General features: G+C 36.8%; 5 protein-coding genes across 7 annotated transcripts; 1 reads left to right on the top strand and 4 right to left on the bottom strand.

The window, feature by feature from the left end:
• The first annotated feature begins 575 nt into the window (after nucleotides 1-575).
• LOC129361219 (sodium-driven chloride bicarbonate exchanger-like) lies at nucleotides 576-32,339 on the top strand. The gene is made up of 32 exons (XM_055031963.1): nucleotides 576-1,242; nucleotides 1,474-1,628; nucleotides 1,831-1,952; nucleotides 2,127-2,285; nucleotides 2,568-2,629; nucleotides 3,158-3,996; nucleotides 7,036-7,049; nucleotides 8,099-8,227; nucleotides 9,900-9,941; nucleotides 14,856-14,937; nucleotides 16,592-16,744; nucleotides 16,828-16,966; nucleotides 17,378-17,538; nucleotides 18,020-18,205; nucleotides 19,052-19,140; nucleotides 22,968-23,125; nucleotides 23,252-23,339; nucleotides 24,432-24,578; nucleotides 24,659-24,762; nucleotides 25,603-25,777; nucleotides 25,949-26,082; nucleotides 26,624-26,869; nucleotides 26,968-27,073; nucleotides 27,451-27,612; nucleotides 28,230-28,343; nucleotides 29,176-29,337; nucleotides 29,430-29,681; nucleotides 29,787-29,855; nucleotides 29,960-30,133; nucleotides 30,608-30,727; nucleotides 30,848-30,912; nucleotides 31,021-32,339. Exons 1-32 carry the CDS (start codon nucleotides 599-601, stop codon nucleotides 31,094-31,096), a joined length of 5,328 nt encoding a protein of 1,775 aa, XP_054887938.1. The 5' UTR covers nucleotides 576-598; the 3' UTR covers nucleotides 31,097-32,339.
• A 796-nt stretch (nucleotides 32,340-33,135) lies between these two features.
• On the bottom strand, nucleotides 33,136-35,273 carry gcgb (glucagon b). Its single transcript, XM_055031674.1, has 4 exons — nucleotides 35,034-35,273; nucleotides 34,829-34,931; nucleotides 33,708-33,863; nucleotides 33,136-33,610 (listed from the first exon to the last, which is right to left on the bottom strand). The coding sequence occupies exons 2-4, from the start codon at nucleotides 34,921-34,923 to the stop codon at nucleotides 33,490-33,492; spliced, it is 372 nt and encodes a 123-aa protein (XP_054887649.1). The 5' UTR covers nucleotides 34,924-34,931; nucleotides 35,034-35,273; the 3' UTR covers nucleotides 33,136-33,489.
• Nucleotides 35,274-35,506: 233 nt separating this feature from the next.
• fap (fibroblast activation protein, alpha) lies at nucleotides 35,507-44,988 on the bottom strand. 3 transcript variants are annotated; one of them, XM_055031666.1, is made up of 27 exons: nucleotides 44,859-44,988; nucleotides 44,640-44,764; nucleotides 44,350-44,434; nucleotides 42,670-42,759; nucleotides 42,489-42,583; nucleotides 42,320-42,394; nucleotides 42,153-42,205; nucleotides 41,012-41,084; nucleotides 40,714-40,834; nucleotides 40,171-40,325; nucleotides 39,936-40,033; nucleotides 39,695-39,824; nucleotides 39,545-39,583; nucleotides 39,365-39,463; nucleotides 39,206-39,276; nucleotides 39,060-39,113; nucleotides 38,458-38,582; nucleotides 38,255-38,311; nucleotides 37,983-38,081; nucleotides 37,679-37,748; nucleotides 37,414-37,608; nucleotides 37,287-37,341; nucleotides 37,093-37,192; nucleotides 36,709-36,767; nucleotides 36,474-36,546; nucleotides 36,237-36,310; nucleotides 35,507-36,061 (listed from the first exon to the last, which is right to left on the bottom strand). In XM_055031666.1, the coding sequence occupies exons 2-27, from the start codon at nucleotides 44,640-44,642 to the stop codon at nucleotides 35,960-35,962; spliced, it is 2,250 nt and encodes a 749-aa protein (XP_054887641.1). In that variant the 5' UTR covers nucleotides 44,643-44,764; nucleotides 44,859-44,988; the 3' UTR covers nucleotides 35,507-35,959. The 3 variants fall into 3 exon arrangements, 2 of the variants coding, with proteins under 2 accessions (XP_054887641.1, XP_054887642.1); XM_055031667.1 differs by having other exon boundaries at nucleotides 44,877-44,985; XR_008606124.1 differs by lacking the exons at nucleotides 35,507-36,061; nucleotides 36,237-36,310; nucleotides 37,287-37,341 and having other exon boundaries at nucleotides 36,492-36,546; nucleotides 44,640-44,988.
• Nucleotides 44,989-47,174: 2,186 nt separating this feature from the next.
• ifih1 (interferon induced with helicase C domain 1) lies at nucleotides 47,175-61,986 on the bottom strand. Its single transcript, XM_055032214.1, has 16 exons — nucleotides 61,424-61,986; nucleotides 60,935-61,106; nucleotides 60,518-60,616; nucleotides 59,463-59,513; nucleotides 56,665-56,903; nucleotides 55,954-56,161; nucleotides 52,873-53,090; nucleotides 52,555-52,650; nucleotides 52,321-52,444; nucleotides 51,722-51,937; nucleotides 50,973-51,229; nucleotides 50,737-50,886; nucleotides 49,749-49,910; nucleotides 49,473-49,666; nucleotides 49,303-49,396; nucleotides 47,175-48,850 (listed from the first exon to the last, which is right to left on the bottom strand). Exons 1-16 carry the CDS (start codon nucleotides 61,853-61,855, stop codon nucleotides 48,653-48,655), a joined length of 2,910 nt encoding a protein of 969 aa, XP_054888189.1. The 5' UTR covers nucleotides 61,856-61,986; the 3' UTR covers nucleotides 47,175-48,652.
• A 553-nt stretch (nucleotides 61,987-62,539) lies between these two features.
• On the bottom strand, nucleotides 62,540-102,598 carry LOC129361321 (potassium voltage-gated channel subfamily H member 7-like). Its single transcript, XM_055032097.1, has 15 exons — nucleotides 102,120-102,598; nucleotides 101,652-101,882; nucleotides 87,647-87,802; nucleotides 83,157-83,597; nucleotides 81,103-81,314; nucleotides 79,255-79,680; nucleotides 77,486-77,885; nucleotides 77,081-77,280; nucleotides 75,901-76,153; nucleotides 72,794-72,999; nucleotides 72,157-72,244; nucleotides 71,874-72,035; nucleotides 69,842-69,998; nucleotides 66,613-66,793; nucleotides 62,540-65,733 (listed from the first exon to the last, which is right to left on the bottom strand). The coding sequence occupies exons 1-15, from the start codon at nucleotides 102,193-102,195 to the stop codon at nucleotides 65,458-65,460; spliced, it is 3,465 nt and encodes a 1,154-aa protein (XP_054888072.1). The 5' UTR covers nucleotides 102,196-102,598; the 3' UTR covers nucleotides 62,540-65,457.
• Between the last annotated feature and the right edge of the window lie 19,298 nt (nucleotides 102,599-121,896).

The raw sequence follows: 121,896 nt of genomic DNA, 5'->3' as shown, positions 1-121,896 counted from the left end.
TACCAGCGCTGGGACTCATAAACACATCTTCAGCGGGACGCAGTGATTTCACGCCACATCACAAGCATTTTAAGGCTGCCTGTCACGGACTGTCATTTTTGGCATGTTAATAATAAATCCCGGTTTGCTGCGACAGACATACTTTGGCACTCATGGTGCATGAATAGGTAAATAACGCGAAGTAAAGGCAAAGAGAGAGAGAGGGAGAGAGAGAAAATAGCTTTAATAATTATATGTGTTTCTTATGAATAGAAGCCGTCGGAGTCCTTATATGTTTTAATCACATATAGGCCCGTGTCACACTACAAACAAATCACTTTGTTCACAGCGCTCCTAATTAAGAGCTGTCTAATTAAATTACAGTCCTGAGTTAACCAATAGCAGCGGTTGTTTCATTAGGAAAGAGCGCAGAGTGATGGAGAGAAAATCCACCCTGATTGCAGGATGGTGTCAATTGGCTAATTTGCCGCCTTCCTTACTCCAAGTCATGTTAGATTAGGAGAGGCGTGTGCAAAAAGCCTGTGATATAGGATGAGCTAATAGAGCTATGCAAGTGGAGCATTGCATCTCGCTGACGAGTGAAATCTCAAAGAAATTTATGAATGTGGGCAGTGGCTTTGCGAGCTCCAATGGATCAGAGGAGCTCTCGTTGCAGGACCATCCTATTATATCTGCAAGTGACAACCTGGAGAGAAGTTCACCTCTGAAAAAAAACTCCAGGGAGATGACGAATCAGTCAGAGGCAGACAATTTCCCCGACTCCAAGGACGCGTCGGGGGACGTCCAGAGGGGCAAACTCTCTCCTGATCTCCACGGAGTCTCTGACATCCGTCACAATTTCGATGGATCTGCAGGAGAAAGGTGCATCTTTTCTCCGTCCGCCCAGCCGCCGACAGTCTCCGCTGCTCCCGCTGCCATGTTTCCGTACCCGAGCCAGCATGGACCGGCGCACCCCGCTTTCTCCATCGGGAGTCCCAGCCGCTATATGGCCCATCATCCGGTCATAACCAACGGAGCGTACAACAGCCTTTTAACCAACACGTCTCCGCAAGGCTACCCGACTGCGGGTTACCCTTACGCGCAACAGTATGGACACACGTACCAAGGGGGAGCTTTTTACCAGTTCTCTTCGGCGCAGGCGGGACTAGTACCGGGGAAGGCGCAGGTGTATCTGTGCAACAGGGCCCTGTGGCTGAAGTTTCACAGGCACCAGACAGAGATGATCATAACAAAACAAGGACGGTAAGTTGGTGAGCCTGGGGATGCCTTAGAAAAAAACAAACCAAAAAATGGATTTTGTCGATTCTCTAAAAGAAGTTACATAGTAAGAATGATAATAAAACAGAAAATAAATTAAATTGTCAGCAAAATTGACAAGAAAAAGAAGAAATAAATCAAAACAGTTGCTTTTTGAAACATAAAAAAAGTCTTAAAGTATTATATTTTAATTTTAGATTTTTTTTCCCACTGCAGACGAATGTTTCCCTTTTTAAGCTTCAACATTTCTGGCCTCGACCCAACCGCTCACTACAATATATTTGTGGATGTAATACTCGCTGATCCGAATCACTGGCGATTCCAAGGAGGAAAGTGGGTGCCGTGTGGGAAAGCTGACACAAACGTTATAGGTAGCCTCCTCCTTATTCTTATATTTTATTAATATAATCATAACCGATAACATTATCCACCAAATTTAATATTACATTTTGTCTTTAATTTTGTATATTTTTTCAATTTAATTTAATTTTTTTTTTACAATTGTTATAGTTTTTTTATAATATTGCTTTATTTTATATATCTTTCTGTTTATTTATTTGCACATTTTTTAAGGAAACAGAGTTTACATGCACCCGGATTCGCCAAACACCGGCGCGCACTGGATGCGTCAGGAAATCTCGTTTGGAAAGCTAAAGCTCACCAACAACAAAGGTGCCTCCAACAACACAGGCCAGGTAACGACCGCGGCTCCCTCTGTTTCCAATCCGCCTTTTCTGCAGGCTTGCGTCATTATTCGCACAGGTGCCCTCAGCGCGGTTCATGACCACGAGTTCGGAGACAGCCGCCTGATGACGCTCGACTCGTCTTTCTAAACTCTGAAAGTGCATTTCTTCCATCGAAACCTCCAGATGGTGGTCCTCCAGTCACTCCACAAGTACCAGCCCAGGCTCCATGTGGTGGAAGTGAACGAAGATGGGACGGAGGACACCAGCCAGCCGGGAAGAGTGCAGACTTTCACCTTCACGGAGACGCAGTTCATCGCCGTCACCGCTTACCAGAACACCGACGTACGGAGACGAGATTCAAATTCTGCCGTTGCACGTTTTAATTTACTTACTTTATTCTTTCGGAGAAAACAAACAAAAATGATAATACAACATTAAAAAAAATAAGGTTAATGTTTTATTCACTTGAAATTTTGTAAATAATTAGTTTCAACTGGGTAATGAAAAATAAAACGTGTTTTTCGTTTTATTGTGCTGTTGTCTTCAGCCTTAATTTTCTGTTTTTATTTTATTTTTATTTTTTTATTGGAATAAATAATATCTGCATTTTGTTTCTTCCTGCAGATTACGCAACTGAAAATCGACCACAATCCGTTTGCCAAAGGATTTCGGGACAATTATGACACGTAAGAAGATTCATTTTGATTTTTATTTCGTTTTAAATTAAAATTGGTACTCTGCTATGTTTTCAAAAAGTTTTAATAAATCTACAAATATATTTTGTAGGACATTTACAAGAATAACAGAAGCATAAGTCCAATAAGACTGTAAAAAATATATTCCAAAAAAGAAATTGCCATGTTCAAAATTGTAATAATTTATGAGGAACTTTGCTTCTTCTTTTGAGTTCCCCTGGTTTTCCGTTAATTCAGGAATTAAAACTGAAATCATTTATTGATAGAATAACACCTGTTTCTTCTCGAGAAGTCAGTGTGTATAAGTAATTTATGTATTTTTGCATTATAAAAGAGAATTTCAATGACAATTAGAAATGACAATTGGATCTCCTGAGATTTAAATATAACTGGTCTAACTCACGGGATATACATTTTAACAATATTCTTTTTCATTCCTTTTTTTTTTTTTTTGAGGATCCACCATTACGCACAGCTTAGCTCTGGATTGTTTCTGTTTTTTCTCTCCATCTTTTTCAGTGTATACACAGGCTGCGACATTGACCGCCTAACTCCATCACCGGGTGACTCTCCGCGCTCACAGATCGTGCCGGGTGCGAGATACGCCATGCCCAGCTCCTTCCTGCAGGACCAATTTGTCAGCACTTATGCCAAATCTCGCTTTCACCCTGGCGTGGGGACTGGTCCTGGCACGGAGCGCAGCGTCCCACTCGGCAACAGCTTGCTGTCCCCGCAGCAAAGCGAGGAGCCCACTGTTGCCACCCCCCCGCAGCGTTGGTTTGTCACCCCTGCCAACAACCGACTGGACTTTGCCGCCTCGGCATACGACGCCGCCGATTTCGCCGGTAACGCGGCCACCTTGCTGTCCTACGCAGCGGCCGGAGTAAAGGCTCTCCCCCTGCCGACAGCGGGCTGCTCCAATCGGCCTCTTGGCTATTACGCAGACCCGTCTGGCTGGGGAGGACGCACGCCACCACAGTACTGCGGCGTAAACAGTAAATCCAGCTCGGTCTTTTCCTGCTGGCCGACCAACTCCCTTGGAGGCAGGGCGGGCACCAACTACCTGTCGGAGGAGGGAGACTCCATCGCGACCGAGAGGTCACCGATCGGTGGCTCGGAAGAGACCAAACCCAAAGACATCACATCAGAGTCCAGCTGGATAGAGACACCGTCGTCGATAAAGTCGATCGATTCCAGCGATTCTGGGATCTTTGAACAGGCCAAGAGAAGACGGATCTCCCCTTCTGCCACCCCGGTCTCAGAGACAGTGTCCCCGTTAAAATCCGAGCTGCTGGCACCAAGAGAGTGCGAAAAGAACTGTACAAAGGACATTGGTTACTACGGTTTTTATCCTCACAGTTAGAAGAAATCTATCTATCTATCTATCTATCTATCTATCTATCTATCTATCTATCTATCTATCTATCTATCTATCTATCTATCTATCTATCTATCTATCTATCTATCTATCTATCTATCTATCTATCTATCTATCTATCTATCTATCTATCTAGTCAGAATCACTGTATTTATGTTCATAATGTAAATACTGCTGGACATTTGTGATAGTGACTGTACAAAAACAAACAAACAAAAAGAAATCAAGCATAAGATTAAAACAGTCAGTAGTATTTTAAAGAGCAACATGTCTTCTGTTGAGTAGCCTCAACTGTTAGTAACTAAAGATATTTAGGAATCTGTACATGACATGGTTTTGTGTAGCATATTGGCATAATAATAATCTGTCAGCGAGGAAGAAAAAAAAAAAAAAAAAACAACAAAAACAAAAACCAAAAAAAACCAAAACAACAAACTGTATTTTATTAAAGCTGTAGGCTTCTAAAGGTTTTAAAAGCCGATCACTGATGAATTGATGATACATGTGGTTCAAGACGTTTTAAATGTTGTAGATTTAGGGCCTTCTGTTTATCAATCCTGACTGATTTCAGTCAGATTTTTTTCATAGCCCCTATATATACTATACTCTTGTGAAAATGACAGTATTTGTTGTATCGTGACTGAATCATAATAAAAAAATAAATAAAAGAAACAAATAAAATGTCGGTGTGAGGCTCGCTTAATCCGTTGCGGTTAAAAGATTTTGCCTTTTTTTTTGGTTAAAGTCCAACAGTTATTGTTCTTTTTTTTAATTATTATTTTAATGAATTATTTTGCGTTTTTACTCAATTCCTAAGAGCGCTCGTTCACGAAAAACAACCAAACACTTGATATTTGAATAATGAATTAAGGTATTTCTCACCCCTGCTATTTTCTGTTGTCGCACACTGAGCCCTTTATTTATTTATTTATTTATTTATTTATTTATTTATTTATTTTATTTTATTTTTACAAGATTCTTTTAAAACAAGAATTTGTTGCTTGATCTTCCACCAACTATTATCGCAACATTAGAATGAATATGTTTTCCGGTTGTCTCGGAAAAAAATGTAAACAAAGAAATGAAAGAAAATAATAATAACAATAATAATAATTTAAAAAAGCTAAACTAAAAACGAGGAAAATTTGTTCGTGAAATCGCTAAATGAGTGAATTTCTAGACATAACTAATTTTTTTTTATTCTACAAAAGATAGAAGTTAAATATGTTTTAGCGCCACCCATTTTCTGCCTGTGTAACTATTACTTTGAAAGAGAGAAAATCCCCACAGAACGATGCTGCCGCCTCAACGTTTCACCTTGTGATGTTATGACAGCGCCGTGGAGTTCTTTTGGTTCCTGGGCAAGAGTAAGAAAACAATAAAAACTAAACAAAAGCAAAAGAAGTACAAAAAAGACAGACCAAGAAATATCAAGCCACAAAGTATGTGATTTCATAAACACGTTGAGCTGAATCTTACTTTTAAATGTCTTCCGTATGGTCCAACTTATGTTCAGGCATGTTACGCTGCCTAATTTGATTGATTTGGAAATAATGTCCAGTCGGTGTAATAAAATGCACAAATACACTCATTCCTCGATGAAAAGTGAAGCGCAGGATACGCTCAACGTTCAGTTAATTAGCATTCAGTCAGAGTAAACGCTCCCAGCTGTCAACAAGAGGTGTGGCATTTAGCTTCTCGCAGAGCTCACTCTGTCATCCAAAGGCCTTCCCAGCCACAGGCAGCAGATGGCGTTAACTGAATGCTGATCCTTTTAAACCAAACCGTGTCTTCAGTTTGTTGGTCAGGAGACCATTAAAGAGGTATGCCAATTTTTTTTCTTTTTTTTTTCTTCATTTTATCCCCATTAATTAAAGTTTTAATCAGCGATATGTTCAATTTTCTAGCTCTGCCTCTGAACATTTAGCTTTCTCCTCTGGATGCAGCCACACATGGATGGTGATCTACACCAGATGGCGATCCTTTACTATTTATGTCAGTCAAATGGATTCACGCTGGGCGGGACGCTCAAATGTTTTCAGACTCGGTCCAGAAGTTGATGAACTCTACAAACACGTGTGTAAACATGGAACACAGTTATGGGAAAATACAAAAGAAAACAACAGCAACAACAACCCCCCCACCGCCCCCCCCCAAAAAAAAAAAAACATAATATTTTATTGCTCTTTTTTTAGAATAATAGTGCAGAAGTCTTTTGTGTTTTTAGAGTGAATTTGCTTATTTTTATTCGAATTTACAATTGAGCATTGATTTGTGTCTCTTGTTATTTAATGCAAGTTTGGCAGTTTCTTTAAATGCATTTCAATCTCTTTCAGTGGTTTTAAGTATGTTTCCACAGCTACTGTGATCGTTTCTGGCATTTTCAGTGAGCTGCCGATGATACATTTCTGCTTCTTAGTATAATTTTTGATTCATTTCAGCCTAATTTGCTTGTCTTAGCATGCCATCAGATTTGATGTCTTTTTTTTTTTTGGAAGTTGCAATCTTTTTCTCAACCAAAGAGGGCGCCACACTCCTTTTCAGTATTATCATTTACTGTACTAACTCAGCAAGTGAACGTATCTACCAAATTGAAAAAATAGTGGTAAAAATATTTGTATATTTATTCATTAAGATGAGAAAAAAATGATAAAAAAATGGATAGGATGAAAAATGTTGCATGTGATGAATACACTTCAGATTTAGGAATGGCTTCAAACTTGACTTGAGTGTTTCTCTCCAATTTAAAACACATAAAATAGTTGTACAGCGCTCTGTGGGTCTGTGGCTTTATGAACTCAGTTATATGGACAATCTTGAATTTCTGAACTTACAAAGTCCAACTTTGACAATGCAGAGAAAACACACAATTTACGAGCCAAGTGAGTTAACCTGTGAAGCCCTAAGGGACACTTGGCTTTGTTTCAGCTCTAAGGGGGCCAAGAAAATCAGCTGCTACACACAACTGCTTGATTTCTCAGGTTGCACTTTTTGGTTAGTGCCCCCGTTTGTTTCGCAGCTATAAATGAACTGGTAAACAGAGGATGTGTTGATATGTTAATATGTTAGGGTTCATGTTTCCAACTGTGACTCAACTGTTTACTACATAAAAACAGTTTTGCTTAGGACTTTGATAATAGTGCAGCAGTTTGGTTGACTGGGATTTGTGCTACTGGCTAGAATAATGTACTACTTAACACAAAAGTGTTACCATGAGTGATCTGAACTAGTGCAACAAAAATATTAAAGGAGTGTAAGCAAAAATGTCCAGCTGCAGTGGACATTTGCTTACAAAAAATAAGCAAATGCCATACCTTTATTGCTGGACCACTAGAATGGATTATAAAACAGTTATAAGACTATTGGAAACAAAACAGGGACCCACTTTTTAGGTTGCTCAATTGAAAAGTTAATTTCATCTGTAAATTGATTGCCTTGTCTTAGGCTGCAGATAAAACCCACCTAAAGATGAGACGTAAAAGTGTTGATGCATGCGTTTGCATCAACACTTGTCTTGCAACCTTGGGCCGCAAGACAACAGAAAAACACTAAAAAAGATTTAGTGATACTTTTGTTATTTGTGGAATTTGGACAGAAACTGAACTTTTCACTCCACCGTTTGCAGCTTGTCTTTTAATAGGCTATTGCTTTAAACGAATTACAAATAACGCATAAGAGAAACGCAAACTGGACACCGAATGAAGCATCACTGCAGACTTTTCTGCTAAAATCGTCCCTGTGAGTCAGAGTCTATCAAAAAACAGAGCGATAAAAGCTGCTTATGTAACCCGGGACCCTATAGCGCTCTTTATCGAGCTAAAAGAGACGGAAAAACAGATTTCTATCAAGAAATTTGCTTTCAAAGCACCTCTGCGCTTCAAACAATAAAATCAGAGCACTCCACGAGCGACGCGTTCACGTCAGCTGGCTGAGAGGCGCTTTATTTATTTATTTATTTATTTTCTTTTTTTTTTTTTTTTTTTTCGTGAGCATCTATGAAGCGCTGATGATCAGCGAGCATCTGACCGACGGGTGAACATGTGACCGTTGTGTGGACCCGCAGTCACCGCGACACCTGACAGGATTTCGCGCGGCGGAAGGTTCTCTGCTCCTGCTGCTTCTTGTTGGAGCCAGATCTCTCCCGGGTGAGGAAGAGGAGGAGGATGGACACCACGGAACAGGGAGCTCAGGTAGAGCCACTGCTGCTTTCGGTAAAGCGAACTCATTTTCTACATAGGGCAACTTAAGCTGTTTACTGTTGACTCTGTAATATGTAAAATAAAAATAAAAATAAAAATGTTACAATCCATTACAAAATGCCAGAATAGTGACATTTTGCTATCACCGTTGGTAGAAGTTGAGATGAATTTCCGTAGTGTTTGCTTTATGGCTTTGGTCAGACATTTCTTCCCACAAGTTTTTCCACTGTGAATTTTGTTCCATTCCTCCTGACAGAACTATAGCTAAGTTATATCTGTATGTCCTTTTGCTTCAATGAAAGACTCATTTCTGTTCAAGCTTTGACTTTGTGGCTTTATATGTTGTTTCAGTATTTCTGCTTTTTTTCATGATGCCTTCTGTTTTGTAAAAAGCTGAAGTCCATTACATGCAACATAATGCAGCCACCCCCATACATAACAGCTGGGACGGTCTTCTAAGGCTTGCCAACTATTTCCTTTCTCCTCTAGTGATGGTCACTATGGTCAAGGACTTGGATTTGGATGTGTTTGCTAGCTTCTGTTAGTTTTGGAGTAATTGCTTCTGGATTGCCGAGTAGACTTTTAGCCCATGTTGGTAACTCATTTCAGTACAAATTAATGATTGTTGCAGCTCTACACAGTTGGAAATTATACCAGACGATGGATCAGAATTGTGGAGGTTCACACTTCTCTCTTTTTGCTTCATTTCTTTTAATTCCCACCTGAGGGTACATAAACTGACCAAGTTATTTATGTGTGCTGTAGAAAAATATTCACTGATGTTCCTCCATGTACCTCAAATTTTTCTCAAATGAACCTATCTGAAGTCTTCAAGCTAAAGCCTGTAAAATGGATAACATTATCATCTGGGCTTCCTTGAGTTGTTTAAAGGAATAGGACACTTGAAGTTGTGATTTTAAAGAAAGTACAGTTGCTTGCTCATAATTGTAGCATTCAGGAAATGGAAATTTATTTAGTAGTCCTACCTGATCAAAAAAAATAAAAAAATAATAGTTTGTTTTAGCAGCTTACTCTGAATTTATGTCAACATCTAGTTTAATTATCCATATTATTATTCCCCCCTTAAAGACAACTCAAAACTTGTACTAGTTCTCTTTTATAACTTTGCAGTTTCCTGGATCAGATGTCCTGGGTTAGACAGAAGTGAACTTGTACACCATGCAAATATGCTGGGTCATAAGTCATGCTTATGCAAAACTGATATATACCATCCTACGCAGACTTTAAATTGACCGTTGAGCTTTATTTTTGTTGAATTAAATTGATCTATTCCAGACAAAAGCCATAGGAAAATGTCCTCAGACAGATAAATTCATACATGGTCACAGGGCCCTGCTAATCATAAATGGGAGTAGATTTAACGTTATCATCCGCTGGCTGTTCATATCACACAAATTCTTCCATGAGTGGAAGAGTGAGAACGTATTTTCTCTTAAGCTACTTTTAGAGCTTTGCCTTAGAAATGTCAGGTCATAACCTGACCCTGAAAGTCCACAAACATTTCAGAATCGTGGTAATCTTTCCTCTGCTTGTGAGCAAGTAAAATCTGACTGGAGATTTTCATGTTTTAATTTTTTTAGACGCATTTCTGAAGAATATAATTATGAAAATAACAATAAATGTTAATGTTTAGCATTTCCTGACTGATTATATTTTCTTTTAGGTTACCTCTTCATTTGCTTCATCAATCAGGCGAAAAAGCTTGGTGAGTTGTTTCTTTATTTTTTTATTTTTTTTTAATGAAATATGTCTTTGTATGACGTGAGAACGGTTATTATGATCTTCTTCTTAAAACAACCCTACAAAGATAAAAACAGAGGATTCACTGTGGGATCAGCGGAAAACACTATTTGGCATTTGATGCAGTTGAAGCTTATCCCTATGACTCTTCTTTAGAGGATACACTGTTTTAAACTGAGCTTTGTTTTTATGGCAGAATACTGCTGGGCAGCAGCGATCTAATCTATAATCTCACAATCAGAGAGTGGTGGAGCAGTTTTTTGGATGCTCAGTCACAGATTCCAGTTGTTTGACACAACAGATGGGCATCGGCCTTTATCAGACATGGTGTGATTCAGGGCAGCAGGAGTTTGTTGAGAGCTCTGCGTTTGGACAGTGTCACATTTGGACAGTGTCACATTCTGTGCTAACTAGATTTACAGAGTAGGACGGAGAAGGAGAGCACATGCATCCCAATACTTTAGAGGTTCCTTGGTGCATCAATGGTCAGGTAGGACAAGGTTTAATCTGGGTCCTATTTCTTGCGTAAGAGATACTTAACAGCAGCATTTGTGCATTTTTCTTAGCATCTGAAGCCTGATAAAACTAAAGACTGACAGCATTTTGTTGTGAGACGGAATGAAAGCAGACAATTGAGCTAAAAAACCCCACCTTAAATAGGGTACATTGTAGGCGTGGTGATTGTAGGCTGGCACTCTAATGTGCACTCTTACGGCATGCTGAAGTTGAAAGTAGAATCGTTTAAGGATTACCATGCAATGCATTTTGTGCATTTTGTGCTGCTGCTGATGCTTTCAACATTGCCACGGCCATCTGCAGGGATCAGATCCAAGCATGTGTCACATCCTGTCATATGATGTCTGCTGTGTGCTTAGCCAGTCCTCTGACATGATTTCTCTGGGTAAAAGCTGATCGTCAGTCTTGAAAGTATCGGTGTTTGAAACAATAGGACACATAGAACTTTGTTGTAATCAGAGCTCAGACTAACAATAGTGTATGGTTCTCGCGTAGCTTGCCCATCAACACTGTTTAGAAATTATAAAGCAGCTCTGAAGTTAAAGTTTATATGTTCTCATCACTAATAAAATTTCCATTTGGATTTTCAGCTATTAATTAATTTATTTCTTTTACTAATGAATTTTTCCAAATCTTTTGGAGTAAAATATGTTTTGCAATAGTGACAGTGTGATGTATTCCTGACTGATACATTTTTATAGATTAGCCTTTTCTAAACATATCAGAGAAATTATTAAACAACATAAAAGAGGCAGAAAATATTCAGACTTCTTCAAAAGTGTATAAACAGACACCCACACTTATGTTTGGTTAAATGACCCTTACCAAGTCGTACTTTCATTTTTGTAGCCATCCAAAACCATTTGCCATAATTCTGACTGAAACTCTTCTTATCAAAATTGCTGGTTTCCTGGTTTTGGCTCAGTGGTTAGCCATAATTCTTCTGATCTTAAAAGGTTTAAAGCCTGAAACTTTGCAGAAGCAAGTTTGTCCTGGGACATAAATTACAAAACCAGTTTTTATGTGTGTTTTCCATTTTTCACCATCATCTTTTTCATTTGGGATGAAGCTGAAGAATTTGGTAGACCTTCATTTTATGAATCTACCCACTTCTGTGAAATGAACAATGTACATTGCACAATTGGTGTAGCCTTACTGTGATCAAAGCCTGGCCTTGCTTCCTTTGAAATGTGTGGAAATACTTTTACTTAAAAGCTGGATTCAAACCAATAAGTAGTCAGAGAGAATTATGTCAGAACTTTGTTGAAGTCTACAACAAAGCCTAGACCAAATAATAGAAGCTTTATTATTTTTTACTCAAAACCTTTGATTTTTTTTACAATTTTGAGTAAAATTGTAAATATTTACCGTGTTTTAATAATTTTAAAAAGAGTCGCAAATCTTCTTCACTCTCTGCTGATATGTTTATCTAAATCTTTTGATTTGGTTCTTTCCTGCCTAAATCTCAGTTGTCATTTTGACTTCATGATTTGTTTAGTACATTGCGTACTTATGTGTGATGAAATTTTTTTTGTGGAAAAACAGGTTAGGGGGGCAGAATATTCTTCCTCTATATGAGCCTGGATGTTAGCCTTTTGATCGTGTAGAAAAGGATCTAGTATTTAAGTATGAATTACAGGCAGTTTTAATCTGACCAGGAATGTTTATCCATTTCCGGTAGTCAGATTATGAGCATCAGGCCTGCCCAAATGGCGTAGCAGCTGTGAACACCAGCTTCCTTCATTAAAATAATGTCTCCATGGTCAACTGGTGGTCAAGATGGCTCCGGAAAAAGCTAGAGTCCCTTTTAGGATAAAAATACCTGCTGTGATAAGTGCTTTGACTTATTCCATATTACTTTTAAATCCTATTCAGTGGCACTCTAAAAACTAGACATATTTGCAAGCAAGCTTAAGATGGACACTTCATGTGCTGTTCAGAATGAAGGATATTTTGCTCTATGAAGGTCTTTCTTAATTTCTCACTTGTTAATTTAGATTTCATCTTATGCATCAAGTGTAAAGTGTAATCCTTAGTGTAGCTTTTGGGTGTTTTAGTTCATCCGTCTCCTATGATGTAATAGCCAGCAAAAGACCCCCTTGTAAAACTGCTGATTGTTGTATTAACACTATGGAGTTGGTGCTGATTAAACAAACAATATGTTAATTATTGAGCCTTGGAGGTGCTAGAAGGGTTCTGTCACCTTTTGATAAGAAAGGTTGGTAGTTTCCGGCATTCATGTTACAATTAGACGCTAATATTCACCAAATGGAAGTGATCTTACTTCATGTGGCAATGTTAAAGTTTCCCAAATTAAAGTACTTATTTGCAAGTAGCTATTTGCTTCTACCTCTTTATGCATTTTACAATTGATAGCAAATCCTCATATTTCTGGGTGACTCTGGAGACGAGGCTGCACATTCACACTGAGGTGGACTTGAAGAAATAGTTGCCTCACCCTCCTCCTCCTTATGTACCACACTGATTATGTCACCTTGGTACTGACTAGTTCCTCATTATGATGCATCTGTGAGGCTGCACAGTTCAGCTCAGAGTGTACATGCTATGTTGTGAATTTCCCTGATTAGTGTTTGTAAGCCTCCGAACCATTAAGAAATTTCTATCTGGAAAAAAACCCAACCCGGCAACAAACACATTAGAGCAAGACCCGTTTCGTTTATGAAAAGGTAAAAGCAGATACTCATGTGCTTTTTACACACTGTTGAATAGACAAAGATTTCTGCTGATTTTATGAAAAGCTTTTCACTGCCTCCTCACACTCATATCCTTTCATAGATGTTGCATAAGGTAAACGACCTTATGCAACATCATGGTAAACGACAGCTTTCTTCTAACATCTGAATCTTTTCAGGCAAATACCATGGACCCAATTTGCCTTGCTGTTTATTGGGAGATTTCTATCCCTTCACCTTTTACACATTTTACTATGACACAACCAGAAATTTCAATATACTTTATTGGAGTTTTATTTTTGATAGACCAACACCAAATTATGCATAAATGTGAAGTGGGAAGAAAAAATAGTGAAAGAAATTGTAAAAAAGTGTGGTTTGCATTTCTATTCACCCTTTTGAACTGTGATGACGTTGAATAAAGCCCACGGCAACATCTGCCTTTAGAGCTCACCAAATTATAGTTCCCTTATGTATAGTTCAATCACTTTATGGAGCGCTGCTGAACACATCATCCTTAAATTTAACTAGTATGACACTACAACTGCAACTATATCAAGACATGGCCATTTATTTAGACAGGGGGAAAAGAAGAACATTGATCAGAGAAGTAACCACATGATATGTTTTTTAAATCTGACTTTTAGTAGAGAGATGCAAGAAAATTGTCAAAAAAATTTTTTTTGCCAAAATGTCTGTGAGGCAGCGACGGAGATCCGCTGCTGCTGTGCAGAGCAAAGTTATTTGACAAAAATCAGATGATTGTGTTCTTAGCATTACGTCAACCACCCCTACAATCACTCTGGTGAACGCTTTGCACTTCATGCAATGCTGTTGTGTGACTGATCAGAATTTTGTGGGTGTTTGTTTATGCGGAACACAGTTCCAACTATTCAATTTCTAGAAGCAGGTTTTTCAGCTGGAGAGCAGGATGGATAGCTTTGAGGCTCAATTGTCCGAGGGTGTGATGAAGTATGGAATATAGGACAAAAAAACTGAACTGTCCCTGGTCAGTTCTGGTCCAAAACACCAGCCAAATGTCCCACCAGTGTCTTCTGTTCTTTTCTTTTTTTTATTTTATTTTTAATTACGTGGAAAATAAAACGAGATGTTGCAGCCCATCAATCATTATTTTGCTCCTCGTCTGATGATTTTTCAAATGCAAACCAAAGTTTAGCTCAACGTTGGATTACAAAGAGAAAGACTTTTATTAACTATGTCATGTAAAAAAGAACATAAGAACACAGACTTGTTCAAAGTGTTTTTTTTTTTTAATAAACTGAGATTAGATTATTTTAGCAGTACATATCCCACCACGTCAAATTGCAGGAGCAGAATTAAACAGAAGTAAATTCTCGGTGGGTATTATATGTTTCTAATCTAAACAAGTGTTCTGTTTGGACCATTTCTTCTCAACATAAAGACATGCAATTAGTTTCCAAGGCAACTGCGCTGTCTAAAGGAGGGATAATGTGTTTGTTCATAATGCCCTCAACTGTAAGGGAACACCATGTCAACAAAGATTTTATTTGATGCTGTTTCCCTGGCTGCATTGCAGGAGTTGCATTTTTTTTCATACGTCTCTTCATGTTTAATTTATACAAACGTGAGTTGAAAATGAGCTTTTTTGTCGCCTTTTTGGGCATTATTTTTGTGCTTTTTCGTCACAGAGGAATGATGATGAGGCAGTGGTGGATCGGGGAGGAACGCGGTCCCAGCAGAGAGCCAACTTTGAGCAGGAAGATTTTGAAGGTAACAAAAAAAGCAGAAAGCAGCAAGCTGCTGTAGCTGAGTCCACCCACTCTGTCCTAACAACTGCTGCTTTCCCTCTTGACAGCTTTTTCTTCTGTTAAGAGAGGAGCAGAGTAGGAGGCAGAAGCTGTGGGTGAGCTCAGTTTGCATCAGTAATTTCATGATCACTCAAAGAAAAACAAAGAGACTTTAAACAAAGTTACAAATGGTGGGACTGAGCGAATTAGGATGACTAAAAGCCGTGGCAAATGTTCTCTATCTGCAAAATAAGATAACAATGGAGGCCTCTGAAGCGTCAGCTCAGCTTGTTTCTGAATTATTGCTAATAGTTAATCTTTCTTTCCTTTTAGCAATAACAGATTATTAGATCTTTTATTCTTAGATCATTTGAGTAGAGAGATAACAACACCGACCTACTGCTGGGGTGCACCACCCTTCCAGGAACAGCTTAGAGAACATGCATGTTAGTTTTGAAAGTATAAAACTTATTAAAGATTATGTCAGAGTTTTATTGCTTCAGTAGATCACGAAGTAGCACTACAACAGTTATCAGGTAGAGCTAAATGACACATAGAGAGAATAAAGCACAAGACCTCTTTGTCATGGTACTGGTTAGTGGATGAATTAGAAGCAGGAAAAATGGGGAAGCATAAAGATTAATTTGACACTGCCCAGATTGATATGCCAAAATGACTTAGTTGGAGCATCTCAAAATCTTTTCGTCCTTAATGGGCATTTCTGGTCTACTTTGCTCAGTATCATTCAAAACTGGTCCAATAAATGAACAGTGGTAATTTGACCACAGTGTCACAGCGAAAGCTTTTCTCTGTGATACGTTACAGCAGAAGGGCTATTGCAGCTCAGTTTGCTGAAGATCTTGCAACTTACTGAATATTTTGGTACTAGATTCCACAGCATACATTCAGAGATCTGTCATAGTTAGTCACTCCTCTATGCTCCACCAGGGTCGTTTTGACAGAAAAGAGCATCTCACACAAGAAATGGATGTGGTGTAAAGCGCTTTGGGGCCTTCTGGACTTGATAAAGTGCTATACGAGTACAACACATTTACCACTTTGCGATTTACATTATTAGGTTTAGTCATGATTATATGCATGACCTTTGTAGATCAAAAACTTAACAATCTGTAATAGATTCCAACAGTTGTTCAAAATGTATTACCATCACAATGCATTGTTGAATATAATGACATAACAATGTCACTGGAGCTCCATGTGACATTGTGGTACATTAATGGTGGAAAAAAAAAAAAAGACAAGAAGTAAAATGAGATATGTGCATGATTTGCAGCCATTATTTCATTGCTCCTGAACAGCCAGACACGTCATGAGACAAGCAATGTTTTTCATCAAAAACTTATGTCAGCAATTCAGAAACTCACAATTCCTCTGTGGATACTACTGGTGTAAAAAACAAATCTGCCGGCAGATCAGACCTGATTAGGTAAAATACATCAAGGGAAGCCCCAAGTTTTTATGCTTTTGCAAGCATAACAAGCATGGTTTTCTAATAAGTCCAGCTGTGACAGTAATTATTGAAATGACTCACATGCATCAATCTGAAATGCATCACTTATTCCAAAATGAAATTGTTTTTTTCTTTCTGAATTAACCACTTTGGTATTTGTCTCCAGGTCACAGGACTCTCTATATTGGGGTCCATGTCCCTTTAGGCAGCACCAGGAATCGTAGCCATCACAGGCATCGTCACCATGGAAAAAAACATTGGAGGAGGAGCAGAGAGCGAACACTTCCCTTGGTGGAGGGAAGAGAGTCTCCAAATTATGGTACAGGCCACAAGAGCAGCCTTTAAAAATATGTGTCTGCCGTCATTTGGATTTGTCTCATGGTTCATTGCAATCCCCGCCAGACACTCCCTCCCAGCGGGTTCAGTTCCTGCTGGGGGCAGAAGACGATGATGAGGAACACATCCCTCATGACCTCTTCACAGAGATGGATGAGATCTGTCTGAGGGATGGAGAGGACTCGGAGTGGAGGGAAAGTGCCAGGTGATGTTAATGATCTGAACGTAGCACAATTTAGAAATACTCAGAGGTTGAGAGCAGAGCAGTCATGGTAGCGATCTGTGAAAAATATAGATTGCAGATTATGTGTAATGTTTGTGTTTCGGCAACTTTAGTATTTTCACATGATTTCCCTATATTTTATCAGACACCTCTATAAAATGATGGTGTACTCTTGACATGGTAAATAAGACATATTTTATTTACATTGATACCGTGGTAAAAAGCAATAAGGAAGGAGAGTAAATGAGTGAAGCTGACAGGGAAAAGGAGAAATGAGAGCTACATGTGAAGGCCCCCAGAATGAACGAGTGTTGCTTTTGCAGCTAGAACAGATGGCCAACCAGTTTGCCGTCTGCTGGCAGCACTTGATGGCAACTCAAACTCTTCTTACAGGTGGCTGAAGTTTGAGGAGGATGTAGAGGACGGGGGGGAGCGATGGAGCAAACCCTACGTAGCCACGCTGTCTCTCCACAGTCTGTTTGAACTGCGTAGCTGCATCATTAATGGCACTGTGCTGCTTGACATGAGGGCAAATAGCATTGAAGAGATTTCAGGTAATTAAGGCAATATGATTTGGTTAGTTCTGGCTTTTGTTATTTTTAAATCTCTCTAGAAAGAAATCAATAATAAAAAAATAAATAAAGTTATATTTTTTAGGAAACTGACTTTTAGTGTGTAATCCTTGAACTTTGGGAACATCTTATTATTTAATGTACTGTTTATAATTTTGGGAAAATTACCAACTAGGTGAACTCTTCTCTTCACTACAACTGCACTGATCAAATATATATAACAACAACAACAAAAAAAACTAAAAAAATTTGGTAATGAGTAACAACATACCCATATTTAACCTATTGTTTTTGGCAAAAGTTTTAAATGACATTTATTTTTACATTGATGCACCTTAATGCTGGCAATCCTGATTCCTAACAAAGACGGTCATAACAAACTGGTGGAACGACTGAAAAAGCTGCTTTGCTTTTAGACCAGGTGTCTCAGATAAAGGTATTTTGCTTTTGTTTGGCTCCTCAGAAATGGTCTTGGATCACCAAGAGTTATACTCACCACTGGGAGATGACCTCAGAAAGAAGGTGCGTGAAACTCTCCTGAAGCAACACCATCACCAGAACCAGAAGAAGCTGGCTAACCGCCTGCCGATTGTGCGCTCAATCGCTGACATGGGCCGACGGGCGTCAGAGCTCCATCTGGACAAGAATGGTGAGAAGTCAGATAAGCACAAACCTCTGCATACTTCAGTGTTGAAATACCTTAAATATACTATCCTTTTATTATTAACTGAAAGAAAGGATTTCCAAATGAGGATTTTACAAATACCAATTATTTAAAAGAGCTCTGATTAAAAAAAAAATAATGAAAAAAAAAAATTTCTTTTGTTTTTGTTTTACTTGGTTTTGTTTTGTGTGTTTTTGGTTGTAGGCCATCACAAAAGGCTTGAGGCAGTTGGTATTTAAATGCAAATTTAAATATTATAGTTTAGGTACAAATTTAATTCAAATAATTCCAATCGATCCCAAAACAATTCAATTATTGAGAGCCAATTATATACAATCCAGCTAAATCTAGTTATAAAGGGATTTAGTCAAATTTAGCTTTAATGCTATCCCAATTGTCAAATTGAGATGTTGACCTGGTGGAAATCTTTCATCGCAAAGAAGCATGTGCAGACAGTGGAGAGAAGCCACTTGATTTGAACAAGAAACAACATATTGTAGAAGGCAGGTTCAGTAGGAGGGTCATCTTCTGCTGCCAGTTATGAGTTGAGAAGATCGAAAAGAGAAAAAGAAAAAAGGAATATTAACGTCAGCAGTATTTTTGTGCATCAAACTGACTGTGATAACTCCATCAGTTATTACTTCTGAGAAGAGACGCATAAACACAGAAACCTCCAGTCAGCAGGTAGATTTCTAATTGCAAATGACATTACAACTGATTGTTCCTAAATCCAAGAATCTAATGTAAAAGTTTATATGTAAATCGCTCAGTTGTAAATATTTCAAGGACATCATTTATATAATACTTTGAATATTTCAATGGTTTGGGCAGGTCAGCTGTCGGCATCTCAGTCCCATTTGGCGGGTCCTGAAATCAAAGGGGACATCAGCAGAGAGAACAGTGCTGTGGACTTTAGCAAGGTATGTACAGTGGAAGTGGATACGGTTTTGTTGTGGCCGTTTGTGAGAAACTGGAGACAGGGTGGCATGGTTGGTACAACTGTTCCCAACATACAGCCTCCCAAAAAGAAAGTTTAGTAATTGTGACAAATGATTTTGAGTTGAGTTTTTTTGCCCTTCACTTCTCACTATAGCTTCTAAAATCAAGGTTGAGGGTTTAGTCTATTAGCCACAATGATGTTTCTTACATAATGCTATTTCCAATTAAATGTAATTCTTGATCAGTAGCAAAGAAGTACAGCATTTATTTACTTTAATATTTTTTTTCTCAAGTATTTCTTCTAAGAAACAGACATCACTTATTACAACTGAAGACAAAAAGAGAGAATTATTACACCCAAGATTTCTATGCACTTCATCACAAAGTCCATAAATCATGTTTGGGTGATGGTGGGAGTTTAGATGCATAATTGACATTCTCATCTTTGATTTAAATAAACCAGAAAGATATAAATCTGGCACAAAAGTGTCATGCTAAAAAGACTCAATAAATATTCATTTGTTCTTTGGAAATGTTTACATTATCAATGCTAAATTACAGACCAATTAAGAAAAGTTAACACAAAAATATACCACTTTTCAGTTATCAAACAAAAGATATTGACCAAAAGCTGTATTCTAAGTGAAGAAAAAGTTGGGACACCCAATTCGTCAGTTTATTTGCAAGTAACTTCAAAGGGTTTATTTATGATTTATTTATAAGTCATCAGGTCCTGCTGCAGCAAAAGATCCCAAAATCACATCCAAATAACTCGACACTTTAGCATTTTGTGGTTTTCTGTTGTTGACCAGACCAAGACATCACGATGGTTATTTTGAATTCATTTTACTTTTAGATTATTTTTTGTAATGTGGAACGACTAAGTAAAAAATAATTTTGAGAGTTCATAAGCTGCAACAATATTTCTGTTCCTGTTGTCCTCAGAAACTCTTTCAAACATACCATGGTGTTCACTCTCACTTCAACAGTTAGAGGCACATCATCACACTAAATGTCTGATGTTTAAAACAAACAAATAGAAAGTTTCTGCAAAATATTGAGTGATGGTATTTTAATAATATGCAACTTATATAATACACCTGTGTGAGATTCAGGGATTTAAAAAAAAGGTGTGTCCTAATTTATCTCCCAAAAAATATTGCACTTTTTAAATCACAGCTTACAAAATATCCGAATGTGTTTTTTTTCAGCTTCTATTGTTTTATAAGCAAGCCATTAAAGTTTTTGATTAACCCATAATTAAAATCTTTGCCTAAGAAAGACCCTCCATGTTTGCATTCCATTAAATATTTTTAACAGAAATGGACAAGTTCAGACCATGGAGTTATTTGATTCTACATTTTTGCAGTGAAACAAAATGAGGAGTTAATGGAAAAATTACCCATTTTTTTAACCTGCATTTTGCAAACCATCTGTCGCTGGAGAGAGAGAAAAAAAGGACCCAAATGCTGTCAGCAGACAGACAGATTAAAAGCCAGACTGACCTACGACAAAAAGCACTCAAAATCAGGAAATCCAAAAGCCAATGAAAGTCCACACCAAAGAAATTTTGATAAAATTAAAACACTCTGTGACTTCACAAAGAACAGTGGAAGTCAAATAACACTTGGATAAGCAATAAGTACTGAGCAATCCTAAATAGCCCATTATGTTTTCCCAAGCATACAAAATAATGCAACACTGTCAAAATGATGAGGAACTGTCATGTTTTACTGATAATCCACCACCCATTTGTTTAATTTTCTTGTTTTGAAAGTTTCATTTGGTAAATCAGGTATAAACTGCTGAATTTTATTGTTGTTCCTTCACCCCTTTTACTTTTGAAGCTAATTTACAGTTTCATAATTTTATTTGGTAATCTGCTAAAAGAAGAGCAACACTTTTCCCTCTCCTGTTGTTAAATACCGTTTGACATTTTTTGCAGTTTGTTTAAAGACTCAGTTTGGTGAAAATTATGCTTTTATTATTTTTTTAATTCTCTTTAGAGGATGTTTTTTGGAATACATTATGATTAAAGCAAACACTTGTCACTTTAGGTCTTATGTGTCGAGCCACTTTTGTGCTCAGTTATGCTCTTTCATTTTGGTATCCCTATATTTCTTTTTCACAGTTAGAAGTTATTTTTCTGTATTTTTACTCTGTCAACTTCATCCCTATCTGCAGCCTGTTTTACCTCCTGCAATCATTTCCGGGGGTAAAGGGCTACTGTTTTTCCTGAACTCCTTGTAGTTTTTCCTCAACTTGCGTTTCATAATTTCAGGGGTTTGTTTTATTTTCTGTTGGTCTCATCTTTGGCATTGCCATAATTTCCTTGTTCTTCTATTAAAAATCCACCAAATCATAAGCTCAGCAACCACAAAGCCTGATGTTGTTCAGGTCCAACAGAAGGGCTGGTCAGATTTAAAAGTCCAGTTTTCTGATTAACAGAGATAATAATCATAAAACTATATAGGGCCATTAAACTGTCAATATACATAACATGAAATTAAAATGTAGCATAAAAAAATGAGACAATGATATCAGCAATATTTAGACCATGTTGATACACATTCTCCCTGCAAAACTGGTAAGCATGTTAGGCTACACACGCAGATTACAGATCTGATGTTTCAAAAATGTATTTAATTTCTTCATATTTAGAGAGTTTTAAAATGCATAGTCAGTTAATATTAAAAAGTTGATAATTGATATCAACTTTTTTGATAATTTCTGAGAATTATTTTTAATGATATAAAATTAATAAATGAACATATGTTTTTATGGGATTAAATGTGTGTGCAGAAAATCGTTTGTGTTCTTTGATTAACCAATTTACTCATTGTAGGTACTTTTTCTACATTTTGGGTCTTTGTTAAAATTTTCAAAGCGAAATATGGGAAATGAACAGCGCACGCAATCAAACTGTTACGCAACTGTGCATTCTGGGAAATGAATAGGAGGTTATCTTTCATATAAAACCATTGAGTGAGGGATTAGGATTATTACCATGTATTAGGTATTAGAAAAGTCAAACACATGCATTGAGGAATAAAAAAAAAAAAAAAAATTATTGTAATACTTTTTGCCAGTGTGTTTTAGGTTTCTGTTTTATATTCACAGAAACTATTGAAAAGAAGTGATTGAGTTTATGTGCTGTATGTTTATATCCCAGTTATGACTGGAAAAATAAGTTCACATTTGTCAATTTTGGAAGAAGTTTTACATTTCAGGACAAACTCTTTTATTATTTGTATAGTCAAGTTCTAATTTATATTAAAAGAAAAATCTCGTCAAGAAACAGAAAATGATACCAAATGATAAGAAAAATAAAGCTCCCACAGGCAATTGTTGTTATCTAGAGATGCATCATCTCAATGAGAGAACAAATAACACTCCAGTGGGCATTTGTCATCCTCATGAAATTATCACACAAAAATCAACACCTTTAATTAAAAACAAGGATTTCTGGCTAGCTTTTGTTCATATCTGTGAATCTTAATTTTTTAGCTTACTGGCTCTTATGAGTTATGATGCAATGGATTAAGTTATAACCTATATTTGGATGCTCTTTTGTAATATTTCATTCACACATCTGTGCCCTATTTGACTGCTGGAACAAATAAATCTAGCACAGCTGGATTAAATTCAGACTTGTAACTGGGTAAACTCATACATTTATGGATTTAAGGGAGGATAAACGGTAAATAAAAACCTCTGCCTGTGAATGCAGTCAGTGCTCTTAGGATTATAGTCAGAGCTGCATAGAGGAACCATGTGGAATGTTGCACCTTTTATCCTTTTTTTCCAGATAGATCTTCATTTCATGAAAAAGATCCCGCCGGGGGCGGAGGCCTGTAATGTGCTGGTGGGAGAGCTCGAGTTTCTGAACAAGCCAGTCGTGGCATTTGTTCGCCTTTCCCCTGCAGTCCTGCTAAATGGGTTGGCCGAAGTCCCAATTGCCACAAGGTTTCTGAAAACTGATTCAGCTTCTGAACCATATTTGACATTACTTGTTCAATAAGCAGCCACTGTTGCTCATCCATGATTTGTTTTCAATTTCAAGGTGTTCATTTTATTTATTTTTGCCTTTAGGTTTCTATTCATTCTGCTGGGGCCTTTGGGGAGAGGAGCTCAGTACCATGAGATTGGGAGGTCCATAGCAACTCTTATGACAGATGAGGTAAGGGTTCACTGAAGCCTCTATACATCACAATCCAATATTTTACAAAATAATACAATTTGATGAAACGTTAGTCAGATGTCACTCTCAGATTTTCTGCACTTTGAATAAATTCACAGCTCAGCCGAACTCAGTACAAACCCTAAAGTGGTGGAACATTTCGAAGTGTGAAGCACAGCTCAGAGCTTTCATAACTTGCTTTTGGCGATTAGTCAGCCCTCATGTGCTCCGTTTTGTCCAGAATTTGTGTTGTCATCCTCCAAGACTGTGAAAGAAAAACAAATCCAGACTGAAGTTGATTCTATAAAAGATACACTCACTGAATAAAAATATGCAGAAACCTGTTATAAATAGGGCAGTTTCACATTGTTAGGGTCACGCAAGATAATTTATTTGTTGTATCCATAATACATTCACCTAGATGGTGCACCAAATCACTTTCAAACAAGAATTATGGTGAGCTTTGCTCTTACTTACCTAGACAAAACCCAGTGTAACCAACACCAACAAGAGTTCACCTGTGTCAAATTCATTTTCAGTATATATTCTGCCTTTCTAATAACAAATCAGAAAGGCATATAAGGTAAAAAGTTGTCAAAATGTTTAAAGATGTTTATAAAAGAATTTCCCAAACATCTCATGGATCCACTGTTCAGTCTATCATCTGAAAATGGCACCAATACCAACCTACAAAGACAAAAACAGAAACAGAAAAGCACCAGCAGGCCCAGGGTCACTCTGGAGGAGTTGAAGAAGTCCACACCTCAAATGTGAAAATTTGGTTGACAAGACTCATCCCGTACTACAGGTCTGCACATCACCCCAGACACACCATGCTGAAACAGCAAAATGTGGTGGTATCAGCATAAAGCCGATGGGTTGCTTATCTTGAATAGGAATGTGGAAAGCACTTTGGGTTGATGAGAAAATGATTTAGAAGAATACCAAAAGAAAACCTGAAAGACCTGAGAGCATGCAGGGATTAACCTTCCTTCAAGACCACAACCCTACATTCTGAACTGCAGTGGAATAAATCAAAGCTCATTTATGATCACAAAAAGAAAAAAAATAGATTGTTTTCTTTCTGTCCAGGTTTTCCATGATGTTGCCTACAAAGCTAAAGACCGGAATGACCTTATTGCTGGGATTGATGAATTCCTTGACCAAGTGACCGTCCTGCCTCCAGGAGAATGGGATCCATCAATACGCATAGAGCCACCAAAAAATGTACCATCTCAGGTGAGCACAAATTTTGTTGTACACGTTGAAATTAAAAACAGTTTGATATGGTAATGAATCCAATGCTATTAATCAAACAGGAAAAGAGAAAGAAAAGCAACCTTTTACCGAATGGCTTAGTGGAGGGTGAGGAAGAGGATGAAGACAGTGGCCACGGTGGTCCAGAACTGCAGCGTACTGGAAGGTATTCAGAAATATCATTATTATGTACCACACTTGGCATCTGCCTGCCCATTTTTTTTAGATATTCTTTTCTAAAATCAGACCATTTAATTTGGTATTAATACAGTTCTCATCCATTCATTCGCTTGTTTGACCATTCATTAATTTTTGTAATAATCTGTGGAGAAGGCGATTGATGAAACTTGGTTTACTGCGAGAGAAGGTTTTGTAGTCTCTGCAATTTTAATCAAATTTGTAGCATAAGGAGTAGAGGACACCGTAGTAAAAGATTTTCCATCTATCCATCCATTGGCTGTATGAACTTATCCTTGCAAGTTTCTGGGGGTTCTGGTGTCCAGACAGAACCCACACAGGCACAGAGAACCCATGCAAACTCCATGCAGGAAGATCCCAGGTCTGAATTCAAATTCAGAATCTTCTTGCTGCAAGTCAACAGTGCTACCGACTACGCCACTGTGCAGCCATGCCTTCTGAGATCAGATAAAATATAAGTTTTTGAATATTTCTGATATTCCTGCAAATTCTTTTTGAAATCAAGCTGAAAAACATAAAAAAGTATATTTATATTTATCTTTCCTCAAAAGCCAAGTCTACCGCAGAACAACTATTTCTGGAGAAACTTGAGCTGCAGTTCTGTCTGGAAGTGGTTTCCATAGCAACATTTTTTTTTTTTCCGATCTCTATTTGCAGCTCCCCATTTTCATCATAGGACCCGTCACTAAGCCAAGAACTCATCGTCTGAAGGAGAGACTGGACAAAAAATAACTTTAGGATTAGAAAAATGTAATGTTTGTTCATAATCCTGATAAATCAATGTATGTATTTTGTCATTTTTCTTTAGGTGGTTTGGTGGCCTTATTCTGGACATCAAGCGCAAGTTCCCCCACTACCTGTCAGATTACTCTGATGCTATTAGCTTGCAGTGTGTTGCCTCTTTCTTGTTCCTTTACTGTGCCTGCATGTCCCCTGTCATCACCTTTGGAGGACTGCTGGGCGAGGCAACAGAGGGAAGAATAGTAAGTTTTGGTTTTTTTATTGCTTTTTAATAAAGCTCTGCAGAAAAAAATCATTTATCAACATTTAATTACAAAGTATTTGGATTTTAGCAGGATGAGAACTTTTTCAAAACGTTTACATGAGTGTTGCCTGTGTTTTTTTTTCTTTCTTTCTTTCTTTCTGATCTCCAGAGTGCAATTGAGTCACTGTTTGGTGCGTCACTAACAGGAATAGCCTATTCGCTGTTTGCTGGGCAGCCACTCACCATTTTGGGAAGCACGGGCCCTGTGCTGGTGTTTGAAAAGATACTTTTTAAATTCTGCAAGTATGCTCTTTTAAAATGTGATTGAATACGTACCTTACTTATTTATTTTTTTTTAAATAAAATATAATAAATGGAGAGTTTTTGGTACGTTAGGAGAAATCAATCTTCTTGCCCTGTTTACTTTCCCAATGCTTTTCCACATTTCCTGCACAAAGGTTCATTGGAGTAATAGGTGTGCTCATTTGGTTCTTTTTTGTATTTCACCAATAAGAGACCTGCAGTGTTTTGTTTTGTTTTTTTCTGATTTATATGTCCCTTTTTCTTAAAAAATAGTGTTTTCAAATCATTAACCTGTTTTCACAAAACAGTTCAAAAGACCAGTTGTGATTTATTTATATTTTGTATTTTACAATAATTTTAATGTCTCTAATAAGACGATATCTGGCCTCTGAAATTAGCCAATTTTTGTATTTCAGTTATCATGTTAGATCATTTTGCTTTGTATTGCCTTTGCTGAGCTTTGAAAGTATTCGCGATAATGAAATTCTCAATCTCACCACATTACAATCAATAAACAATGCAATTTATTCTCTCCTCCCAGGGAGTATGGTTTGTCCTATCTGTCACTGAGAACCTGCATCGGCCTGTGGACAGCTTTTCTCTGTATTCTGCTGGTGGCCACAGATGCCAGTTCCCTTGTTTGTTACATCACCCGTTTCACAGAGGAAGCGTTTGCCTCACTCATCTGCATCATCTTTATTTATGAAGCCTTGGAGAAGCTTTTGCACCTGGGGGATCTCTATCCCTTTAACAAGAATAACAACTTGGACAAGCTCACCACATATTCGTTAGTATGCATGTCTGTTGTAATTGCCTCTTGTGGCGTTAACAAAAGCAAATGTTCATGGTCTATTAGGTGATCAAAAAGTTGATTTGCTGTTTCAGATGTGCTTGTGTTGAGCCTTCGGATCCCACTAATGGCACCATAAAGTTCTGGGAAGTTAACAACATAACTGCTTCTGAAATTTACTGGGAAGCTCTGGAGGTGAAGGTATGAATAACTACCAATTTATAGATTATAAACCCCTCTATAAAGCTGAAGAGAAATTTTAGGTCACATCAGTGACTTTAGCGAGAAAAAAGAAAAAATCAGACAAACATTTTGCTCGACAAAGTAACAGGGAAAAAAAAAGGATTTTTGGCTTGTTTATCTTAAAGTGGCATGCTTATCCAGATGGATGAGACGAGACGAGATTAAGGACATGTGGGCTGGATTATATTGGATTATATTAGATTAAAGGGCACTAAAATCATTATGAAAGCACATTTTTAGTCTGAGAATTTTTTGTTTTCATTGGCATAAAAGCTCATGAAAGCTCATGTTTGTTGATGTCACAATAACTCTGCCCTCCTTTATCTCTCTTGCAGGATTGCATTGAAAAGAGAGGGGAGTTTGTGGGGACTGCTTGTGGTCCTCTTGGACCCTACGTTCCAGATGTTCTCTTCTGGTGTGTCATTCTCTTCTTTTCTACTGTTGTCATGTCTGCCTTTCTCAAGGAGTTCAAGTTCAGCAATTACTTCCCCACAAAGGTATTGTGACTCATTATAATCTTGATCAGTATGCAACTAATAAGACTCAAACATGATGATGATGTGTTACAAAGTGCAGCACTGCACTCTTGTGGTAATTCATAGGTATTGCAGTGACTGAAAAACTGGTGTTTTTTTGTTGACTGCTTGATATTTTCTAAGTTGCTAACAAGCATTTGGCCAATCTGTAGTTACATTTTCAAAATCTTAAATACAATTAACACAACTTTGATTTTACACGGCCATGCCATTAACACATCTCCTGTCGTTTTCACAGAATAGGAAGTCAGTGAACACATTTCTGAAATGCGCACATTGTTTTAACACATTAAGCCCAAAGACGAAATGAAAATTTTGTCTTATTTGCAGAGCACACCCGAGTAGAAAACACAATCTTTCGAAACTTGTTCAAAAACAAGACTAAATTAAATTAAATTCTCACCGCTGATTCACAACAAAGGCATTTCGCAAGGCATAAACAGTCAATTCGTGTCTACATATATGTATACTCAAATCCAGTCATAGAAAGAGAATTGTATTTATGTCAAATAATTTGTGTTGGTAAATCCTTGTTACCTGTTGTAAATAAATAAATAAATTTTCTCCCTCTTTTTTAGGTGCGGTCTAGTATCAGTGATTTTGCTGTGTTCATCACTATTCTCACCATGGTCTTGGTTGATTATGCTCTAGGGATCCCCTCCCCCAAACTGAAGGTGCCTAATGTGTTCAAGGTAGGAAGGAAAAATAAGACTCTGACTATAAAGACATGATATTTATTTGAAAATGTTCAGCAAGTTGTTAAATGTGTATTTTCTGAAGCTAATTAATTTTAAGGAACGCAATCAACCTTTGAGCGACTTGCTTTGTTATAGTCACTAACTTCAATGCACTTCATTGCTGTTTTTGTAAATGACCAATATAACGTGGCTGCATATGTGTCTGCTGGAAGAAAAAAAAGATACGTACCTATCTGCAATTTCTTACAAATAAAAATCTGAAAAGTGTGGCAGGCATTTGCATTTAGTCCCACTAACAAAATGCTTTCACTTTGATTAAAGTTGAAAAACTTTATGTAGTTCTGTACTCTGAGCCATTTCAATACATGAGTATGCTTTGAACAAAACCATCATTTAATACGTTTGGCTCTATATTGAGGGTGATGGTGGTGTTAGTTTTCCACTACATATAATATTTTTCATGTATGTTGTGAGTTGAATGTCTTCTTCCACATATTGGCATGCTTCCCCCTAACCTGGCCTGTCAGTTCAGTGCACTGTCATGTCTTGGTGGGCTTGCTGTGGTGTCAGATTGTTTTATTTACATTTGATAAATTGAAGAATTCCCTGTAAGATATTCAAAATATGCATATTGCTTAGTAGCCTACATCCTAATTTTATTTTGATGTGTTATGAGGAAAGACAAGTGTACATCACACTTTTCAGATTTTCATTGAAATGAAACAGATTAACAAATATAATGATTATCCACTTAACATTTAAATTGAGGTTGTAATAGGACCGAACATAAAAGAAAGTTCAAGGCACTATATTGATGATTTAACAGCCAACTAGAGATGATCGAGGTTGGCTCATCAACCCGTTGGGGCCCAACCCCTGGTGGACAGCTGTAATAACTGTTATACCAGCTCTACTTTGCACAATCCTAATCTTCATGGACCAGCAGATAACCGCTGTCATCATCAACAGGAAGGAAAACAAACTCAAGGTATTCTCATCTGCCTGTACACTTTACATCATTACTGCACCAATCGAATAAAAACACAGCTTAGCTTTTGTTATTTGGTTTTCCTCCTCCAGAAAGGTTGTGGATACCATCTAGACTTGTTTATGGTTGGGATAATGCTGGGTGTGTGCTCTGTGATGGGACTGCCATGGTTTGTAGCGGCCACCGTCCTCTCCATCACACACGTTAACAGTCTGAAACTGGAGTCAGAATGTTCAGCTCCTGGGGAGCAGCCCAAATTCCTGGGCATCCGGGAGCAACGCGTTACAGGCCTCATGATCTTCATGCTCATGGGCAGCTCTGTCTTTATGACGTCAGTGCTAAAGGTGGGACAAAATAGTTTTATCAAGAAGCGTTTTTTTTTTGTGGCACTTATTTTTTTAATTTAATTTTAAGCACACCTCTCTTAACTTCTCTTTTGCTTTTCTTAGTTTATTCCTATGCCTGTGTTGTATGGAGTTTTTCTTTACATGGGAGCATCTTCTCTAAGAGGAATTCAGGTACAAAAAAGGAAGGAAAATTAGACCAAAAAATGATTTAAAGATGTTGAATATGTTGAACATGATATAAATTTCAGATTTGATCTTTTGTCAATCTCCTGCAGTTCTTTGATCGCCTCACGTTGTTTGGTATGCCAGGCAAGCATCAGCCAGACTTCATCTACTTACGACATGTACCCCTGCGGAAGGTGCACCTCTTTACCATAATTCAACTCAGCTGTCTCATTCTTCTGTGGGTTATCAAGACCTCCAGGGCTGCCATTGTCTTTCCTATGATGGTGGGTAAACAGTTACTTGTAACATTTATGCTACCTGTCGACTCCAGTTTATGTCATATGGTTTTAAGCATTAAACTATAAAGGTTAAGGTGTACAAAAGTAAATGTATCTTTTGTCCATTTAAAATGTCTGTGTTGTGGTTTCCTTTGCTTTGTTATTTCACATTTTTCAAATGTTTTGGTCAGGAAACAAACATATATCTGATAATATTGAAGGTTTTGCATCTCTCTGGTTCCACTTGTGCTTGCTCTGACCTATCTGATTAATAAATACATTATCTAAATTCTTCCAAATAAAACATGACACATGATGATGTCATGTAGGCTACTGTAAATCATCTTTTTGTGACTAAACTGTAAAAATGCATCTTCATAATTCTTAGTGTCAGAGTTTCTGTTGTTTCAATACATTTCAACAACATGGTGTTTCTTTGTTTTTATTCTGCCTTTTTTTTGTACCTTGTCATCTCTGCAGGTCTTGGCTCTGGTTTTCATTAGGAAGTTGATGGACTGTATCTTCACCAAGCGAGAGCTGAGCTGGCTGGATGATCTCATGCCAGAAAGCAAGAAGAAAAAGCTTGAGGATGCTGAGGAGGTGATAAATCTGCCTTTGGCCATATTTTTTTATCGTATACTCTTTTTGTTATCAGATCTATATTACTTTTAAATCAGTCTGCATTTTTCTGCACTACAATGTCTGATGGTTTACCTTCAGGAAGAAGAGCAGAGTATTCTAGCAGAAGATGAAGGTGTTGTGCAAGTGCCATTGGGGGGATATAAGTGAGTTTTAGTGCCATTGTAAAGACCCCATGGAATCATTTTCTGTATAATAAATAAACTTTGTCTTATTTTTATGTTTAGACAATTTTCTGCCTCTTGTTTTTACAGAGGAATACCCATCATCAACATCACAGATGAGATGTCAAAAGGCTCGTTTGGAAATACCTGGAATGCCAACGACTGAAGAAAATAAAGCCTCTATGAAGGTTTTCAAAATTATTAGGCTGTACATTTATGCAGTAATTTTGGTTAGGCAGTAAATTAGTTTTCAATGAAAGAATGACAACGATGTTCAGATTGATTATTTAGCTGCGAGGAAATTGCATGACTGGAGTTACGGCACAGATGGCGCGCCATCAAAGTATCACACCTGAATTCATTGAGCTCCTAAGACTGACCCATTCTTTCACAAAATTATAGAAGCAGCCTGCATGCCAAGGTGATGGAGTGTACACACTTGTGGCCTTGGAAGGGATTGAAAACCTGAACTTAAGGACTTTTGACATAAATATGTATTTTGCAATTACACTTGCGCTTTGTTAACTTTGTTGGTGAACTTCAGTATCATAAACATGAAGATATAAAAACAATTTTTTCATGAGATTACAAAAAAAAAAAAAAAAAAATTAAAACAAAACATTTTAAAAATGCCTAAAGGTGGAATAAAAATGAAGCCCGGTTTGGACAGTGCAGACGGCCTGTCCCAGGATGTCTCTCTACTTTCAGCCCTTCTGATTTTATACATTCAAATCTGTTTGCAAGAAATTATTAGATTAAGTATTAAGATCATGCAAAAACAGTCTGGTTTCAAAACCAATAAGACTGTGAAATTTTTAAACAATACTAAGTTATTATTACATGTAATTTGCACAATTTTACGTTTCTGTGACTGGTATTATGTGTCTATATGTTTTTAACCAAATTATATACCATACAATCTAGAAAGCACAAGCAATACATCCTCACGCCTAAAAAAATGCTATCCTTTCCATGTATTAAACTGTTTATTTATATATATATATATATATTTTGTAGGTTTTAAGATTGTACACATAATTTCTTTTTCAGCAGATTTTGTAATGCGAGAAAGGTCTTACAGTCTTTTGCTTTCTAGTGACTGTGTACTTCAATCTCTAGTGTTAAATTTCTCTTAACTGAGTCATTAAGCCATTTAACTGTCTAATGTTTTACCGTTGTCAACTTTTCGAAGAATAAAACTATGACTTGTGTGGTACATTGTTTTGAAAGTATTTATGAGGAATTGTATTGTCTGTATTACAAGTGTGCAAACCTCAATAATTCAAGATGTTTCACTGTTTGAGTGTAACCACGTGAATAAAAGTTGTTTTACTGATATTGTAGTATACTGAAATGCACTTGTATATAGTTGCAGAAGTAAATCGTAATAAAGATGATAAAACATCATGGCTTTACAATGAAAGTAATGTCTTGTGTTTAAGTGTTAGCCTCTAATGACATATCGGATCACCTGTCAGCTGATCAGGCCGCTGTGCTAATGTGTGGCTTTGTTGTAGAAAACATGACAGGAACATCTAGCAACTGCTTTGCCTTCACACATCCAGCCTGAAGCAGAACAGGACTGGGCACAGGTTCTCTTTTGCAATCAACAGATGGTTTGATGTGCTGCAGATGACAGCTCGGAGAGGTGGAACATCCCCTGAGCGTGTCACGCTGCTGGCTCATGTGAATTACTGTTTCCTTCTCGGTGCTACGAGGAAAATCAAAAGTGTTGACCCAGCTACTGATCCCAGCCGGTCTGATGCCGAGCTGATTGACATGATTTCCCTTTATTTAGCAGGACTGTCCTTGGTGTGCAGGTTTGATCATCATGGGGAGATCCTTCCCCAGTGAGCAGCTGACAGGTGAAACACATTGTATACCTTGCAGAAATCCCTCTGCACAGTTCTCCCTGGGAACAAACATGTTTATTGATTTTTCTTCTGTCTTCATTTGCAAGGAGGATGGAAAGAACACAAGAGGAAATGTATTCTGCACGCTGGGACATGAGCAAAAAATTAACCCTGACATGTAAGATAATATTAGCTCAAGCGAAAATCGCTCTTAGAAGAGACTTGAATTGCCTGTTATTGCTCCCTCCGTCACAAAAACCTTAGCATATCCTCAACTACTCTTTTTTTTTTAAACACCTACAACATCATTCATCCTTCTTTGGATATGACATGATAAAAAGGAAACTTGAAGAATTGTACACATTTCTTTATTGAAAACTGCAAGAAAGGGTAGTTTAATGCTAGATGTGAAGTTTGGACCAACAATATAATTGAAATTCTAAAAATTCAAGTGAATAAGAAAATGATCAAATATATAATCAGCTGATTCTCCATAAAATTTTCAACGACATTTGTCATTTACATTTTTTCCCCCCAATATTTAGTATCTCCTTCAACTACTGAAGGCCACTAAGGCTTCTTGTGAAGATACATTTAATTGTGTTACCAGAAGAAAGTGTAGTACAGGTTGTGACACATGTAGTTGCACAGAATCAGTGGAAAAACAGCTGCATCGTTTTACAAGAACGACAACAGCTTGAGGAGTTTAGTCTCTTCTGCCCCGGCCGGTCTTCAACCAGGAGACAAACTCTTTGGCTGCCTGGTCCTGCAGGTAAGAGCTCACGTCACTGGTGTAGGTGCCGTCTGCATGGCGTCTGAATAAACTCCTGGAAAAGAAAGATTATCCATGCCCAGTTTGGATTTATGGTTTTTAACATTAGGAAATGTTTAAAATGTTTTGTTGTAACATTTTAATGCACTCACCCATTCCTTTTTGAATTCTTCAGCCACTGGACAAAGTCTTGGGCTCTTCTTGTTTCCAGGTATTTGCTGTAGTCATTGGAAAATGTTCCCTCCGAGTGCCTCTTCATGTTTGGGAACTCAATGGGATCACTTAAAATTGAGTTTTCAGTCAACAATCTAAAAGGAAACCGTGACAGAAAGAGCTGTGTATAAGAGCTATGTATAAGAAGATCATGGAAAAAGTCGGATGGCCGGATTATTTCTCTGCATCACAGCGACATTGTTGGTGCAACATTTTTATCAACAACAAAATAAAGTCAGGTCTAATTTATTCATACCCCTGGATTTATCATATTTATTCAACCACAAAATTTATTTCTGGTAAAACACATCAGTGCCATTTCACAAAACTTTTACAGGCTTCTGTAAAATGAGCCTCATTTCACAAGAAGACATCACTAAAATAATGTATTTAGTTTTTTCATGGAAAATGTTATGTCAAATTATGTATGTCTTTCTAAAAGCCTGCAGAAATATAGTTACTGAACTTCTTCCAACTTTCCACGGGTATTTTGACAAATTGTCTTTGGTGACGAGCCCCAAACTTTGAGTTTGGAAGGCATCCTTGCCATCATCCTAATCTTTAGCTCCTTCGTAGATTTAATATCAGATTCCAGATGGGACTCTGGGTGGACCTCCCCAAAATGTTAATATCACATCTGATCAGAAGAAAGATACTGGTAAAATTACTTCAAGCCTGTCTTTTGGAGCCTAACAACATTTTCTTCCAACATATAATACTAATACTACTACTACTAATAATAATAATAATAACAATAGTAATTATTATTATTATTCATACACACCTGTCAATATATAGCTTAAGTTTACACTTCTGCATTTCAACTGCAAAAGTACTTTAAGAAAATAGAAAAAAACAAACTTTTTACTTGGACATGGACATACATATCTTTTTTGTCTTTTTACACAACTAAATAGTAATATTATTTATAATATAAATAAATTATAATAAAGTAGAAAGTAGAAGAATATGAAGATTAGACTTGTATTCTTTAGATTTTTTTGTCTAAACACAAACATAAATCAAACTGATAAGTGTGAACACTGAAATTTGATCTTACAGCGGTGTTCGGTCTGTGTCCTGGTCAGGTACCTGCCAACTGCTTTGGATGATGATAAGGAGCATAAGTCCAGCAAGAGTCTGAGCACTTTTCATTGTTTAAGCTGCTGGAAAATGAGCAAAAATAGAGACAAATGTTTTTTTTTCTTTTGTATTTTTTCCATAAATGAGTGAGCTTTCAGAATGGATTGTGAAAAAATTCTTACCTGTGTTCTTTTGTGCAGATTGTTTAAGAGAGGGATCTTGCTTTGCGTTGCTATCGTCCTTCTCTCCTGCTTGTGGAGCTTCTTCATGGTCTCCTACCCATCTGCTTGGCCTTATATAGCAGAGATGAGGAGCATTCTCTCAGGTGACTCCCTTCGTCACAAAAACCTTAGCACATCCTCAACTGCTCTCAAGCCATTAGTCAGCTTCTGGCTCAGTGCCCTCGATGTAATATTGGTTAAAAAAAAAAAACGTGGCATGACAGTTGGATGGTCAAAAACATCTTTAAGTCTCTGAATCAAAAATAGTATCTACTCCAACATAAACATTTCTACAAATTATAATTGTTAAATTGGACAGAAAAATGTTCAGCTCATTTACCCAAATGGACAAGAAAATAAACTAAATTAAAATTTTGGAAAAATACTTATCTTATACAGTTATTACTTAAACAAATGCAATCTATAAGGAAATCTTAAGTTTAAATACCCCTGAGCTTTGCTTTATTTCTTAATTTGACGTCATCAACATCTGCAGCTGCACTCAGACCTACAGACAATTTCTCCAGAGAGGAGAATTACTGACTTGATACAATACTGTTAGGAACTGCAGATGACAAGCCGTTTATATCTTAAAACAATCTTTATTGTATCTTCCTCAACGTAATATTACAAGTGTAAAGACACCACTCCACAGTGCAGCGGGACACATTCACCGTAAGTTATCACATTCAAATAAAAAAGACAAAATCTCAAAATGCATGCAATGGCCTTTTCTAAAAGTCACATATCTTAATAATGACAAAAAGACTCAAGTTTGTGAGCAATAAAACATAACATTTACCCGCCTGGTCAACACATTATTAAAAGTGAACCAAGGAGATTGTTTAATATGTTCCTTTATAAATGCTGAAGACTCTTTTTCACATCTATTCAGGATTGAGGAGGCATTTCTGCAGAAAGTGACTCATGAGGGTGTATGTATGATGATAGGCTTGTCCCCTGAGAGAGTGATCCTTGTCAGTGTACCACTGAAATTAAAAACAAAACAAAATTACACCAAAGATAACAAACTTAAAAATGTGATCAAAGCTTTCTAACATTTTTATGTAATAACTAATGGTGGGCTTTTTCCATTTGAAACTCTCTTTAAACAAAAACATATTCAAGACCAATATTGGTCTAGTTCCCTCAGCCAATATTTACCATTGCCTCAAAATCCACAAGTTCTTCCACCAGAGCTTTGGAGATCTGTGCAGCCTGCTGGAAATGGACATTGTCTAAAGGAAGAACAGCAAATCACAACGTGACTGAATGTCAAAGCTGAAATCTTATTTGAAGCAAATAGAAACCATTTGTGCATGGCTTTATTCTGTTACTAAGCAATGGGGGTTAACACATGTTCAAAAACAGCGATTAGTAAAGAGAAATCACTGAGCGTACCGTCTGCTGTGCCGTGAATAAGGAGATAGGCAACCTTTTTAAAGTTCTTGGCTCTTGATGTGACTGTGGAGTTCTATGAAACAGAAAAGAGAAAATCAAGAGACAATAATGCATGTCATGTACAGATAGTATTGTGACCTATAAGCCTAACAGATCAGGCTTTTAGGTAATAATGATTATAAATAGTACTCCTACTAGTACTATTATAATTTGGACTAGGGTGTCTGTTGCTTACTTTGTAAGAGTCTGAATTCTCTGATGGTTTGCCCATGTAGCGCTCAGTGTAAACTGCATCTAAAAAAAAAATCAGAATATAATTTGGGCTCAGACCGTTATATAAATATTAATTACAGTGCTTAAACAACTTATTCTTGAAATCTTTAGCTTCATCAGCTGTTCATGTTTATTTTAAAATACAAAATAGTAAAGTTTACTCTGACATTATGGCAGATATTTATGCTGCAGGAAGGGAGGAAAGATATGTGAAGGAAGAAGAGTAGGAAGGAGGATACAATAAAGGAAAGAAGAAATGTAAGAAAAAAAAATGAGGATGAAACTGATGCTTCTCCAGTTTAATTAGACAAAACTGGAGCTAAACAAGAAAAATCTTATCACATACCATAATAGTCCCACTTGGCTACTGGGGCCACGGCAATCCCACACTTGAAGAGTCCAGTGCCAGCACCCAAAGCCATTGAGGTGACATAACCACCATATGACTGAAGATGAAGATTTACACTCATAAATAAATTAAAAAAAAGCAATTGATTTATAAGACAAAGAAAGTTAATCATCAAAATACAGGGCACGTACCCAGCCCCATATTGCAATTCTATCTTTGTCAATAAAACCCATGTCGATGAATTTCCTGTAAGGCATAAATCACGTTACGGCTGAGAAAAAAGTAAAAACAAATTCTTGTGAAGTTCATTTTCTTCACCTCACTGCTGAGATTTGATCTTCCACTTCAAAGGTCCCGAGGCGTCTGTAGATGGCATGCATTATTTCATCACCCTGATAACCACTTCCCCTTCCGTCAACACTGGCGACGATGATTCCGAGCGAACTGGAGAGGTACGTTCCCCAGTTCAGCTTGTTCTGATAGCTTACACTCTGACTACAGGGCCCAGCGTACCTGCAAGGAACAGAGTCACCATAAGGCCTTCCAAGATTTAAGTTGTGGCACACAGATATTGTTTACTTACACGTCAATAAGGAGAGGATATTTTTTGGACTTCTTGAAATCTGGTGGCAACATCATTTGATACCACATATCTGTTTATTCAAAAAAGGTTTGGAAAACAGGGAGGGACTGATGTTAGCAAGGAAAGAAACTTGGTAAATATCTGCATATTTATTTTGGTTATTTTTAAAGTGTCATGAGGTAATTATGCAAAAATAGTTAATTATATTTTCAGTTTGAAGTGATGTTGTAAACCAGAAAGAAAACCTACATGGAGAGTTTTAAATGAGAGTTTATGACTGTAGTTTTGAACATGTATGACTCACCAAATCCTGCAATCTTTACGGTGCCATATTTCATTGTTGGCATTTGAAATTCAGACAGAAGATTTTCCAGATTCTTATTGTCTTCCAAAATTGATAGCTCTAAAATAAAAATAATCACATAAACATAAAAAAATAAATAAATAAATAGGCTGAAAAATGTTTCTGTGCACTCAAAGTTAACAAACAGACCAAACATTCTCTATTTAAAAAAACAAAACAAACAAACAAAAAAACTAAAATAAAATAAATCAGCAAACTATAAAAAGAAATACCTGTCCCTGCACCTGAGGCCCTGTTGTCCATAAGTGTGTAAAGGGGCAATCCAGGTCCTAGTCCAAAGAAGATAGACATAAATTTGTAAAGACATTTCACACCAATATTAGCCGTTTTTGTGACGTCTGAACTTGACTATTGTTCGCAGATGTTTCCTGCATGGCTGAGTTATTGCTCGCGAACACATATAAAGCTAACTGACCATAGCAGTCCATTCGGTAGAATGAGGCGTCAACGCTTAAGTAAGCTGAGTTGTACTGACACCTGTCTTCATGTAAGCCACAGGTGAGGCACATGGGGGTAGAGGGACTGCTTCCAAGCATAATCCTGATTTGAAAAAAGAAGAAAATCTCATTTAAGTTATGTAAATAATATTTTGCAAGAGTCTAATTAGATCATTCAATAATTTGTCCTTTTCAGTTTAGCAAATAGAGTCTTCCATACTGGCAAAGATGTGTAAAAATGATTGAAATTATTTATTATCTATTTAAAGTGGTCTGGCAAACAGCAAAGAATAAATATTGTGAGAAAAAAAACAATCATCCCCACTCTGCAGTACTTTGAACACTTTTTGAACTTTTTCACATTTTGTCACATTATAACTACAAACTTCATTGTTTCTTGCTTTTGTAGGCTTCAGAATGACCTGAAGAGATAGTAAGATGACATATTGATAATACATTTTACCAGAAGGTTTATAAATAACTTTTGCGTTTATAATTTAATGTAAAAAATTATGCAACTTCTCTGTCACCCTATCTAAATATTGTTCTTCCGTGAGAAGATAATCAAAAAACTGCTTACTTGTAAAGATTTCTCTTGATAGGGTTTCTTTCATGCTGATTACTTACAAAATATCTGTAGAAAACAGTTTAACATCAGTCCTTTTTTTTGACATTTTCACTGATGGATGTATGATTTTGCATTAGAGGCGTAATAATTTCACTCACATGGCATCCTTAGTTAATTTTGATATGTAAATAACTTCCCATTTCCCAGATGTAATTGGTGTGGCTTTGCCCTTATTTAAAATAAAAATAAAACAACATGATTAAAGAAAGGGAGGAAGGAACTGATTTAGCTGTAAGTTGCTATGAAGAAACACTTACATTTTTTATGAAATGAATATGTTTGTAGCCTTGAGTGTCACTCATTACTTTGTAGAAACTGAGTTTATCCTCAGCAAAGAAAATAGGCAGTGGCATATACTGAGGGTAAAAAACATATTTTCATAATCAGACATTAAATGGTTTACATAAAAACTTGTAATTTGCTTTTTGGAAACTTACATGGCCAATCCAACCTGTCTTGCTCGTTTGCTCAAATTTCTGCAAAGAGTAAATGTTTTAATTTAGCATCAGTATAAATCTTAGAATCATCTAATTGAAAACTAGTGAGAATTTTCTGACAGAATAGGTAACTTGAGTCGTGACATCCACCTCTTTCTCTCTCCAGCTGCTCCCATCAAAGTCGTAGATGGCTACAACCAAATGATTCTGTTTCCTTGTGAGCCATTGCACAGCGACGCGTTCATCTGTTGCCCAGGTCACTGAGCACAAAATGTGATCGCTGAGTGAAAAGCACAAAAAAAAATGACAGGGTTTTCAAATGGGGCAAAATGTGAATACATCAAAATCAGTATTACGTGTTAAAGTAAGACTGTAAGTTGTATTAACAAACCTTCCAGCCATGGAAGCAGGAAGAGCGAGCTGTGAATGTTGGGAGGGATTTGCGGTGTCAACGACAAACAGCTTCACCTTGGTAAGGTTTGATCCAGCCTATGATAAAAGAAATTGACCAGAACAAATAGAATAATGCATTAAAGTCTTGTAATCTAAAAAAAAATAACAGTAACGTTTGTCAGACATTGTGCTTGGAAATGACTATACTTGTTTTAAAAGTTATATAATCAAACCTTTGGGTAAGAAATAGCCACTGTTTTAGGATATTGCTCTGATCCGTACCAAGAGAACTCCACTTTTTGAACTTCTGTATCATTAAACTGTGCATAAGCCAAGAATTTTCCTGTTGAGGACCACCATATTGCCCCATCCGAAGCAAAGACTTCCTCTGAAAGTCATAAAAAAAACCTTGTTAAAATATGTCAAAGTAAAAACCAAAAATATTTTTGTGTGTTAGAAGTTAGGCATGATGGTATTCATATTTGACCGTCAACTGTTGATTAGGTTTTAGTTAGTTATATTTTTATAAAATAAAAAGATTCCATTTGAACATAAATGTAACTTACTACAAAGCCATTACTTACTTATGCTGAATTCATGGTAGACTTAGCATTAGGAATTAGTCACTGTTACACAATTCTTTGGTTTAAAACCAAACCAGGACTAACTGAGCAAAACCATTGTATCATTTCAAATCAAAGACGGGCTTAGCAAAAAAAAAAGAGAGAAAAAAAACAACAATTTTTATAGTGCAGACCAACAACAAGCTTACTTACCCTCATATATCCAGTCAGGAATGCCATTGAGGATTTCATTCTTTTTCCCATTGTGTGTCAGCTGCACTGACTCAGCAGTTACATTGGAGTTCAAAAAAATATTGAAATTTAAGACATATGCCTGGAAGGTAGAATGTAACAATTATTTTGTTAAAAGTTTCAACAAAGATTTTGTTCAAAACTGTAAATGCAAATGATTTTACAAATAATAGAACAATGTTGCATATTTGCAAAGTATCAAATATTACTACTCCAGGGAATAATAGTAAATGCAAGGAAACAAAAACTTTAGGCTCACATATTGGTTTCCTTTTGGTGCAAAGCTAAAGTACTGCACTATGCGTGGAAGGCTCTCTGGTGTTACAAATGTTCTGTAAAGACATACCGGAAGCATTTAGAGAACAAATTGTTTTCGAACGAACTGAAAATAACCCAGAAAGAACAGAGCTGCAAATTACACAATGCAAAAGCAAAGCAAAATCTCAGAAAACGCAGCATCAAATCTAACAGGCGGTTGAAGGTATATCTAGGATTTATCTCTGTCAGCTTGTCAAATGCATACAAAAAAAAAGGAACAAAAGATGTGACATAAAAATTCTAATGGTGTAAACCTGATTATTACTGAACGTCATATTAAATTTCTTAGACTTGACTAAGAAATTTGTAAAGAACCCTTAGTTTAAGAAGGAGCTCCAAATAGGTTTGTGTTCTGGATGTAATATGTAAAATGGACTTTGTGGTGAACCTGACCAATGATAAAATGACATAAAAACAAAATATTTTTTTTATGAAAAACCACATACTATTGATTAGATCACTCATTGTAACAAATTGTTCCAACCAAACAAAATAATGAATGAAGAAACTCACTCTAGTCAGGTAAACCTAAGGAATTTATTTTCATTATAACTGTCACGACAGCTTTCCTGAAAATACCTGAAAAGTTTTGTTGATTTTTTTTTTCTTTTTTCTTTTTGCGGAAACTAAAGCCATATCTATTCTGTTATGCACTTATATTTTAATACTTTATATTTAATATAATTCTTAACAATTTTACCAAATTTTAAATCAAAGCTTTTTTATATTTTTTGATTCTGTGTGAGATTGTGGTTGACAGGACTAAAACCCACCTCCTGTCACTGATTGATTGTTTCTATAATACATACTGCAGCTTTGATAGTGTTATTAATGCGCTTTTTTCTGACTTAGCTTAATAATTGTTTGACAATTATTACAATGTCTGTCTACTCTTAACTTTGTAAATAAATTTTTGTGGTACTTGTCTGGTAAAAAAGTACTCCAAAAAACATGACGATTGATTCATTTTGCAAATCAGTATGTTTTCTTTTTTTTTTATTATTATTATTATGTTTCATTTGCACATCAAAATCAACATACATATTGTGTGCACAACTATTGACATAGCAAAGTTTACTTACGATGTCGTCATGTCGTAGATGGAATATGAGGCAGAATAGGAGTGTCTAAAGTTCTGCAGGATTTTAAACACAGATTATGTTTCACACTTATGCATCAGATGACTTGGCAGGTTCAAGAGAAAGTTTACAACAAAAAGCATCTGCAAGAGCTGTGTGTGGCTTCTCACCTTAGTGTAATTGCTTTCGAAGGCAATATATTTATGATCACCTGACAACCAGTAATCCGTGGCATCCACTTTGTTCTAAAGTTAAAAGAAGTATACAATCTTTTAGTAATAATTAGGTTCAGATTAAAAAGTTGTAAAATCAATATATTGAAATAACTAGCTGCTTTACAAATGTTGCATTGCTCAGATACAGTCTCTTGTCCTTTGTTTCAGCGTTGTGAAGGTAAACATTTCCATCACTTTCTTTATGCAAATACTCTTTATCTGTAGCAACAAGAAAAGGAAAAAAGAAGTGTTATGGATTTAGATAATCAGCACAACAGGACATATGATTCAATAATCAGAATTACCTGACATCCAGTACAAATTGTAGGATTTCTTTCTGATGGTGTCATTAAAGTAATCCTGAAGAGTGAATGGCCTTTTGCTGGCTCTGGATCCTAGTCAGATGCACACAGACATGTTCTTTTCAGCCAAATCCTGCTGCTTGTGTTATTGGAGGCATTTCAATTGTTCACTAAAATGGCTCCAAGAGCAAAAATCTCTTTGTTGGGCGTCCTCAATCATTTTTAAGTTAAAGTTCATAAGGCTAAATCCTAATTTAACTATTACCCGCTCTTTTTAGAGTAAAACATAGCTGCAATTTTCCCCTCAAAGTTAAGAGCTGGGTGTGGAGAGTTGTGTGAGTCTGTGGATTCGACTCAAGATATTACACACGCTCACAGTGGAGGCTCATTATTGATGACATACACCCCTCTCCTCCAGCTTTAAATGTAATTATATAAACTGATAAGTCATACCCTTATTATTAAAAACTGATTACGCTTGTTTTTTTCTGGACCATATTTCTTGCTACTCTGCAGAGCCAGCTGTTGGCAGGGAGTGAGTTTGACTGTGGATTTGTGGGTAAAACCGTGATAAACAGAGGACTGAAGCCCCGTATTAATACGTTTTGTCACTTTTGTCTTTCTACCCATCAACAAGACAAGTATAGCTAAAGAAAAAGCTCAGGCGTCGCTTTTACTTTTCCAGAATGACAAGTATGAGCACACTAAAGTTGCTTTTCCTCTGGCAAGTGGTGCACTAATCAGTTAATATGCTGTTTAGTTCTACTCCAGGTAGTGAGCTTTTCCATTATATGCTCTGTTCCTTACTCTTATGGGCGTGATGTGAGCATGCAACAGCTGTGGGAAACTCTGCTGTTTCCAGCAACACTCAGTAATGGAGAACCTCAAGGTTGCTCCTCTGTGCTAAACAGCTCTCTGACAGCAGAGGCCATGTCTGTGGTCCACAGCTAAATTTATTATTTTATTTTTTTTTTTTTGCAGTTTTCAGTGATGTAAATCATGAGTTAATCAATAAATGGAGTTGGCTGTCAGTCAAATTGCCTTGGTGCCGTACCAGCCTTGGTGCAGCTGGTACAACAAATGAAGTAGGTTCCAAAAAATGACAAGAGCGAGGCAGAGCAGTGCTGGACCTAGTCATGGAAAATGAATCTGGTGGACCGGGGCCGCCCTGGTTAGAGGCAGTCTAGTGGAAAAACGCCTTAAAGCCACTGCTATAGGCCCCAAAACTATGTAGAGTCCCATGTTAATGCTTGAATTTTAACACAGATCATAGATCTAGAATAAATGACATTTGTTTATTAAGAACAAGAATTCTATTAAATTTGATTTAATGGCTTCAGCAGCGATAAATTAAAATATTTTAATCAGTTTAAATTTTTAATTTAAGATTTATAGAAACTGGGTAAGCTTACTAAGTTAAAAGTATAATGTTGTTGCAAAGGGCCCCACAATAAATTCTGCAAAAGCCCCTATTCTAACTTGGGCCAGCCCTGGCAAATTTGTACCAGCTTCTGAGAGGAGTGCTCCATTTCTCTTTGTCAGGGGAATATCTGAACCTCTGGGCTTAAGTGCCTATAGACTAAAGGGGAAGGCTATGCAACCCGGTTGAGTGGGACTCAGTCTTAATGCAGCAGAGACAGACAAACCAAGAAAGGAAGACAATAGCTCATAATCAGAACTTACTGCTGTAATAAACTGCTGGGATTGTTATTAACGTGATGACGACAGCCGCCCCTATCACTCCCAAAATCAGCCTGTTGCTGAAGCCCTGTGAAAGAAAGGAGGGGGAATAGAGAGGGGGGGCAGCAGAATAATGCAAAGACGCTGACGTTGCAGTATTCACTGAGCTTTTGAATGTTATTTTTATCTAATGCTTAGAAACTACCTTTCTTTAATAAACAGTTGTTTCATCCAGAAAAAAAAAAAAAAGATTCCTTTGACAATTTGACGCGAGTTTTAAATCGCCTACTGACCATGATGGAGACGAAGTTGCCGCTCGAGCTTTGGCGTTACGTCCCTCAGAAGTCGCGTTTCGCAGTTCGTCCTCGGACGCCCAGCCTGGTCAGCATACTCTCACGCGCAGGGGCAGCCGCCAACTCTGAATTATAGTTCAATAACATAAAGCTGGGTACCGGAGCTTCCTATTCTTCCCTGCGTATTCCTGGGAGTAGCGCCACCAGGCATATACTCACACACTCACGCACACGCACCGAGGTAGACTCCTCTCTGGAGTCCGGAGCACAACTTTCCAGGAGCGTTTCCTTCTCAACCCGGAGTGCATGTAGCTCCGGGTTTAGGAAGCGCTTCGTTCCTCACCGAGGGCAAGGCGTCACGCACCAGGCGCGGCAAAACAAAACCAGAAAAGCTGGCTCTTTCAAGATGATCTATCTATCCATCTATCTCGATGAAGTTTAGGATCTTGGAAAAGTGTTCATCAAATCAGCCCTTTTTCCTCACACGTCGTCACCTTACAGCATCGAAGCTAACTGTATAAGGTCCAGTCATCCATTGGTCATAATTTGTGAAGACTTGTTTTGCTCTTTATTTGTGTCTAATAATGTTTGAAAGCCAAAGTTGAAACAAATTAAACATGCACAAATAAAAAAAGTAACATGCACTTTCTTTTTCTTATTGTCTTCAGTTAAATAGGAACAAATTTATCTTGTTTTAGGTCAGTGAAGATATATATATATATATATATATATATATATATATATATATATATATATATATATATATATATATATATATATATATATATTATTATTATTTTTTTTTTGTTGCTAAATGCCACAGTAATAATGACACAAAGAGTATATCAAAGATTTAAAAATCAGAAGTTTACGTGCATGCAGAATGATAAGAATCTTTTTGAACAATGAGGGAAAACCCCGATGATGATGTCACCGTTTAGAAACGTCTGATAGGTCACGTGATACATTGAGTTGACTTGAGGCACATATGTGGATGTATTTTGTGGCCACACCTACACACGCACGCCCCCCGCCCCCCTCCAACGTGCGCGCGCGCGAACACACACACACACACACACACACACACACACACACACACACACACACACACACACACACACACGCACTTCTTTCTTGTTTGACAAAGCAGCCAAGACCAGGAAGAAAAGTGTGGAGCTGCACAAGTCTGGATCATTCTTGGTAATTCCCAGATGCTTGAAGATATCAAAGTCACCCGTTCAAACAATTATACCCAAAGATTAATGTATTTTGGTAAAAAATGTGCAAATAGACCCCAGAACTAAAGCCAAAGACCTTGTGACTGATGCTGACTGAAACTGATAAGACAGTGTCCTTATCTATAGTGAAATATGTCCTGCACCAGCTAAAAAACACTTAGCAAGGACAAAACTATTACGCACAAAAAAAAAAGAGCCAGAAGGCAGTTTGCAAGTGCATGCAGGGACAATAACTTTCATTTTTGGTGGCATGTCCAGTGGTCTGATAGGACTAAAGTGGAATTGTTTGGCCACAATGACCATCGTTACATTTGGAGGAAAAAAGTGGACCCTTTTAAGCCTGGGAACATCATTCCAACTATGAAGTATGATGATGAGCAGCATCATGTTGTGGGGCTGTTTTGCTGCAGGGGGACTCGTGTACTTTATAAAATATTGTATTACTTAAAATTGTATTATTTAAGTTATTACTCGCCCACTTTTGCATGTACAAAATGCATCCAACACTATTTTCACACTCACATTCAATGAGACTTAGTGCTGATTTTTCCCTCTGGCTCTGGAAGTCTTAGGCTTCATCTCTTTGTTTTTTCCCACAAATAACATTACATAGCTGATGTCCAACTCAGCCGTACATAGCTGTGAAGCCTGTCGTCTTTGCTTTATTTTTGGCTCATAACTCGAAAATGACTCAAAAACTAAATTGGGTAAGCTTACCTGTTGCTGCCTCCATTGTTCTTAATAATAGGATGGAGTGTTCAGGGTGAACTAGCTGAGACTTTTTTCAACAAACTTCCTTTCTGCTGTTTTTGCGAAAAGGCCAAATTTATGAAGTGGATGACTAATTTTTGTCAACAGATGTCTTATCTGAGCACTGGATGTTGGTCTGACTAGTTAATTTAGGTGCAAGACTATGTTTCAGTATGTTTGCAGTTGTACCATACTCTATTATCAGATGGATTATGCAGAGATTTTCAAAAACTATTATTGTTTTTAAGTACTGTTTTTAAACTTAAATACAGTTTACTTATCAAAACTTTATCCCTTACCTCTATGATGTGTTTCTTGGACTTTGTGCCCTAGTGATCTCTAAAAAAATCCTTAGATGCCTACAAATCTTACACATTTATCACATTTGATAAATTTACACAGAAAAGTAGCACACAAACTGAATATAAATGTGGAGTTCATTTGTGAAGATTTGTGAAAGAAAAATTGAAAGAAATTTAAATTTTTCCTTCCATTTTTATCAAGTACTTTGTCATTGTAAAAACTCAACAAATCACATAAACAATGGTTGATTTTGTCAACTAACTTCAGCATGTTGTCCATTTTATTATCTAAAATGACAAAATATGCAGAAGTTATATATATCAATACTTTTACAAGGAACTGAACGGGATAGAACTTTAATAATGACAATGTGAAGAAAACATTTTATTTGAGATGCATTCAAAGCCGCAGAGGATTATGTTTTCCTCGTCAACAAACACACTGCTTCTAAAGCAGTCATTTAACTAAACATTTAGCAGACATACAGTCCAAACGCATGAAGAGATTTTAACATCAATGCTTATTTTTTTAAGGATTTAGGCACTTAAAACATTTACTGTAAACTTAAAAACTGCATTATTTTGGTTTAACATGGTACATACACTTTTGTTGACAGTTCACTAAATATGTGCATAAATTTATTTAGCTAAATTCATACATTAAACTGCTCTTTAAAACAGTAAAAAATAATGTGAAAATGAAACTAGATGATTTTCTGGCAATTGTGAGGGAACAAAGTAAAGGGAGTTGAATTTACAATTTTTAGGCATGATTAAGAAATGACAATCTGAGCTATTCCACATGTTGTGCACATGAAGCAATAAACTTAGAGCAGCAGTTATCAATGTTTAGACTGATAACAATCTAGAGGTACAAAATGTTTTGGGATCTTTCTCAGAAAGCTAAAATCCTAATTGATTAAACATTGGATTTGTAAATGCATATTTATGCAATAAATGTAAAAAGAAGAAGAAAACCCCAGCACTTATACATTAATAAAAGCAACATTGTTTTTGTCATTTACCCTTAATTAAAAATTACTTTGCAATGTATCCTCATGTATCAGATCCTGAAACGATTGAAAATCCAATCTTACAGGTTACCTGTAACACTTAAAAGTATCATTTATTAAAAGTTTTAAATATCAAAAGTGCACTTATAAACATTCATTGCAATTTTATGCAGAGCAAATTTTCTTTCCTGTTGGAAAAAATACTCATTTGATTAATCCTGAGGGATTTGTGCAACTTGCAGAATTGCCCAATCGATTAGGTCGTCTAAAAGGATGTGGACACAAGGATGTGGACACAGAGGTTAACAAAGGTTGCCTCTGTAAATAGCTCTGTCTCAACAGTGGTGAATCACTCACTGATGGGTGAATTAAACAGAGTCAACAGCACCTGTTTGTGTGCCTGCGAGTTGACAGGTGGGCTCTGAGGGACAATCAAGGGCTCACTGCCTTGCATCTCATGGGACAGCAATGATTTCTGAAGAAAATACTTTTGAGTCATTTTGCAAATAAATTCAGACTGTATTGAAATAATGCATTATTCTAGCTAAGTGCAAAGTATGACCACAAAGTGCACTTGGTAAAAACATTTAAATCTAAACAAAGGAGAGAGCCCTCATTCTATGCATATTGCAATGAATGGATACACAAAATGTGCCATCAGAAGAGAACCACGTGCCTCCGGACGAAATAAGTGCTTTGATTTGTTAGGGTCACTCCATGTCTTCATCATCCGAGCCCTGTGCCATCAGGCTTGCGTGTTCGATGTAGTCGAAGTCAGGAAACTTGACAGGAAGGTCGGTCCACCTGGTGCAGTTGCTGTATTTTTTTGTGTTTATGTCCACCACAAAGTTTTTCACATTAAGACAGGGCAGCTCAATCCCACGATACCACATCATTGAACCCCATGTCTGCAACAGAAGTGGAGTTTAAAAGAAGACAAATCTTAGTGTATATTTTCTTTGTTTAATGCATTGAACTTAAAATTAGTAATTTATAAAAATAAATTTATTGTTCTTCATCTGCCATGAACCTCTACAGTGTTTAGCAAAAATATTCACACTGTTTGAATATTTTTTTTTTTAAATATTTTGTCACATTACAGTCACAAATTTTGATGCATTTCTTTGGGAATTTTGTGTCTTAGTAAAAAGCAAAATGGCTCAGAATCACTAAGTGTAGCTAAAATGATACTGTTAAAGCTATTATGTGAAGATCCCTGGTGTTTCATAGGAAATATTAGTGGAAAATCAGAATCATGGAAACAAGTAACACAGCGCATAGGTCAGGAATAAAGTCCTGGACAAGTTTAAAACAGGGTTTGACTTTGAACAGCTTAATCTATACCAAACAATGTGCTTACCTGACCACAGTCACTGCAAGCTATGACACCATTGGTCTCATAGTCCAAACGTCGCTCCTGAAGAGATGCGTTTTCTCTCTGGATGAAAAGTTTCCTGCACAAAACAAAGGAGAGTATAATTAACCATGCAATGCAATGTGCAAGGGTTAAGTTTATATTATAATGTGTACCTAAACTGTTGTGTAACATTGACTCTGTGCATGTTTTCAATGATTTGGATGTCTTCACCGCTGCAGATGTATTTGGTACAGTGACGGCAGCTAAACTTTACAGCAGATGGATTCTCATCCTTAACAGCCTTCTTCTTCTGGTTTACCTGTCTCACTCTTTCCTCCATTATAGCCTGAATCTGAAACTCGGTGATCTAATCAAAGGGGGGAAAGCAAAAAGGTTAAAAGACTGTATTTAAGAGAAAATAGGTAACTAATAATACTTGTTTAACATACTTGTTTGTTGTAAACTGATTGGTCATATTTTTTGATTTTCTGAATGGCTTTGTTCATCATTTGCTCACGGTGCTCATTGACATACTCCTTTTCAGCCACCCCTGAGTTCTTTACGTCCACAACAGTGTATGTGCTGTCCTCAGCTCTTCCTCTACCTTGAGACTGCAAAGGGAAACAGAACAAATGGTCAGCAATCACCTACTGATATTCAGTCAGCCCACAATTTTTTTTTTATTTCCCCTTGCCAATATTTACACTTGGTTGACTAACAGGAGACTTAAAAATACTGACCCATGAAAACATTTGTGGAAAACAGGAACAAGCTGAGATTAATTTAACATTTGATTTGAGCAGAATGGGAAACCTCCAAACACAAACACATGAAATCAGAAATCCCTGTTTTTCTTGAAGGACCATTTTGGCTGCACCGCCTGAGAATTTAAACTTTTAGTTATCAGTACTGTCCAGAAACAGCCCTTGAAATGTCCCTGCAATAGGCAGCAAGTACTCTTCTAAGTCTCTACAGATCATTTTCATTGTGGTGGATTTTGGCTGAATCAATGCATTATTCTCTGCGACTTTTTGAATGAACATAAAATGAATTTTAAGTCAGTCTGATTGTCAAAAATCGATAAAGATTAATATTGCTGAATGTTTGTGTCAAAATCTAAATTTATGAAAATAAGTGTTTTTGAAATTAAGCTTTTTTTGTCATTTGGAATTACAAAAAGTATTGTTAAATTATTGTTTTCTTGCTCTTCTTGCTGCAAGGCAATGCAAGAAACTGTGAGACCATACTGCCCAAATATTCAGCATGTTAAGTGTTTGCTAAATATTTACTCCATGTTTATTTTATCACCTGATATTTGTATTATGACTTGTCCTTCAGCGACCTTATTTATGTATGAAGTCAAAGTCATACTGAATAAAACCAAAAGGCATACCATCACATTTTTAATCAGGGATTACTGTTGTTCATTTTACTGACCTGAATCATAGCAATTTCATTGGTCACATGGCCATATCGGATCACAAAATTGCATGCTTCTATGTCCAAACCTTCTTCTGCCACTGTGGTAGCAATAAGGAGGTTGAGTTCACCGGTTTTGAACCTTTTCAACACATCCTTCTGCTCTGCCTGAGAAATACAACTGCAGGTCACATACATGAAGACCTTGGGAAATGGCAGCCTAAGAGAGTTTAGTTTGCGAAGTGTGCACTTACAGCTGTCATTGGTTTAGTATTGCTCTGGTCTCCTCCTCCAATGAAATAGGAAGGTTTTACTCCAATGTCAGCAAACTTAGGGTTTTCTTGAATCCACTGGCTAAGAGTGATAGCGCTGTGACGTGTTTTGGTGAAAATGATCCCTCTGGCTTCTTTTCTGCTGCTGAACTCTTGCAAAATTTTAGTTCTGAGTTTTGACAGGCTGTCATTTTCGTATGTTGGATCCTTTGCAAGCTTTTCCAGTTCTTCTTTTTTGTCTGTAAGGAGAAGATGTTAAAGAACTAAGGCAGAAATTTTTCAACAAAGTTAAACTTGACACTTTTACGATTGCAGTCTCTTGTAAAACTACTAACATGCCTTTAAGTCTGTTAGAGTAAATTATTCTGAGGTTTTAGTCTGAAAGGTACTCCCATTTGGGACACGAATAAGTCTAAAATAAAGCCTTAAATTGATCTGCCAAGCAATATCTCTAAATATGATGACATAGTTATTTCACTACAAAAAGCATGGTTCGTTAACAGCAAAAATGTGAACATATGGGTAAGCAAGACCATATATATATATATATATATATATATATATATATATATATATATATATATATATATATATAATATATATATATATATATATATATATATATACACACACACACACACACACACACACACCAACATACATACGTATGTATGTATGTGAAATTTATAGTGGAAGTTAAGAATGTCAAAAAGAAAAAAAAAAGATCTTACCTTTAAACAAATTGAACAAAAATCTCTCTGTCTCCGTTATTTGCATGTTTTGCTCTTCATCTGGTGACGTTTTCTTCTTCATCTGCTCCTCGTGGAACTTGTCCAGGTAACTGAGTGCATCACACATGCGTATGGTGTTGCTTAAAATCAGACCTTCATTATACCATCGGAGGAAATCTGCGCAGACCCGCACTGTCTTGTTTCCATCTTTGGCAGCTAAAACACAATCAGACAATTTCATGATAGCTCTGTGTGTGCTAAGCCCAAACTGTCCAGTGTAATAGAGAGTTAGTGTTAAAGGGTAACTACAGGCACGCTGCAGGTAAAAGTGAACGAGAATTTTATGGCACTTTAATACTTGACTGAATAAAAAAATAAACTAAACTAAGATTAATATCACAGACATAAAGATTCAGGCTGTATATAATGCTAATAAATATCATTGACTTAGGAGAAATTGTGTATTTTTCATATCAAATTTTAAATGCTACTTCTATCAATTTGTACAACATATTGGCACCAACATCACTATCCACCAATATCAGTAAATTTTTTTAACATATCTGTATAATACATGTCTGTGTAACATTTCCACTCACCTTCTCGCTCTGTTTGAACAGCCCATTGTTCGTAATTCTGAGAGCCCAGGTCACATGTTGGAAAAAGCCGGGCATGTTCGTGAATAGCAGCCATGATTGTCTTGACCACACAACCAAAGGGATCCTGATGATGATGTTTAGGTAAAATACAGTTAATGCCCCTTGACTACAGAAGAACCTCACCACATTTGTATTTTATTGTACATATCTTATTGAATTTAATATGAAACCTACCTCTTTTCTCTGTTCAACGGGCAGAATGGTTTTTCGTTGTTCCTTTTTATTAATGCTTCCTGTCATAATTTTGGAAGCATCCAAGTTTGCACAAATCTACAAAAGAGGGAAAGAAATTAATATTAATCTGCATTAATATATAATGCAAAATACAATATACAATGTTGGTATGGTTTTTTTCAGCGTTCCTTAAAGTAGGAAACTAAGGATAAATTAGAAAGCAAAAATAAACGTGAAAGAAATTTAGATGAATAAAATAAGTTGTAAAAATGCATACAATATTACAGCTGGAGATACAATGCTAAACAGAGTATTTACTCGCAGAATGTGCTCTTCAGCTTTATTCAGGGTTTTGGCTCCTCCGACTCCCGGTGAGGCTGTCAGGCCCAGGATCTGAGGAAGCGGTACGGGCTTCTTCTGTAGCTTCGTGAGCTGTTTGTTCTTGTGCTTTTGTTTCAAATACCTCATCATGATGTGGTTGTAGACTTCTCCTTTCTGAGTGTGGTGACATTCATCTATTATGATCAGTGTCAGATCTGCAAAAGACAGTGACATGATGCCAAAGATTCACTTGGAACTGTAAATTAGAAATGCCATGCAGAAATCAGAACAAAGAATTAACAGAATAATTTTATTTTTTTTTTGCAACCCATATAGTTTCTCCCTAACTGAAAGTACACAAATCCTATATAAAGACAACCATCTTCTTCAACCAGGCACTCCTAATTAAAAGAGTCCCTTGAAAGATTGAGGTAGTTCTTTTAGGAAAACAAATTGTCCCACACAAATCAGAGCTTTTAGGGTCAATTTGAGACAGCAGTTTAAACCACACAATAACATCAGTTCAGAGAACTGCATGCTTCAAAAACAAAGCCAGACTTCAATGTAATCTGAATACGGTGCATTAGAATTACTCAAGTCTAAACTGTTATTCGATTTTGTCCCAGTAGAGAATGCAGAGTGGCAGTTTGATGGGCTGTGATAGAAGCTCTCTTGTGAATTCGATCCAGCCACACACCGATGGCTTGAACAGACATGTGGCCTGAGAGCCAGGAGGCAGGGAAAAAAAAAAAAATGCTTTCAAGTGTTTCAACAAACAGCATATGTTCCTCTGAGGTGGCTATTCCACCTTGGACTGGTGACTGCCAGGAGTGAACACTGGAGTCGGAAGAATTTGACAAGATCCTGTCGGGGGAAAATCCTGCTCTTTCTTCCCTTGGTGGTTGTCTATTCCAGAACATTTCAGTGTCAGTAAAATCCAGGGTAGATTTTGCATATACTTAGAGATGTCACAACCATATTAAGTGTAATGGTGAATTTTGAGTTCTAGTAAGAAAAAAAAGTTGAATTTTTAAAAGAAATAAGCATTTACTGTTTAGTCTGTTCATCAGAGTAAACAAAAAAATGTAGCCAAACCATCTGCGGATTAGGAAGAATTGAATGAGCAGCAGCGGAGAATACATTTTTGAAATTAAATAATATAAAATGAGTTTGCTGTTTTACTTTCAAGCTGGCTTTGTCACTCCAGGACAAATGTCTACTATGAAAAATTAGAAGGCAACAGTTTAAAACTCCCATTTGTCATTCCTTCCAAGTTGCTAAATTTTTCTTTTATACTTGAGTAAATAGAGCAGTTTCCCATTTTGTTACTGCAAAGGATGCTCTGTTTTTTTTTTTTTAATAAATCCTGTGATAAAAGTTTGACAGTAGTTAAAATGCATAATTCGCTACCAGCATTTGAGGGAAGAGAAGTTTCTAGAATTATAGTTTTGTTTTTAAGTTCAAAGCATTTTGGTGTGTGCCTGCACGGACTTGCAGTTTAAATTTTAAATGCATGTTTTGAATTGCGCAATATGTGAAGTTTCCCTTTTATTCTGTCAGTCTGGCTTTTCCATCTCCCCGCCCACAAGGGGCTAGATATCAATTTCTCCACCCTCATTTTTAACCCTTAGTTCTTCATTTGGACTTCATCAAGTCTTGTGTGACACCGAGTGGGATTGTTCTATTAAGAATTTTGACAGACATGTCCAATTCTTTCTGTCTGCCTAACAATTACAGTATGTGACACTGCATCCAACTTTGCTCTGCTCCTCACTTTGTAGGCGGGCTGCTGCCATTCTGGAGCACCCCAAATTCCACTGCTTCCATGCCTTCTCAGCTCCACTCCACTGCAAACCGCAGAGAAGTTTTTGCAAGGCGCATGCGCGGTAAATGAGAGATCACGTGAAAAAGCCGGTGATAAAAAGGATGAATGGTGTCACATAAAATGCAGCAGTTCTCAACTTACAACGTTTCCATTTTCCCTACATTGCTCTCCCTGCCTTCACTGGCGCTCCTGCTATAATTTGAGCAAGAAACTTTTGAGAATTAAATGCATATTTTGTGTCATAACTGATACATGCTGACATCTATCAGTTACAGCCATTTATTTATTTATAAATATACCCATATTTTTTATTAATAGACTATATTTGGTGGAATATTTCCACCAAATATAGTCTGTCTTGATGAACTATTTTGAAAATACGGATGTTTCGCATGTGCAGCTTTCTGTTGGGCTTTGAAGATTAACTACACACTTGCTTCGGTGTCTGATAAAAACAGAATCAGTTCTAATTTTGGGTAATGGCTTTGCTGTCGTTGCTGTTAATGGGTTCATATTTACTGCAGAGGCCGCAGATTGGCAGAGCAAGGTGCAGCCGGATGGAGTGTATTTTAGGATTTTAGGGGTAAAAGCAATAGTAATTATTTGAAAATGATATGATAATATGAATACTACGGTTGCTTAGTATTCTATTATCATAGAATATGACTTTAAGGTAAGATATAAACAGTTAACAGTCAATGTTAGCTGTTTTCTACCCAGGGCTCCATGGAAGTACATTTGGCAGCATGGTTGCTCTCCACAATGAAGGTCCCAGGTTTGAATCCAGGTCTGAGGTCTTTCTATATGAGGCTTGCGCGTTTTCTCTGTGCATACGTGGGTTGTTACTGAGCACTGCAGTTTCCTACCACTGTCCAAAAACGTGACTGTCAAGTTCATCAGTTACTCTAAAAGCTGCCCATGGGAATGAATTTTGTTGCTTGTCTCTGTGTTGCCCTGTGATGGACTAGCGACCTGTCCAGGTTCTTCCCTGCTACTTACTTAATGACCGGTGGACATCCAACCACTCCAGCTCTCAACCACTCTTTGGTAACCTTCATGTGGAATATTTTCTAATTTAATCTATTTTGGGGGCTAGTAAAACCCCTAGAATGTATTATTGTGTAGTTGGATTTGTGTAGTCGGATTGGGCTAGCAAAATAACACAAACTGAGTTCTTTGCAAGTGATTATCCTCCAGTAGTTTGTCCCACCACATTTCATAGAATTTAGAAATTAAGTGCTGCAAAGTCCTACCGCTTAGGTTCACCCCTTCATCCTCTCCGCTGGTAGCCCTCTCCAAGTAATTTTCGAGAATCTGGGCTGTGCAGATGATGATGTCGTTTCTTTGTACAATGTTAGCAAATGAGATTTTGAGCTGAGAGTCTCCACTGACCCTCTCCACTTTGTACTTGAGCCTCAGGAAAGAGAACTCTGTGGAGAAATGCTGCTCCACAAGAGGAATCTACAAGACAAAATAGAATATTTTACAAACACAACTTTCTTTTTATAAAGGGAGAAATGACTTTCTGTCACTACAGCATCTGAAGGGCATAATGTTAACATCCACCACAACTAAGCTACTCGAAGCCTTATTCCTTTTGTTTAAGGCAGAGCTTCTAATTAGTGGAAACAGGGGATTTTGTTGCACACTGTTTACAAAAGGAGTACACAGACTTTTCTGTGTTGGTACAACTAACCTACTTATTGCTCAGGAATGAAGATTAAAAACGAAAATGCTTTCAGTCACATAAGATTACTTCGTCTGCTACTAGATAGTTTTATGGGAGGAAAATATTTCTTGCCACATGGTTTTCATTTTCCTTGTTCAGTCCACATCTCACAAGTTATATATAAAACTTATGGCATGGAATTTGTGGTGTGTAACTTTTGTGTGTTCTTTGGATCTGAAGGAAACACTGCAGCCAAGGCCCATAAGTCAGACAAACCAAAGTCAGATCCTAGTACCTTGTTCACCAGCACAACCACCTTCCCTGGTTTCCCCTCAGCTCTCCTGCTGTCCAGATGTTTTTGGGTAATGTACACTGCAACTCTGGTTTTACCGCTTCCTGTTGGAAGGCAAATAATAATGTTTTCCCCCTCCAAGGCAGGCTTGGCAACTTCCATCTGATAATCGCGAAGAGAAATTTCTTCTGGGCCTCCTCTGGTGGCTCCTGCTGCTTCTGGTGCTGGACAGCCACTTAGATCTGCAATGCAGACGAAAGGTTCAGACTGAAAACATCTTCTGTCTATGTCAGCAAGCCACAATTACACATTGTTATGGAATGTCCTCTTTAAGCTGTCTTTATACATGGAACAATTTTTTTATGTGCATTCAGAACATAAATGTAGTTTTAAAACCTCAAATTTGCCAAATTAAGAGAATGAGACAATACATTCATATAATTTCAACAAACTACAACATAAATAGTTTGTATGCTATCGAAATAGGCATACAAACCAACAGCAAGCGCAGAAAACCTAATACTTGTTTGAAATGATTCAGACAAACTCCATCATGTCATGACATGTAATTTGAGTATCATTTCCATGACTGGTTTTATGTAGCACTTTTCAGTCTTAGCTCTGCATAAACACCAGACCTTTGCTGGGTTGCTGGAAGAGAGTGAGTCATTTGTTCTGTCTCAGCTGGGGGTGATGAATTGCTGAGGCATTTTGCATAATTTTTATGAATGAGCCCCCCTTATGTTATGAGTACCACATTTGCCACAACTGTAAATACAAAACCTCTGAAAACACAAAGCACTGCAAAAATATTTACTGTTTTATGTTGTTACACTAACCCCCCCCCAAAAAAAACTTAATGTGTTTTTATGAAGATTTTGCATGACAGCCTAACACAAAGCAATAAATAATTACTGAGTGGAAGAAAAATTATATGCTGAGATGCTGATCAATAAAAAAATAAGTGTGGCAAAGCAGGCAATTCAAACTAGTTTACTTTGATACCCTTGAATAAATTCCAGTTAAATTACCTTCAGAAGTTGCCTACTAAGCAAGGAAAGCTTGTTTAGACACTTTTAAATTCCTCCATAATATAACACCTTTCAACAATAAAATTGTACAAAACGCTTCATAAAGAGATTATAAACATTAAACCCAGTGATTAGAGTCTACCTGTGACTTAAAGCAATGGACTCATTTTTCAAAGAACAAAGTTGATTCTGAAAAGAAGCTACAAGGAGTCCCATGTGAGGTTTGCCACCAGCCTTATGTAGGTCACAGCAAATATATGAAAGATATGAAAGGATAAGATCAAAATATAGTTGTCTGAACAACATGCAAAGTATTACGTCCTGTGAAAAGCTAAAACTGCACATCAGCTTGAAACAAAGTGATGGTAACATCAAGCTGTGGGGAAACTGGTCAGAGTATTAGGTGGCAACAAGGCAACCCAGGAAGACTCCAAAGGAATAGATCTATAAATAAATGTTTTGAACAAAGCACATTAATATCTTAGGATGGTCTATTCAAAGTCCACAGCTCAATCTAACTGAATCTGTGGCAAGAAAATTGTGAAGTCTGTGATGAAAATTGATCCTCAGACACTCTCCACTCAGTCTGACTTAGCATGAGCTATTTTTCAGTTGTGATTAGCGTGGGAGGTAGCTGTTCAAAAAACAGATTAAGTGGGGCTGGACAGAAATGCACACTTTTTAGATTTTTAGTTCTAATAAAAAAGAAGACAACAATATGCATACTTATTTTTATTTCACTTTACAATAAGGTACTCCTTTATATTAATCTATGCATTAAAAGAAACTGATGTTTGACGTCGCACTCTTGTTTTGCAAGGCACAGAATAGTTGTGTTTTATTGTCGGTGGAGGCAGTTTTTAATTAGCTTCCTATGGGTCAACACAAATCTGTCCTGATGAAGAGATAGTCTGAACAACAACAATAGGAAATGTGTTCCAGACACTGCAATTATTTGAGATATATTCTGTCAACTATTTTAAATGTTACTCCAAAAAGGAGGTGAAGTCAAATTATTACAGAGGACAGAAAATCTCTGAAAACTAACAGTATTACAGTATAATTTCTTGGAAGATTAGGTGTAAATTTTAACTCACGCAAATCAACAAATAAAAAAAAGTATATTTTTTTTCTGTTGGCTGCTTATTATGAAACGTCATTTAGAGTTGATATGAAGATATGGTAACTGAAGTGTAGGAAAAGACTCAAATTCAGGCCTGGGATGAGGGCAACATATCTTTAACTTACTACATCCCAGAAACAGGCCTTTCAGAATGCAAATAGATCATCAGAGTGATGTTTTGTACAGCGTATTCACCACCTTTTGGGTGATGACAGATACAGGACACTACAACCAAACTTAACTCCACCCTCCTGTAAAACTGAAGAAGACAAAGTGTGAATAGAAAGTTAACTAAAGTCTGCAGTCCACAGATTCCTTTTCAATCTGCTAATACTGAGTCACCATGTGGTTTTCATTTAAAGCACCACTGCGCTCCGTCCTCTGCAACCTCTCTGTGGTTCTTCAGAGTTCACACATGGAACTTATTTATCGCACACCAAAAGGGATTGAAATATTCCACAACAATCTTCCAGTTAATCTCATTATGCCTAGTGAATATGAAATAGAGATCAAACACACATTTTTCTGACAAATACCTGTGCTAATTTAGGCCTGGTGGTCTAGGTTTCACTGGACACATTCTGGGATTAACAAGAGTTTATAGAATTATAACAATAAGAATGTGGGTGAGGGTAAATGAATCCCACCTGGATGTAAATTATCCATGGATTTGGACAGGTCAGTGCTTGAATACAGGTCTGAAAAAAAGAAGAAAAAAAAGCATTTACTCAAAATACACTTATGAAAAGCAGCAGATTTCAGCTAATTTCTGCACAAAATCAAACATAAAGTAGCTTAAACCTAAGGACTTGCACAACATCCAATGAAGAATAAGTTAGTACAGCATAACTAACAAAAGTGTCTTGATTGTAATTTCTTGAAGAAATGAAAATGAGCCATGTGGGGAAAAAATTTTCTTTCGGGGTTGTTTGCGGCCATGAAAGCAAACCGCCCTTTCATGGCAGCAGCATTACCTCCTCTCCTAAACGGTAATGGAAGAACTGACTGAAAGAACAGACTATATTCTTGAAAAGTTTACATGCATTTTTAAATTGAGAAAAGACCAAGATGTTGTGGCTTTCTATGGTTACCACCGCTCAACTATAGGAGGAACACATGTGGATGTATTTTAGAGCAACATCTAAGACATGTTGCTTCTTTTCATGAGATCAAGAAAATCAACCAGAGTAACAAGAAGTATAAAGAATGTCCAAAATCTGTGAAGGAAACCAAGAAAAATCAGCAAAAAACTTTGTGAAAATGCACGCATAATCTGGTAAGAGTGTGAAACAAGTTCTGATATGGAGTAAAAAGATAGCAACAAATCATTATTCCAGAAGAAAAAGAAAATCTAGTTTAAAAGGCCATTCTACAAATTACCAAAAACTATTTCTGAAGAAATAGTTTTTGTAATCCTAGTGAAAGCAGAAGTTTAGTCTAAATTAAAGGAACAGATAAAAAATTCTTATGTCTCTTTATACACTTTACATAAAAGTCTGGGTTTAACTGCAATTGTGAGGCAAGACAAGGATGGACAATCTTTGAAGCTTAACATCACGTTGATTGATTTTGTGACTTCTACAGCTCCTGCAAAAATGTATATAAATATATCTATATAAATATATCTATATAAATATATATACATATAAAATATAAATTAATTGCGTTATACATTGAGGAGACATATTCTCCTAAGTAAGACCTGTGGCATCATCCTGAGATTCCTCAGTGCCGCTGATTTCCATGGGCTCCTCACTCTGACAGCTTTCTGCCGGTGTCTCCTCTGTTGCTGCTACATTTTCTGAAAATCCAAAAAAATAATAATTAAATGTAGTTTCCATCTTTACACTTTATCAAAATGAAGCTCAGAAACAGGAACTCTGTGTTGACAGAAACCAAATCACAGTTTTAGTAAAATTACTCAGTAGAATAAATATTTGCTAATGGGAAATTACTCAAGAAACTGAATTAGGGATATTGCAATCCGTGTAATTACTGAGATGCATAACACTCCCAAAGCTCCCTAAATCCCACTGAAATATCGGTGCCCAGACTTTGCCTCATCACCTTTCCTTCAACAATTGTGACCTCCAGGAGCAGAGGAAGGTGAGACACTTACTCTGTTTATCACACTCATTTGGTCCTCCAATGAGCTCATACAGGTGTTTGTGTTCAGTGAGACGCAGAATTTCCCGAAATTCAGAGAACCAGCCTGGTCGGCATTTTACGATCCTGCGCAGAAGTTCACCCGCTCCTTGTTTATTTCCGTGGATTGCTCTTTCAGCCAAAATCTAGATTTTGAACAAAAATAAACAGGGTTTGTGTGACTTTTCTGCAACCTGGAGGTAGGAGGAGAAATCGCACCAGCCAGAGGTGGTGAACTTCCATTTGCATTCAATACTGCCATCTTGTGGTCACATTAAAAACCACAATAAAAACGTCATTTTGTTTATAGATTGCTTTGAATTCTAGCATGTAAGATAAAACAATACAATATAAAACAAAGGACCGATAACATTAATTTTATTCTTTCTAACTTCCAACCAACAGCGAATTTTGACGTTTCTGATTCTCATTTTTTTTATTGTTCTTTTTATTGTTTGCTTACCTTCTCTTGGTCCGCAGCAGTTAGGAGACCTTGGGCAAAGCACAGAGTCAACACTTCTTCTGTTTTCAAGTCCTGCAGACTGGAAGTAAATAACCGAATTAACTCGACAAAGTAGTCATTCTCCGCCTCAACTTCAGGGTCTGGTGGGTTTAACTCCAGGTAGTCAGCAGCGTGAGTGCTGCCTCCGTGATTCAACGCGTCAACGAAGGCCCTGAACCAGCCGACTGGATGCGGCCTCCCAGCAACCAGGCTAATAAGCAATTCCGCAGCCGATTCATTGCCGTCCGTGTTCAGTTTACGCCTGATCCGCTCCTTTAGTCCAGCTTCTAATTGCAAGTGTGGTAGCGCCTCGTCTACCTTTATAAGCTGCTTGAGTCTCGGTGTTAAGTATTCAATGCGGCGTTCATATAGCTCATCTTTATCAGAAGCCATGTCGGACAGTGACTGGACTGTCCGATAATCCAAGTGACTCCGACTCGAGTTAAAAGTCTCTGCCTTTCCGCTATGACGTTGCACTTCTTCACTCTTCTTTACCCTGGACAACAAAACTTGGTTTACTTTCGTTTTCGTCACCTGCAAAAAAAAACTAACATTGAAAGTGGCCACTAGATGTCACTGTTTGATAACAGTAATGTAAACCACTTTTACGAAACACTTCAACATCACACATATCGGCGGGTCTCAATAAATAAGAAGGAATATGACTGGAGGTAATATTTATTTTCTACAATTAACTGCAAAGAGGTACTCGTATATAGATTAATGACCAAGAAATTGGTGTGTTTAAAGCATTTAGATTATATAAATGCTTAAGGCTATCCAATCTCAGAACAGTGCAGTGTAAAGAGCTTTTTCCTTGAAGTAAGAAAGGAAATATAGTCTTACATGGATGTAAGACTAACCATGTCGTCTTACATTGTGTTTGGGTGAGGAGTGACTTTACAGAAGGACTGGGCAACCAATCTTAGAAATGACTGCTTGTGGATTACCTGTCCTGTGACATGTGTTTGTTACTGTGTGGTGAAAAATTGACAATTGATACCGTTGTTGTTTATCTGTGAACACAAATAAATGGAGAAAATTTAATAATTTAAAATAAAAACTGAAAGACACAACTTCAACACTTTTTAATTTATTGCTTCCATAGTTTCAAAACAAGCATAATCTATAGTTTTACAGAATCTCATAAATAAATGATAGAGTAAAAAATACTATTTACATCATACAATAATATATTATTTATTTTACAGCTGTTCAATAATATTTAGTAAGGTGGACATTATCCAAAATAACATGGGTATACAATGGGATTCATGAATGTGATTTTGTTACAATTAAAGATGGCTGACTTATCATTTGGACTGGTTGTATAGGCACAAGTCCCTGTTTGAAGCCTTCTTTAGAACAGATCCTACTGTATGACTAAGTGAAATCCCATCTTTAATTTAGTCTTTTTCTACCACATCATACCTTCACATACATAAAAAAAAAATTTAAATAAAAAAATAACACATGAATGCTGACATCATTATATGTTGTGCTACTTTGGGCTTGAAATCAGTGCAAAACAGTATATAAATAGAGTTTACAACACATGCACTGCATCGTACTTGCGTGTCCGAGGCAGGGATAACAGCAGATAATCCTCAAATCTGCATGTTATGATATTTGCTCAAACAAGCATGCACGGTGCATTCTGGTTAATATAGTACAGTAGGTGCAGATCAGCGATTGCAATAATAATAATAATGCACATCATTTAAATACATAGTGTACTGTGATGTATGTTGCAGTGCAATTATCCATAGCCCCTGAGTCACACTGCAAAGAATATAGGCATACAGCTAAGGATGAGAAAACTGTTCACACACCTCAGTAGTAATGCTGAATCGCTCTAAAAGTTCTAGGAAATAGTTTGTGTAACCCACACAGGATTCAGACTATAGATGGGGTATAATGATCAGGTTCTGTAGTGACTGTTAAGGGTATCCATGTAGTCAGTATCGTGCTATATCCCCTGTCCCAGGAGAGGAAATTTGCAGAATGCGTTTTTTTTTTTTTTTCTCTTTTCCCCGCTGGCTTGTCAGACCCTTAGTGTCAGGTACTATGCAAAGATTTCAGAAAATGGAAAAAGAACCGCTGCGTCATCATTTCTCCCGCTGTAACAAAGTCACCTCCTCACACTTCAGGTTCTAATGAGGACACAAAGCAGTGCCAGGCCTTGCGTTGGCTCACACCCTCAGTTTCAAAGTCTCAGGCTGCAGAGGGTCAACAAACATGAACAAACATCTGTGCTCACCAGCCGCCTGCCAGACTTGAAAAGATTGACGGCCTGTCAACAACCAGCATTATCAGTCTTAACCAAAAGCTTAATTTTTTGTTCTTGTTTTTTGCTTGAACCATCAACAATGATTGATAAAGTGCTACATAATTTGGCAGCAGGTTATACAGTAGATGCATCCTGGTGAGTTATGAGAAAAATCACATGCTGGCCATTTTATTAGGTACACCTTTGGTGGCAAAGATTCACGATGCCAAAATCATAATTTTGGTTCGTATTGACATGACAGCATCATGCAGTTACTGCAGATTTGTCAGCTGCACATTTATGATACAAATGTCATGTTCCACCACATCCCAAAGGTGCTTTCTTAGATTGAGGGTTGTTGACTGTGGAGGAAACTGGAGTTGAATAACTCATTGTGATATTCAAAGCAGTTTGAGATGATTTGGGTATTGTTACACTGAGCTTTGTCCTCCTGGAAGAAGTCGTCAGCAGAGGGATATGTTATGCTCATAAAGAGCATAGTCAGCAGTAATACTCTATGCCTATGCTGTTTGTTCATTTGGTACCAAGAAATTATATCCAATACACCACCACCACTAACTTTAACTGTTGATGCAAGACAAGATCAATTCAAACTTTGATTTTTACACCAAATTCTGACCCTACCACTTGAATATCCCTGCTGAAATTGTGACTCATTAGACCAGCCCACAGTTTTCCAATCTCATAATGTCTCATCTTGCTGAGTTTATGCCAACTATCCTCATTTCAACATCCTGAGTATCCGTGGATTACCAGTACATTGGTAGCTTTCTGCCGCCAGTGTACTCTTCCTTTTTACACAAGTGGCAGCCTGGCAGCAAACACCTGTCAGCTTGACTTACTTGTGTCTTTCTTTGGATCCAATCTCTGCATTTAGGGAGTTTGTGTGACTCCCTGTCACCATCACTGTCTCCATCTGCCAGATTATATATATCTTCAACAATCAGCGACCCTATTTTTTTTCTAAAATCTTGCAAAAGATGTTTATCAATCCCTCAAAAAACAAATTTTTAAATATAAAATGATTTGAGTCAAATTTAGGAACAACTGACACCAGAGTAAATAAAAAAAAACCTTGTATGTGGTGAAATAATGCAGAAGTTGCTGGTTTCTATGAGAGACCAGTGTTTGTGTGAGGTAGGTCAGTCATGTTTTCTTGTTTAGAAATGTTACGGAGTGACACATTGCTCTCTGATTGTCACAATGGTTTTCCCTGTATTGGTAAATAAATGTGTTAATGGTAAGACCGGTACACTGGTGACCCAACCAGGTTTTTCAGTAGGTAAAGCGGAATATTAGGAAAAATCTAGCAAAACTCTACATAGGCGAACTGTCTTCGCTCTAATACAACCAACTATTAATGCCATTAAAAAAAGTGTTGTCTAATAACAGCAGTCTCATCTTAGTTATACAGACTTCTGGCTTCATGTGGATTTTTAGGATAAAATGAGTTCACATTTAAAAATCTTTTTTAAAAAGTGCCAAAATCTGCAACTCTTGTTAGTTTCCTTCTTCCAAAAGAACAGAAAGAGAGGGCAAAAAACATTTTCACCACATGCACAATGAAATATATTCTCCTTTCTTTAACATAGCCACTTTAAGATGCAGATGTCTGTGCCAGCATGCTGATAAAACAAACAAAAGAGTGCTACTTAATAATTACAGCATAATAATTCCAATATTATCATACGGTGCTGCTGAGAATTTATGTCCTGGGAACCTCAGAGTCTGAGACATGTCTGAGGTGTCTTTCTGAGGTGTGGTCAGGGGCAGAGGGCAGTGCAGAAGAGCAGGAGGCAGATAAGGTTTGAGATGGAAGAGGGATCAGTGCTGGCTGTTGATGTGCTGGGATCTGTTGTTGTTGCTGATGCATGTCTGCATGTCTTTGTTGAAAAAATACTGTAAGGCTGTCCTCTATGGGTGCATTCACAATGGAGTCTTTGGATTCCTGAATGGTGCTCTCCAGTTTTTGGCTGGGGCCCTGAGAATAAAAATGAAGACATTAAAAATAGGTTTTAGCATCTCAAACATAGCGTGCACTCCACATTTACAATTCATACAGTTTTCTTCACATTTTGTCATGGTACAACCAGAAACCTGTGACAGAACAAATCAAAGTTCATATTTGTGAGGTGAAAGAAAAATTATTCAGTTTTTAAATACTTTACAGATAGAAATTGGTGACGTTTTTGCAGCCTCTAGCACATTTTCTTCGGGGATGGCCCTACATTTAACTGCACTCATCTTCTCACCAATTTTTAGCATTCTTTCTGTAATGCTGTATTTTGTACTTGGGCTACAAGAAAATCTATTTTGTTATCAACTAGAGCACACTCTTCCACTTGTTTTAATTCTGAACAACAAAGCTTTGTGACTAACTTTAAGACAAACCTCTAATGCCTTTCTTTCAACAATTGTTTTTTTTTTCTTGCCACCCTTTCATACAGGCTGAATTTGTCATTGCATAGTTGTCCTGTTGACAGATTCCTCCACCTAAGTTGCTAATACTAATATTGACAAATAAAACTCTGGGGCCTAGAAGTAAGCAAGATTTATCTTGAAATTACTTTACACACAGAGATGTTATTTACTAATAAAGTGACTTGCAAAGCTTGTGTTAGTTGTCTACACAGCTGTACTACTAATTGATTTCATAGCGTTGTATCAGAGTAAAAATTTGATATCAAATCCGTGTCAAACTTTTTGGATTTCATCTTTTGCTTCTTGTTGATATATTAGAAAAAACTTCCATCGCAAACATAGAAGATTGTGGTTGCAACTTGACTTAATGTGATGACGTTCAAACAACATAAATACTTAAGCAAAATTTCAGACTTCTGAACAAAGAAAGTCTTCATACTTGAGTGTCTGTATGGCTGAATAAATGGCTTGCAGACAGAGCAACAGGCTGAACCTTCACAGCGGATCTTTGATATTCTGGACTGGCTGTCACAGTGCTGTAGGCGGGGGGTCCTAGAGTCGGTTGTCTCTGCAGCATCTGCAGGATGGTTTGAATATCTGATATCAAGTGCGACTCCAACCTGAAAAAGGCACAAAGCATTATCAAAACAAGAAGAGCTGAAATATATGATTCTGGGTGAGTTCAATGAGGGCTAAAAACACCCGGTGCATGTCACTGAGCAGTAGATGGAGCTTATGTGCTCTTTTCTGGTGGACTGATGAAAAGAATGTAAAGGTGTGGAAACACATGCTGGAAGACCAATACTGCTCTGGCAAGCAGTGATAATGAGTTTCGTGTGGGAGGTGTGAGTTCACCATTTATTGTGCAGATTAGTTTATTATATTTGTTAAGTCGATCTAAATAGGACCAGATATCACTCAATTATTTTATCTGAAGTACAATGAATTTCATAAGCGGTAACATATTCCCTTTTATGTAACAAACTGATTTTTGAGGGGCAGAGAGTGGTGGTGGGGGTATTTTCAAGGAGCTTTCACAGAAAATATTACATCACCCCTTTTCTTTCCTCTGCCATATGCTTTCAGACATGTTAAGCCAGAAAAAAACCTCAACTTATCAGAAAAGTGCTGCTGATCCTGCAGCCAGTGTGCATTAGGGAGAAAATAAGGTCAGGTATAGTGCAGGGGATGAGATGTTTTATTTGTGCAATGTAAAATGAGTTATCCCACTTTTCAGGACCTGTGATACCTTCTCACATTCGCTGCTACAATCCCAGCTAAAAATAACTCATGCAGTTCAGGTGGCTGCAAGCTTGCTACAGTATCTACGGACGACGTTACTCCTCATTCACAAAACGGTGAGAATAAAATGTCTGTTTATAGAAAACAGCCTGAAAAAAAAGAACAAAAAAACATTGATTTTATTTTAAACTTTTCTTTCAGACTTAGTCATCACTTTCTTTCTCCTCTGTTCTATTTAACACCTCTTAAAAATAGCACAGACTTTGCTCCAACTCATTCTCAAGTTTAATATGCTGTGGTTTTGTGGAGATGCATAATATCCTGCTTCCAGTAGATCCAGCCTCCCACTCTGATTCCTACAACAGATTCTGCCAGCTCGTTGTCTTCCTCCACCTACTCGTGAACATGCAATGCTCGTTTTCTGTCCTTTTAACAGTGTGGGAGGTGACAATGTAAAAATATTATGAACTATGTCATCCTTAAAGGAAAGTAGTGAAAAAACAACTTTGAAGTGGCAGATGAATAAATATGGCTTCTCCTTCTTCCTTCCCCCAGTGTCAGCTGAATATTTTTCTTAAATAGCTTTATGTTCAAGGTGACCACACAACATAGAAGTCAGTAATTGTCATTTAGCATAATATGTGCATTTATGCCCATTTTCACCAGTTTAAACATTAAGAATGTTTATTTTGGTAATTAGTCCAGTTTGTACGTGCGCACTTTTAATGCATTTGGTTACTTTGTCTTTCTTTTGGTGTTCAGTGATCTACAAGGTCCCTGGGAGCCTTGGCCAAACCAAAAATGGTGGCCAGGTTTCAAAGCAGCTAAATGCAAAAGAGGCTCATTGGATTGCACTGCTAGCTCATGCGAAAAAGGCATTAATGTGTATTATTTAGTTGAAGTAGCTTTTTGTATGTCGTTAACAGTTTGTATTTAGGGTCCATGTCCAAGTTTTGTTAGAGATATGAATCATCTTGTTTAGTTACCCCTTGTCAGATTTATTTGTGCCATTAGATTGTGGTCAGGTTGGTAAGTTCAGTTTTGTCTGAGTTCAATTTTGTTCATTTGGCATCTTTCAGAGTGATTTGTTTGCATAAATATAATATCAGAGTTAAATAACAGAAGCTATGCAGCTCAACTTTCAAGCCGTTGTGGCTGTTTTTTTTTCATAATTTTTTTCTCTGCTATCTCAAATCTAATTTAAGATCACATGTGAGAATTGTGTTTGTAATTTCAGTGTTGTTACCTTATGAAGCAAACATTTACGAAAAATTTATTTTTGGTTTTTCTTTAGTAGCACAAATTTGTTATGTCAGTCTGAAATTTAGGGCATTTTTGGAACTGTCCTCCAGCTTATGCATTGTCATACACAAGGTTAAAAAAACGTTAATGGGTACTTATTATGATGCTTCCTTCAATTTTGTATTGCCCATAAATCTACTCAAAACATATCAATTACATCTTTTACAAGACATCATTCTCAGATAAGATTTCACTTCCTCGGTTCAGAATGAGCTGTTATAGGCTGTCTTGTCACTTTATGCAAATAAGCTGTTGCTGGCCACACCACCCAAATCAATGCTTATGCTCACACTTTAAGCATGTGAACATAGCTGCAAACAGATGCACAACAGTCATAGATCTTTGACCCTGAGTCAGACCCAGAAGCAGAAAAAGTGGATCCAGCAAGGATGCTGTAAGCGGTATCTGAATGACTTTTTTTTTTGACTGTTTCTAGAAGCAGCAGCGACCCAAATGTAAGTACAAAACATACACAACTTTAATTTATGTCACAAGAATTCAGACAATCCACTTATTTGGAGTCAAATAATGGCCTCACCACAGCTTATATGCTATAATGTTCTTAAAAATTCATCACCATAGGTCCTATGTGTGAAGTTTATGTGTAATCTGTAAAGCTAAATGAGCAATAATAAGTTTTTCTAACCCTGACCTAAACCATTAATCATTGGGAAATCTCTAGACATTAGCATCAGCACAAGCTGACCTGTTTTCGAGAGGGTACACTTGTAACTTGTTTAGTTTTTATTTACATAAAACTTTAGCATCTAACTTTGTAAATTTTGCATGCACTTCAACAACTTTTAGCTATGTTAGGTTTGTTCTTATTTTTTCCAAGTTAGATTAATTCTCACTCTTTGCTATTATGTCTCACCACATATAAATATAGATATACTGAGATTTCTGTCCTATATCTGTCCAAACAAAGAGAACAGCTGCAACCTCCACTTCATTACTGAATAGAAACAAAATCCACACAGACTTCTACCTATATCTTTGTTTAAAAAACAACAACAAATAAAAAAACACATTATGTTTGTATGACCAAATGAAGTTTCCACTCCAGTTAATTTATAGAGTATGGCAGAAATGACCTTCATTTTGCTGACTCTCAAAATTTGTACCTGTTTAAGTGCTCCTGAAGCTGACCTAAGCGTTGTTCCACCTCGCCGTATGTGATTTCGCTGGCAGAATTATCTTCCTCTCTCAGGTCCTGGATCTGTGCTGACTCATCCAGGTAGTCCTCAGGCTTCTTACAGGCCCATTTATCACAGCGCAGATCTGGACAACCACACCAACACATGTGCTTTACATTTTTCATATGTGGCTCAGAACAACGTTCTCACCACACAAAAAGAAAACCAAAATAGAACGTAATTAATCTTTGCTCCAGAGCCGTGTGTAGGTTTGTCCTTGTAATCTATCAAGCTTTTGTTGCAGGTGGACTGCAACAAATGTTTGCCCTGTTGTTATCTCTGCTGGGCACACGGCAGTTTCCTGCCGGCTGTTCTGTGATATGTGCTGTACCCCCTTTTGTGGGTTTAAACAACGTCCAGGCTAGTTCAACAATTATATCTGAAAGAGTGTTCTTTGCAGGTGGGTTTGTCAAAGCATGAGCGGGTCAGATTAAATACAGACCAGTCTTCAGATTTTTTTCACTCAGATCTCCCACTGCCTTCAAAGGAGAGAATAACTTTTTCTGAGAAGGAACCTCAGGAAGACTGGACTCGGTTGTCTTTAGGGTCCATAGTTTAGATTATGATACATACTTTTTTGCAGGGGTGTAATAATAAACACATTTCTACCTAATATTTTCAGTTCAACCCTTTCAAATGATCTAATTTGTCAACTCAACAAAAACGTCCTTGATTTAAACCTGAACATAAGCAGAATGTTTGTTTAATGCATCCATCACTCTGCTTTGGAAAATGTTACCAAATAGTATCAAAGCATAACAAAACAGAAACATTGCCTACTAAGAGTTAGAGTCAACTATTTGTGAGAATTAAGCTTACTGTTTTCTGTTTTCATTCTGGTTTCTTGTGTGTGTTCAGGATAAATTCACCAATTAACTTTAGCTGACAAACCCACCTGACAGCCTGTTGACTGTAGGCCACAAAGAATTAAGGCAGTTTTGAAGGCAAACGTGTCTCTTTTCTGGAAGTAGCAACCTGGACCACATAACGTGGAGGAATCAATTTACAGTCCTGTGCAAAGTTTTAAATAATTTTGAATTTCTTTACACATCGCTTCCAAAAAGCAATAACTTATTGTAACCTTTCATGATCTTTTTAGTCGATAGTACTGCAATCTTTCTGAAGGTCCTTTAAATGTTTTGTTCTTCTACTCATTCATCAATGATTTTCAACTTTGTACCAGTCGATTGTTAGAGAATTATTCTCTTGTGTGTGTTAATCCACCTAATTCTGACTGATGAACCAGTCACTCGTAAAAAAAGCTCTTTTTAATCCAAATAGATGAACCAGCATTGTGTCCAAGCATTACAGACAGCTTTGCAAAGGACCATTTTAATTTGAATTCAATTTTTTGATATCTGATGAGCTGATTGTCAAATCTTTTAGTTAAATTTATGAACCCTACTAAACAGAATTTGACAATTTTATTCTAACATAATAAATGATTTCCAAATAGGTATTAGCATCATGTGAAGGAGGATTCCTCTCTCAAGTCCTGTTTCAGATCTTTGTTAGAGTTTCCCCTCTCTGCTAATTAAGACTTTTCACTGCTGATAGTTTTTTCAAGCCTGGTACTTCTTCCTTTGTGTCCTCCATTTGCCCGGCTTCTTCAATTTTTAAGCACATTCTGCACAATCAGCTGTCATGTTCTGATGCAAAAGCCAGATAAGCAATTAGTGGCTCCAAAGAAAAGCTTTGGGAACCTTCAGAAAACGTAGGGAACAAACGATCAATACAATTGTAAAAGATCACAAGAAAGTCTGACTTCCTGGAGAAAAAAAAAATTTAATTAATTAATGCCAAGACATTTGTCAAAAAAATTGGGAGGGCAAAGTAATTTTTTAAAGTCACACACCACATTCATCTTTAAGGTTATATCTACTTCGAACCCAGTAAATTCTCATAAATAGCTTGCAGACAAAATTATTTCTGCACTACAGTTATAAATAGGTTATCCTACCTTCTATAGAGGGTCTTCTGTCTAAGCCGTCTCTCACAATAAGGTCAGAGTCCAGGACTGGAACACTGAGTGAGGAAGAACCCAGGGCCACTGAGCCCCTTTTCAGGCAGGAGGTAGAGCCTCTCTCTTTTTGAATATCCTTATCTGCTTCGTTGTTTTCCTCTGGGGGAAATTAATCAAGAAATCAGTGGGGAAAACAACAGGGTATGTTCCACATAGATCACAGATTCTTAAAAAGAGCACATTCTAATAGCTGTGCATGCCTTTGCAAGTCTTTACTAACCTGTAGGTATATCTGGGGTGAACGAGATTCTTCTTTTCATGCTTCTATTATCATCAGCATCTGGATCACCCTCTTGGACACCAACAGACTAAAAAGAGTAGATAGAATTAACTAAAATAAATGGTCAATATTTTTAATAATTCACAAGTTGTGCAAAAAATATTAGAAACAAATGTTCAGTAGTTAAAAACATAAAACACCATTCTGTTCAGAAATTTAAGTATGCTCATAACTGGATAAATGTCATACATATTTTAATTGCTTTTAAGCATTTGTTTTAGAGGGTCAGACTGAAGATAAAACACAACTTTTTTGATTTACAAAAAAAAAAACAAAAAAACAAAACTGAGTTGTATTATAGAGGAATTGTGCGGTTTGATTTTAGAAAGCTGAAGAAAAAAATAACAATGTCTTTTCATAGCTGTCAAAACGCTGGATAAAGTTCAATTTCAGCATCAATTTTAGAACTCATTTCAGTAATTTGTTGCAGTCTGTTGTGTAGTTCCACAGGAAAAGAAGAAGGGCTCAAATGTAAAACTAACGGTCCCAAAAATAATGCAACAGATACACTTAAGGAGCATACACAAACGTATGAGTGAATCTGTGCATTTTCTTAAACGGCTTTAAGCATTTCAACCTTTGCTGGATCGTCTCTGAGGTTGAAGGTAAGCTCCAGGTTGTTGAAGAAATAGTCCGAGAATTCTGGGTACATATCCAGCACCTCCAGCAGGTCTTCTCTCTGAATGGTACTCAGGTCGCAATAACATAGAGCACGCACATCTGCATTGGACTTCCCAGGTGTGGTGTAAAGATGGATCATTTCTCCAAATATATCATTTTTTCCTGTTAAGGGTACACAAGAGATAAAATTAGCAAAAGGAGAAATACCTCTTCTTTACCAATGTGCTTACACAGAAGAATTTGTGTTGGATTTCCAGTGGGACATCTAACTGTTTGTTGTTTATCTCCAAAGGGCAGAGGAGGTGCTTCTTTTTTGTGGTTAATGAAAATCAAACTGGGTCTCCTCTCTCTGAAGATGCTCTCCCAAGGCCTGGGCATCAGCTGCCTTTCTATCTTTGATCCATTATTCATCCTGAGGAATAAGCACTGACACAAAGCAACTTTGATGTGCGGTAAAAGAGAGGGCTTCTGTTGATTGACACACATTTCTTATTGTGCACTTCAAAGGAAATATTTGAGTTGGACACCAACAAAGCCAGTTCTTCAGCAAACTCTCATAATATCGTGGAATCTGCTGTACAATAGGCTTATTTTTCAATAGGTGGTACAGAAACATCCCTTCTACTTAAATAGATACCCACTTCTGCAAAGGACAAGAGATCTAGTCTAAAGGCCATCATGAAAAATCCCTTTGTTGCAGTGTGGGGTTCACTAAATGCCAACTGTGTAAGCAGGGGTTCAGGAAAAAGAGATACGATACGCTGGCTGCCAGTGCTCCGTTCACAGCACGCACCAGACACCTTTCTACTGCAGAGGCAAACCGCACACAGAGTGATACATTTCTCGCCAACAAGCAGCTCTCAACACAAGGATTAGGTAATCGTTAGTGCAGCAGACTAATTTCACACCAATGCAGCCAGCTTTACAGCATCATTAGGGGAGAAAAAAGTGTCTGAGCACTATGAGCGTATCCAGTATAAGGTATAAAGACTTAATGAGGATAGAGGAAAAAAACCCCCATAGCATTCCATGTCTCCAAATTAGAGGAAAAAAATCACTACTGACCACAGTATATAGTGCCTCATCAGAGCTTTTTTCATATTTTCATGTAATAACCCCTTGTCTCAGAGCATTGTTCACACAAGTCATCTGAAAATGGAAAGCTTTTGTCACAACTGCAGACCAAGACAGAGAAAGCATTATTCAGAAAAACAGCTAAGAGGCCCATGGTAACTTTGAAGAATCTGCATAGAACCACAGGTCAGTTGGGGAAATGTGCAACTATTAGTTCTCTCAAGGGGCTGAATACAATTAATGTACTTTTCTAACAATCATTTGTAAATATTTTTTTGAAAACCAGATATCATCTTTTTTCACTAAACAGTTAGGTACCTTCTTTTGATCTGTTCCATTAAATCACCATGTAATACTTTGTGGTTGTAGCATAAAAAAACCAAAAAACAACAACAACAAAACAATAAAAAGATCTGTTTATATTTACACTTGGTTAAAAACATCATCTTTTTGTATTAATGCTGTTTGTAATAGAACAATATTTATTAGAATATTTACAGCAATCAAGACAATTGTTTCCATGCCAACTTGTAGTTGCCAAATAACAGTTTTAAGCATAAAGACATTTGGGGATACAGTGAAAACGTTAAAGAACACATCTGAATATCATTATTTTTTTTACAAATCAGAATTCTGCATAGATATCCAGAATTTCTCTTCCTACTAAACAGTTGGGAAGAGAACAGCTCAGGAGGTAAATGTGTTAACCTCCGAAGCCACCAAGCTGCAATCCCCTAGCAAACCTGGCTTTGTGTTATCAGTCGGCTTCACGTGTTGCTGCTGCATGTGAGCTGTCTACCCTGTTGTGGTTTTCCTGCTTTTCCTGCAGCTGTCATAATATCAGCAAAGAAGCCGATGACAGTGTGGTGGCTCTCCCTTGCAGAGCCATCAAAGAGAGAAGTGTAATGCTACTTTTTGCAGCCTAAATGAGACAAAGCTGTTGTACCATGCAACATAAATATATAATGTTAGTGTGATGCACAATATTATAAATTATTTCCAGCCAGGAAACAATTTATTAGATTCAAGCCCAGTGACAATGATGTGAATGCTAGCACAGATTGCAAAGTCACTGACGTGAACTTGATACAGTCTTGGCTTAATGTGTGGGAGTTGTGTTGGAAAGTGAGTCCACAGAAATCTGTATTCCCTAAAATGGAGAATCTCCTAATAATTTTCCTGATATCCTAATGTAAGTGGTTAATCCTTCAAAAAAATATATATATTTACCATCTCTACCATTTCTCCATTGTCTGTATCATGTGTGCTACAAGTGGTTTTAGTGTCTTTATAGTTACTCTTTTGTGTTATTTATTCAATGAAATACTTCTAGCTTTTTGTTATTACAAAAAATACTGTTATTCTGATTGTGTTTCCCATTTTTGATAGGTGTTATTGGGCAGTTACAGTTTATTAGATTAGAATGGAATATATTTTATTTATCCCTAAGGAGATCAATAGTTTAATTTCCATGAGCATTCATGGGAAAACAGCTTTTGCATGTAAAATTGAAACTTACAAATTCCATGTTCGAACAAATAAAGTTTCTGTTTGGAGGTTTCACTGTGTTTTCTGATACAGAAGGTAATATTGACATTTTGCAGATAATCACTTATTGCAAATGAGTCGAGGATTTAATGTTTAATAGAGACTGTCAATGCATTAATAAATAATTCAACTCTCTAGCAAAAGGTCAGACAAACACAATCTTTATGCAACTCAGTTTACACTGTCCACAGCATTGCAGTCCATCCATCCATCCATCCATCCATCCATCCATCCATCCATCCATCCATCCATCCATCCATCCATCCATCCATCCATCCATCCATCCATCCATCCATCCATCCATCATCCATCCATCCATCCATCCATCCATCCATCCATCCATCCATCCATCCATCCATCCATCCATCCATCCAGTCAAAAAGAGCTATAATGGATTTTGCAAAACTGCAGTAAAAATAGTCAATTAAAATGTATATTTACCTAGAATTGCTACCACAATGTCATCCTTTAGTATCTCAATTGAGCCACGGGACAGAAAGTAGAGAGCTGTTAGAACATCGCCGCTGTGCACCAGAGTGTCTCCAGGAGGAGCATGAGTGGTTCTGAAGCGCATGGCCAAGGCCCTCAAGCACCCTTTGGTTGCCCCTTGAAAAGCTTTACAGTTCTCTAGAAGATTTTTGTTAAGGTGGAGGCAAATATCTGCCTGCAGGCATTCAGGAAAACCTTTCAACACCTGTGACACACAAACAACTCTGTCAGAAAAATGCTCAAAAATATTTTATATTTCATACAGGAATGTTTTAAAAAGACTATAGCCCACAAAGTGGAAGCTGTCCTGAGTTACAAGATACATAACTTAACTGCACTTTCGCTAAGGAAGGAAATGGTATTGATATTTGAAGATAGTACAATACATCAGGAAAAAAAACAACTGAGAAAGAATCCAACAGTAAATGCAAATCATAACTTATTTTGTGAAACCAAGAAAATCCCATCATTTTGCAAACTGTATTAAAATAATAAATAGCTCCTCAGAAACCATAGCTGTTGTAGTTTTTAATTTCTTTGGCTTGTGCAGTTTAAATACTTTGTAAGCAGCCAAAAGCACTGATGTGTCTATATTTGCTCCTTTCATTGTGTCATGTTGCTCACTAATTCTATTATCTTTGGAATTAGATGATAATTCCATTATCTATGGAATTAGTGAGCAAAATGATTATCATTTTATTTTACCAATCCAGTTCAAACAATTTTAATAATAGGTTTTCAACTTGAAATATAAAACAATATATTTCAATATATCACAATGTAGATGGACAAATACAAATTGGCAGTTTGAAAAAAAAAACATTTTATGGGGAAACGCACTTTGACGAATTTAAGGTAGCTTTGAAATATGATTGTCTTTTTTTTTAAGGAATATTCAAATAGATAATTGACAAAACAAATGGAGCAAATGGATGTACCTCCTGCTCTTACCAATGAAGTGATGACAGTCCAGATGTAGAGCAAAGGAAAGAAAGAAAGCTCTTTTTAGCATCCTAAACAATCATCAATGCAAGGATGGATAAATGCAAGTATTTCTTTTTATTTATTTATTTTTTGGTCGGTTAATTGGTCATTCTTTTTATTTATTTATTTATTTATTTATTTTATTTACCGTGTTCATGTCAATGCCATTGGTGTAGGTCCATGAGTGCTGGAAGTACTCTTCTAGCCGCTGCCTGAGAGGGTTTGGGATCTGGTGAAAGCGGATAAACTCCTTGACCCGTAACATTTGAGCATGGTAGCGGGCTGTCCCAGAGTACAGTCTCTGGATGATGGCAGAGACGTTTCCAAAAATACTGGCATACATGAGGGCTGAAATAAAAACACTGATCAAAAAAGGCACTGAAACGAAGATCATAATGTAAACAATATTTATAAGAATATTGTACATTCTTATAAATATACAATATTTATAAGAATAGAAATATCAAGGATTAATCAAGGATTATGCCTAATAAAATTAAGAGGGTTAAATGTAAATGAGAAAAGACAAAGATGGATAAGCAGCAATACTTACAACCAATTAACATGACACATATGGAAAAGATCTTCTCTGAGTTGGTATTGGGGGAAACATTCCCAAAGCCCACACTTGTGAGACTGCTGAAAGTGAAGTAAAGGGCGGTGACATACTTGTCCTTGATGGAGGGACCAGAGTTAGGATCGCTGTAGTTGTATCTCTTCCCTATGGACAATGCCAAATTGTCGAGCCAGCCAATCTTGTGCTCTAGGTAGGGCTTCTCCACATTGCCGATAGCATACCATATACAGGCCAGCCAGTGGGCAATTAGGGCAAAGATACACATGAGCAACATCAGAACAGCAGCGCCGTACTCAGAGTAACGGTCCAGCTTTCTTGCGACACGCACCAATCGTAGGAGCCTCGCTGTCTTTAGCAGGCCAATGAGAGTGGTTGTCTGCAGAAAATCCACATGAAGAAAGATTGTCAGCACTTACATGAGAGTAATCTGTATGTTAGCATTGTCAATTCAAATTACTGTCAGTCTGCACTTTTCTGTAAATTACGTCATCTTATACGTAGACAAAGAATGAAATGCATAATGACAGTATAAAGTGTCATGGTTGAGTGATGCTTAATTTGATTAAAGTTAGGGTCAGTACACCCTCAGATGTGGTGACGTGGATAAAGAGCCATAATACTGAAATATCCAGCATCATAAGAACCCAGGAACAAAACAAACATGTCAGCGGCACTTCTGAACACTACATGGATAGTGTGATACTGTATTGAACTGAGCTGCTGATCAGAGGTAATTAAATGATCTATATATATATATATATATATATATATATATATATATATATATATATATATATATATATATAATGCAGAGGTTTCTATGAAACCTCTGCATTTCTTACTATATCAGCCTTTTGGTAGGAAACTTGAATCTCACATTTTACACATCGTACCCTAAAATTGATGTTTGCCATAAGTATTTGTAGGCTACAGCTGTCTTATTAAGCTTCTAAATTAAATGAGTCTCATAAAAGCCATCTGCCTTCTTTGTGTCCCCTTTGTGAGTGAGAATGAAGCCGAGTTGAATTTCTCATGATCAGTCTAAAATGTATAAACACTAAAGCTGAGAAGCTATAAATAGAAGCTGTGAACTGAGATGCCATCATAATGTGTCAATTACAGTGAGAATTTGCTGAAGCCAGACATTTTTTTTCTTTTTGTGACAGGAAAAAGCCCCCCAAAAAACTAGAAACCCATTTCCTTTTTGATTTGTTGTGATCCAATGAAATGACTCAGCACTAGCATCAGCAGTGATAGAAAAGATGATTATTGTCTATAATCAGGAGCTTTTCTGGTGTAATGGAGTGGCCACAAAGCACGATAAAGCCCTGAAGTGGATCCAGAGCCTTAGGGGAAATCTCCTGCCAGACAAACAAGCCGACAGAGCTGGCAGCCAGCCTGCCAATGACCATCTAACATGGGCAGCTGTGTACATAACTCTTCTGGTCGGGTCCTCAGATAAATGCACCATTGATTGCGATTCGGTAAGCCATTAATCCATGTAAATGGATACCAGAATGAGGGCCATTCAGAAAAAAAGGAGACATAGAGAAATACACTAAGGAAGAAAAACATCAAATTTGAAGTAATCCTTCCATATCCCAAAGAAAAATTCCAGCTTTAAGGAGCTCCCCTTGGGAACTAGTCCAGATAACAGAGCAAACATCCCATGGATGATGTGAGAAAAGCTCAAAGGCATTTTAAATGGGTACAAAAATACACACTACACATTAAAAACAACAGACCTCATCCGATCCTGAGCCAAAGATCAGAAGATCAAAGGGGATCGCTGCAACCATATCGATGAGGAACCAGCCTTTGAAGTAGTGGATCGCTATTTTAGCTGGATGGCTAACCACTTCCTCGTTGTGGTTAACATAGGTGGTCCTGAAGTTTATGAGTATGTCAATAATGAACATGATGTCCACCATCAAATCCACTACATTGAGAGGGCTGCAGGAGTAGCCACATTCACGTCTCCTCTGCTCCTCCTGGTCATTGAGCAGGAAAGCAGCAGAGTAAGGAGTGAGGATTGCTGTGTAGATGACCAGCAACAGGATCAGCCAGTCCCATACTGCTTTAAAGGGGCTATAGTGGAGGATGGTGAACTTATCAATGCGAGGCGCCTGCAGTTTGTATTCTGGAAGTACATCGGCTCCAAGAGAAAGGACCTGGAGAAGTGGAAAGAGAGACAGTTTAACATGACTCCTCTCACTACTATTGAACTAAAGAATTATAGAATTTACATTCTAGTAAAATTCTGACAGGTTGATTGTTTCTGACAGCTTAGTCAAGATTTCTTTGTGAATTAAATCAAATTTACAAAGTAATTTTAACAGTTCTGGGACCTAAAGGATAGCAATAAATCAACTGGTTCACTGGTCACATGATTAACTGAGGAAAAAAAGAAATATTGTCAGGCAGTCTCTTTAATGAGCAAAACGTGATTGATTTTTTTAAAGATGGATGAACTCTGGGTTGATTGTAGTTTGTCATAGGTGCTCAGGGGAACGAGTTGTTCTCTGGTTTCCTTTTAGTTTATTTTCAAATGTTAGACAAAGATAGGATTCTCTAAAAGCAGAAAATAGCATATCAGCAATAATGGGACCCTGGATGTCTTTCTTTGGTCTGTTCTTCTCAGCAGATACACATGAATTATAAATTTAGCCATGCTGCCCATCATTAAGCAGTGCCTCAAAACCTCACATCAAAGTGTAAGAAAGTATTTAACCAAGATGGGTGCATGTATGTTGAAAGAAGTTTAAACATAGAATTTCTAAGCATGTCACTACAAAATTGTGCAATGTCAAATCTGTCATTATACATTAAAGCATGCGTGCCAATATTTGTCTGGCTGGGTGGAATTTCACCAAGTATCCACCCAGACGTTCAGTACCCACAATGGTTAAAATGTTAAAGCTTATGAAGAGTGATGCGATCATTGTGGGGGTAAAAAAAAGGAAAGAAGAGAGCAAAGAAAATGTGTGTAGTTACTATTATCATGTGTTGCAATTACTTGTTTGCAGTAACAAACTGCATTTTTTTTCAAAATGTCTGTTTAAAGTTCAGCTTATGAATCAGTCACTAGACTAAATAATCCCCCACTTGTGTCATGTTATAATTGCCCATCATAATTTACTCATGTTCTTGCTTCAGCTGACAGAACCACACACACTTTGTATGTAGTTAAATATCCTTATGGCTATGTGAGCAGATTTGAGATATAAAAAATCTGTGAATGTTTAACAAGTGAAACAATTTAATATTTTATGTCTTTATTATCTTATTTTTGTTTCAGGGACCTAAGAGCAGGTCCCTGAAATTTCACAGGAAGTATTCATAGTATTCCATTACAACAGACCCTTTTAATACTTCTCAGACACAATACAAAAATTAAGTTCTACCCAGAATACAGATTGAGAATAAGGTATAAGATTTCCCAAATCAAGACTGCAAAAACAGAAAGGGGTCATTTTGTTCTTGCAGCTCTTAGAGTGAGAACCGATCTGTCTATTCTTATGGAGCACTTATCAGCTTTGAGAATAATGGGCTGGAGTTCAGCCTGTCCTTGAAGATAAAATCTTTAATCTCACCTGTGTAACTTTTTCTGTGACGTTGTGAGTTCTGTCTTTGACTTTTGGTGCTATGATGGCTTTCTCAGAGGTTGGAGGAGAATGGGCTTTCTTATCGGTGCCCTCTGTGAAGTTAAGCGCAATCAGGGGGATCTTGTTGATGGTGCTGTACTTGTTGATGTTTGAATCAGAGGTGGAGCCGAGCAGACTGGACTTCACATGGTTGAACGGGCCTGGTGATTCAGGGAAGAGAGCACTTGTCTTAGTGGCAAATTCATCATCTTTAGGAAAAATCTAATTTTATTTAATAAAATCATTCAAAAAACCTAATGAATAATCCAACAATTAGAAACTACTAGTTTTCCAAGTTCATCTTTTTAACAGAGCATAACGAAATCTTTGTGGACATTAAAATCATACTACTAATCTAAAATGATCTCCTTTCTAATGTGGACTAATTTATAATTGAAGAAACTTCAAATCACAAACATTTTCCTCCATATTTTTTGTATTAAGTTGTCATATCAGAGATTGAAGTTTGCTTATACTAATGATATATATATATATATATATATATATATATATATATATATATATATATATATATATATATATATATATATATATATATATATATATATATATATATATATATATAACATTAATTAATTATTTTAAATATTCCCTTAAAGATGCCACTTTCAGAAGAAAAGTTAATCAGGTGGAGCACACCCTCTTACTTTATGTCCCACTTAGTTTCATAAGAAAATCTACTACAAGAAAAATAATACACCTCCCACGAGATGAACATTTAGCAATTGTTCTCCAGCAGCTCTTTTTGAGTTTCCACACTTTTGCAAATTTGAACACTTTCTGTGTTAGTTTTAACACTTATCGTAGCTAAAACATAATAATGGAAATAAGGTATGTGTTTTCACAAAAAGGGTACTTGTAGCTGATTAGACTTTAATGCAACCATCTTAAAAGCAAAATCTCAAGGATTGAGGAAAAATGTTGACACAAACACAGTCCAGCAGGAGTTTCAGAAGTTCTCAACCAAACATTTAAGTATTCTGATCAGTCCAGACCTTCATTTTTAGTGCTTTCAAAAATGTTTCTATAATAATAATTAGCTTATGTTCACAACTGAGTTATTCGAAACAGAGTGTTTCTGATTCTTAAAATATGCATTGGTGTAAAGACAAAAAAATCAGCTCCTGTTTGCCTTTTTTTCTCAAACTCCTTTCTTCAGTTTCCACATTGTGTTTGTTTCAAGACATCAAGATATCACATGTGCCTTTGGTGCACATTGGTAAACGTATCTGCAGGAAATGCAGTTTTAATTTAAATTCAATCAGTGTAATCTTTTTACAGAGCTGTTGATGTACTTTCCCTTTTTAAGAGAAGATTTTGTAGAGCAAAAACTTAAGTTTGGTGAAAGGCCAATATAAACAAATCAAAAGTAAAATCATACGTGAAGTAGCAGCAGGAAGAAAAAATGCATAAAGCCGCTGACAAACTCAAACACTAAAAAAACACAAAAGAACAAGCAAAGGTACATTGGAAAACAAAACAAAACAAAAAAAAACCATAAATCCATTATGTAAAACGTAACTTTGATTATATTTCAGACTTATATTCCAACGTTAATTTTTGTTTTGCTGGCGGGACAATGTTTTGTTTTTCTATTCCATGGCCACCCACAAGGATCTAACCCAAACTACTAAGTTTTGCTTTATAAATTTAAACAAGAATTTGGGCTGACTGAATCTAACAAATTATTGTAATGCTAAATCCAACCCAACAACCTAACTGCTAATACATATAGTTGAATGACTATCTTTCATGTTCATATATTTTACATTAACTTGACTTCCATTAGCCAGGTGCCAATTATCTTTATTATTTGACTGCTTTTAAGTTAAAATTTTAATGAGTCGATAACTTCTTTGCAAAAACTCTCCAAGCCAGTTCATTTATTTGATTTAGTTTGAATTTCTAAACAGGTTATACAATCTTTCCACTTCGGATACCTCACAGCTTGAGTTACTTATGTCTCTAATTAGAAATCGTACCTTCACTTGTATGTCGGTCCCTAAATACACTTTTTGAATTGGAGCTATAGCCCTCAATTTCATGGATGGATGAGGCTCTCCTCATGCTCCCGGTGCTGCCTCTGGGGAAGGTGTTTGATAGGGAGGTGGAGGACTGGTGAGGCTCTGTCTGGTACAGCTTGTCCCACGGGACTTTGAGGGATGAGTGATCAAGTGGTTCAGGGCCGACGCTAGCCTGGGAAGAGTGGTGGCTAGAACTTATGAGGGCACGTGTGTCATTGGCCTCAGTAGGACTGCAAATGCTCTTTGTGGGTGAAGGAAAGCTCTCCAAGGCCACCGAGACCGCATCTTCTTTGGGAGAATCTACCATCACGGCGTCTGGGTCCTCTTGAGGAAGAGATTGCTTGTTGGTATTCATCAGGCTCAAGGCGACCTGACGGAAGCGAAAGAATCTGCTCCTTCCTATCAAATGAGAGAGAAAAAAAGTCAATATACTGATTATTTTTCTGCACTGAACTGACATTTAAAGTTCAATAGTATGTCCGCCCGACAAATGAAGTGTGTATGACTTCAACTTGAAATGCATTCACCACAAAAAAACATCCATTTAAAGCTACTGTCAACCCTCAAACAAAATGAATGTATATGTCACCAGAGTGAGGTTAGCTCAGACCAATTCCCTCAATGTTCAAAGAGCTTTAAGTTGTAAGTTAATAAATATATAAATGGGATAATATTGTCTACCCACTAATAGTGGATGCTCCCTATGACAAACCATTTTTGTTCTTACATTTTCAGCAGTTTATAATATGTATTCAATCACATATTGGACAGTTTACTTCATTAATATATTTTTACTAAAACTGGACTGGACTTGCATTGCCTTTTTTGTCACATTGAATCTTTAAAGTGCTTTTACATAGAGCCACACTCAACCAGCCAAACTCACAAACATGCAGACATTCATACCGCTGATCAGTAGGGCACTTGAGATTAAGTGCCTTGCCCAGGGGGACATGTGGCAGAAGGGAGTTCAAATCAAATACATATTTTTTTAATTGCAAGATGGCCTCTGCTCCCATTGAACCACAGCATTTTAGCATGGCCCAGTTCATGGAAGTGTTAGGACTACTAGCAAATAAATGTGGTATGTACAGCATCCTATAAAAATTGTTAGAATCTGAGATACTTATAATTAGAGCCATATTCACTCATCGGCCGCTTCATTAGAAAAACTTCTTTGATCACTTTCTAATCCAAATACTAAATCAGCAAAACTGAATGTTAAAACTGAATGGAGAAGAAAGAGGAGGCTGGTTGGAGTTTCTAAAACTTCTGATTCATTAGGATTTTTACAAACAACCATCTTCTTCATTTAGAGAGAATGGAGAAAAAGTCTAGTGGCAGCTATGTGAAGAAAAATGTCTTTTCAATGTATGAAGCCAAAGGGGAATGGGCAAAGTAGCTTCAGATATTAGAAAGGCAAACACAGATAAAGTAACCACTCCTTACAAAGAATTTGGAAAACAATCTCTGCCCAACACATTGAACCCTGGGACAGGCATGGATTCATCCTGCCTTGTATCTACACTTCATAGCCCGGTAGTGGTGGTGTCATGGTGTGTAGATATTTTCTGGCATAAGTTTAACCTTTAAATGCAAACTTGGCATTGTATCCTTTTCAAGGCCACTAATGCTACCAGTAGTCTTTATTTATTAGTAGTTTTACAGTAAGAAGAGTAGAGAAAAGAAGGGAGGACATACAGTAGTTGGCCAGGGGGAAGGAATTGAACATGCATAATTGAGGTCTGCAGCCTGCGTTTATGGTGCAACTGCTCTGCTACTGAGCCACTTGGTGTACCGACTTAGGATTTTTAGATATCACATACCTTACATGGTTGCTGACATAAAGCAACATGAAGAGGTTGCTTAGCAATCTGTTTATGTCCCTTCTTCATGACAGCTGTTTCCATCAGGATATTGCACTATGGCAGAAAACTAAAAGGAGCACGTTGAATGTAACCCATCTAGCAAGGTACATCTAATAAAGTGACTGTGGAAAGTGTCTACATCTCTACTTTATGAAAACTGATTATCATTAACTATGTTTTGAGCTTCAGGGGATTACAAAATCAAACACCAAATTGTTTTTAAAAAAATATGTTACATGAGAAACAAGAAAAAATGTTAAATGCAGAATGCTCGTTTGTGTCTAAGTCCTATAGGTAATATTTGCAATGAAACATTAACAGGAGCAATTAGGCAGGAACAACAATTTTGTGGTTGTTTTGCTCTTTCAGAAATATGAGCCCAAGACAATGTTAGAGACACATCTAACCGCAATTACAGTTTAATCTCTATCTCATAAAAGAGCGGTTCCAATATTGCCTTGCTGTAATGGGACTGCACATTAAAAGATGAGGTGCGGAGACCTCCAGTTTTCCAACTCCATTTACAGTGTTTGTCATAAAGTGGTTGGTGATAGCTAGAAGAAGCAAATTAGTTTACCATGAGTAATTTTAGATACTGAAGCTTGCATAGACTGATTCTCTGATATCAAGTTTTTCAACTTATAAAATAGTGTCAGAAAAGATATTTTCAGCAAGCAATTGATGCAGCAAGCACTGATACAATAATTTTTTTTTTATCAGTGTGTAAATATAAGTGGTACTGCAATACATATCTCTTTTGAACATAAAAAAACATTAAAAAGTAAATACAAACTTGAAATGCAAAAATTTGAATTGTATTTTAAGGTTTTCTGCAACTAAAATAATGTATTAAATTAATTGTTTTCATGTTTGATTTGATAACAATCAAAAGAAAGAAACTCAAAGTGTGCAAAAAATAGTTCACGCACAGGTTCAATGGGAAAGTCTCGAGCGCAGCCTGAAATCAACTTTAATTCCTTCCCGTTGCGTAAGAGAAATTCAAAGTCAAAGACAATGTTAAGGTCATATAGTAAGTGTCTGCGTGCGTCCATGTGTGTGGGTGTGTGTGTGTGTGTAGAGAAGACTCTTTCTCTCTGACTCCACTAATTTAAAGTCACATCGTATGTTCATCTGTCTCATGTACCCACAGGTTCTCTTCTTGAAACCTCATCACAAGCCATCAACTCTGATTAACAATGCTAGCATAAAACACAGGGGCATGGCTGCATGCAGAGGCATAAAATTCACATATGAACGTGGTACAACACAAGCTAAATAAAAGAGCCCTAGAGATAGAGAGAAGAATATTGCTGAACTGCATGTTTCATTGTTTTTGCACCATCTGATAAAAACCCAAAGAGAAAATACAAAGACACAAGCAGAGCATCTATCCCTGTGTTCACATGGGGCTTGTTACTGCAACTTTGTAAGCTACACTGTGCTAGCTGAATCATAAAATAAGCCAATGGTTCTCAAACTTTTCATCACAAATTCAAACACAGTAAGTACACACTAAACTGGCAGTACACACTAAACTGGCAGACTTTTTAAAACAATTCAGCACATAGTCAGTTTCTTGTATTATGCCATTAAAATAAAAGAACAAATCATTCTTATCAGGTAGCACTATTGGTTCAAAGGTGGAATAGTTATGTTTTCCAAATGTTAGTTTGAAAAATTAACAGAAAGACCTGCCTAAACTGAAATTTAAAGTGCGGGAGTTGCAGGTTTCTTACCAATCTTAATCAACAAATCTAACATGGCTGCCTGGAATTTAAAATGTAATGACAGGTGCAGTTTAAACAGGTTATTTGCATTTTTGAAAATGCATCATTATATATATTGTAATGCCTGCAATATTGTGAGATTATAACAGGAATCTCCAAACTTTAGAATCCAAGGACCCTTTTTAGTCCAAGAACAGTCCAAAAAATCAAGCGTTAATGAGCTTTAAACAAATTAAAACAGACAACTTTTGCAGACAAACATTGGCTACAATGACTACTTTTTCTTCTATAATATATAAATTTTTTTTTTCAAATGATAAAATGATAATGTAACATATATAGTCGTTTCTGACCTATTAAATGGAAAAAATAATCTAAAATATTATAGGTAGTGTTTTTATTTTTTGGGGGGAATTTCAATACAACTCTCCCATGAAGAAAGACCTGAAAAACTGCATTTGTTATTATGTCTATATATAAAAAATAAACAGTTTTTTCCTTGTCAATATAAGAAAAAAATCATTAAGTGCCATCATGAAAGGTCCAAATAATCCCTTGTGGCTCTGAAGATGCAAATGCACACCACAGGTATATTTTGTTTACCACAAGATGACCTTACTTGAAGTGGGGGTGCATTTCTTTTGGAAGAGATATGATCTCATGGAATATTCCAAGATTTATTTCAGAAAAAATAAAGCCCTGGCTGAAAATCTTGTTATGGAGCAACTAATTAGAACAAAGTGATAATAATGTTAAGCACACTCAGACCTAGTACAAGGCGATCAACGAATGGAAAGATGTGATACTATTTTTAGAAGTTCAGTAATAAACTCCTGGTATATCTGATACTCACTTTGATCTGACTTTGTAGGGGATGCAGGGCTTATGTTCTCGGTGGAGTGGTCACTTCCTTCATCCACAACATAGTCAAAATTTAAAATAAACATCATCACCACTCCTTCTTCATTCTTCACTGGGATTATGTGAGTAGTACACTGAAAGTCAGACCCTGAAAGAGAACAAAAATATCTGTGTCAAACAACTGAAATCACTAAGTTTAAAGGTCAGTTTAAGAACTGTTAGCTTTTCAACATGCACTATCCAACAACCATTACCTAAAACAATTTCCTTTAAGTCCAGTTTTCATTATGTAAGGATTGTGAAAAGGTTTGTCATTTACAACAAGAGTGACTGAGTTTAATGTTTTGTTTTCAAAGCCCATCGAAAAGGCACATTAAAAACTTGCTACACTTACCACTATGTTACACGAATTATTTTTAGCAAACAAGAAAGGTAGATAGAGACCTTACTTTTGAAAATGTAAGGTAAACCATTAAATCCTTGACCACATAATGGACATTCCCACCATGAATTCAAATGAGAATAAGATTAGTGTTTTTAGAAGCTATGTGGAAACAGCAGCATGTATCATGTTACAATGGCGAGAAAAGACACAATCCAAATGGAAAAGTCTGCAGATCTGTCTGTCTAGGTTGCTGTCTTCCTCATTTATAGAGAGGACACACATTATCAGTGTTCCCTGTAATCTCCTCGGGGCTCACAGACACCCTGCCAGCAGCATTCATTAGCAGCCGACTTGGTGTCTGACTAAATATAACGAGCTTGCTCTGCCTCAACATGCCAGAAATGCGTTGGAAGGGTTTCTGCATCTAAATGAATGGAAGTAGTGATGCATTGTCAATTTTGAAATACCCGAATATGATTTTAATGGAGTAGGGAAAAAAAAGACAAAGAAACTTAAATGAATTGTTATTGGAGGGCCGATTATATTTAACGTTTCAAGTGTATAGTGTGAGGTGAACTCATGGTAATAAATAGTGCAACATACAGCTGCATATATAGTGTGAGGATAATTAGACCAGCAGGTGTGGACTACATCTAGCCTCATGTTATGGTTGCCTCACTGTATTTCATGTTGAAGAGGAACATGGCTACCAGGGCAGGGCAGCTGTTTGTCCTTTACTAGAAAATCATCTTGTATGACAGAAAAGGCATTTTTCTGGGGCAAAATACAGGTAATATTTCTCTAAATAAATCTAATAAAATATAGAATAAAAAATGCTTTGATTATATATTGGTCTTTCAAACATTTATTTGATTCTAGCTGGTGGAGAAAATACTAGAAATCTATACACCACGGTTATTTGCTGAGAACAAGACCCTTAACGTTGCAATCGAAGAACTCAATGTGTTGACTCTGACTTCCAGGAAATCTATTTTTATATGAGCCTCTTCACTGTCAGGCACGTTTATTCTAAAGATCTGGTCAGTCTTCTAACTGCTCCTCACACAGAACAGGCTTAAATGGCAGCTTCAAAACAAAGTTTAGATTGATACATTTATAGAAATAGACTACAATACAAGTAGAATAGAAATAACCTTTATTGTCTCTCAGGGGGGAAATCCTGTATACAAGCAGCAAAGTGACAGAAAAGTCAAAGAGTTTACATACAGATAACATAAAAACATAAAAACCGAAAGAATAATAGGACACACAGAAAATAATAGACATATTAATACAGGTTTTACTCAGATCCTGTTTCCACTCAGTATCACATGCAGTGTTTCACAGTGTTTTCCAAAACTTTATCATATTTTGTCATTCATGGGCAAAAATTTCTGAGTATTTTTGGGAAGGGGTCCATTGTGAAATAAAAACACAAATTAGTGTATAATTGTCCATGTGAAGGAAAATGACAGGTTTGTTTCTTTTTGCAAAAAAAATAAAAAATACAAAAAGTATACCATGTATGTATATTAAGTAGTCTGTGTTTTTTAATTACTTTGTTGAGCCATCTGCTTTTGGAGAGCATCTGTAAGCAGTCATTTCTGGATCTTGTTAAAAATGATGATTTAGATTGTTGTCTGAATCATTTTAAAACCATTCCACTGTGACAATGGACTTATGTTTGAGGTTGTTCTGTGGGAAGATGAGCCTCCACCCCAGCATGTACCTCAACTCTGTCTAACGCACCTCTCCATGTTGAATAAAGCATACCTATAACATGGTGCTAATCTTGATTAATCTACTTATGTAGGCACTGGATTTTATTTAGGAGCTAAATATAAATGCACATCACACATTTTCAAATTTTACTTTGTGATTTTCTTTTGCTCTGTCATTTAATAAAATACTAATAAAATACATTGGAGTTGTTGGTTGTGGGGTGATAAAATTCACAAAAGGTTTAAGTGGTGTGAATACTTATGCAAACCACTGTAAATATTAACATCTAACAAGTGACAGGATATAACGGTAAGGCTTAAAAATGTTTTCTTTGTTAAAGATATGAGCTGTGAACACTAAACACTTTGCAAAAGTTTTCTAATGGTTTCAGCTCAGGTCTAGATTCTTAATTCTTAAAGAATTGGTGAAAAATTAGGGTTAATGACAGAGAAAAAAATATCAAAGTTTCATTTTTCTGCAGAAAAAAAAGAGACATTGTCAGTATCCTGTTTTGTCTTTGTCTTTGCAAGGAGAAAAAAATAACTGGACTGAAGTTTTATAAGAATTGTAATGAAAGAAAATAGAAATTTATTTTTTGAGGGCAATTTTTGCCCACTAAGTATTCACACTGAGCATTCAAGTAAACTACATATAAACTACTAATAACACTTTGCAAGTGCTTTCTTCATCATTGCAGAATATTTTCTAAAGTAAAATCATCATATGTTTTATTGCTGGCTTAAAACAATTATGCATCATTGAACGTTGAGATGCTTTTGGAACTGAAATCCAAAATGACGAATTCAGCAGGACGGGTTTTGGGCTGAGCCTTACCTTAACAGATGGGGAAACAATAGTCATGCTTAAAGGCGAAGCAGCAGGGGTCCCTTTTCTCATATGGTCTCCTGCTGAATGTCACCTCTACTAAAATGGATCTAAAGAAAAGCTTCTAACAATGTCATTGAAAAAACAGCAATAATGATTTTTGATTTTCTGCAATAAATTTGTATAATGGAGTACATAAATAGGTAAGCAATAAATGATTGATTTAATGGTAAATGGACCGAACTTAATGACCTGCTAACAAAAATTACATAATTCTAGCTTTTGCAAAATACCATTATGCCTCTAATTTTTTTTTTTTGTTTAGGCCTGAAACCTACATTTCCAATGTGCAGTGCATTCCTTTTGGTTCTGTGGAGTCACATAAAGGCTTGGAGGCATCGCTGTTTAGCCTTTCAAACTATTTTTCTATGGGCACATTTAGAAACAAAGAGGTTGGATCTGTACTGGCAAACATGACAAAACAAATACATGTTTTGTCACTTGACATTTTTTATTAACACTAATAATTGACACTGTTATACAATGGAATGTCTTACCTTAAATATAGCTGATAATTTGTCTCTTTCAGCAGACGGAGTAGCACATTTGAAATACTATTGTCACAGCAACCATTACAAAATGCAGTTTGTATACTGTTGCGTTATGTTTGTAATTTTACAGTTTTCACTTGGACAAGTATGACATTTCGCAGTAGATTATTTAAACTATTACCTGAAATAATTGCTAAGTGATAAGGGGATGGACAATCCTTATAAATATTAATTAGTGCCTTTAGCAAGAAATACACTTGAGAAATATGCTTTCAGTCCTTTAAAATTGTTATATTTAAAAATAGTTCAACATTAAACCTTGTGGGTTTTTCCCTCAGCACATGATGCCTCTCCAGATTTTCTAGTTTCTGTTGGCAAACAATAACAAGGACACCCCTTCACCTGAACTTTGATGGATGACAAACTATTTTCTACCACACACCTCCTTACAGTGACATAATGCCATATATAGCTTTAACTGATGCTGGCATCGTACTCTTCCTCTGTTTAACCTTCATGGACCATGACAGCAATAAACTTACTTTAGTTAACATTTCACACTGTCTCACACTCTCTCTATTTTTGTTCTCAACAGAAAGTTAAGAACAAAACAAGTGTTACCCCTGGGATAAAATCCATGTCATAACCACTTCAATAGTAAAGCCATGTGCACTGTGCTTGACTAAAATATTGCTGGTAGAGGTCAGGAGAATGATTTCGGACGCATCTATAAGTAGCAATCCCATTTAAAGGCTCTATTCAAATCTATTCTTCTCTGGATTTAGGGATATATATATTTTTTTGATCCGGAAAGGTTAGTCACAAAGCCTAACCGCACTCATTTGGAAACTGCATGACATCTAGATGATTGAACAAACATATGAAATATTAATATAAGAAAGTTGTTTGTACACCAGCCAGACAGCAAAATAACCCTGTCCTAAACGCATGGAACACCAACACCAAATAATGTTGGTGTTCGTTTCTTGGAGGAACAATGGATGCACAGATTGCTCAGCAGGTTACTGGAATTGACCGATTTTCAGCTTGACCAGCTTAACCAGTGACCAGCTGATCATGCTGTTCAAAATGCTGTTTTTTATTTATTTATTCTTAAACCCCATAAATTCTCCACAGCACATTACTAACAGCAGCATTCTATTCTATTCTATTCTATTCTATTCTATTCTATTCTATTCTATTCTATTCTATTATATTATATAGAAATGTTCACTTGCTAATTCAGTTATCAAAAGGGCGTTGGAATGTGTGACACAATATAACACCACAGAAGAGATCTCAAGGTTTTAGGTAAGTTTTTGGTCTCTGCTTTTTGTGGAAGATGTTGTCCTGTTAGCTTCATCAGACTCTGATCTCCAGTCTGAAGAGGTCAGCATGAAGAAATCAGAGACCATGGTCTTGAGGGAGAGAAGAATAGAATACCTCCTCTGGGTGGAGACAAGGTCCTACCCCAAGTAGAAGAGGTTATTTATCTCAGGGTTTTGTTCAAGATTGAGGGAAAGATTGAGTCTCCAGCAATGTGAATGCTGTACTTGGGCTTGTAGTGAATACAATTTACTAGCCAAAGCTCCTACACTTATCTTTGGTCATGAGGTTCGAGTAGGGACATAAAGAATGAGATTGTGGATACAAGTGGATACATCTAGGCTCTCCCGTAGAGATAGAGTGAGAAGCTTGGCCAGCTGAGAGGGACTCTGAGTAGAGAAGCTGCTTGTTACACACAATATAAAAATTAAATGTACAGATATTAAATCTTGGATGGTCTTATAAAGTATGGATTGAACATAATGCAGCTTCAGTTTGACAAGAAGTAACTCATTAAAGATACATATTGAATTTTGTCATCTGATGCTTGTTATCTAACTCACTACAGGAATAGCTTTAACGCAAGAGATGTCATGCTTTTTCTCAGCTTTATTTTGGCCGTCAATGTTTATTCAGTTCTTGTTTTTCAGGACTGTAACACATCCAGAAAGAAAAGTGAAATTTTACCACTTTGCCAATATGTCATTTTCTTTCACGCTTGAAAAAAATCCTAGATTTGAAGGGCCAGGTGATGAAGCATTTCAGACAGTAGTTTATCAAGTTGTTATGTTTACCTCTCAGTAATGTATGATGGTTAATGGATTTTGTTAACACTGTTCTCTTGAAATTTTCTATTTTCATGATACGCAGGTATTGGGGCCGTGAATTTATTTTTGCGGAGGTGATTGGAAGAATGAATGGAGATTCCTGCACAACGAACCCTGTGATAGGCCAAATTCAAGTTGAGGTTTGTCCAACAGTACCCTAAATAATTAGTTATCTTCAGTAGTAAACAAAACCAGCTCTATAGCTCCAATGAATAAATTCCATAAGGCAGAGGTTAATCAAGTGAAATCTAAATTAAAGGTCACAGAGAGGATGTAGACCCCTCGCGTCTCGACATCTTTATTATTTTTGCAACACTTTTCCACATTTAGCAAATGGAGTGTAGAGGAGCATGACTCATTTTGCACTTTAAAATACTTTCTGCCAAGTAAGAAAATCAACACATGCACATAAAAACAAGTGGAGTTGTGAGCTCATGCTCTCAGATAAATGCTTGAAAACAGCATAATTTGCAGTAGTCCATTTCAGTATAACACATTGCCAAACTGTGACTATTTTTTTACTAGATTGAGTCATTCAGCTTTTTTTTCTCTATAAAAAGTTTCAACATTTTTTCCAAAGTACCGGACTTTCATGCAGTGCCGACAAATAATTACTTCACAACAAGTTGCTTTGTTAGCCTAACCCAATCAAGTGCCATCTGAAAGCAAAAGGATTTTTTTCAAGCCTCCAAACACAAGGTTAACTGAGAATCAAATCTCACTGTCATGCTTTGCAGTGTGCTCTAATTATCTTTGATCATAAATGATCTTTTTGGAAAGGAATTAAAATATACAGAAATAAATTCATAATTTAGTGTAAAATGCAAAAAATAAAAATAAATAAAACAAGATAAAATAATGCAAATTTGTTGTTTTGCTTAAATGCAAATAAAAGACAATCCTATTTATGCCCTTGAGCATCTATTTGTTAAAATACTGATTCTTGCAACCCCTTTGAAAAATAGTTGGGATTCATTGTCACAATGTAGTTTTCAGATTTTGTATTGTAGTTAGAGACTTCAAAGTATATTCTTGTCATTTTAATTGTGTACATTTTTCAGTTGAAAATTTAAACCCATTTAATTTTGGGCTCACTGAACAAACATGTGAGTATGACTTGATCTGAACCTGTGTATTATAGCTCTAACTAATTATTTAGGTCTCAGGCTGCTCAATAATTCTGATCTTTGCCAAGACTCTTCACAGGAAACAATACCACTTGCACTGTGGTCACAGCTGCAAGATGTGGTTAACATCCTTGACGACGCATTTTGCATCGATGAACGAATGAATGGCTATTTAGGCCCTGACATTTATGAAATGTTTTCTTGTGAGCCAAGAAATGTCATTTACACCTGCTTGAATGAAGGGGATGGCAGATTAAGCCTAGCCCCCTTTTCAGGATGGAAATTTCATTACTCCAGATTACATTTCCATCATCAATTATTAAAACATTGCTGTTTAATTAAACGATCATCTGAACATTTTTATGAAGAGAATTCAAAGGTCACAAGCACTCACATCAAAAAAGGACATCTTCAAGACAGAAAGACGTCTGCTTATTTTCAAGTAATTGGTTTACTAAATAGTATCAAATCTCACATTAATATATGAATCACCCCCCTTTTTTTTGCTTAATTGCTTTGTTATTGCTGAACACTGGCTTTTAGTATTTATACATCGTCCTCTCCGAGCACTGTTGCAGTAGCCCTACAACTGCTGCTCAGCTGCAAGCTATATCTAATGAAATCTGACATGTTTCTGTTTAAAGGCTATTCTGCTTTGGCCAATACACAAAATTAGGGGCATAGTCAGTCAAGAGTAGGGCATGTAGGGAGAGGCCATGCAAACTCACCCTTTGTTTAAAGTCCTTAGGGCTTGTGGCAATATCTCTCCTCAGTGAGACCGCTGTTAGCCACACAGTCTGGCCTAATTTCATCCTCAATCACCATCTTCAGAGCCATCAGGGATGACTTGAAGCACCAGCTACAGCAGTGATTCACTTGTATTTACTTTGCCAGTTCATGATACTCCATTTCCACATCTGTAACTTGATTTAATTCTGCTTACATTTTGCAGAATGAACATGCCAAAACATCTGTGCAGTAACTGATTAGAAAATGGGAACGCCACAAAAAGGCTGCAAAATATTCTGAAAGTTTGTTGTAGGGTTACTATTCTCAATTGCATGGACTTCATCTCACAAAACGAGACAATGCCTGAAACTATGTTAGTGAGACAAGACTTATTTTAAGAAAGCACATTTTTGGGTGTTTTAAAGTTCTTGTATATCCATATATATATCAAAGACTACAAAATAAAAGCTGTATTTTAGCTAATTGGAAATTGGTGTACAATGATTGTTCCTAATTTTCAGTCTAAGTTGCTTGCATTTCCAAAAATAAAATTGAACAAGATATTTTTTTTCCAAATCCAAAACTGCTATATAATATTTCCACAATTAAACCTGGAATTATTTGTACCTCTGACATATTTCATTTTATAATTATGTTTATTTATTTATAAGATGGGTGTTTTTATACATGACATGAAAGCAATGGACTCTCAGCCCAATGTCATCAGGGTATTAATAAACATCGAAAAAAAGTTAAAGCAAACCAGTGATATTCTATCCTATCCACAAAAAAAAAAAAACAATTTAGACACTTCATCACAATACAGGCAGAGCATACAAAACAAAAGTACATGATCTTTGACATGCATAAATGCAATAATGAAACTGACATTAGCAGTGTGTCAAAAAAGTACTTCAATTACGATACGCATCCAAATTTCTCAGCACTTAATTCAACATATAATCTGATACTTCTGCTTGGAGAGTTTATATATGATGAATACTGAAGAGCAAGACAGCAGTGAAGGCTGAGCATAATGAAAAATGGATGTACTCTTTCAGAGTGCAGCCACCCAAGTGTCCTACAACACACCTTGTGTACTGGAGCCACTCTCTGTCCCGTGTCCCCTCTCTCCCCTGCCACTGAAACCTCGGCAGGGTGCACGTGGCCCTTCAGTCTCCTTGGTGGGGAGTCACCTATGAAACCCTGCACCCACGCACGCCACATGTCCCAGATCATTCAGCGTGCTTAGCTAAGCTGCTGCTGTTATGTAGCCATTATCCATTTAACTTCTCTCTGCTCCACGGTGTCAGCTTCCTTTTGTTAAGACTCATTCAGGTACAAAGTATTATTACACCCTCTGGAATAGGATAGCTTTACAAAGCCCTCAAGGGAAAGCGTTTATCTCATTGAATATGTATCCACGCTAGACGAAGCCAGCATGTGGAGTATCTCTCGCAACCTGTCTTGGCTTTTCCCAGAAAGAGGAAGACTCAAATTAAAAGAAAATGCCCTCATGTTGGAAGTCTTTCCAGAGCTTCTGCACTTTCTGTTGTTCCATTACTTTTCATTTCTAAGCAGCATGCATATAAGCAGCTTAACTTGTTGTCTGTTCAGGGAAAAAAAGGCCAAAGCTTTGTTGCTCTTAATGGCACCCAGATTCATCAATCCAAACTTCATTTTTTAAGACTTCCCATTTTACTAAAAACACAAGGAAACACCCAAGCATAACATCTAAGATTTAAGGTTGCAACTGACTTTTATTAAATACTAAAAGTCAGTAAATCTCACGCATTAAACAAGGGACCCAATAAGACTGCCAAACTGTCTGAACTGGGGCTGGTTCATTTCAAAACTAGAAACATACAGTGAGGAACATGAAAGGTTTAAATACGAAGGATTATAGCTTATTTGCATTAGAGCAGATAGATTGAAATACTGTGAGGAGCAGAGACATCAAATGCACTTTTTATCCATTGACTTCGATTTAGAGACGGTTTTAAATCAATGGGTCTATTGCTCTCCAGGATGGCATGAATCTTTAATTTCCCTATAGCAGTGGAAGTCTTCGAACTGGGTCTTCTATACCAGTTTAATGCATTTATTCTGTAAGCTGCTCATTCCCAGTCACATCACTGTCAGACCTGACATCTTTATTCATGAGCTCACTGCAAATTCCTCTGAGGAGTATTAGGAGTTGTGTCTTGAAGCTGTGATGCACACCAGGGAGAATTGTCAAGAGACTGAAGGCAATGATAATGTTAAAAGGTTTCGAAGCTCTCATCCTATGCTCTTTAAAGATTCTAGGTACAAGATGATTTTGAACTGCTACAGAGAAGTAACATGAGGATGGAAACAAAGCAAAGTTGCTTTTAGATATTCCTCCATATAATAAACATGCTTTATGTGCACTTTTGAAAAGATCGTGCTGGACTATGGCATGTGTAAATAGCCTGCAGTGATGTAACTACCTTCCAGTTTGTTCAAGATGAGCAAAAAAAGAAAGAGAAGTTGAGGCTGATAGCTGCGGATGGTAGATTAAACATGTATCCGCAGCCCAGAATGTAGTCAAGCTCCCAATTAATTATTAATACCCTGGCTCCTTATGATTAAATAAAATATTACTTCTTTACTTCCATTTGAACTCCTTAAAAACGACACTGCTGTTTGCGCATGCATCTGGAGTCATCTCGGAAAGTCAGTCAAAACTTACAGCATTGCGAAAAGAAATATCCTGCCTTGGCTCAAAAATTAAAATTAAACATGCACACTTATGTGGTGCTCTAAATGAGGAGTGACCTCAGATTGTCTGTGTGCAGCCAAGTCATGCTGGCCATAAAAAGCTCTGCAGAGAGCACAGTAGGAGGTGGTCAATCTGGGGATTTATGCCCCTGAGTGGTGACATTGTATTAATTCTCTGCCATTTAGGACTGTTTTCGCTCCACATCATTCATATCAGGGCTGTAATTTTGCAGCTATAAACATCAAATGCTGGTTAATCATAATATATTTCAAGTCTGGAGTGGAGTTGACCCCACTCAGATTTTGGTTATTTGGCAATTTTTCAAATTATTTGGACAGTAAATAGAGGTAACAAGATCAAGAAAAAACTTGTTTCGGTTCACTGGCCTGTGGAGGTTCATCATTTTTCCATATTTTCTCAATTTGTGACTCACTGTGGTTCACTGGTGTCTCAAAGTTGCAGAATCCCTTTCAAGGCCCATAGATTTCAAGTATTTGGTTCCTGATCTGTTCTTGAATTTTGCTATATTTGGGAAGTCATGTTGTTTTTTGAGCTCTTTGTAGTTTATCTTATGCTGTCAGACAGGATTATTTAAAGAAACTCTTGATTCCCCAGGTGTGTGTAATCCGACCTGAATGAGGTTTGCAAAACTTTGTTGAGCTTTTGAAAACTTAGCAAGTCAAAGTTAATTCCTAAATTAGTAAGTCAGGCAATATTATGTAGAAGTCTAATCTGAGTGGTCATTTTCTTAAAAAAAATGAAATCATCATTTAAAAATTATGTTTTGTATATCCTTGCATATACACTGATAGAAAATACTTTGCTTCCAAAGAGAGGGGTGTCCAAACGCTTTACATCTATATTTACTTGTGCAGTTTAGCATCAATAAGCTTTAACATGCGATAAATAGAAGTTATCCAGGGCCAAATGGAGGTAGTGGTTGCACAGCCTGGTTGAGCAGGCATGGCTCAGGGCTAGCAGCTGGGTCTCGGCCCAATTAAGCAATACAGACGGGGCCATTGTGGCATACCCATAGTGTCCCACTTCCAGACTGAGGAAAATGCACTGAGTGAAGTTCTTAAAAGGCAATAGTAGTGCTTGTTTTTTTTTTTTTTTTTTTTTTTACTATAATGGATATTAGAGTAATATTTTGAGGCAGCTCTGTTTAGTGCAGTTTTGCTTTGATAATTTACAAAGAGCATGCCGAATTTTGCCATATTATTTTGGTTTAATACTTCAAAATAAACTGCACCAAAATTCATCAAACGTTATTTTGCAGTTGGTTACAAAGCCTCCACCATGTGGATTAAAACTTAACTTAGACAGAAATAAAACATTCAGCAAGAGAAGGTTCAGTGATGATGCATTTCTTAATTAGCTTTCTATGCCAATCAACAGTCAAGTTTAACATTTGTTTTTGCAGACCAGAACTGTTGCTGCCAAATGGCTGCACATAAAGAAGGAAAGATTATGCCACCGTGGCTCCGCTCATCTGTTTTGTATAATCTGTCACTTTCATTGCTGTTTCCCACAGTCCATCAAACCTTAAATCCTGTTCAGCATATATGACCTCGCAAAACCTCTGTTCTAATCTTCTCTCTTGTGATGTGATTTTAAAGGAAAGTGGGCTCTGTTAGATAGGCACATAGAAGGAAATCAGATGGTGGCCAGATCAGCTGATTTTCAACTTGACTGGACCTGAAAGGTGACCGGTCAGTCAGAGACACAAAATATTTATGTTTTTCCAATCAGTGAACGAACCATGAAGGAGCAGAATCATGTAGGCCTAACCAGAACTCTTGTCAGTGTGGAAGCTATTTGTAATTAGTTAAACAGATACCTAAATATAATGCAGCAAAGGTGCATCTTTACACCTTTTGAGGCCCCTCGCTTCTGACTCTAATGAAATATGATAGACTTTGAAACACTGACAGACTTTTAGGATAAGATTTGTGATCTGTATGGAATAGCCAGGGAGACTGGCACTTATAGGTTTGATAAAAGTTTCTGAAAACGGTTTAAAAATTATTTTGAAAATCATTTTAGATTTTGCTTGAGATAGTAGAAACTTTTCTTACAGTGACTGCTCACTCACACAAGATCAAAACTTGGAAAAAAAGATCAAAGATCAAAATCAGCCAGGAAACTCTGTTCTATTTAATATGAAATAGTTACTTGCTTCTTAAGATGTTTTTTTACAAAGTTCAACATCTGCTATAGATTTGCATCTCTATTACTTATATTTGCACAACCACAGTGAAAGGACAATTTTTCATTAATCAGTGCCAATGTAGCCAATCAATCCAAACCAGTCAATAAAAATACGTACTCAAATAGTAATTTTCTAAAAATAAATAATATTACATCTAAGTAGATTTTGAAAGCCCTTTGTATGTTTCAGCAACATCAAAGTCAGACTTTTACTTTTACCTTCAGAGTAAACGTACAAGCTGGAGCCACAGCCCTCATTGTGTTCTCCCATCTGGGGTAATGTGGACTTTCCTCCATGTAACTGACTCGGATATGTTTGTGGTCAACTGACACAAAGGATCATGAAAGGGAAGCAAAGAGGAGCTGCAGCATGGCTGAACCATGTAAAATAAGATGTTCCTTGACTTGCATGCTTACCGGTCACACTCAGTAACAGTTTTTGACACGGGTGATGTGGTCCCCTGCCTAGAGCAACAAAGGCTCCGGGGCATCACAAGCACCCCGTGGGGGGCACATCAGTCAGTTGTGCCCCAAACAAGATTTATAATGTTTATTTACATCTCCAGTCAGTCATAAAAGGTTTGCATATTAAAAGCTATGTTTGCAGAGATCCTTCCTGAACTAGAAAGTTTTGAGGATCAACATAGCCGCTAATGGTCCAGTGGACATTATTTTGTTTTGTATATCCTTGTATACTGTATGCAAGTTATAATTTATTGTGTGACTCTGCTGAAGATCCAATGAAGATAGTCATTTTAATCACACTTTATTTTATGTAAGCAATTTTAAAAACACAACTGGATTCCATGACAATTCTTCTTCAAATGTGTTTGACAGAATATTGGACTAAGGGAGGCACTGTAGGCTTATGATATAAGGCTCAATACCGCTGCGTTTTATTATTTTCTTTCTTGGAAAATAGTAGCTTTGTCAAAAACACAGATGTTTTAGAGATAAGAAGATCACACTTTTTATAGATACACTTGGTGTTATAGTTTCAATAAGAATGACGCCTGGGCTACTTTAGTTTCTGCCACATGACTAAGTTTCTCATGAATAACAATATCAAACAGCTAATTTTCTTTCTTGTAAGTGAGAATGAGATGTAGCCATCTTACAGCCAGAATGAGATGTAGCCATCTTCCAGCCAGTGTGTGGCACCAGATAGGGAAGGGTCAGTGCTGCTATGCTCTGTTTCAAACATCACAAAAAAATTCCAGTCTACCTGGGACTTTTGTCTGGCATTTCATTTTATCAGTTTTGAATACCCCCTCCATGCCTATTCACAAATAATGTTAGATTCAGTTAAGATTTGTACAACAAAAACAACAACAGAGAAGAAAAAAAACACAGAGTGCAACAACAAAGAACCGATTCTTTGTAAATCTAGTAGAATAAATCACAAGTTAAGTGCAACTTTGTGTAAGATAATATATGCCAAAGAAGCTCCATACCCAAGCAAAAGGTAGGAAAAGTAGCCGAAGGAAGGCCAGGCCCAGAGCGTTAATCATGCCCACTGACCACATTGCTTTGCTATGCTTAGTTACTCACCATCCTTCCGGTGGTAGGTGATCTCCACCTTGCGCTCTTCGGAGCCAAGCACAGCCTGCGCCACCTGGTTGATCGCCTCCTTGTCGGTGAGGTCCCCATGGAGAAAGTCACAGGTACAGGGCTTCTGCATGATGTCTGGTCTTGAGAAGCCCGTCATCTCACAGAAACCATCGTTACAGTATATAATCGCACAGTTCTCCACCCTCGCATTGGCTATGACAAATTTGCGATCTGTGAAGAGGTGAGACAATAAGCTCCGTTTAACAATAAAGAAAACTTTCTCTTTTTTAACATTATTACAATAACGTTGAAATACACAACTATATTGGCTGTCTTTGTTATCTAAGTGCTTTTATGAAAAGGGAAAAAAAAGTGAGACATCTATTCACTTTTCTCCTTTTATTTCAGTGTTCATTGAAAGACATCCACAGAATCGCCAGATAGCAGAATTTACGCAAAGATACTCACTCTGACCCTCGAATTTCCGGATGATTAATCCAAGGAACGTGTTTTGTGGCGCAACGTGACCCCTTCTCACAGGCATGTTTACTTATAATTCCACGACCTCCAATAACGAAACGTCTTTACAAGTAAATCCTGAAGTTGCAGATGTTGCGTCTTTGTGCTGACTCCTCTTGCATCCTCGACGCGCGGACAGGGGGGGGCGGGGAGTGACACCTCTTTCCACTTTTTTTTTTTTTGTTTGTTAATTTTTTTGGGGTTTTTTTTCCGAATTTAACCTCCCTACTTCATCGATGAGTTCTTTATCCCGCTTGTATACCTGTGCGTATGAATGCCCCCTCTCCGAAGCGACGGACGGAATCCGGGAGGATAGCGTGAGTGAGATCCGGTACGCGGAGCATTTCGCTCTGAGGATGGGATGCGAGCCTGACGTCCTCCGTCGCGGTGTGTTTGGCGCTTACAGTGGACGCTGGTTAATATGCCAAGAGTAGTGACGCTGTTCCCACTGAGCTTAGGCTGCTATGCCGCGGGTACTGTTTCACAACCTGCCGCAGCTGCATGTTGTTGAAGGAAAGACTTTGCGCTTATTACAGCCTTCACCACCACCACTTTCTTCCTGCTCAGACTTGTAATGGAGAGTGAATGTGACAGACCTCTTTCCGAGTTTGTACTTATAAAACAGAACATATTTCAGACATTAACATTTAATATTAACAAGTACTGCTGAATCATTAATGGGAACATACACCGATGAACGTGAATGTGTTCCAATCAGCAGGAGCTCAGTAGATTCCGTGTGTATTAAGCAAAACATCATGCAAAGCATCACGTCTATATATATATATATATATATTATATATATATATATATATATATATATATATATAATATATATATATATATATATATATATATATATATATATATATATATATACATACATATTGGATATGCAGAAAGTGTCCATATGCATGGAGAAGACCATATATTATATGATGGTCAGCATTTACATTAAGTTATAAAGGGGAAGAAATAAATAAATGTTTAATTAATAATGACAATATTAATAATAACTTTTGAGTTGATAATAATATGCTAATATTTATAGACAACTTTGCATAAGTATTTACACCCCAGTTCTACCATCAAACTGCCTTGTCTGGATGAAAAAAATAAACAAAAAAAAAAAATATATATATATATATATATATATATATATATATATATATATATATATATATATATATATATATATATATATATATATAGGCAATTTAAAGAAAGTCAGAGGTCAATGTCAAAGGTGGGAGCAAAAGGGCTCCCATCTTTTGGAGGTGGGAGTTATGTAAACCAACTTTTTACGTCATATTATGATGTTATTCCCTCATTAAAAGCACATTTTGACTGCTTCTTTGATTCTTTCCTGCATTCTTAAGTAATCCTGTCATTGCCTGTAGTAGCCATTTGGAAGTGTCTAAATGCTTGCTCACATCAAGTGCTGCCTTTTCCATATAACTCCTCCTTGGAGCTGCAGTCGTCAAACTTATTTTCTGGACTCCCCCACTCTGCTCCTTCAGACTAGTGGCAACAGCAATTGGCAAACACTTGGAAGAACTGTGCTTCTGGTGAGCTCATCATACACACTACTTCTCAGTTTTAACAGCTTAATTGTGACTATGTCACCAAGAGCAGGAGCTTAAAAGAAATTCAAATTGCAAAGCACAGTTTAGAGAATATGCCGATTAAAGACACATCTATTAGTTGTTCCCTTCAGAAATGTAATCATAAAGCCTTTTTATAGTTTTGACCAAGCTCTGCAGTTTGGAGGGTCCTCAGCAAACATGCTGAAGGAAGTTACTTTCAGATGGGACCAAAATAAACTGTTTGGCAAAACAATGTATGTGGCAGAAACCTTGTGCTCTTCATGATGCTGAAGACAACAACATCGTGCAGTGGGAAATGTTTTCTTTAGAACAACATCCCTAAATATTGCAGCCAGAAGTGCCGTGCAATGGTTTAAGTCCAAGTGTATTTGTTTGTTTAAAATGGACCAGTCAAAGTCAGACCTAAGTCCAATTGAGAAGCTTTGGCAAGACTTGAAAATTGCTGCTCTCAGACACTCTCCACCTGCTCTGACTCATCTAGAGCTGTTTTCCAAAGAAGAATTGTCAACAACTTTACTCTATTAGCGGACAGAGATATAAGAAACATATCCCCTAAAAGATCTAAATCTGTAATTTCAGCCAAGAGAAGATCTATAAAGTTACTCAGTGGTGGGTAATACAAATACATTTCACATTTTGAAAATACATTTGCATTTAATGATGAAAATCATGATTTTTTCCCCCCTAATATCTCATTAAACCTTCAATTCATAACACAATTGTGATAACGTCAGTTCATGGTTTTACCTGAGGTTACATGCTGAGCTGTTTCTTCATTGTTTGTCTCTGCTGGGAGGGAAATTTAGATTAGCTTGGATGGAGCTGGAGTAAGCAGTTTGTTTGTTAGGTCTGTGAAGGGACATATTAGGGAGTGTTGCTTATCACTTTATGAGCAAGGAAGCGGTGGGTAATTTTTGTGTATGCACAAACTACCTTTTTACAGCACTCATGTATGAATAATTGAATCTTGTATATGCATGTTATGTAATCACAATCTAAAAGTAATCTTTTTTCATCTGAAAGGCAAAATGATTAACTTGTACTATAAATCTTGAAACTTGGCGCTATTCAAAGTTTTTAGTAATTTCACTGTGAATGGCTAGATACTTCTGCTTTCTATGGTCCTGGAAAATAAAAATTCAGCCAATAGAAAATTAAGAAATTTTATCATTATTATTATTATTATTGAAAAATTGTGCTAGATTTCAATAGGCTTTAGAAACAAAATATTGGTTCCTGAGTGTCCTTTTATTTTTTGGTTGTCCTGTCGTTCTATGACTTACTTAATGTCACTGGTTCACATGAATATTGTTGAGTGGAAGGGGGATGCAAACAGATGTAGCATATGATGCCTCTCAGGTATTCTTAATCATTCACACATATGCCAAAACACAGCTGCTTGGATCATTACCAAAATTACTGCAGAGGAACACATCACCTCTTTACTTAAACATCTTCACTGGGTTCTCCTTCTTACCTGCCTTCAAAGCTCTCCACAGCTCTGCACCTCTGTACTTCACTGGTCTGCTTTGTTACTACATACCTGCGTGAAGTTTTTGCTTGTCTTTTCACGTCGGTAGGAGGCTCAGAAGGTTCTGAACCATGGAGTTCAGAGCCTTTTCCTGCACAGCCCCTCGTCTCTGGAGCTCTCTTCCACAGTTCAGACATAATTCTGGGTCTCTGTATTCGTCTAAATCTAACCTTAAATTCACTTTGTTAAACTGGCTTGTTCAGTTTAATGTAATCTCTTTCTACAATAAATTGTGACATATTTTATTGATATATACCTTTTTACTTTTTTATTGTTTTATGTTTGGTGCTCATAAGTTATGTTTTTTGATGTAGGTACAAGGTGTACCCCACCTTCCTCCCAGAAACCACTTGTGGGAGGGACCAGTTCCCCAGCGATCCTGCAGCTGTCAAGGGAAGATGGACGGATGCACTTTCAAAATACAACAAGTATCTGCCAGTCATTCAAAAAGTTTTATATTGCTAATTTGCTTGTCCTGACCACGGGGAGCCATAGCCCACCTCTGTGTAAACACGACTAAAATATAGCTGCACACCTCAACTGGCTAATTAGGATGATGTTAATATCAAATTTGCAGGTTTCAAATTGGATCTAAATTTATGTTCACAGTTTTTAATGATTTGGACTGCATTTCATGTGCTTTGGTTTAAAATCTGAAATACTTAAATTCATTTCATATTGAGACAATCATAAAAAAGTCACTTTATAGATGGGGGAATCCTGGACTGAATTATTTTCTCACAACTACAGATTTGTGATTATTTGTGTTAATTATTTGTCCTATCTCTGAATATAAAACAAAATGAGGACAATCCTTAATTGTCTCAAGAGGACTGTTGAAATGTCCACCGAAATATGTTTCCTATTGTTTTCTGTACACTTGTAAAAGAAGCATAAGGCGGAGTTGGTTTCAGCTAATAAACTCTGTTCATTATCAACTCTGATTAATAAACTCTGACATTTGATTAGTCAGGCTAATCAAATGTTTGATTAGCCTGACTAATCAAACATTTTAAAATGATCTGCCTTTTTCAGAACAAATCTTCCACATTTTTGCCTGTTTTTACCAAGTACAAACTGAAAACATACTGTGTAAGTGGAAAAAAAAACATAATTTTTGGGTCAGTGAAATGAATTGTAGGAATACACAGCGCTTGTGCAGTCGAATCTAAAAGAAAACCAAGTTTGTGTGTGAGCTCACCACATTGTCATGAAGTGAGTTTGGCTGAGAGGTTGCTTTCAGGCACTTCCTGTGGTCCTGCAGCCTCTGTTTTATTTTCTTGCATTCCTCACACATTGAAGAAAAGTTATTTAGTTCAATAGAGCAACTGCATTCTTGAAGTATCTTTTTCTCTCTCAAGCACACACTCAACTGCACAAATAAATGCTCCATGCTTTCTTCATGATTTCTTTTTTCATTAATAGATGAATGAAAAGCAATTGTCAGCTTTGCATGCATCCATTCAAGAGTGTCTAATTGGTGATGACTGCAGCCATGTGGAGGACAAATTAAAATGTATGCATAATGTAAAGCCTCATTTACAGTCTGTAAACATCTGTCCCCGTATTTCCTTAAGCTCACTGAACATCTGGCCAATTAGGGATAAGATTTAATGCTCATCAATATAGTAGTCAGAAATCATAAATACTGTATCAGTGTAATAAGAAATACTTCTTTATTTAAATATATAACCCCTGAATTGCTATACAGCATTACTAGAGTTCTGACAAATATTAGGAGGGGTCGCTTGAGTGATTTCTCTGCAACAGGCAACATGGTGGGTGAGGCTGGGTCATTATGCACTTCCTCTTAGTCAACAACCAAATCCAGTCACCAATCCTGAATAAATAGGCTTCCTCCTCAGGGTCTGGAAGCGGTTTAGGAGAGGATTAAACCCACACTGGGCCAGCCCTCTTCAATATCAGTCTGGAGAGGAGGGGGTTGATACAAAGTAGGACCAATATCATTTGCATTATATTTAAATCTCTGCAATACATCAACAATACCAGAAAACATAGATGGCATCTAAATCAACAAAAGGTAGAACAGTTATCTATGTATATGTTGACAGCCCTGACCCTTATGGCCATTTTGAGAGCCCCCTGCTGGTGACACAGCACCTTTGCTTAAATCTTTTTTTTTTTTCTTCCGTATTACTCTGTAAACAGCAAGAGTATTATTTGTAGGAAAATGTGGGGGATTAAAAGATTTCATTTAAAATTAAACAAAAAAAAATCTGAGTTCCATTTATAATTTCCTCTTATAATTTTGTTTATGAAAATTGTTTAGGTAATATTCTTAAACATTTTGCGAATTATGGTTGAAATATGCTGCCCTTTAAGCATGTTTTCTATCATGTCTCTCCTGATTGTGTTGGCTCCAGGGGTTTCCTGCTTATTGTGTTGGTTCTGTTGCATTATAATGATTCCTGGTGCTGTAGCCATGAATTTTGCTTTGTAGAGTAGCTGTGTTAGTTCATTCAGTTCTGGGATTTTTTTCTAACCATGCCATTTGACTATTGCAGAGCCAGTGAGAGGCCATAGGGAATTATTTTCATTTTGCACTCTCTTGGAGAAGTTGTATATTATCTTGAGAAAGATGTGCAAAGATTTCGGAGAAGCGGCATGCATGGCAGTATAAACTGCATTTTGTACAATTCCTGTTCTTTCATTGGTCATGGCAGTCTGTCATAATTTAGTAATTTTGTTCACTAATGATTATATTTCTGGTAATGATTTTTGTTTATCATTTGTATGGTGATGAGTCCTTTGGCTAATTGGATGTTGGGATCTTGTTGATTAATGCAACAAACAAATTGCAAGGTGTCTCTTTCTCACCATCAGATCTCCATCCAACAAGCCTGAAAACATTACCTTAGGGTGTAGTTGTTGTGGAATAGCTGCCAGAAGCTGTAGGTATTGTTTTCGTGATCACATATTGACTCAGAAATGCCCATTGTTTCGTTCATTGTTTTGAATTAAGACTTTATGTAAACAGAATCTGATTTGCTTGGTTTCTCATTTGATTTTGTAAAATCTAAACAATCACTTACTGTGCACAGCTTCAGTATTAATTACTAATTGCTAATTTGGATTTACAGTGTTCTTACTTTTATCTTAGACAATGGTAGTATTTTTTGTTTAGAAGTTATTAATGAGCATATCATTTAATTATATCAATATAAGGGTAGTTCAATATCCTGTCATCCAATACTCTATTTATAAACATTGTAATAAACTACCTGGAAGCTTCAAGTTTCTCATGATTTACAACAAAAAGAATGTAACAAGCCAGTCTTTGTCTGATAATTGCATATTGATGACTATCAATTAGGAGTCAAGGAATTCATGGTTGACAATTAAAGAAAAAAAAAGTTGTTAAGCAGGTCTAAAATTAAACTCATACATCTGAAAATAATACGCAAACTCTATCAAAATAAATGTAAGTATAAGGGAAGTTAAATATATTATGCATTTATAGGCAAAGTAAAGTAAAATTCAAAAAGTTTTAAAATTGAAAATACACTGAAAGGTTTTCCGTATGAAAAACTTTTCATACCTTTCATTTGTCGAAGTTTCACTGACGAAGTGAAACTGCTGTCCTAAATCCCATTCGGTACAGAATGAAAACAGTGTAACATTCCTTTACAGTCATGCAGCCTCTTGTACTACAACAAACATATCCACTTGCTCACACACTCACAGAATAAGCAGTGGGAGAAGTCATGAGGATTATTACCTCTACACAGTAATTTGTAGGATACCAATCACATGCATCTGCTTTAGAGACAGAAAATTTTTCACAATGTATTATAATGTTTCCATTTTCCTTTTCACAACACAATGATCAAACCTCTTACCCAATTTCTGCTGCTTGGGCTCCATTTTATACACATTGTAACCATTTTCAAAAATGCTTTTTATTTATTTATTTTTTATTTTTTTTTAAATCTGCCAATGTCCTCCAATTTTTTTGCTAGAACAGCCAGTTGTGCTGGCTCCATGTTCCTAATTCTACCAAAACCGATGGGTCGTTGCTTTGAACTGCTGCAAATAGTACTTCAAATGAAGAAGTCAGAAAAGTAACCATGTCTCCACAAATTCCTTACAGTTTGCTGGTTCTAAAGCACTTTATCTCATCTGATACAAATTAATGAAATACTGCAAATGACTGATAGGATTGGCAATCCAGTTGGCGCACCGGTGTCCACCTGTTCAGAAAGAGATTATTCTTTCATTGGGAATTTAGTTTGAGGCGAAAAAGAACATGTAGTACACAGAAAAATGTCAAAATTTTTCTGGTTTAAAATAAATCAAAAGTTTTCTTTTTGTTAACTGCTTCAAAGAGCCTTCAGTGTGTAAATATGGTGGTGTTTTTTTGAAAATCCAGCATCCATTCATTCATTCAGTCTGTCATTCATTCATAGGCCATAATCTCTGAGAATCTAGAGCAATCTGCAAAACAGCAGCCGCTACCACAGCATGAACTGCCCACAGCCTAATCCAGGTCTCACGACAGAAGTGCTCTCTCCATGTCTGAGCATATCTTTCTCTCTCTCAATCCTCTCCCTCAGTTATCATGGCGTTACACCAATGGAGCACCGTCATAGGGTTTACTTATCGTTCATATAAACCATTACAGCCACATCTCGGAGAATAATCTACTGATGCAAAAAAACAAGAAAAACCCCTGCTTCCTCTGCTGCTGTGCCTTAGCCCATATAGCACTGCACACGTTCTGCACCATCTGCTACCAATGAGAAAAAAAAGGCCACCCTGCACTTGTGGCTTAGTGTGAGACTTAACAATATCATTTAATCCGCCAGAGGTCAGCTCTGTCCCTCCTGGTCCAGTTGCAAATATTCAACTTGTGGCGCAGACTAGAAAATCTGTTTCAGAAATGTCCTTTCTATTTGTACAATCTAAAACAATGGATTTGTTTTTTGTTTCTTTATACACAGATGTCACTTTAAACATATTTTCTAGATTATCTTGTCTCAGGTTTTATTAGTTTCTGTAGAAGCATAAATGTCCCAGCATTTCTCTATGATGTCATTGCTGCTCCAGCCTGTGTCCAGACACGACCTCAGGAGGAACAGGGTAGTGAGCAGAAGTTTGGAAGTCCCAAATAATACCATTGGTCACCAGGCATTAATCATTTGACAATTACACTAGTCAATTTTCTTTAATTATTAAATAAATAGTACTTGAGATGAAGTGTTTTTATTGGACGTTGACTCACTGAATTGGTTCTAAGAACAAAATCAGCACACACCGATTAACCTATAGTGGCGATAAATTACAACAGTGGAAGTAGAACTAAAGTAACTATTACATCTTAAATAAATAGAGGTCACTTACGAAAAGGTGACTTATTTTTGTCAAGCTCGATTACAAACTGCAAAGAACAAGTCTGATGCATGCTGATATTATAAAATTATTGATTACTGGTCAACCAATCAGCATGACACCATGGTCATTAAAGCATACATTGGTTCTTGTTAAAAATGTTGTTGAAAAATGAAATCAGCATTTTTATTAACCGTTTTCATCAGAGAGAAAAATAAGATTCTCTGAAATGCCCTGGCATTCTGCTGCACTGTCTTTGGACTTCATGAAACACATTGTACCAACATCAGCAGATGACAGTAACTTGGATTTTGTGCCTCGCCACTCTCTTGGACCTTGACTTCCAAATTAAATACAAAACTTTACTTTCATCTGAATAGAGGACTTCAAGCCACTGAGCTAACGTCAAACACTTTGTCTCTTTAGGCAAGATGAGACGGGTTAAACTTTTTTTTTTTTTCTGGTTCAGGACTGTCTCAAGACAAAATTGCTGTCTCATGACTTGAATATATCTTTGTGGGGTGGCTCTTAAAGTTCTGACTCCATCCACAGTCAAAGCCTTGAATTAACTTTGTTAATACTTTTTACCTCCCACTTAACTTTCCATGGAAATACTTTACTGTCTTTAACGATAACCCACTACAGTTTAGTTTACCTCTAAAGAGCGTTAATGACTCTTTGCTGGATGACTATCAAGTCAGCAAAAAGTCTTTCAAATTACGTGGAAGACAATCCCGTTACTTTGAAATATAAATAAACTTTGATTTTCATTTATTAATTTCACTTTTCGAACTGAATTATTGAAGAGAATTAACTTTTTAATGACATTCTAATTTATTGATATGCACCTGAATGCTGTGTGAAATTTCAAGGGCTCTTGGGGACCCCCTGCTGCCCTCGGGCCCTATGCAGCAGATTAGTTCACTGATGCCTTAGGCCAGCTCTGCCTGTGGGTCTGCAGCTGCAGTCTCTCGGCGCACAGTTACAGATTTTAGCCACCAGCAAACATGTTTCAAAGTCATCCAACAATGTACCACTGTCACAATGTGACTGCTGATTCATCACCACTCAGGACATCATCTATAGGTTAGACATCCCTTGTTTATCAGTCTAGAGGGAAATATTCCTTGATAATTAAAGAAAGTTCAACAAATTCTGTAGGATGGACAAGTTATGTGTAAGAATATCTTCACAGAAATCTGATAGAATCATGTGAAATATGTACGTTAAAATGGCAGCAAAAGATCATTAAAATTTGACACCGGTGATCTCACACATTTTAAAATAATTAGGACATCAGTAAGATCATTTCAGGTAACATCTAAACCTTTCATGTTTTTCCTAATGTTTGGAAGCTTTAGCTGCGGTCACACACATTAGGCGTAGGATTTTAATTTGCCGGTGGAAATGATGCTCTGAGGCTATATGATGAACATTATCCAAAGAAGATAATTTATTCAGAGGGCAGTTTAATGCCCAATGACATGAAAAGGCCACCATCACTGAACTTATTTCCTCTAAGAAAGAATTCAGCTTCATGAATAATTGAAATGTTGCCAATTAAGATGCAACGCCAAGGAACAAAAACACAGTATGAAATGCCTGGGCTAGGCGCAGCTGTTTTACTGCTTCATTCTTTTTTTGTTGTTGTTGTTGTTCTGTTCAATAAAGCATCTACATATTTGTTCAGATTTGCTCTTCTAAGTAGGTTTCAACAACACAACTAAGTCAACACCCTCCACACATTCACACCTGCAGTCAGTTTAGAATCACAAGAAAAAATAAATTGCATACTTCAGGGATGAATGACAAAATGCAACAAATAATAGTAATGTGTTTGCCCAGTTGTTATATTTATATACATATTTGTTATTGCATTAAAAATTAATGGAACTCATCGTTATTTCAGCTAATGATATTAAGATGAGGCTTGGATCCATTTTTAATAGGTCAGTACCCGACTAGTTTTCATTTGCTCCTGACTATAATGATATGTTGTTTTCCAGCTCCAATATAAGAAATTAGTTTTTCCAATATACTGTTAAAATTTGAATATTATAGGGATCTGAACTAGCAGTTGTTGACTTTTGACTAATATAACAACTTTAGACTTTAATAGATAATTAGGAGATATGTTCAGTTAGATTTAACGCATTGGAGAAAGATTCATGCCCCTGAAGTTTTTCAAATTCTGTTTCAACCATGTTTAATGTTTTGTAACCAGATTTTATTTGAAAAACCATAAGAGTGTAAGTTGTATGTAACTGTGGTGTAGAACAAAAACAATCCGTGATTTTGGAATATTACATTACATAAAAGAGTAATGAAAAGAATGATGGCCTTTTATTTATTTTATTTTTACGTTTATTTGGAAGGGACAGACACACGTTGACATTGACAAACTGAACAAAACAGCAGTCCCATTTCTGAGTCATAATGCAATAGCAACAGCTAATTTGCAGCACTTATCCCTTGATGGGCTTTTAAAAAGTACCCATGTACCTTTATGTAATTGTAATGTTGGTTCTTTTTCACATAAGTCTTCTATGGTCTCCTAAATAATTTTTCTATCTATCAAGACTGAACATGGTTAAATGTTTCTTCTGTAACATTGAACAACAGCCAGTCTGCTTTAAGATCATTCCTTTTGGATGAGATGTTTGGACAAACATATTTGACTGTGCTTTAGAGTCATTATTTCAAAATCTATCCCCCCGTAGACTGAAAATTTATGATGCTTAAGTAAAATCCCATTTCTCTGAGGGACTGTTGGTATGAATAGTTTGGCTTATAACTCCCAAGAGGGCAGCCAATAATAAGGTCCTTGTTCCTTGTATTCAAACTAACTGACAGTGATGTTGTCAGACATCACATGACAGCCCACACACCATGCATTCGTCCCGAAATACTCCCTATTCCAATGATGACAGCTATGTCTACCTTTTCATTCGACACGCATATATGCACCTACCAAACTAGCAAAATAATGGCTTTACATTTACATTTACCTTGCTTCTTCTTCAATTGGAAGGCGTGTCCAATGTCTTACATTTTTTTTGGCATCAACCAAAATGCATGAGCTCTGCAGATCAGAAGATTGTCCGCAAAGACTAAAATTTGATATATATATATATATATATATATATATATATATATATATATATATATATATATATATTCAATATTGCTCATTATGTCTCCCTATTTGTTTTATGAAGACATTTTTGTAGTATAGACACCTTGCTCGGGAAAGTATATTGATCCAAATTAGTTGAAATAGAAGTCAACATGAACTGCGATCTATGTGTGCAGTATTATGTCTCAGTGCTGACATCATGTGGTTAATGTAAGTTACATGCTGGCTTTCGCATGTGGTACAGATAGCACTAAATCACACGTGTTTGCTGTGAATTTCAAAAGCTAAAACACTAGAACTTTGCAATATATAAAGAAAATCCATCAAAACTAAACAGAAAAACCATCTAAAACAAACTAACACAAGCCCTTATTATTATGAAAATATCAGCAACAGCATTTGCTATTGAGCTACTTTTGTGTAGATTTAAAGCCTTCCAGATAGTTAAGGTTCTGATTTGATTTCATTTACAATTGTTGAGTGAAGAATATGACTTCTTTTGTTCCCAAATTGTCTGGACGTACTTTTTAAAGTTGTAAATACTTGCCTATAGAAATGCGCTGCCTTTTTTTTTTTTTTTTTTTTTTTTTGCCTTGATGTCTGTCTGTGTTCAAAAAAGCCTAATCATGTGAATGTATATCTGTCCTTGGATCTTTATCCACTTGAAATAAGAGAACTCAGACATTTCTGTATTGATATGTAGATTACTTTCTACATAATGTCTAAAAAGAAATATGCAATTAAACTTGTGTCTTTGTTTTGTAACATGCCCTTTTTGTCAAGCAGCGTGCCATGATATCACAAATCTAACTCATATCCAACACTAATCTTACGCCTAAGCCTTCATGCGAAGATGTTTCCTTTTTGCTGGTGAAATGCGGCAATTCTGCACTAAAAACTACTTTTTGTAACTGACTAATGGTTCTAATATTTTTTTCCTGAAGACAGCATAAGGCAAAATAACAGAGATACAATTGATGGGATGAAGACCACAGAACACAATACATTCCTTAGTATTGTTCTAGACTCAGTTATTTTTTTTTTTTACCACATGCAGTCTGTTAATAAATTAGTTTACTATTATTTAAAAGCATTGACAGAATATAATATGTTCTGTCAAAACAGTGCACTGTCAAAGTTGATGCATGCCTTTCGTTTCAGTGGGATGGAGCACATGAATACTGTGTTTGTTGAACTTTTATAGAAATAAAATGAAAAATAAAAATATACAGCATCTGCCACTCATCCAAATTGCTGCTGTCAGAGTCCTATCCAAAATGAGGAAAATTAGTTATATCACACCATTTCTTATCATTATATCATAACAGAACTGCATTGGCTTCCTGTTTCTCAAAGGGAAGATTTCAAAATTCTCCTGTTGGCTGTTGGTTTGTAATATACAAAATTTTCTTGGATTGAAATACATTTCGGAGTTGCTTGTCAATGAACATTTTTAGTATTCTGTGTTTTCGGAACCAGAACTAAACAAAGTGAGACATTTGTTTGTGTGAACAGTTTCACACCAAAGCGCCTTTGCCTGTTTATTGATGAGTGATTGAAGTCTGCATTAAAAGTATATATCTGGATTTTGACATAAATTTTAAATGGAACTTGCAAAAATTACTGTCTTTAAAATCTGCATTGAAACATTTCCTCCTTTGATTAAATGTTTTCAAGTGTTAGTCATTTTAATATATCTTTTTAGTGTACACAAAAGACTGTTATTTTCTGGGAAATGCTTTTTATTTTCAGAGATGTGATTGATGCTGTATTAATAAACTTACCTTTGTCTGGAAAGTCTCAGCATTGGCTCTCTCCAGACCTATTATTTAGATGGGTTGTCTTATCTATCTAAAATCCACCAAAAGACATAATTCAGTGTGTCTGAATTATGTGTCTGAACATTTTTGAATATGCAGCACTGTGTCCATTCCAAACATGATTCTTTACAATAGAAGTGGTGATTAGTTGCATACAGAGACAATGCATTTTTTTTGCGAGTTAGATATGCATAAGTTCAAACATAATGATGCAGATCCAGCTGGAGAAAAATCCAAGGCAGATGGTCAACGTGACTAAAGCATTACTGTATAATTTGTATAATAACTGTATTCAAATGTATAACAAAATAACCCTAAAAGACAACTATGCAACAAATTAAAAGAAAATGAATTTTTAAGCAAAGTAATCCAATATATGAATCTAAATGCTTATTCACACTTTTGCAGTAAACACGAAACATTATCTAAAATTCTAAGCAGTATCCTATCAGGAAAATAAAAGCAGACATGTAAGTAAAAACATGGAAGTGAAGGGTAACAAAAGTTCGGAGTAAAAGTCAGAAACAACTGAAACTTAACTCGCTCAATACTGTGGAGATGATAGTGGTCTTCTGGAGAACACCTGCTACACTTTCCCCTTACCATCCTCAACAGTTGGATCACTTCCAGTTGCTAGAAACCACACAATTTTTTAACCTGAGGTGGTCCTCACACTGTTTGCGTCAGCTGAAACAATACTTCCTGTTAAAAGTCAAGAAGTAAAACTATGGCCGTTATTCTGTCCTGGGCACATCTGTCACTGTGTGGTTTGGCTCATTCAGAAAACAGGACAGGGCCAGACTGACCTTCCCTTGATGTGTTCAGATTTCACACATCCTGGATAAAAAATTGTTTACATTTTTACTTTTAGGTGAACACTACAGAGTGCTATTTTTAATAAATAGCCACCAAAAAGGAAATTTCCATCCGCTGGCTGTCATACTGATGAAGACACTGATGAACACATTGAAATAGTCAGCTATGGCAGTCAGCCACCCTTCTTTGAAATACCATAGTCAAATTTTACGCTTTTACAATTTGGCAATAATAATAATAAAAAAAAAAAGCAAAAGTAAGAAAATAATATATTGAATTTGTCTTCACGTTTGTTTCTATTGTTCTTTTTTTTCTTTTAATATGCATATTTGTGGACTATTGGAGGAAGTCAGACTGTCAAAAACCCCACATATGGGGGGCACATGAAAACTCTGTCTCTCCTCTCAGACCCTTGTGAGCAGCAGCAGCAGCAGTGTTAAAATCAAACAAGGATATGAAGTTCAAAAAAGCAAAACACACCAAAAGCATTTTTTTTCAAAAACTGGAAATAAAATAGTTAACTGATATTCTTAATATTCCATAATATGCTTGATGATCATTCATCCTTCCGTTCATTGATTCAAGGTTGCTATGGTGCAAATGTGCTAATGTTCTACAATAATAATTAGAACAAAGCCTATTCAATTTCATATGAATGGTTAAATCACTACTTTTTGGTTTCTTATCAGTTTTATCAAATTTCCAGTTTATCATGCACGGTTTGCTTAGAGTATTTTTGCTTTGGTTAACCAACACTTCTGGTCACATATTTTAGAAAATGATTCAAAACAGAAGAGGGCAGTATTGTTTAAGCTATAACCAAGAAGACAGACATCATTATTGGTTTGTGCTTTATTTGATTTCAAGGTATTTTGATGAACTACTTCATATTATTGCAAATAATTTTTTTAAAAATCCACTTTTTGACTTACATTAATATAGTGAGAATTCAAATAGTTCACAACATTTAAATTTTAAAAGAGACACTATTAGTTGTTACATATGGTCAGAAACCATGTATCACATTATTTGATAAACAAATAGACAAAAGAAGGTACAGTCGCTTTCAGAAAGATTCAGACATTTTGCATCCAGGAGACATCTAATAACATTGTTGAAATCTGATACTTTCCTCCAGCAGGAACAGGTCAGATTCTTTGTTGGCTTATGAAACTATAACAGGCAGAAATCTAACACCAACCTCACAGTAATTTACATAAAAATGGTAAAGCTTTCAGCTTTCAGTCCTGTCAAAATAACCTTGCTGATATGATTTGTTTAATGGTATACAATGACAGAAATGCTTTGAGTCGCTAACTAGTCTTTCTTGAATCAGTACATCTTGTATTTAAGCAATTAGTGAAGCCTTACCCAAACATGTGAAAAGTTTGTCTTGAAGGTAAGCTCAGAAGACAGCCTCCCCAACACAGCCTCCCCCCCAAAAATAAAAAAAAAAACATGGAGGATGACATGAACATTAAAAAATGTAAGATATGAAAAATATAAAATATGACCAATTTTAATATCATCATCATCATCATCATCATCATCATCATCATCATCATCATCATCATCATCATCATCATCATCATCATCATTTCAAAAAACAATATTATATTCCAAAGGTCTGTGTTGCAGAGCAACTTAAATATGTTTCGGAGCTACTCAGAGCTGAAGGGTGTTAAAAGTCATTCTTAAGTGAAACATTCATGATAGAAAGTTGTTCTTGCGAGGAGGGTGATGATGCTATACCTATGTAACATTCATATAATTTGAATTATGAATCAGTGTGAGGAGAGTCTTATGTTCTAAGGTGATGAATATTTAAAGGATCAAGTATAAAGATCATTATTTTGACCAAGGTAGAATACTAATGTCCTCTTTTCCGAGTCTTATTAGAGGTTAAATAGAATGCAAACTGCATAATTTATTTTCATTCCTACATCTTTGTACCTTTTGATTTAGACTTTTTGGATTTATTAATTGCTTTGTCAGTTTAAATTTAAAGTGCAATATGCAAATGAGGGTTAGTTGATCCTCTTAGCATTTTCAAGTTAAAGTATTTCAAGTATCAGTATTTTGTGTATAGGACCTGTTCTCTTCTATTTTTTGCCAGATGTTTACATGGTAAACTGCCTGCTTTCCCCATTGACACAGACACTATCTGTGATCCATTAAGCTGAACCTTCTTCTTAACTGGTTTTCTAACAGGGCAAAGCTGCATGCTTTTGTATCATTCAAACCCCTCTCTCTGGTGGAATGCACCTATTTCAGGGAGAGGAAACCAGCAAAGAAAGTGGGAGTTAGAGCCCATGCAGGTGAGAGTGTCTAACAGTGAGGAAATCAATATGATGTAAATTATTAAGAGCTCAGGAATGCGTCTGACCCCTACTGTCTTGCAGCAGGCTGGGCTCTGAAGGCTGGCAGGTGGACGCAAGCTTGGCTCTCCCTCTAACACTCATTAGTGGCTGGAAGCCGGGGCTCCTTGTGAGTGGGAAGGCAGGGATCACAGCAGGGAAGTGATGGCCCAGGCCTCTCACATCCCGACTCAGCCTTCGCTCCGGCTTTGCCAGCCTCTCCCTGGAAGCTCATTAGTAAGTGCACTGATGCATAAGAGCTAGTCATTAACTGGGCTTTTTTTCCGTCTTCATCTCTCTTTCCCTCCGACACCATGTCTGATCCTGAAGACCGGTGGCAGTGCTGGTATAAGAGACAAGAGGAGTCCACATTACCGCAGGTGCTCCAGACATATGGATATGAGACAGTGGTAGCCATCAGATTCTTTTTCTTCCTTTAAAGAGGGTGGAGGGTAAGAGTAGGGGTGTCAATTTGGAGTTTTCCAAATGGAGTCTATCCACAACCCTTCAAACCAAAGAGTAAACATTATCACTTGACCAAGACTTTGGCTGCACACCTCTTTCTTCTTCCTTAGTTGCTTTTGATCTAGAGTATTTGCTTTTGCTGCTGGCGAGATCCCCTCAGCACCTGATGGTTGCCCAGGCTCTGAGTAAATAGGATCTAGAGCCCAGGTCTTTTCTGGGCTGATGGGTAAATAAGGTCTCTGGTGTGTGGAGCGTGCCTGGCAGCAGGGTGAGCACTGGTGTGGAGGCCTCCAGAGACATGCCATCCCCCTTTTTTTCTATATCTGACTCTTTAATTCTGTTATCCCCTCTGCTTGTAGTTCCTCCACTCTTGTCTCCCCACCCAAAAGGCAAACACAGCCATAAAGAGTCCGCCCTCTCAGCAGGCGGACTGATTAATCTTTGCCAGGACAAGACAGGAACTCTTATGGCCTCTGAAATACTTACAATGCCCTGTAAATATTTCCAAGTAACTAAAACTTTTACGTTTTTGTTTAACCATAAGTATAAACCTAAATATATTTTACTTTCAATCATTGGCCATTTTATTTAGCAAAAACTAATCTATAATTGAGAAGTGAAAAAAAAAAATTGATACAGAGATGTCTGATTTAGAATTATGATGTGGTTTATTCTGAAATCCCTAAATAAATCCAGTGTGACCACTTCTTGCCTTTATAAGTCATATAATTGGTAAGCAGCACCAATCTATAATTTAATATCTGGATAAATATCTCAGCAAAGACTCCAGAAGGTTGTTGAGGTTACACAGCAGAGTTGTGCTACAATGGTCCAGTCAAAGTCCATACCTTAATCTAATTAAACATCTGTGGCAAAGTTGGAAAACTGTTGTTTCACAGATGGTCTCCTTCCTGTCTGACTGAGTGGTATGTCTGATGAAAGAAGAATGAGTAAACACTTCAGCCTCCAGATTTTAAAAGCTGACAAATGCCCCCAAAGATTTTACTGTAATTGCAGGGAAGGATGGTTCTACAAAATAGTGACTCTTTATGTTAGTCTTTCTTCTGTAAAATACACTGAAGTACATATGTATAAAGTATTAAAATAAATAAAATAAAATAAAATAAAGTATTTAAAAACTTTTCCAAGAAATTGCACAACTGGATACATGGATATGACTATGTCATACCTGTTGTGGATGCATCATCACAAACCACTATTAAACTTGAAGTTTGCAGATGTGTCTCAGAATTTAAAGATCTTCTAATTAAAAGTGTTTGACGATCATATAGAATCAAGCTGAAAATTTCTCAGAGGAGCACTTTGGCATTTAGCAAGTCTTTAAATGTCAGAGCGATAAATGATGATGATGGCACCTGTAATAATGCAATTACTTTTTTCAATGGTGATCTTCCAAGTCCACAAACAAATGGATTTCATATACTATTGAAAGATTAACCAATTTAACACCTGATGCCTCCATGATTTATTAAAACAAACAAAGAAAAAGGTGGCCATAGGGGAGCGACAAAACATAACAGTCTTTATATTGCTAGACCTACATATTGTTTGCCTTTGTGCCTTCAGTTCAGAATAGGTTATTAGTCATCTTCTGTATAAGACTTAACATTTTCTTCTATAAAAATAAACCTTGTAATTGGCAGTGGAAGTATTTTCAGTTATGGTCGCGACAATACAGAAAGTTCAGTCATATAGTGTCATTCTTCAAGTAGAAACAAGAGGTTTGCCTTTGTGAAAGTTTACTGAGTCAAATCTCCTCAGCTTAATGTGATCTGGCACCAGCAAGACTGGATCCCCTTATGCCAATTAATCCAGGTTGTAACTCATAGACTCCTGCTGACCAATTCACATCCACTGTTGATAGATTTTGGCTTCAGGAGCCTCAAACCTCCTTGCTAGAGCCAAAAACCACAAGAATCCCACCACCTCTTTAGCCCCATCGCATTGTCTCTTGATCGCCAGCAATTAACAAAGCCATGCGGACTGAGAAATGACAAGACAGGGCATAGCTACTGCAATGCATGGACGTTGTTTGGCTCACACACCGACTGAGCGCCTCAGCAATGTTTGTTAACCCCTGGGGTCACTGCTGATTCACTGGCCCAGACAGAAAACAAGATTTATGTAGCACAAATCAATACGCATTCAGACTTTTACTATTGTGCAGTGCCCATCGAGGAACTTCATTCTATCAGTCTAACGTGACACTAATGTGTTTTTATTCTTGTTTAACCCAGCCGATGATGAATCTGCTGGCAGCCCGAAAAGGAGACAGTGAGAAGCAGGCTGGCCTTGATTAGTTGGTTAACACTTGGCGACACGCAGAGGCTGATGCAGTGGCATGTTGCCGAGGCAATGATCCATCAGTCTTTAAATTTTCTGTTGGGGATTATTTATCTGCGGTCTATTCACAGTGAGAGAAATTGGTGTCCAACATTTTATCAAAAGGACTAATGACTTGATCTCACTCCTGTTTTTCACTTCCCCTTACTCAGAGTGTTCATTAGCCAGCATAACTGGTTTCCTTTATCCACTAGGCCACTACCTCTGATTTCATTAACATCGCATGTCAACAAAATCCAAAAGGACACATACCTGGCACAAAACTGAGTGCAAACAATTCC

This window comes from Poeciliopsis prolifica, unplaced genomic scaffold (genome assembly GCF_027474105.1).
Source record: "Poeciliopsis prolifica strain line A6 unplaced genomic scaffold, Auburn_PproV2 SCAFFOLD007, whole genome shotgun sequence".
NCBI classification, from domain to species: Eukaryota; Metazoa; Chordata; class Actinopteri; order Cyprinodontiformes; family Poeciliidae; genus Poeciliopsis; species Poeciliopsis prolifica.
This window is presented reverse-complemented; position numbering and strand designations above follow the sequence as displayed.

What these genes read in the sequence shown, in the direction of transcription:
- LOC129361321 (XM_055032097.1), bottom strand. Translation starts at nt 102,195, where the DNA reads ATGCCTGTGAGAAGGGGTCACGTTGCGCCACAAAACACGTTCCTTGGA. An exon ending in CAGAAGACCCTCTATAGAAG is followed by an intron (nt 69,999 to 71,873) that starts GTAGGATAACCT and finishes GTGGTTGTCCAG; the next exon opens with ATCTGCGCTGTGATAAATGG. An exon ending in TCAGCCATACAGACACTCAA is followed by an intron (nt 65,734 to 66,612) that starts GTATGAAGACTT and finishes TTTTATTCTCAG; the next exon opens with GGCCCCAGCCAAAAACTGGA.
- ifih1 (XM_055032214.1), bottom strand. Translation starts at nt 61,855, where the DNA reads ATGGCTTCTGATAAAGATGAGCTATATGAACGCCGCATTGAATACTTA. An exon ending in AAATGAGTGTGATAAACAGA is followed by an intron (nt 60,617 to 60,934) that starts GTAAGTGTCTCA and finishes TTGGATTTTCAG; the next exon opens with AAAATGTAGCAGCAACAGAG. An exon ending in CTTGCAGTGACTGTGGTCAG is followed by an intron (nt 48,851 to 49,302) that starts GTAAGCACATTG and finishes CTTCTGTTGCAG; the next exon opens with ACATGGGGTTCAATGATGTG.
- fap (XM_055031666.1), bottom strand. An exon ending in ATATTCATTTCATAAAAAAT is followed by an intron (nt 39,277 to 39,364) that starts GTAAGTGTTTCT and finishes ATTTTAAATAAG; the next exon opens with GGCAAAGCCACACCAATTAC. An exon ending in ATCAAGAGAAATCTTTACAA is followed by an intron (nt 38,583 to 39,059) that starts GTAAGCAGTTTT and finishes TTTTCAAATCAG; the next exon opens with GATTATGCTTGGAAGCAGTC.
- gcgb (XM_055031674.1), bottom strand. Translation starts at nt 34,923, where the DNA reads ATGAAAAGTGCTCAGACTCTTGCTGGACTTATGCTCCTTATCATCATC. An exon ending in GACACAGACCGAACACCGCT is followed by an intron (nt 33,864 to 34,828) that starts GTAAGATCAAAT and finishes GTTTCCTTTTAG; the next exon opens with ATTGTTGACTGAAAACTCAA. An exon ending in AAGAATTCAAAAAGGAATGG is followed by an intron (nt 33,611 to 33,707) that starts GTGAGTGCATTA and finishes TTTCTTTTCCAG; the next exon opens with GAGTTTATTCAGACGCCATG.
- LOC129361219 (XM_055031963.1), top strand. Translation starts at nt 599, where the DNA reads ATGAATGTGGGCAGTGGCTTTGCGAGCTCCAATGGATCAGAGGAGCTC. An exon ending in ATACTTTTTAAATTCTGCAA is followed by an intron (nt 26,083 to 26,623) that starts GTATGCTCTTTT and finishes CTCTCCTCCCAG; the next exon opens with GGAGTATGGTTTGTCCTATC. An exon ending in GTGCCATTGGGGGGATATAA is followed by an intron (nt 30,913 to 31,020) that starts GTGAGTTTTAGT and finishes TTGTTTTTACAG; the next exon opens with AGGAATACCCATCATCAACA.